The sequence below is a fragment of the Pelodiscus sinensis genome, chromosome 5, assembly GCF_052426305.1.
Source record: "Pelodiscus sinensis isolate ZL-2025 chromosome 5, ASM5242630v1, whole genome shotgun sequence".
NCBI classification, from domain to species: Eukaryota; Metazoa; Chordata; order Testudines; family Trionychidae; genus Pelodiscus; species Pelodiscus sinensis.
Genome location: NC_143056.1, coordinates 29334393 through 29476336, shown reverse-complemented (window position 1 = coordinate 29476336; position 141944 = coordinate 29334393). Strand labels below are relative to the sequence as shown.

At 42.1% G+C, this 141944-nt stretch overlaps 1 protein-coding gene across 4 annotated transcripts; it reads right to left on the bottom strand.

The window, feature by feature from the left end:
• Nucleotides 1–30528: 30528 nt before the first annotated feature.
• PRIMA1 (proline rich membrane anchor 1) lies at nucleotides 30529–104416 on the bottom strand. 4 transcript variants are annotated; one of them, XR_012903318.2, is made up of 5 exons: nucleotides 102965–103256; nucleotides 95304–95454; nucleotides 60933–61062; nucleotides 36406–36652; nucleotides 30529–32992 (listed from the first exon to the last, which is right to left on the bottom strand). XR_012903318.2 is itself a non-coding variant. In XM_075926670.2 (5 exons), the coding sequence occupies exons 2-5, from the start codon at nucleotides 103055–103057 to the stop codon at nucleotides 32893–32895; spliced, it is 474 nt and encodes a 157-aa protein (XP_075782785.2). In that variant the 5' UTR covers nucleotides 103058–103101; nucleotides 103359–104416; the 3' UTR covers nucleotides 30529–32892. The 4 variants fall into 4 exon arrangements, 3 of the variants coding, with proteins under 3 accessions (XP_075782785.2, XP_006133733.4, XP_089634496.1); XM_075926670.2 differs by lacking the exon at nucleotides 36406–36652 and adding an exon at nucleotides 103359–104416 and having other exon boundaries at nucleotides 102965–103101; XM_006133671.4 differs by lacking the exon at nucleotides 36406–36652 and having other exon boundaries at nucleotides 102965–103251.
• Between the last annotated feature and the right edge of the window lie 37528 nt (nucleotides 104417–141944).

Sequence of the window (141944 nt, the reverse complement as noted above, 5' to 3'; positions counted from 1 at the left end):
AGACCCTGCCCCTTCTGAGAGCATGGAGCTAGGCCCCCACTGATCTTGCCAGGGGCCTGGCAATTTGGCACGACTGTTAATGGAATACCGTGTCCTGTTCTAGTGCCCATTGAGGAAGGATATTGATAAATTGGAGAGGGTTCAGAGAAAAGCCACAAGAATGATTAAAGGAGTGGAAAACATACTAGTGATAGACTCAGGGACCTCAACTTCCTAATTTAACAAAGAGTAGGTTATGGGGTGACTTAATGAAAGTCCATAAGTACCTATGCGGGAACAAATATTTAATAATGGGCTCTTCTGTTTGGCTGAGAGAGGTATAATGGGATCTAGTGGCTGGAAGCTGAAGCTAAACAAATTCAGATTTGTACATTTTTAACAGTGAGTAATTAATCATGTAACAATTGACCAAGGGTCATTGTGGATTTTCCATCATCGACAATTTTTAAATCAAGATTGGATATTTTTATAACCGATGTGCTCTAGGAATATTGCAGGTGGGGAAGAGGAGAGAAATTCTATTGCCTGTGCTATACAAGAGTTAAAACTGAATGATTATAATAGTCCCTTCTGGCAATTATGAGCCTTACAACTATAACTAAAATAAGAGCAATAATTTAAATCTGCATTGCAAGCGATGTATTCATTATGAATAACCACTTTGAATCAATTTTAATAGATTGGCTTCAGTGCAACATAGTTTCAATGAAAATGTAAGCTTACAGTGGGGCTGACCTTTGCCCAAAAAGTGCTATGTGAGTGCTCAGTATACTTATTAATAACAATCATTCATACAGTTCCCAGACAGATTAATCCAATTTTCTTTCTGCAGGAGTTCTGATTTGATTTTATTCAGCACATTCATTTTATTCTCTACTAATTAAATGCGATTTTTCTCAGCAGAATCCTTTTTTATTTGAAATTTTGACTCAGCAAACCTGAATAACAGGCTTCCCGTTCTCACAGTTAGCATTCCATCTCTGTCTGCACATGCTGCTTGCTGTGAATATGCTGCCAGCCTCCAAGAAAGTCAGAGCTCAATCAATTCACTGGAGGGAAGGTCTGTCATGTTTCTATGAGCCCCACAGCACAGATAATGTCCTCATGTCTGGATTTATAATCAAATGATAGTCCCAAAGCCAGACTGTGCATTCTTAATATCACTTTTAGAGAATCAATCTTACAAATGTGATAAATGGAAGAGGTTACTGGATATTTGAACATGCAAAGTTAAAAATCTATTCTGGAAAGGAGGATGTTGTTTGCTTTCCTTTATCATGCAAACTGCAACAATCTTCAGACACCTCGCTTGTAAGTTTTCCCCAAGACTCCCATACCTGCATTCTGGAGGATCCAGCCTTTTTAAGAGTCAAAGGCCTGATTTTTGTCTGTGTGAAAATGCACGCGCACAGACACGGGCTGTGCCCCCTGCTCTCTGTGCTCACCAATCCCCTCTCATGGAGGACAGACAACCCCGCCTCTCCCCTCCCAGCCACTGGGGAGTGCCAGGCTGAGGCCGTGCCATCCCAGGCTCCTTCTCCCTTCTCTGCCACACCAGCCCAAACCCCTTCTCCCTCCCTCTCTCCCTCCCCCACAAGCCAGGGTCCCTTCTTCCTCTGTCCTACCCCCCCAGCCTGGGCCCTTTCTCTCTCTTCCCCCCCCCCCCCAACCCATAACCCACCCTGCTGGCTGCGGCGTACACCAGGCCAGGCCTGGAAGGGAGGCACAGGTAGCATCATGTGCTTGTGGCGCTCCAGGGCACTGCAGCCTGCTGAGGTGGGGAAAGCAGCAGTGCGGGGTACACTGTTCTGCCCTCTCCCCTGTGTGTTTCCACCTGCGCTGCTCACCGCCCCAACCTGCCTGCAGAGCCCAGGGCTGCCCGTCTGCCCACTGAGAGCAAAGGGAAGGAACAGACAGGGCAGTGTGGTGCCTTCCCCTGGCAGCTTGGGGATGCTGTTAGTCTCTATGGTGCCCTGAGGCATCTACAAAGCAAAACAATGGTGCCAAATTATTCATGTCCTTATTCACAGAGGCTGGATTGCTGCAACTAGAAGCCACCTACTTCAGAATAGGCTCAAACAAGGAAAATAACAGAACACCACTGGTTATCACCTATCGCCCCCAGCTCAAATCCCTTCAGCCAATCATTGAAAGTCTACAGCCTGTCCTGGAAAATGATCCATCACTCACAGACCTTGAGAGAGAGGCCAATTCTCACTTACAGACAACCCCCAAACTGAAGCAAATACTTACCAGCAGCTGCTTACACCTCCGATACACTCACCCAGGAACCTACCTGAACAACAAACCCTGTTGCCATTATGCAAGTGACACCATCACAGGACCCAACCATATAAGCCACAACATTGGGGCTTGTATAACTGCACATCTGCTAATCTAATGTGATATATGCTATCGAATGCCAGTAATACCCATTTGTCATGTATATTGGCCAAACGAGACAGTCTCTGTGACAAAGTATAAAGGGAAACAAATCAGACATCAGAAATGGTAACACACATAAACATATAGGAGAACATTTTAACTTACCTGGACACTCAATGGATTTTAAAGCAGCCATTCATCTACAAAGGAATTTTACCACCTAATTACAGAGAGAGACTGCTGAACTGGAATTCATTTACAAATTTGACTTTATTCAAGCTCAGATTGACAAAGACATCAATTGGTTAACACTCTATGAAACCAATTTCCTCTCCGTTTGACATTCACATTTTCACATCAAAAGCTATGAATGGGACACATCCAGCCTATCTAGTTAGCTTAATTAACAAAGGTCCTACAATTGGCAGATAAATGCTTTTGCTGTTAGATGTACCTTGGATTCTCTTATTTCCACTCCAATTCCTCTGGCAAAGTAGGTTTTACTCATGAGAGCTTATGATCCTATATATTTGTTAGACTCTAAGGCAGTGGTCCCCAACGTGGTGCCCGCAGGCGCCATGGCACCCGCCGGAGCATTTGTAGGCACCCGCCAACAACCCGGGCTGGCCCCCCCCCCGGCGCACTGGAGGCGCCGGCCCCAGGCGCGCGACACTCACCGGCGCCTGGTGCGCGGCGCTTGGGCGGCCCCAGCCCCGGGGCACATGCGGGCGCGCGGCGCCAGTGCCGGCCCCAGGCACGCAGCTCGGGCGGCGGCGCAGGCCCCGGGCCCATGGCACAAGGGGCTCTGGCGGCCCCAGCCCGGGCGTGCCCCAGGACACACGGCCCCGCCCCCGGGCGCCCGGCGCTAGTGTGGCCCCGCCCCCGGGCGCCCGGGAGCCCGTAAAGGTTGGGGACCACTGCTCTAAGGTGCTACAGGACTACTTGTTGTTTTCCATTCGAGTTAGTGCTTCTGAGTTACTCATCTGAATGTGTTAAACAGCCTGGATTCACTAAGACAATCCCTCTTTGCCTCTCAAACAGAATGTTTAAAAACAAACAAAAATGGCAATGGCAAGATTTCACAAGAAAAATAAAACAAAGCAGTGAGACATAATTGAATGGGATCAAATGAAAAAGACAGTACATCAAGCACTATAGCATGTAACTTCCATTATATGTAGAACTTTAATTAGCCAGTGATTGATTTTTAAGGAGAAGTTAGACCCGGTGGATAAAGGGTTGTTATTACATCAATGTTGATAAACTGGCGCCCTGGAACCTGTCTGGAGAAGTGCTCTGCATTTGTTTAAATAATGAAGATAAGGTAATAAAATGCTTTGGGAGCTGGGAGAACATTCTAAAGCTTCACACAGAAGGCATAGTGCTGTGCAGACTACATTTCTACACTTCCATTGCTAAGAGTAATGAGCCCCCAAACTGGACAAGTTCAGAGCCAGACAGGCAGCTTGAAAAACCAAGGCCTCAGCTAGTGTAAATTAACTACATTCACTATTAATTTACACTGAGGATCTCACAGGACTTGAAGAAAAGGGAGCAGTTTGTTAGAATTGCTTCATCTTTATTAAAAGTGTGAAGCCTCATGACAATGACAGATCCTAGCATGTGATGAGTCATCTGAGAAACTTGGGGAAGCATTGGTCACTCTTTGTGTACTAACTTCACTGGCTGTCTATAGGCCACCTGCTGAGTACTCCATGTCGGGTACATGAATTGTAGCAGCTAGGAGGGTGTGATGGAAAGGCAGAGATGTGGAGAAATAGGACACTGGAGAATCAATTAGTTACTAGTTAGACTGAGGTTTGAATGAAACAGGTTCTGAATAGGATGCCAAATTCTTCATTATGTTTTCTGTCCAAGGAAATGTGTGATTTGAAAATGGGATCAAATGAATGGCTCCTCTGTCTTTTATATTTATAATCTGCCCATCACTGTAATGTCTTGGTACCAATGGTGTTCACTATGTTTAACAAATCAGAAGGCTCTAACCTCAGAGCTACATCTACCAAATGGGAGATATTGTATGGGTATTGAGGCACTTACACAAGAACAATATCTCAAAACAGTCATTCCACTTGATTAAAACAATCCTTCTGACAGGGCAAAAGTGTTGAGTGAGTCCTGAATTTATTGCCATAAATTAACTGCATGAGGTTACCCTAAATATAAGGCAGTACATTCACTGAAGCTGGTATAGAGAGACATCAGGTACCAGGGCTGGATTTAGGAAGTGCGGGGCCCCATTCAAACAGTTTTGGTGGGGCTCCACCAGCCAGGATTTTTTGTTGAGCAAACAAACAAAGACACCCACACAACAAACCACAACCACACACAAATATCACATCAGAAGTAGATCTGATTAAAATTTTCTATCAATATAGTTGAACATTTTCAAAACAAAATGCCATCCTTTATTATGCAAAATTATACAAAATTAAATCAGCTGCCTTAAGCGTAGGTCAAATATTTTCAATTGCAAACTATCCAATCTTTTCAATAAAGTTTAAAGTTTGATTTTTAAAAAGTTACCAGAGAGCGTTGCAGTTTTCCGTTACATTCATTTAGTTTTTAAATAGCAAAAATGGAGTCTTTAAGAAAGTGTCAGTTCTGTGGTCAAATTCCAGTCCTTCGTGATTTCAGCACCAATGATTTCACTAGGTAATATGGTACCTCACCACCAATGCCTCCTTTGTACTGTCCTTCAACACATTGCCTGCATGTTGAGTCCAAGGTCAGTCTACACAAGATTTTATCAATGATTTTTGCTCAAGCGATCACTGGGACAAGACAAGGACTCTCAATTGATTCTAGTCAGCTCTGCCTTTAAACACTGGGGCTACGTCTAGACTGGCATGATTTTCCGCAAATGCTTTTGACGGAAAAGTCTTCCGTTAAAGCATTTGCGGAAAAGAGCGTCTAGATTGGCACGGACACTTTTCCGCAAAAGCACTTTTTGCAGAAAAGCGTCTGTGCCAATCTAGACGTGCTTTTGTGCAAAAAAGCCCCAATCGCCATTTTTGCGATCGGGGCTTTTTTGCGCAAAAGAAATCTGAGCTGTCTACACTGGCCCTTTTGCGCAAAAGCTTTGCGCAAAAGGACTTTTGCCCGAACGGGAGCAGCATAGTATTTCCTCAAGAAGCACTGATTTCAGACAGTAGGAAGTCAGTGTTCTTGCGGAAATTCAAGTGTCCAGTGTAGACAGCTGGGAAGTTTTTCTGCAAAAGCAGCTGGCACGGACGCTTTTCTGCAAAAGCACTTTTCTGCAAAAAAACCTTGCCAGTCTAGACACAGCCTGGATGTAAAGTGTCAGATATAATTGAGGACTCCCAAATAGACTCTACACCACCAGAAATAAAACCTGTTTCCATCTTCTGTGACTTTCAGTTAGATGTGACTCACTATCCTCTGCTTAGTGTTCAAGTTATGGTAGACCCTAAGCCAGGTCATATTAAGGTCAGGACTTTGATCTTTTAATCATACAATATGGATAACAACATTTCATTCTCCCAGCTTCAAATCTTAAGTGAATTTCAACCCAAAAGAGCCAAAATTGATCACCTTGACACAGCAAGTGTGTCTACTGATCTCTGTGGCAAAGTAGGTATGCCTATATAAATAAGGTCTGCTCGTGAAGCCTTTTCCTACAGTTGATTAATAGATGGCAGTAGATAGCTCATTCAGACCACTGGCTGATAGAAGTTAGTCACTCTGACCAGTCATTAACTATAGTCACGGCCTCACCCTACTCTCCATTGTTTCTATGATTCTCTGATGACCTGTGACAAAAAAGGAGGGTGGAAAGGGAAACTGAAGGGAGAGACCTCTCTAAATTCACCAATCAAAGAGCAATATTGCCAACCCAAAAATCATAAGGAACTCCTACACAAAGTTATGAGAATGGTCTACAAATCATAAGATTTTTAAAAAATAAAATGTTGGATTTTTATTGGCTTTTTGTTTCTTGGTTATTTAGGATTCATGTTTTAAAGCTTTCCTTCTTAGCCGTAAGGCCCAGAAGTATAGAGAACTTTTTTTAAATGAAAGCTGAGATTCCTACATAATCAATTGACTCCAGGCCTTTAGAAAAACCCCAAATGTTTTGAGACTCATGGTAAAACAATGGAGAAATTCTTATGAGCTCATGCTTGGCCCACAGTATAAATAAGCCCCCCACACTATCTTCTCCACTAAACATCCTAATGCGATACTGCAAATGGTGAACTGACTTCAACAGCTCCTGATACAAACAGGTATCATATTTGAGATGGGTTACCAGGAATCATACATGACAATATGAAATCTTTCCACTCTCAAGTCAGCTTATTCACAAAGCACCTATAATTTTGATCCATGTATTTATTGGACAGTGAAAGAGAAAGGAAGGGAATTAGTGTAGATAAATGTTCAAATAAATTTAAAAAAAAGCCTGTAGGAATTAGGACTGGGCTCCTACATCTCACATTCAGAACTGACTAGGACACTTATGACCAGATTTTCAAAGGTGTGTAAAGATCAGATAGATATCTTTGAAGATCCGAGTTGGCAACTATCTCTTTAGGAGCTTAATTACCTTTGAAAATCTGAGCTTAGATTTCCAAGTCCAATTTTCAAAAATGACTTTAGTCACTCAAGTGCTTTTGAAAATTTTAACTGGGGGCCTAAAGAGACAAAAATAGACAAAAGGCAGGAGATATGGCATTCCTTTTAAAAACGTGTGACATCTATTTTTAACTAAATTTTATATTATTTTTCTCCCAGAGGCTACTGACCCCTCCGGCCCCCTCACTACACCACTGCCCCCCCTCCTGCAGATCTATCCTCTTATGCAAGTGCAAGATCTGTGAGAGCCGTCCCATGAATCTGCAGTTAGTGTCTGTGGTGCCTGCTTCTGGGTGGTGTCTCAATGCTGCCACATTCACCTCCAAAGAGGGGGCTTCCTAAAGCAGGCCCTTGCTGCTGACCCCTAAGGCATCCACAGGTCCAATGTCCTTTCAATGGGCCCACTTCCCAGGGCTCATTGATCTTGGATCTGGCTTCCATCCCCTCTCCAACCTTTGCAACTGCCCAGAGGTGCTCACCTTCCGCCTTATACATTCTCACCTCATTCACCCCACAGAGACAGTCTCTGCCTCACTTGTCCTAGGGACTATTCTACCAAGACGTAATACAAAGTTTCCATGTAAAAGGACTCACTACAAAGCTAAAAACTTCAATGAGAGGATGATTAATACAGAGACGTGTCTACATCTGCTGCAGGGAGACACCTCTGCCTACCTCCACCCCTCTCCCCCAGAGTCTACAGCCCCATTGCAAAGCGGGGGAGTGGAAGGAAAAAGGCTGAGGCTCATCACTGGGACTGAAGCAGTCATGAGCAAGCCATGCCCGGGAGCCATTCTCCTGTCCATTGCTGGTGCAGTGTTGCTTCAGGCACGCTGAAATGCAGTCACCTCTAGGGTGGGCTGGACAGCTGTTTAACACCTGCACAAGGTTTCAGGCAGGGGACAGTGTGGGCTGCCTTCCTGCAGAGCCCCCATCAGAACTACTATGCCCTCCTGGCTTAGGAAAAGAAAAAACAGGAGGATTGGAAATTAACCCACCCAGTCTCACGTCCCATAGGCAGGGAATGAGCCATCTACATTAGGCCCCAGCTGGAGTAACATGTCCAGTTTTGGGCACCACATTTCAGGAAACGTGGAGAAACTGGAGAAAGTCCAGAGAAGATCAACACAAATGATGAAAGGTCTAGAGAACATGAGATATGAGGCAAGGCTGAAAAAATTGACCTTGTTTACCTTGGAAAAGAGAAGACTGAAAAGGGACATGAGAGCAGCTTTGAAGTATCTAAAAGAGTATCATAAGGAAGAGGAAGAAAAATTGTTCTGCTTGGCCTCTGAGGTTAGGATGAAAGCAATGGGCTTAAATTGCAGCAAGGGAGGTTTAGGTTGGACATTAGGAAAAACTTTCTGCCTGTCAGGGTGGTTAAACACTGGAATAAATTGCCTAGTGAGATTGTGGAATCTCCATCACTGGAGATATTTAAGACCAGGTTAGACAGACACCTGTCAGGGATAAGCTAGGGTAACTCAACTTTGGAAGCCCCAGGAGCCACCCTGATACTTACAGAACATGCTGAGGGCCTCAACTTAAGTGTGGTTGCATATGCAAGCAAATATATACAAATAGCTTCTCTCACACTGACAGACATGAGTACAAAGATTAAGGCAAGACTACACAACACACAGGCCCCATTTAAGTCAGTTCTGCTGATATTAATAAAATGCAATATTTACCCAATTTCTATCCACGTGACAGCACTTTTCATGAGCAATGACAGTCCAAGAATTTAACTACTAAAACACATATCAACAGAAGATCATTACACTGACTACTTTTTTGTTTTGGCTCCCACTCGCCGGCCATGTGTCGATCCCCACATAAACTCTAACTGCACCGTGAGGCACAAACAAACTGGCCGTGGGCAGCATACCAAGTTATTAATAAATATTTTATAAACCTTTACCTTTTCTCTCTGCTGCCATGTCTCCTCTCCTTGCTCCATCATCTCCCCTGGTGCCTGCTGCCCCCCAACTCCTCACCTTTCTCTGCTGTCCTGACACCTGCCCTTCTCACTGCCCTCAGCCCTCCTGCGACCTGTCCACCTCCACCAGCCCTTCTCTCCCCCCTGTGCCCACTCCTCTAGTAGCCCCACTCTGATCATGTGAGCTACCCCTCTTCTAACACCTCCCTCTACACCCCTGCCCTGTCTCTCTCCTCTGGTGCAGGTCCCTCCCCTGCAGGTGTCTTCCCTTCTGCTTCACCCCAGAATCCCCTGGCACCTGCACCTTCCCTTAGCCCTGCACCCTCCTGGTGCCTCCCCCTTCCCTTACTGCCCCTACCCCCTTTGCCCTCTTTTTCCCTGATATCCACCCCCTTACCACTCTCTGCCCCATCCCCTCCTGCCCCTCTGTCCCCTCACACATGACTAGCTCCATCCCCACTTCTCTCATGCCCACCCCTTCTTTCAAGCCTTCTCCCAGAACCTCCCCTCCTCCTCTAGCCCCCAATGCCCTTCCCCTATCCTCTCCTCTCCCAGCATCACCCTGTCACACCTCCCACTGACACCTCCCCTCCTGCCCTTTCCCTCATTGTCTGCACTTGGCCCCCTGCCATTTGTCTCTCCTCCACCCTGTCTCTTGGGGTATGTCTACACTACCCCGCTAGTTCGAACTAGCGGGGGTAATGTAGTCATCCGCAATTGCAAATGAAGCCCGGGATTTGCACGGGGTTCGAACTAGCCGGCATTTAAAAATGGCGCCAGCCGGCTTTATGCAAATGAAGCCCGGGAAATTCAAATCCCGGGCTTCATTTGCAATTGCGGATGACTACATTACCCCCGCTAGTTCGAACTAGTGGGGTAGTGTAGACATACCCTTGGTGCCTTCCCCTTTTTTCCCCCTTCCACTCTGCACCAGCCCCTCTCCGCTCCCCTTCTGCCCAAGCCCTTTTCCCGCCGCCCAAGCACCTTCCCCTGCACCTCCGCACAAGCCCCGTCTCTACCTTCTGCCTTCCACTATAGTCTGAACCCAGAGACAGGCCCCGCCCTGCAACGTGCCTCCGAGGAGCTTTAAAATCCCGGGCTGTGGTGTCACGTCACACCCGGGCGTCCTCCCTGCCCACCTGCAATGCCGCGCATGGCAGCAGCAGCCGGTGAGGGGGAGCCGCGCTGAGAGCCGCACACGGCAGGGACGCTCTGGGGCTGAAGGGGACGCTCTGGGGACGGGGTGAGAGGACGCGCAGGGGGGCCGGCAGGGGAGTTCCGGGGCCCGCTCCAGGCGGAGCCGGGGGAGAGACCCAGCTCCACATATTGCTGGAGCAGAGCCCCCGGCTCTGAAGAGTAACTTGCCAGCACTTCCAGGTTCAGGGATGTGGGGCCCCCTTAGGCGTGGGGCCCGATTTGGCCAAATCAGTCGAATCGATCTAAGGCCGGCCCTGTCAGGTACAGATACTGCTAATGATGGATGGGCGTGAACAGGTTTTTAGAAAAGAATTATAGGACTGGAAGGGACCTCAAGAAGTATTCTCAGCCATCCTTGCCAGGTATTTGTCTAGTCTACTCTTAGATCTCCAGTGATGGAGATTCCAAAACTTCCCTAGGTAATTTATTCTAGTGCATAACCACCCTCCATTAGGAAGTTTTTTCCTAAAGTCCAACCTAAATCTCCCTTACTGCAATTTAAGCCTATTGCTTCTTGCCATATCCTCACAGGTTAAAGAAAACAAAATGTCTCCCTTCTCCTTGTAATAGTTTTCGAATACATAGAAGGTTGTTATCATGTCACCTCTCAGTCCTCTCTTCTTCTGACTAAGCAAACCCACTTTTTTTGAATCTTCCATCATAAGTCATGTTTTCTAGACCTTTTAACAATTTTGGTTCACTTCTCTGGACTTTTTCCAATTTGTCCACATCTTTTGTGAAATGTGGCACCCAAAACTGGATACAATACTCAGAGTTGAGTCCTCATCAGTGAGGAGTAGAATGGAAGAATTACTTTTCTGTTCATGTTTATAACACTCCTGCATCACAGGATGTTGGTTACTTTTTTTTTGCTGTTGACACATTTAGTTTGTGATCAACTGTGACACCCAGGGAATACGCCTTCCTAGGAAGTAATTTCCAATTTTGTATGTCTAGAACATGTTCTTTCCTAAGTAGAGTACTTTGTCCTTATTAAAGTTAATCCTATTTAACTCAGGCCACTTCTCCAGTTTGTCCAGATCATTTTGAATTTTAACCCACTCCTCCAAAGCACTTGCATCCCCTCTCAGCTTGGTATCATACATACACTTTATATGTGTGCTCTCTATTAGGGATGTAAAATTTGGTTAATCAAAGAGTCTATGCAATTTGCAATCCCAGGGCTATTGCAATCCCAGGGTTGTTGTTACACCACAAAGGCGAAAGCGCTGTGGGGAGCATAGGGCCAGCAGAGGACTCAAGCAGGTTCCGTGGTGTTTCAAAGCGGCAGTGCCCAGCTGACCCTCGGTTCCATGCAGTGCTGCCACTTTGAAATGCCGTGGGGAGCCCTGTGTCAGGCTCCACGCAGCATTTCAAAGCGGCAGCACCTCATGGAGCCCAGGGTCAGTGGGGGAGTCCGCAGCTGACCCCGGGCTTTACGCAGTGCTGCCGCTTTGAAATACTGTGTGCAGCCTGGGGGAGTCCCCTGCTGACCCCAGGCTCCATGCAGCAGTGCTGCTTTAACAACACTGCATGCAGCCTGGGCCTGTTGGGGACTCCCAGCTGGCCACAGGCTGCACACAGCATTTCAAAGAGGCGGCGCCGCATGGGGCCCAGGGGCTGGCTGCAGGCTCCATGCGGCACTGCTGCCTTGAAGCACCCCTTCCTCTCTCCCCCCCCCCCGCCCTTGTTGCCTCTTTCTGATAAAGGCAGCAAGAGGAGGAACTGACTAGACAACTAGCCTGTTGACTATCTGATAAGCATTTGCTTATCGGATAGTCGACTAGTCAATCACATCCCTACTCTCTAGGGGTATGTCTACACTACCCCGCTAGTTCGAACTAGCGGGGGTAATGTAGTCATCTGCAATTGCAAATGAAGCCCGGGATTTGAATTTCCCGGGCTTCATTTGCATAAAGCCGGCCGGCGCCATTTTTAAATGCCGGCTAGTTCGAACCCCGTGCCGCGCGGCTACATGTGGCACGGAGTATCTAGTTCGGATTAGGCTTCTAATCCGAACTAGCTGTACTCCTCGTGGAATGAGGAGTACAGCTAGTTTGGATTAGGAAGCCTAATCCGAACTAGCTACTCCGTGCCACGTGTAGCCGCGCGGCACGGGGTTCGAACTAGCCGGCATTTAAAAATGGCGCCGGCCGGCTTTATGCAAATGAAGCCCGGGAAATTCAAATCCCGGGCTTCATTTGCAATTGCGGATGACTACATTACCCCGCTAGTTCGAACTAGTGGGGTAGTGTAGACATACCCTATGCTATTATCTAAATTGAGTATGAAAATACTGAACAGAACTGGACCTAAAACTGATCTCTGCAGGACCTTACTCCATATGCCCTTCTAGCTTGACTGTAAATCACTGAGAATTGCTCTCTAGGAACAAGTTTCCAACCAGTTTATAGTACCCACCTATCATAGTAGCACCAACTAGGTTGTGTTTCTCTAGTTTGTTTACGAGAAGGTCATGTGAGACACTGTCAAAAGCCTCACTAAAATCAAGATATATCACATCTATTGCTTTCCCGCCTATCCATGAGACTTCTTACCCTGCCAAAGAAAACTATTACGTTTGGCACAATTTGTTCTTCACAAATCCACGTTGACTGTTATTTATCACATTATTTTCATTTTTTTTAATGGATTCCTTAATTACTAGCTCCATTATCTTTCCAGGTATTGAAGTTAAGCTGACTGATCTATAATTCCATAGGTTGTCCTTATTTCTCTTTTTATAGGTTGGCACTATATTTGCCCTTTTCTAATCTTCTGGAGTCTCTTCAGTCTTCCACGACTTTTCAAAGATAATCACTAATGACTTAGATATCTCCTCAGTCAGCTCCTTGACTATTCTAGGATGTGCTTCATCAAGGCCTGGTGAATTGAAGACATCTACCATGTCTATGTAATTTTTATCTTGTGCTTTCCCTGTTTTAGCCTCTACTACCTCATTTTTACATTCATTATGTAAGATGTTCAATTGCTACTAACCTTTTTGGTGAAAAAGCAATAAAGTCATTTAGCACTTCTGCCATTTCTATAGTTTCTGTTTTTGCCACCTCATTGACAATCATGTTTTAAGAAATTCAATGCAGTGTTTGAGGGGAAAAGGTTTCTTGTTAGGCAAGACTTACTTTCTGGTGATGGATGAAGCACCTTAAATGCTGAATAAATTGGGAAGGCTGTGTAGCATAACCGGCAGAAGTAGCACCACTAGTAAAAAATGCTGCACTGTGTTATACTCTAAAGTGTTCTTGTGCCAAGCAGACTGGGAAGCTGAAAGATGTGATGGAGATGGTGATAAAAATAATCAGTTTAATGAGTCTCAAGAGTGCATCACAGACTATTTTGTGAGCAGAGTATTGAGTCCTCTGTAAACCACAAGTCCTCTCCTCAGTGATGTCTGCTACATCAGTAAAGGCATTTCACTGGTGTACATCTGCAAGCCCCAGATTCAAGTTCTTGAGCTCCTTCAGCAAACACTCATAAGAAAGCAGCTAGATATCTGGTCCTTGTAGCAGATACTGAATTAACGGTCAAGGTAGCATTTTGTTGTGATGTATTTAGACATCTCAATTCCTTCAAAGTACAGCTGGAAGACTAGAAGAAGAAAATCAGTGACCTTGTCAAAGCTACATCCAGCTTCTTCTGAAAAGCTTCAATTTCTTCTTGATTTTGATCTTTGGGAAGCCTTTACACTTTGTTCAGCTCCACAACCACTGATCAGCACAGGAGGCAGTTGATTTGATCATTTACATCACAGCAAATTTCCTTTAACACTTAAGGGACAACTTCAGCACCTAATTTGGAGGTGTTTTTGTTTGCATATAAGGAGGTAACTGGCTTCATAGCTGATTCTTTCTCTATACAACCTGAGGGTGACTTCACCTTTGCATCCCATGCCTGTGAGGACCTCCCTATAAGAGGTGGTTATGCTGTAGCTGGAACTAGGTGTCTTGCAGACCTCAAAATCACAATGTTATCTGGATATAGAAAAGTATCAAAACTTCAGGGAAACTCTCCCTCCTGGTGGTCCAAATGTTCAGATCAATGTAAATCCTGATTGGCAGTTATGAAAGTTATGCAGAGAAGGATGCTCAAAACATGCTGACAGACAAGCCTCTGAAAAGCTGCCAGTCACTTCACTGAAGCCAGATTAACACGCTAGCCCAGAGCAAAGGCCCAGAGCCACTTTACTCATTAGAACCAAGAGGTAAATACTATTACAGACATGGACTTTTTCTGTATTAACTGCCACTGCTCTTGAGAATCATATAGAAGAATTAAGCTTGTATTTAATATACTAAATGCGGAGAACTCTTTCTTCAGGAACAAAATTCAGCAAAACAAAATAAAAGTTTGAAAAAGATCAAATAAAAATGTGGTGTGGAGGTTTGACTTTCAGCCTGGAAATAATGCAGCAGTAAGGAAGAACACAGAATTAAAATATTATACATTTCCACTTAAGTTGGGTACAGAACTTCAACACCCCAGTGTGGTCTGTCAGCATGGTAAGGGACTAAAAGAAATGTCACTGTGAAATTGCAGCTAAAAATATCACTTTCCTTTCTCTAAATGCCTCGTTATCTGATCCTGCAGTTAATTTAGATTAATGGACTTCACCTGTATTTTTATTTAGAAACTTTTCATTTACATTTAAACATACTGGAGCTAGACTGATACATTTCAACCCACAGTGACAAATATTTAATCAGATGCTTGTGCAATACAAAATGATCGGTAATTGACATGTTTTCATTAGAAAGCAAATACCCAAAGAGCCCTGTGGCCCTAGAAAGTGCCATTTTGCCAACCTGGACATTACCTTAGCCAGCCCACCGGAAGATATGGTTGAATACCACTATACATTCAGAGCTATGAAGTATCCTTTACATTTGCTCAGTTTCCAAAGATAAAGTTTCCAAAGATAAAGGTGTATATCTCCAGCACATACCGAATTCACAGATTGACAGATTGCAGCCATGAGAATGGATGAGTTTGCTTTTTAGGCATCTCAGGTCATTTTTGTCTATGGCATGTGGCCAGTTAGCTTGAATAGAGGATAGGTTCAAAGTATTCCGCATGATGTGACAAGCTGCTCTCAATAAGTAAATACAATAAAAATTAAAAAATTGAAAAGAAGAGACCTACAATTGTAAAAAACTTATGTCATTCAAAAATAAAAGGGATTTTCACTGTACTGATTTAAAAAAATATTTTTTCATATTTATATTTCTTTGTTCATATAAGTACTCATTTTAGCATACAAGGATAGTCTTGTGGGTAAAGAACTACACTAAGATTATGGCTTCAACTCCCAGCTACGCTGTAGACTACTTCTGTGATCTTGAACAAATCATAAATACCTCCGTGACAAAGGCTTCCACATCCCCAGTTTAGTGTTTTCATCTCCCCACCCCACCCCCACAAGATGAACTGTTGTGTGTCTACTCACACAAGTTCTATTTTTGAATTATCTGGCATTCTGTCCTGCATTACATTTCTTTTGCTAATCTGCTAGTCAGCATTCTGCTAATCAGCTGGGCAGTACCTGAGTCTCTCCTGTGTGGTCACCTAAGCATACAGCTTGCAGTGAGCACTTCTTCCAAGATGATCAATGAGGCTTTGTGGCATCATGGAGAAATACTCCTTTTTGTTGATGAGCTCTAAGGCCTAGTATGGGGACCAAAGAATAATTGCATGAATCTCATGAATGGCCCCATACAATCTGGGAATCCCAACTTTTCAAATATATAAATTATCTTCTGTGCATTGCTAATCTTTACAGTTTGGCCCAGCAACACCCCGTCACCAAGTCAGATGTTCATGATAGCAGCCTTGTCAGATGATCTACCACCATAAAAATGCTATTGAGGGTAGTGAACATCCACAGGGGAAGGACCACATACATTTTCATGCTTAGAGGTACTCTCAAGTTGGTGTTTCACCACTGCAGTTCCAGGATGATCTCTGCACAGATCTTTAGGAAAGGTACCTTATGTCTCCTGAAGTTCTGTTGCCACTGCTAATCATCTCAGATCTGCTTCACTATCCTGTCCCACTAGTCAGTGCTAGTTGGCTAAGCCCAGAAGCAGCATTTCACTCACTGAAGTGAATCTAAGAAAATATCTTATAGAAGTTACTGCTTGATTCCTTCCTCCTTCTCTTCTCCCGGTATCACTGTGGCTTTGCTGTGCCTATCTTCTAACCCTGTAGTTCTCAACTGGTGGTCCATGGTGACTTTTTCAGTGGTCCACAGGAACATTGTCCAAAGTCACACTGCGTGAGCAGGCACCACCGTTAGGCTGTTTTATGCCATGTTCACAAGTATGTGGCGCGTCATCCATAGCGTCACCTAGGACACAACCACATTGTGTTGCCAGTATCTGCTGTTTGAGGCTCTGAGCATCAGTGTAGCTGCCGCAGTCATGCTGAATGGTTGCTGTGTCGTTTGTCCTGTGCTATATGTGCTGTTTTACAGGTGTGGTATAGTTTGTTTATAATGGCAACGACAGGAAGAAATGTCAAGTGCAAGTATTTGGAGGACTACATCAAATTCGGCTTCACTTGTCAAGAAAAAGAAAGCATGGATTTGCCACAATGTGTTATTTGTTTCAAAGTCTTGGGGAATGACTCAATGAATGACTAAGCTAAAACTCCATCTCAAACATTGTCACCCCAACTTGTTGCAAAAGGATGAAGATTACTTTGAGCAGCAGTTATCTGGTCTGAAACAACAGCGCCTCAATTCAACAAGTGAAAGATGCAAATCTGTTCTCTCACCAAAGCATCATCAAGGCTTTTCTTGACAAATTTGAACTCTGGATCGTAAGAGTCGAAGGCAATAATTTGGTTCAATTTCCATATGTGGATGCCATGCTTGGGGAAAAGGAAGCCATTTGGACTCAAATTCTCGATCATTTATGGAAGCTACCAGACGAATTCCAATGATACTTTCCGGAGGTGGACAGGACAAGGGATGGATTGTCTTTCATCAGGAATCCATTTACAACATTTGTTAATAGTGTTCCAGAGGTTCTGCAGGAGGAATTCTTGGCTCTGAAAAATGATTTTGCAGCTCAAGACGTGTACCAGCAGTCTACCATAGAGACATTTTGGGCCAGCGTGACCGGGAGTTACCCAAATCTGTCAGCACACACAGTCAGATTTCTTTTGCCATTTGTATCAACTTATATGTGTGAGACTAGATTTTTGTGTTTGTTGCACGTTAAGTCCAAACAGAGGAATCAGCTTGCAGTGGAAAGCGATATTCGTTGTGCATTATCAAGTACCACTCCAAACATTGAAAAGCTTGTCAGTGAAAAGAGAATCCAAAAATCTGTTAGTAAGAAATAAATTTCAAACCAAAATGTTCGTTGTCTGCTCTTTTTTTATCGTGTCTCAAAAAGGAGGTGGTCCACAAAATTTTTTTGATTGGTCTGATGATCCGTGGACTGAAACGAGTCTGAGAACCACTTTTCTAACCTGTACAAAGCCATCCCATTGCATGAGCATCAATATTGTGGAGCATCCTGTTTGTATTAATGGCTATCAGGATTGTGGCACTCAGCACTATTTCCTCCAGGCTGACTGATAGCAGTTTGAAAATGACATTGGGCTTGCTGAAACTGGATGAATTATAGGATGCCAGAATAGGAATCACAAGAGTTTTAGTTTCATCTGAAGTCCCAGCATTCCAATAGGTTGCGATAGGCATCCAACAATGTGCCTTCGGAAAAATCCCAGAATGCATAGCTCATAGCACAGTGTTCCATTGTTCAATCTGCCGAAAATGCAATTTTTAAGAAAGCAAAGCTGGCTGGATGTCATTGATCACAAGGGAAGCATATCGAGCTGGCATAAACAAAGTGGTGTGCAGGCATTCTTTCTGCACAGTTATTCTGCTTTTGTTAGTGAAAAAATGGGTTCTGAATAATTGTTCTTTGTCCTGTACCTCAGTACCCTATCTGTGCTTCCAGTCTCTCACTCCTTATCTACTTAGGCTTTAAATTCTGTGTGCAGGAACCGGCTCTTACTTTGTGTGTATATATAGAATGCCTACCAGAGTGGGGCCGTGAACTTGGTTAGCACATCCAGATGTACAGTAATACAAACAAATGGGATTAAGTCACTAGAAATCATTATAATAAATTAAAACTAATTTTCAAGGCAGTTCTTGGATTATCACCCCAAATATATGATGGATTTGTTCACTATTTCAGATGTAAATAATTGAAGGATTTTGGTGAAAAATGTAAAAGTCTTACAACTATGGCTTTACTTTGAAAGGTGGCTCTGTAAAATGGACAAGTAGTACTGTGGCACCTTAGAAACGAACAAAAATATATAGCATCATGAGCTTTCATAGGCAAAAATCCACTTCATCAGATGAGTACATAAGGTGCCACAGGACTATTCATTGTTTTTAAAGTTACAGACTAATATGTCAACCTCTCTGAGACTGTAAAATGGGTCCATTGTGCTCAATAGATAGTTTAGATAGATTCATAGTCAGTAAAGTCAATAAAATAAACCTATACTGTTTTTACTGCTTTTAGTCCTGGAGAGCCAACAAACCTATGAGAGCTATACAAATTCTTTACCTTCTCATGCATCAGCAAGCTCATTTTTGTGGCTATTGATGTGGTTACTAATTTTGTATCCATGCAGGGCTCTAAATTTTATGCTTAAATATCAGACAGGGATTGCAATTATATATAGTTGCTGAACAGAGAGGTAAGGAGAAGGAGGCAAGTGAGTTTTTAATCCCGTTGACTTTTGCATACATCTCGAGCACATAGTATAAACTGATCATTGATTTGGGGGAGTCTTCAAAATGAAAAGATGTGATGTACGTGTAAGATTAATAGCATTTGTTAAACTGTATGCTGCTTAATTTAAAAAATTCCTTTATTTCAAGCCTATTGATGTATTGATTTAAGGTGTCTGCCACTCACGGCAGTTGTCCATAAAACCCCAAACAGGAATAAGTAATGAGAGATGTGAACTATTGTGCATGTTGGACTACAGACCTTGTGTTAAGATTCAGGGATAGGGAAGAAAAATAGTTTTAAAAGAAATATTCACTGTCTTCAATCATAGCCTATGTACCCAAAACTTTACCAGCAGGGAGAAGACAGCAGTAATAAATCTTTTAGCATCAGTGACTATTGCTATGGTAACACATTAAAAGAGAGTAAGTAGGCAACAGTTTATTACACTCATTGCTTCGGTTGTTCAATGAAAGACACAAATGTTACTGAGATAAATGGTGTTGTGTTTGGAGTTCCTGGATTCTGTTTGCATGCCCACTTGCATTTGAATTTGGATAATCTGGGAACCTCAGTGCCATAATCTTATCCATCTAAAAATGAGGTTATTTTTGTAGCTATAACATCATTTGTGTTGGCAAAACACTTTGAGATCATTAGCCAGGCAATGCTGTGGAGGTACATGTATATACATGACACGAAGATTTACCCAGCATTGCTCGGGTCCTTAACTCAAGGAATTTTTTGTTTTTTTTTAAATAAAATGAAAATGTGCATGCTTCATTTGAATCATTGCCCCGGGTGGGGCTGTGGTTGAGGGGTTCAGTATGCAGGCTTCCCCAAGGAGAGATGACTACTCCAGACCTCTCTCATTGCAACAGCTTGGGGCCAGGTGAGACATAGCCACTACAGCTCGAGCGAGCACAGCAGGGAAAGGGATGCTTGTCCGCCAGCTGGGCAGGTCCAGCTTTGTCTGTCCCCTGTGCTTCCCAGCCAGAGCGAGGAGTGCAGCAAATTGCAGTTTCCCTTCACTCTCTGATGAAGGGGAACCTATAGCAATGTTCCCCCGCCCTTCCTAAAGGGTGCCTGGGAGGTGGGAGGCTGGGAGCTGGGGCAGTCCTGGGAGAGAAGGGGACATTGCTCCAGCCAGCCTCTTTCACCTGTCTGGTGATTCTATTTTTGGTATGGTTTTATGAGAAGCAATCCCATTGCAGGCACACCCCATTTGCCTGGCACAGTGAAACCTTGATGTTGCTTTAAGTAATGAAGCTATATAATGAATTTGTTAGACCTAGCTCTTACTGTTTAGGAGGAGTTTTCAGACCTTACTCATTGATTTAGCTGTGCCCGAAAAAGAGCAGTACTCCAAATTTCTCCATTTTATTTCTTTCCTGTAAAGTTTACTGAGAAGCAATCCTATTGTATGTTCATCTATTTTTCATATCACAACCCGCCCCTGCAGGGAGGGCTCAGGGCAGGAAGTTGGGGGGAATTGTGATGCAACAGTACCTGCAAGAATTGTAAGGGTGGGGTGGAGTGTGGGGGGCTTAAAGGAGGGGACTAGGGAGTGTCAGGATGTGGGGGAGCTCTGGGTATGGATGTGGGGGGTGCAGAGGTCAGAACAGGGGTTTGGAGATTTTGGGGGGCTCAGCACAGGGTGCTAGGAGAGTGGGGGATGCAGGAGTCAGGGTTGGGGGTGAGGAGGGGCTCAGACAAACACACAGACAGACAGACAAACTCTTTAAAACCACATAGTAGATTTCACTAAAGCACTGGATTTGGTAGTCTGAGGTTTAATCCTTGCTTTATTAGACACCTTCCGAGTGACCTTGAGCAAGTCACTTAATCTCTATGCCTCAATTTCCTGCCAATACTTTATCTGTGTTTGAATTGTGTTTCAAGGCAGGGACTTTCTCCTGCTATGTGTATGAACACAATGGAACCTGGATTTCCAATCAGGCCTTTAATGAGCTGCTTAAAATCCATTGAGTTCTGTTGTCTAAATGCTGGCCTCTCCACTATCATTAGAGGTATAACAGATGGGCTGTCAGGGGCATTTGTATTTTAATCTCCCTCTGAAGAGAAGATACTAGTGCTTAAAGAAGTCTATTAAGCAGATGACTGCAAATGAGGTGTGAACCCACTAATTGGAATATACACTTCTCACTGCCATTTCCATTTTTTCCCCCAGGAGGCATTGATTAAGTAAGGGTTTTTCTGGGATTTTAAACATTGGGATTTTTACTTGACCTGCTAAGGCTGTCAGGTCTTGTTTGCTGCTGAAACAGTTCATGCTTTGATACTGGACAATGCATGAATGTTTACATTGCTTGAAATGTCTAATTGAATTATACTCCAAATCCAAATCCAAATGGGAAAGGCTGTCTTTAGCTCACAGGCTCATTCACTTGGATGTGGGTTTCATGCTGCTGCTTTTCTCTTCAGTCTCTGTTTGCTTCTGACTATGTTTGTGTTATATGAAACCCTAAATACTGAAAGCATTTCTGAGTGGGGAGGGGTGGGAGGTGACGCTCAACTCTACCACTTGAAGGGAAATGCACTCACCTTTCCACTCAAAACCTTATTATCTGTCAGTGTAATGTAAAAGCAAACCTGCCAGCTCCTATTTACCAATAGCCTTCCTTTGTCTAGACAGGTCAGAGACAATATATTATATATACAGACATCCAGTCTTACTAAAGACTTGTAGATTAAAGAAACTAACATCCCAGAAAGAAGGTGTGGCATTTATCAGTCATAATAGGACTTGTATATTCTAGTGCTACTGTTCATATGCACCAGTAGAAGTTAAGAGTCTGTCAGAGTTTCCATTTTAAATTGCTAATGAAAGGGGAAATTAATCATATATAGGAGCATGATCTTGTCCTCCCTGCACACTGGTGACTTACCAGGGCTACACTGAAGAGTTCTCACTAAAACTTTTGCAATTATAAAAATGACAGTTGGGGTAACATATATTTGAGAGAGTCTGTCTTTGTGTATTTATTTGATCAAGAACTCCTCCTACTCCGTAAGAGCTAAGACCACCAAATTTGGTATGCAGCTCCTCTTCTCATAACTTAAAACACGGTCAGGGTTTGGTTGTGCCAGGACAATAGGATGTGCCTGGAATGTGATTTTTTCCCCCCTCATACAATGGAAAGGGGAAGCTATTGTAGCAGGGACAGTTTTACTGTGGAATGACCACAGGGGTGCAGCTAGGGGCCAATGACAGCAACTGGGATGGCTATAACCCCACTAGGGCAGCAGGGACAGAGATGGGGAAAAGGACAGCTATTTACCATATATCTGAGGGAGTTTGTGTGTCTGTCTGTCCCCCAGCTGGGGCACATGCACCTCTCCCCCAACTGTGGCCATGGACAGGCGCTTCTTACCTGGACCCAAGCTGCTGTGGTGAGAGAGGCCTGGAATTGTCCTCTCTCCCTGGAGGAGCCTGCATATTGAACCCCTCATCTGCAGCCCCACTCCTAAACAATGATTTAAGTGTGTGTGCGTGTGTGTATGTTTCTTTTTGGGGGGGGGGAGGGAAGAACTCTAGTATCAACAGTTATACCAAAAAATGCTTTGGCTGAGAGATCCTATTTCAGACAAAAAACTGGTATAAGCTTGATAGCCAAAGCACATCTTTGCTGTGGGAAGCTGCATTTACATTACTTAGGAGGTATACAGGCATAGCTATACCAACAAACCTTTTCCAGTGTAGACTATACCAAAGATGCGTATCTATCCAGTGCTGCACCTTCCACAGACACATTGCCTCTCTCCCACACCTTTGTATGCTGCAAGTCCCCACCCCGCCCCCGCCCCCCACACTCTTTGGCTCCCAAAAGCCATAATTTAGCCCTTCAAGAAAGAAGTTCCTGTTTCAGTTAAATGATGTATGAATCAGTCCTCAGTAAAAGGCTGAGGAGTAAACACTATGGCACCTGCTTGCCTGAGACTGAGGCCATGTCCACACGATACATTTTTGTTTACAAAAGGGAGCATTTTTTAACAAAACAGTAGAGGTGCATATTGCCCAGAGTCCTGGGCTTTCATAGGAGGAGGTGATTAATGGCCCTGTACTCTTATATCACTGCAGCTCCCGTGGTGGCTTCCCAACTCCAAACAGACTGGTGGCAGTCTGGAATTACCCACTTCCACTTGCTTCTCTGCCATGAGGGCAGCTCTCATTCTGGCGTCCTTGCACAGCAGGGCAGGGACAAGCTCCACACATGATTCCAATAAAGTGGCTTTGGACATCTCAAAATTCTGCAACTTTTACTCCTCACCCCACCATCAGTGAGTGAATCACCACTCAGTGCTTGTTTCCTCGAGCCCAGTAGTGATGGTCCACCATGTGCAGCTGCTTCGTAAACACCAACAGCAATCTTAAATGGGTTCTTCCCATGGTACACAGCAGGGCAGACACCATGGAGTCATCAGATTTGCACCTCATGAAATACTGAAGGATCAGTTGTATTGCATTCATAATCCTCATCACAAGATTTCAGATGAAGATGGTGAGTGTGCAGTTTAAGGGCCTGTTGAAAAGCAATGTGAAATATAGTCAGAGGCCCATGGGATAGGTGAAGTGCCTCATGGGCTGCTGAACCTGCCCCCAGGAAGCATTTGCTATCCATTCCCAGAATGCACAGTGGCAGATGGTGGCACAGTGGGATACTGTGGGACATACACTGCCATAACAAGGAGTGTTGTGTGGACTTGCAAAAGCAGTTTAATTACAGTGGTGGATGATCAATGTAACTTAAGTTAGTAGTGTACATGTAGCCTGAGTGTGGTACCAGCACAGTTTTCAGCCTCCATGTAAAGACTTGTTCATTTTTATATGATGGCAGGGCAGTCTAACAAAATCAGACAGCTATTACATTAGCAAGAATGAGAGCATGAGTCTGACTTGTAGCACTAAAGAGAATCATTAATCTTTATTTCAACCTGTGCTGAGGTCCAGAATAGGACCTTGACATGATGCTTTCTAAGGAGATGGGAGCTATTTTAAATCTGACAATGAGTGATAGTATTTAAATATGATACACAATAGTTTGTAACACGCTAGGATTTTTAATACTTAGTATTTGTCTTGAATACAGACAAATTGAATTAGATCTGTGTCACCTCTGAGGGCAGCTGTTCTATTAGTTTGTATTTAAATAATTTTGGTCCCTAAAATTGTTAAATGCATAATAGCCATAGAAAGGATATTAAGAAGCCAGGTATTATGCTTGTTAAAAGACCAGACATGGAGGAAGGGGAAATACATTTGGTGGTCAGAAGAATATTTAATTTAAACTATGAATGTTAGCAATTTATTAATACCATATCTTTCTTTCATTCTAAGACAATGACTTCTGTCCTTTTCAAGTGTGACCGCTGTAAAGTATCTGTCAGACACAAAGAAAACTGTTGTTTATAAAGTAATTGTATTAGGCATCTTCCATTAAAATGCTGGGGTCCTCAGCAGAACTTCTCTCCAAATGAAATCACTGAAATGTGTTTGATCGTGATTATGCAGAAAGAACTCTCTGGCTGCATCTAGACTGGCTGCAAGTATTTGTGCAAGAACACTGACTTTGTACTGTACAAAATCAGTGGTTCTTGCGCAAATACTCCGCTGCTCCCACTCAGGGATAAGCCCTCTTGCGCAAGTATTCTTGAGCAAGAGGGCCAGTGTAGACAGACAAGTTAATTTCTTGCGCAAGAAAGCTTGATGGCTAAAATGGCCATCGGAGCTTTCTTGCTCAAGAGAGTGTCTACACTGGGCACGGATGCTTTTGCGCAAAAGCAAATCTTTTGCACAAAGGCACATGCCAGTATAGACGCTCTCTTGCGCAAATACTTTTAACGGAAACAATTTTCTGTTAAAAGTATTTGCTCAAAATCATGCCAGTCTAGATGCAGCCTCTCTCTCTGAACAACACCAAAACCCAGTAGCCTAGTTACTTCATTGGTATCCCACAGAAAGCCTTGTTCCTGGGGATGGGCCCTTAGGGCAGGTCTATACTAGACTCGGATGTTCAGCTTAAGGTACGCAACATCAGCTACGTAAATAATGTAGATGGAGTCAACATACCGTAAGCTGAGCTTAGAACTTTACAGCAGGAGGTCAATGGGAGCAAACTCTCCCATTGACTTCCCTTATTCTTCATGAATAAAGGAGTACTGGGGCCAACTGGGGGGTGCCCTCAGCATTCGATTCACTGGGTCGTTACTAGATCTGCTTAATCAAATGCCAGAGGATTGATCTCCAGGGGAACAATTGGAGATGTGGCCTTAGAGACGAGGCACTTCAGTGGGCTGCAGCAGTTCACTAGGGTTCCACCTATGCCCCGTGAATCCCCTGTCTGCTCCCTTCCCTCACATGCCTCTCATGCACTGGGGCATCAGAGCCCCGCACTTCCTCCCCTCCCTCTCCTTCCCAGCACTTTTGGAGTGTCACGAATCACCTGATTCACACTCCATCCACGTTCCTCTCCCTCACTCCCAGAGCTGGAAGAACCACAAATAGCTGATTTGCAGGCTGCAGGTTGACCACCATTGGTGTAGGGTGTTAATTGTGGTGCTTTTTGTTATAACTATGTATTATGATATTATGATTTATTGCTATAACTTACTAAATTGCAATCAAGAATTTTGCATTGGTTTTGGATTTGTTTTTCAGTTCAGGAAGCTCTTTAAATAAACTGGAGTATGAAATCATTTTCAAAGAACTATCGAAAGCTATTAAACTGTATCAATTAAGCCAGCTATTGTACTGCTCTTGGGCATTAAAATCCACCAAGATTCCTATATATTGGAAGATAATTCCCTGTGCTTCCATACAAAGGTCCAGGTTCTGAAATGGGATAAATTGGTGTTGTTCAATTGAATTGGCCCAAACTTGGCAGAACTTTTCCTCTGACTCTTATGAGTGCTAAACTATAAAGTTATGTAATTTTCTGGATGTTAATACACAAATAAATGGATAATGATGTGAAAGGTAAAGAATGTACCTTCAAGATAAGCAGTATTTTTATTAGGCAAAATGGAGAAACTCAGCTGAATCTATTCTTACTTCCCCCAGATATGATACCATTGAGCCTAATAGATCGAAAATGCCAGTTGTGTCTAATCTTTATGGGTAGCTGTAACATAATACTAGTTTAATTCCTTGGCTCTACCAAAGTTATTTTTTCACCACTTTTCCCTGCAACTAAAATGTATCAACTTCCCGGTTCCCATTTTTATGCGTCTGCAGCCTCCGAGTCAAAGATCTTTTGGGATTTAGAGTGTGTAATGTTGAAAGGTGAGGTTCAGCACAGAAGTCACACTGTGGGTTCATCCTTAAGGCAAGGGAGAGAGGCTTCAGTGCTATAACTTACTAAAGTGCAATCAAGAATTTTGCATTTGTATCCCATATGGTATGGGAAGTACAAATAGGGACCTCAAGATTTTGGCTGATACAGTGCATATACCAAGGGTGGGCAAGAATTTTTGATGAGGGGCCACTCCAAGATTTTGGAAAGTGGTCGAGGGCCACACTTCCCTGACATTAATGGAGGAGGTATGGGGGTCTGGGATGCAGGTTGGGTACAGAAGGGAGCCTGGGGGTAAGGGATTGGGGTGCAGAAAAGGGTGTGAGGTCTGGGAGCCAGTTCGAGTGAAGTATGCAGTTGTGACCTAGGGCAAGGGATTAGGGTGCAGGGGTTTGGATTGTGAGCTAGGGCAGAGGACTGGGGTGCAGGAGGAGTGCAGTGATTTGGGTTGTTACCTTGGGCAACAGATTGGGATGCAGTGCCTTGCAGGGGGTATGGGTTCAGGAGAAGGAAAGAGGGTTTGGCTTTTATGGGGTAAAAGGGCAGGAGTGGGGAGGCAGAGGGTTGAGGGAAGGAAGGACCTGGGGTGCCAGAGGCAGGCTCTGGCTAGGAGACTTACCTGGGTGACTCCCAGCCAACAGCCCAGCAGGTTTCTTAGGCAGCCAGCCAGCCTGCCTGCCTGCCTGCCTGCTTTGCCCCCCTCACAGGTTGCCGGGGCCATGTGCGATGGTGAATAAGAGCCTGAAGGGAGGGGCGAGTGGTGCTTTGCCCACTGCTTGTTTTTCAAACAGACAGTTCCTATTGGCCAGAAATCAGCCAGTGGGATTGTGCTGGGGGAAGGAGCAGCACATGAAGCACTCTTCCTCTGGGCTCATAGCTGAGAGACAGAAATGGCTGTGGTAACCTTTTCTGAGCTGTATGGACAAGCAGCAAGTTTGCCTAAGGCTCCCTGCTGAATCTGTGGGCTGGATTTGGTTGCTTGGTAGGCTGGATCCGGCCCCTGGGCCACATTTTGCCCAGACCTGCCATATACTAATGGAAGCACTGGTGAAGAGAATATAATTGGAACCCAGAGAAGTACAGGATGTAGACAATAGCCCCAATTTGTTTTGAAATCACAACACACTATATTTTTAAATAATTATAGTTAATACAGGGGACATTAGAAGAGCCCTTAAAACACTTACTTCATTGTGTTTTTCTGTTTTCCCTTGATGCATATAGATTCTCAGCTATTCAAATGACAAGACACAAGAAACTTCTTATAAGTACATTTTTATTTAAAATAAAAATTGATTATGGTGCCTTTTTAAATAGGGTACTGCACAATCTGTATATGCAACACAGTTTTTGGTACAGAACATACTTATTGAGCAATTTCCTTAAGTTCTAAATATACATTAATGGCTTGTTTGAGAAACATGACAACATTAATTCTGATTCTTTTCTCTTTAGTCATTTACCACCGATACAGATTTCCTATAAACAATATTTGTTTTCATCTGTACATGTGGTACACAGTTAAGAAGGCAGATCTCAGAATATTTACATTCATGCATTAATTTTAACATATTATCTTTGCAGTATAAAATCATATTTTTATTTGTACAGATGCAGGGAGTATTTTAAATATATATATTTATAATAGGCCTGATTTTCCACTGTGTTACACTATGTATATTCATTTGGACCAATGCAAAGTGAGCCAAATCAGATGCCAGAGAATCAGAATAATAGGTTTCTACCCACATTGCATAGTGTAAATGACAACACAAAATGCAAGGCTGTGGAGAATCAGGTCTGCATGTGTATAATCTATACCTTTTAAACCTAGTCTGTCCTTTGTAGTTTGTTTTTGCAGTTTTCAAGCAAGGTCTGGGCTCCATGTTGGTCGTGTGTGTTGTATCTGAATTAGCAAGGGGCTAAGCACCTTGAGCTCTCTTGATGTCAGTGTGAGTTGGATGCACAGCACTTTGCAGAATCAGATCCTTAAGAGTTTGCCTCAGTTATAAGTCTTCTAATTGCAAATATTTATTTATTTAAAGTTAGATCCATTGTCTCAGAAATAAAATATGCAGCTAGTATATGTGCAAGTCTGACCATGATTAATGGTTGGGGATATAGTCACTAAATTAAGTCTTATCTTGGTAGCAGAGGACTGCAAATCTAGAAAATCATAACTTTAAATCAGATCTTTAGTAAGTGTAAATCACCTTGACTTCACATCGTAGGTCATACCCTCGTCTGGTGTATCTGCTGGGTATATAGGGATTTTCCACATTTTATCATTTTAGAGGCCAAAATTACACTTTAAATCCAGAGGCCCAAATTACACTTTAAATCCTGTAAATTTCTATTTTGAATCACCAATTCCTGCTGTACAGGGTTACTATTGAAATGCAACATGTATCTGCCATGATTGCTATGTTCCTTTTATATTTAATTAAATGTGGGCTAAAGGAGCAGACAAGCCCCCTTATTTAAGCTTTGCAGTCTTAAGCAAAACCCTGAATTCATCAGAAAGCTACACAAGTTTACGTACTGTTCTTTTTTTCTAAAGATTGGAACTTGCATACAGTATATTTTCCCCAGTGCCATGCTCAAGATGCCAGTTTTGCTGCCGTGTATTTCAGTGCAAGAGAAGAAGTCAGGATTATAAAAGCAAAATTATCCCTGCAGAATTTTCTACCTATTCCAAAAGCACAATCTGTGAATGTTCAAAGTAAAGTTTCTTTGACAAAGCAGAGAGGAGAAATTGCTTATTTTTATTTTAATTGTTGCTGTCCTAATTTGGCCAGCAAACAATGAAATAATTTTAGATTTGTTTACCTTTTAAATGTATTGAGCTGCACAGTCAGCAATAACAGATCAATAGTATGGTGAACAACAATTTATAATTAACATGCCTTAGTATGCTTATTGAAATTGTCCACAAATCTGGTTATTACTTAGTGCCTATTTAGAGTTTGCCATTATATATCTCAAGTCACTGTCATAAGGAAAGCATGTATCATTACATGGGCAACAAAATGGCAAATGAAATTTAATGTGGGTAAGTGTAAAGTAATGCACATTGGGGAAAAATAACCCCAATTATACGTACAGTATGATGGGGGCGAATTTGGCTATGACAAATCAGGAAAGAGATCTTGGAGTTATCGTGGATAGTTCTCTGAAAACTTCCACACAGTGTGCAGCGGCGGTCAAAAAGGCAAATAGGATGCTAGGAATTATTAAGAAAGGGATAGAAAATAAGACCCAGAATATCTTACTGCCCCTGTATAAAACTATGGTACGCCCACATCTTGAATACTGTGTACAGATGTGGTCTCCTCACCTCAAAAAAGATATTTTGGCCTTGGAAACGGTTCAGAAAAGGGCAACTAAAATGATTAGGGGTTTGGAATGGGTCCCATATGAAGAGAGGTTAAAACGACTGGGACTTTTCAGTTTAAAAAAGAGGAGACTGAGGGGGGATATGATAGAGGTATATAAAATCATGAGTGGTATGGAGAGAGTGGATAAAGAAAAGTTATTTATTAGTTCCCATAATAGAAGAACTAGAGGACACCAAATTAAATTAATGGGTAGCATGTTTAAAACTAATAAAAGAAAGTTCTTCTTCATACAGCGTGTAGTCAACCTGTGGAACTCCTTGCCAGAGGAAGCTGTGAAGGCTAGGACTATAACAGAATTTAAAGAGAAGCTAGATAATTTCACGGAGGTTAGGTCCATAAAAGGCTATTAGCCAGGGGATAGAAATAGTGTCCCTGGCCTCTGTTTCTCAGAGGCTGGAGAGGGATGGCAGGAGACAAATCGCTTGATCATTGTCTTCGGTCCACCCTCTCTGGGGCACCTGGTGCTGGCCAGTGTCAGCAGACAGGCTACTGGGCTGGATGGACCTTTGGTCTGACCAGTACGGCCGTTCTTATGTTCTTATTATGAACTGGGGCACAAAAAGTAGAGTAACTTTCTAAAACTCACCCTGCAGGTCCATGGCAGAACTGACAATAAAACCTAGGTCCCCATCCAGAGCTCTTTCCATTGAACATGCTTCCTCCTCATTTGTGTTCACTGTTTGGGTCACATACTCCATTGTACATAGTTTAGAGTGTATGGATTAAGTTTGGATTACATCTTCGTCATGGGTAAGATTCTCTTTCCATTGAAATCAATGAGATTAGGATTAAACCTTAATGGCCTGTGCTTAGATTTTTGTTGCAAAAATATACATTTTCTAGACATGGTGATCTGCAAACCCCTTGGTAATCTTGGCCTCACAGAGCATGTCTTTAAAGCTTTACTAGGAAATAAAGAAATTCAGAGAGGATCAAAATAAAGTGCTAATATGGAGTCTGGGCTATGTTCATACTACATACTCAGCTACGCATGCAACCAATCTCAAACTATGGCACAGTTATGTGAAAGACAATTTTTAACAAAATTAAAAAGACAAAACATAAGTAACTATACCAAAATAATCTTATGGATTAAGAAACTCTGGAAAGCTATTAAAATGTTTTATGTGGTATTTAGGGATAATTGCCTTAGGCAATAAATACTTGAGACAATAGATTCAAATTGTAAATTATGATGTTGTTAATTCCACCTAAAACATATCAATGTATTTTGTGCAAGCATACAATATAAATATAGGAGGGAAATATACGATCAAGATTTTGGGGTGAAGGGTTACTTGCTGCTTTTCACATTTGCATTCACTCCACCCCAAGAAAGACATGACATTTAAAAAATAATATTCATGTACCTAAATTGCTACATAGGAATGACACTCTGAACAGCTACTCAAATAACTCCATAGAATCCTCAAAAACAATATATAGCAGCATTTTGTTTTGTCAATGAAAGGATATATATCTTTACATATACCCTACCCATTCATTAGGAATAAAAACAAAACAAAACTAGTTTTGGCCCTGAACCAAAACAATTTATCTTAGTATCCCAGAACTCCAGCAGAGAAATGCTTTAGAATCCAAATTTCACAGCTTTCCCATATCCACATAACTGGCCAAACAGTAAACCCCTTCCCTAGACATAGAAAAGCCTCAAACACTGTGGTATAGGAAATCCAGATCCAAGTTCTGCAGCTCCGGTCCATTCTTACGTAAAACCAAAAGTATCAACATTTTTCATTATTGACATAATGCCAAGGTGCAGTTATTTTATGCAATGAGACTGCAATGCCTTGTTTGACACAGAGACAATTATTGAAGCTTGACAGCAAGATGAGAAGCCAGCATGTGGTATAACTTTTTCTTTTCACTGTATTACTACTTTCTGTACAGTGATAAATGGGGACATATATATTGAATGACAAAAATAAAAAAATCAAATATACTAGGTCAGAAGTTTGGGGTGGGGAATGATGTGGACTAAACACTGGCCTTTACCCTAGAGGACTACTGATTAAATCTAACCTGAGATCCTTAGTGAAATGAGTCTGATGGAGTTATCTTCATTTTTAATACTCTGCAACCCATGTCACGAAAAAGGTACAACACAAAACTATAACATAGAATTTGGCACAATTGGCAGTCTCTGCTCAGGAATCGCAGAGGACTGAGCTAATACTGGCACACCGATTTACTAGTCGCTAGTAAATAGTCCTCTAAGTCAGGCCTACAAAATCCTTGGCGGGCCAGCTCAGGAAATGCTAAACCTTCAAGATATGATACTTGTTTTCTGCCCCAGCAGTTGATCAGTGGATAAGGAGGACTTCAGTTTCCAGTGTTGCCAGTTCTTTCAACGTGGTCAATCCCAAATATTCACTCCAAAATGTAAACACAATCCTTTCTAGAGGGATTTTCTGATGGATCTGGTGGTGCAAATACAGTAAATGTGCAGAACTTCACAGAGGAGGAGAAATCTAGAACCCATTTAAAGCTAGGCAATAAAGGATATGCAGGGAGAAAATAGAGGCTGATTATGAAGTAACAGTCAAAGCACCCTTTAATATTAAACTATTTTGAATAAGCTATGCTAATTGCCAATGATCATAGTTTGACTCCTTTTGTTTTAAAACCATGTCTTCAGCCATGGAAATTGCATAGTCACCAGACTGCAGCTGTATTTCCTGGGTTAACTCACAAGTTCATGCACTTTTTGGTTGCTTGGTGAATTAATGGAAACCCTTTCCCTTGTAATAACAAAGTAATAATTAATTGAGACTACAAAGCTTCTAGCTTGTAAAAGAAACTCTGCACAAGCTGGAGAAGCTTGCAGATGATGACTTCCACCCATTTATAATAAAATGCTGCCACTCTGGCAAATCATCTTCACCTCAAAGGACCATATTTAAGCAGCTCTTTATGAACAATCAAAAATAGAAAAGAGGGGGAAATGAAGAAGCTGGAGGCATCATGATGTTGCTTTCAACAGATGTGGCATGCAGTGATTATGCCTTTGTGAGGTCTTTTTTCTGGGTAGCCCTGATTGGCAAGTTTATCTTCCTTTGACAATCAGCAAGACTGAAGAGCAGTCTGCTTTTCTTCTCTGAATAACTGATGCGTGCACTATTCCTGAAATGTAGTCCATGGCCACAGAGCTCCTTTCACTTCCTTATTTCACCCACCTTGCATACTTTGTGTATGTGCTTTTAAAGTTTAACATCTCCCATATACTGTCGGGGTCCTGGGGATTATACAACTGCATTGTTATCAGCTGTTTTGTTGCTTCGGGAGGACGTCATTGCATATTCAGCTCGACTTGTTCCATTCTCTTCTTTTCTCAGTGGTTTCCTTAGGTGATCACACAGGTTCAAGGACAAATGAGGAAGGAGAGAAGAAAGGACAGAGAAATATAATCTTTATTATTGATATAGACTGAAAACAAAGATTTCAAAAGTGTCCTAGGTGAATAATTAGAATGTTTTCTAGACAACAATGTTTCATTTTATCCCTTTCTGTATATAGGTTAAATCAGAATTTGTTTTTCCCCAACCTTCTGCTCTCTCTTGAACATGTAGATTCAGCTACTTATGTTATATCATAGGGTCTTTGGCTTTTTAGACCGAACAGTATTTAATTGGTATATATGTAAGTGAATTTGCTTGCAGGAATGACAGGCCTTGGAAAAAGAATTCATGATTTAGCTAGCAAGCAAGTTTTCTCACATCACCCACCACCATAGTGCTTCAAATTTGTTTCGGAGCGAAAGCAGCTCCAGTCTCCATGCTTGTTCAATCCTTCCTTGGCCTCTCTCTTGAAAAGACCAAGTAATGATGACCAAACTGTGATAATGAAAAAACAGGCCCACGAGGAACTAAATTTCAACTCATTTCACATAATCCACTGAGCAGTGATAAAGTAAAAGTTTTCAGTTGGTAACAAAATGGGTTAGATTTGAACCTGTGTGCCATTCAGTCCAGTCAGGCTAACAACTGAACCTGCCCCTCTATTTACCATTGTCACTAGTTGGTAACAGTCTGCAACCTGGAAGTAGTGAACTTCCAGTAATGGGCTGTAGGGGCAGAAATCTATACCAGTAAGTAACTAAAACAATCACTGAATAAATGCATCACTGCTCTGTATTTCAAAGGGTCTCTAAAGAGAGAGACTTGAGTGTAAGTTTCATATCTGAACATTTTCCATAATGTAGGATAACCATCAGTCAGGCATCCTACATCCTTCATGAATCCTCTCTTCCAAAGTGGTATACACTTCATGTAAACATGAATGTTAAAGGTACATCATACTGCAAGGGCAAAAGCACTAGTGGTTTTCATAAAGATGCTGGCTTTTTTAGTTTAAGGCACTTCTTCTTGTTTTGTATAGCCAAGAGGACTAGAGGAGCAAACATAACGATACATAAAATCTCTTTGACATTGTTTTGAGAAGGTTTTTCAAGGTAAAGTATGAGAAATAAACTGTTAATAACAAGACAATTCAATATAGTACCATTTCAGCAGGAAAAAAAGTTAGTTGAAAGGTTTATGATTACAGGACAACAAATTTGTTCCAATCATAATGTACATAACACCTTTTTTGCATTTCCTAGCTGATGAGTTAAGGCTTGTTATTACTACTTGTGGTTCCAGCTGTTAGAGAGTCAACAGTATTGGAAGGGAATACTACAAAGCTTTGTTAATATTTTTTTTGGTGGTTATATGCACATTTGTCTGTAATTGAAACACATTTGTGCAGGTTCTGTACCTATATTTAGTTTATATTGAAAGCACCAACTACTGCCATCTCTAAGAAAAGGAATGAAGAACCAAGTGTTGGCAGGCTTTTTTTCTCTTCCTCTCTCCTTCCTACTGGAAACAGGAACATTTTATGAATTTTTTAAAAATCCCAATTGTTTCAAAATTCAATTTTTAACATTTCAAAATCTGAATTTTAGTTTTATATTTGTTGAAAGACAGGAGAATTTTGATCATGTCTACTTTCTATCTTATCTAATCCCAATCTTTTGATTTTATTCATCTTTTTATGTTCAACATTTTTCTATTTTTCTCTGATTCCATTCTCTTTTTCTGCCATCTTTCTTCCTTCATTCTGGGGTCTTTTTCTTCTAGTTTCTCTTCTTCCCTGTATCACTTCCTTTTTGGAAGCTCTCTGTTTAAGACTCTTCTTTTGCCTTTTCATTCTCTTTCCTCTTTTTCATCCCTATGTCCCTGTTTCTTTTTCCCCCCCTTTTCACTTTCTAGTCTCCTTCACTACCATCTTAGGCTATGTCTATATTATAGAGGTTTTTTTTTGAAAAAATGGCTGTTTTTCCAAAAAGACTTTACTTACATTCACACTGCAATCATGTTCTTTCAAAAAAAAAAAAGAAAAAAGAAAAAAAAAAAACCTGAAAGAACAGAGGGTTTTTTTCGACATTGGTAAACCTCTTTCTATGAGGAAGAAGCCATTGGAAAAAGGTGTTTCTGGACAGGGAAGAGGGAGCTCTTTCAAAAGAAGAGGAAAGTGGAAAAAGCACAGGTGCCCTGGTGGCCACTCCATCCATAGTAATCACAGCTGAAATGCGAGATAGTGTCCAATCAGTGTGTACGCTATCTTTCAAAAAAGCAGCTCGCTTTTTTGATGCACTTTGGCAGTGTGGATGCTCTCTTTCAGAAGACGTTTTTCCAAAAGATCTCTTCCGGAAAAGCTTCTTCTGAAAGAAGCCAGCAGTCTAGACGTAGCCTCATGTGCATTATCTCCACTCTTCCCTATGTTTTTTACAGTGTGAAGACTATATAGAGGTGCCCTATCTATCTTAGAATGTTCACTGGGAACAGTGGGTGAGATCTCTCCATCGTCAGTTGAGCAGAGGTCTTTAGAGAAACTGTCGGGCCCTAATACACACTTAAACATTGTGTTTCTAAGAGCTTGAAAATAATGGAATAAGATAATATCAAAATCATGATGGCTTTCTCCAGTCATGGCATCCATCACTGCTTTAGGCTTCACATTAATAAAGCAAAACAACTATATTTTTATTCTCAAATGTACTGCAGGTGTATTAATTTTATGGGTCAAATTCTCCTCTTAGTTAACTCCTCTTAGTTAACTCAGTGTATGTGTTAAATGCTATCATCCTTTTCTACAATACTTAAACTGTGATTATATATGAGGTGTAAGCTCATAGGCTCTTCTTTTTCTAGGCATTAATAACTTCTTTGAAATCCATGTATTCAATGAGAATCTTTTTTGTAATAGCATGCTATCTGAGGAATACTCTTTTCCCATTTAGTATCTGCTAGGATTGTCTGTCCCTTCACCTCCCTTTGTATAAACTATAAGGTGAAGTATTAGATCAGTGATACTCAGACCGAGGCTTGCAAGGCACAAGTGGCTCTTTTCATGTGTCTCCTGAGGCTCTTCGTAGCACATGATATTAAAACTCTGGTTAATAATTGAATCTCACAATCCAAGTTATGAACCCAGCGGGATGCTTTTCTTATGTCATTAATCAATTGTAGTTGGTAAAACAATACTCGGTCAGTCATTTTGTTGTGAAAATAATATATAAAAATGGTACCTGAAACAATGAATTCACACAACTCTGGCTCTTTTGGGTTCTGAACCACTGAGGTCTGATTATTACTGTGCTCTAGTCCTGTTATTTATACATTGCTGCCTCTGTACAGCTTTTCATGGTAAGGTGAGTGCTCCAGGATTAGTAAGACTGTAAGTGGGGAACTTGTTACATCCAAAATACTCACTCAGTGTCAGGAGAAACAGGTGATTCTCTAACAAGCGGTTTGCACCTCTTTAAAGTTTAATTTACTATACATAGAATGTTGATGTGTAGCAAATCGATTTCTTCATAAAGAAAAGTTGTAAATGTACATGCAGCTCTGCATTGCTTAAAGCAGGTGACTATGGCTCCCAATATATGTGTGCAATGGTGCTTCAAAGTCAGAGTCCATAATAACCTCTCCACCATGTATGCTTTAATGCAGATGTATCCTAAAATCAAGACAGCAGCGGAACAGCCATTTAATGGATACACTTTACATGTGTATAGAACCTAATAGTAAATAAAAGCCTAACATTTGTCATGAAAATCATAAATCACGGTTGTCAGAAAAATATACATCCTTTTCTGTGCTAGGGCTCTGTAACACTGAAATGCAATCACAACAATGCAATGGAAGCACCATTTTTATGTTCTTTCTTCAGCAAAGTTCTTAAAGGAAAAGTATTTTGGGCACTTGATCTTAGCTAACCAGTGAAAATAGTTTGCCTGCTTTACAAAACCCTTCAGGCCAGATCCTCAGCTGGTGTGCATTTGGCATAGCTCCACTCACTGTTGTCAGTGGATCTATCTTGATTTTATACAATAGAGGGGCTGTCTCTATTTATCTCACTGTCACAGGATATTGCATGGATGTGGAAGACCTGCTGGACAAAAAGAAGAAAAGCTCAGTGGATTATTAATTTAAACAAGATATTATCATGCCTTGCAATGTTTGCCACAAATGGGTTTATTAAAACTTCAGGAGGATAGGACCACCTAGAAATGGGACTAAAAGCTTAGTTCAGCATGGCAATCTTTAATTAATTTGCAAAGGTAGGGCCTAACCCTGTACAATGCTCAACTGCCTGAATGGGAGTTGGAGGCTTTCTGAGCCCAGTGCTGAAAAAGAATAGTAACTAAAAAGATCAGGCTCTAAAATGTAATATTTCCCTAACACTTGAAAAATGGAGTTTTCAGTGCATCTGTGAAATGAAAGCAGGTTTTATTTCTATTGAAATCAACATACAGGAGTAAAACAATGCAGTAGTATTTTAATGAGCCATAATTCCAAAATATGATTGCTTTAAAAACTATTTAATATGAATAGAATTTTTTTCTCTATCTATTTTTAGAGGGCTATGGATAAAAATAAGAGCCATCATCAGTAGCTTCCTGCTACCTTTTTTCCACCCCTCACCCCCACTCAATTCTGGGGGTCATTTCAGGAAATACCTACAAATTCAAGCAACAAAAACAAAACAAAACAACAACAAAACTCAATAAGTTCCATCTTTGAACACCCATAGGGGTTCTGGGCCAGGGTCTGGTGGAGTAAAACTGGCAAGAGTTCCCCTTGCCAGTAGAATCCCAAGCTGTCAGCCCCTGGCACTGGAGTAGTACAAAAGGGAGCACAGTGGTGGATAAGTTCCTAGATGAAAACAGTTGCCTGAGGAGAGAAGGCCAAGGGATTGAATATTCCTCTGCGGTGTTAGAAAACCAAGTATAGGTGAGCATTGTGCTAGCACACCGCAATTCAACAATGAAGTCTGCAGAACCAAAAACCAGTCTGCTGTCAATGGCCAAAGTGAGTGGAATGGAAAGAGTAAACAGCCCCGGCAGTGAAAAGTACATAATTTCATTTTATTTCAATATTAACAAGGGTATTCTTAATAACACAGTGATTAAGAACTTAATCACATAGGACTTAATTCTCCTCACAGCAATTTTATACTGGTGCAGTTAATGTCAATGACGTTATTAGATAGACTTTGATATAAAGGAAAGAATCAAGTCTATAATTTGTCATTTTTGCCATATCTCTTTAAGTAAAATTATATGCCAAAGCGGAAGAATATGGAGTTGATAAATAGAAAGATGAAGAAAAGGGTTCTACAGGTAGCCCACATAAACAAATATTGGCAATTGTAATTGTGGGTTGTCTATTTCTCCTGTTTTCTCAGTTACATGCTTGTTTCTTTCTCTAAGAATGTCTCTCCACCTTCCCATCAGAATCTCTGTGTTACCTGTCATGCATCAAATGGCAAAGTAAGGAAAGAGACAGCATCAGAAAACAAAAGGATCATTTATATATAAACATGTCAAAGAATTCAGTCATAGAATCATAGAATACTAGGACTGGAAGGGACCTCGAGAGGTCATCAAGTCCAGTCCCCTGCCCTTTAAAACTTCCAGTCTGGATTTAGAGAGAAAAAATAAATGAGTTTCATTGGAACTATATAGAATAAAGCCATTCATTTATTTGATTACTATGCTTCAAGTCTAGACAAGTTGCCAAGTTTATTATGGACTAGCTTTAAAACATTCTGATTTAGCAGAAGCAGGACAGGACTGGAGGAATAAGCATTATACCATTATTTAATGATGTTACTTTTATTGGACAATCTCTCTTGTGACTTATCAGTGACCTGTATATTTAATAAATCTAAAGAAAACAAAGGGGAAACAATCTACATTTTAGCAAAGACAAATAATTTGCGTGATGGATGTTAAATCAATCCTTAAATGTGCATGAACTGCTGATGATAATGACTGATGGTGAGAAGTACATTTTCTTTATAAAAATGATGTGTGAATTGCAGCTCCAGCTGCTGAAATAACTTTTTTGCACCAAGGACAATTATTTGCTAGAACTTTCAGCTGCAAAAGTTTCAGATCACCACCACTACAGCTAAAGGAATTTTCACCAGACCCTTACTTATAAGGTCAATTTTTTTAAAAAAGGACCCTTTTCTGGCAGCATTTGATTATGGAATACTGAAGGGTAGCTTCTTTTTTTGATGGGAGTCAGAAAGCTCTACCAGGAGCGAAGGAGCAGATCCCAAAAAGACTCATCCTGAAAGTCCATCCTGCACTTCCTCTCTATAGTTCTGATGACAGAGAGCTGCCGGGTATCTGTTCTCTATCTCCCACCTATCCCCGGGGACAAGTGCAGGAGATTTGCACAGACTAGATTGGCTCACTAACTGAGCACACTCCTATTGCAATGTGTGAATTTTGGCCTTGAATAATGGGATGGTGTGAAATACTTTGTAAGCAGAGTGTCCACACTACCAAGCCAGTTATTTCGAAATAATGAGCTGTGGAATTTGAACTCTGTACTCCTGCTTTTCATCAGGAGTAACGCTAATTCAGAAAGTTATTTCGAAATAACAGTAGTGTGGTTGTTCCTGTGCCATTATTTCAAAATAACTACTCCGCGGAGTAATTTGAACGAATTACTCTCCAGTGCTTCCTGGGGCTCTAAGTTTGAGGTAGCGCATGCACATTAACAGAGCCTGCCTCAGCCTCATTTTGATGCTTCCCTGTAGTGAGGACATGCTAGTTCAAATTTGTTAAATCTGGAGTTAAGTAGAATTTAGTAATTTTGAAATAGTTTCCTAGTATAGACATGGCCCAAGTGAGGTCGTGAGATGTAACATTCATACTACTAAATAGTCATAGGAAATGGGCACTGGCTTATTCACCTCCCCCACACTTTCAAAGAAAATGCTCTACAATTGCCATAAAAGGCACCTGTCTCCATGCAAGTTTCAGAAGCATGCTCAGTACTGTTCAATTTTTGTCAATGCTCAATCTTCTGAATTCCCCAGAGCTTTTGTACATATTCCAAGCAGTTCAATTTTCCAATTACACTAGCCACGATGTTCCAGAGACTTAGATTTCTGTACCTAAAAATAATATTGCCCCAATGTTTTTATCATTTCAAATATATCACTGTTAGTTTACTTCATTAGAGTGAAAATAGAAAAAAAAGGGATGATTTGTGAGGAAAGATTAAAACATTTGGGCTATGTCTACACTTGTGGCTTCTTGCGCGAGAAATATCCAAATGAGGCTAAGTGTGTTATATCGCCAAGCCTCATTTGCATGCCTAATGAGCTGCCATTTTTGCAGAAGAGGCTCTTGCACCAGAAGGCGCTGTCTACATGGCCCCCTTCTTGCACAAGAAAAACCCTCTTGCGCAATGCTGCTACGCTGATTATTTTCAGGAATAACGGCATTGCGCAAGAGGGTTTTTCTTGTGCAAGAAGGGGCCATGTAGACAGCTACTTCTGCTGCAAGAGTACTTCTGCAAAAATGGCAGCTCATTAGGTATGCAAATGAGGATTGGCGATAGTCCATGCTTAGCCTCATTTGCATATTTCTCGCGCAAGACACCGCGAGTTTAGACATAGCCTTGGGTTTGCTTAGTAGGGAGAAGAGAAGATTGCAGGGGACATCATAAAAGTTTTCATATACATAAAAGGTTGTTACAAGGAGTAGTGAGAAAAATTGTTCATTAACATCTGAGGATAGGACAAGAAGCAATGAGCTTAAATTGCAGCAAGGAAGGTTTAGGTTGGACATTAAGAAAAACTTTCTAGCTCTCTAGGCAGTTTAGCATTAGAAAAAATTGCTTAGGGAGGTTGTGGCATCTCCATCACTGGAGGCTTAAAAGACGAGGTTAGACACACATCAGCCATGTACGGTTTGCTTATTACATAGTTCTGCCTTGGGTGAAGGGGATTATACTAGATGACCTACTGAAATCCTTTCCAGAACTATAACTTTTACGATCCTCTGACATTACCTATACAATTTCAATGGGTGTACATTTTAACTGCATTTTGTTTTGGACCAGATGGCTAGACTTCAGAGTTACTTACATTAAAGCCCCTTTACACCTTTTGGCAAGGCAAAAGGGACTTTAAAATGAGTATAAAAGTAATGACTTAACCAACCAACCAAACAATGGAGGTGCTAATTGTTCTTATCAGCCTCTTGTAACTACTTGAACAATCTAGTCACTGTCTTTTTTCTCCATTTTTTCTTCCTCCCCTCCCCTTCCCTTCCCTTTTTATTCTTGGATCTGGATTTTTAATACTCCAGAAGAAATGAGTTATGCCCATGAAAGCTCATGATACCATCTACATGTTTTGTTAATCTTTAAGATGCTGCTAGACTATTTGTTGTTTTTTAAGTTTTTATAAAAGTAATATACACTCATTTTAAATAGTGTCAGAATAGTGTAAAAGGGTCTTTGTGTAAAAGAGAACATGTCTATAATGTTATACAACTGATCATGTTTAAATATGATTTCAGACCTCAGCACTATTGAATCATTAACAAAGATACATTTGGCTGATTCTCTTCTGTCACATCAGTGGAAATCAGGAATGACTTTTTAGTAAAGTCAGTAGAGTTACACTGGTGTAAGTAAAAGGAGAATCAGTTCCCTCATTTGGATTCTTAAGAAAGATGACCACATTCTCACTCTAACTAGCAAAGACTTATTACCAAAAATGGTATACACCGTATATGGCAGCAGGCACTTTGCAGGTAAAATTTATACTGATTCTGATCTCAAATCTGTCAGTAACACCCTAAATGAATGAAGAAGTTGATAAATTTGACTCTCTCATATTGATAGGTAGGCTGCATCACTTTCTTGTTCAAACCATGGCAAATTAATTTCTAAGCAGCAAAGATATCAGAATGTAAAAAGATGTTGACTTGTTCTTCACCATCACTTTTTGTGGCATTTTGTTTCCCCCAAAATGTTTCATGTAATCGATTGTTTGTAAAATGTGATTTATAACTTCATTGCTAATTTACTGCAGCATGACAGAGCAGAACAGGCCTTCAGGAAGACAATATTCTCTTCAGGGTTCATTTATTAAACTAACAGCAAATGTATTTGTAATGTGGAAAAAATCTAGAAGCTAGTTAGGCAGAATCTTCCTTATTTAGGTCGATGTTTCAGGCTAGATTATTGTGCTTGACCTACAGTTACACGTTTGCTTGGCCCCTAGACTCTCCATTCAGAGCAATCTGGTGTGGCTGAAGGGAAATGGATATTCTTGATCAAATCTTCCAGACTGTTAAAGAGATATCTCATTTCCACTGGCCAGTCACAGCCCTGACCTTGGCAAAGCCTTTGTGTGACAGATCAGATTTACAGAAGAAAGGCAGCATACATTTTATGGGTCAACACATTTTCTCTCTTACAATTCTGAAAGTCCTATTTTTCCCGATCTGTATCTCCCTAACTCTACTAGGAACATTGAAGAAGCTGTGAGGAAACACATTTTCATACCATTGCAGCAAATCATATTGGCATTAACAGGCTTTGAGTGAGGCACCCACTGCCTTATTTTGTAGGTTAGGCTTCCATCCAGTTTGAATGTTACAGCCTTGTTCACATATTTTCAAATCACCAGAAGTTCACACTGACCTGGGTCTCTCTGGAGGCTTGTGACTGCTTTGCAGCACCTTAAAGACTAACAAAACATGGAGATGGTATTATGAGCTTTGTGGGCATAATCCATTTATTGAGATGACTGGAGTATTAAAAATCCAGATCCAAGCTGACTTGGCTGACCAATTTCTAGGGTACGTTTTAGCAGACTTTGAAGGTTTGTGGGTTATTTCCACTTTTGGATGCATCACGGTCTTTAAGAGCGGCCAAATCTCCCCTTCTTGTGCAAAGACTAAATATGCTGCTTTCACTCTTTTTGGGAACAAAATACTCTTTGCTGAGCTGCACTTCAGCTGTTCACCAGCATTTACAAGCTCCCTGACCTTGTGTTTAAAGGGGTCAGAGAGTATAAAATGTGATTGTCTAAGTTCTTCTTTCTCTGATCTGCCTAGTCCAGCCCATCATTGGAACTGCCTGAAGGGAAGATCTGGTCTGTTCAGATTACAAATAACATTTCTGAGAAAGACCTTGTTACACTTATTCTCAATGTCAATTCAGAATAACTTCTCAATGGTGCTGATCAAAATTCAGTATGGTGTAATAGCATAATCTAGACCAGCTGGACAGAAATCATTCTTATTTCCTACTACCACTAAGTATTCTCCCTTTAAAACTAGTGAGTTAACTTCTGTCCCTTGCTTGTTGTCCACAGGATACCAGCCTTTAGAAAGAAAGAAGGTATTATAACACTAGCCTACTTAATAAAGCCAATTTCATTTAAAAATACTCATAGCAACCTAGCTTAATCCTACCCCAACCACTCCAACTCCTAATTGAAAAAACCCTCTAAAGAGAACTTAGAAAAGAAATTTTTGACTAGAGAGATTTAATGTATGGCATTATACCTCAGTTGTTTCCAATGCAGAACATATCTTTGATAGATTTTTATGACAGTAGAGATAACCAAATGGGCCTAAGGTAAAAAATGAACTCCGTTTGTTGACCATTTTGCATGATAAAAAGCCACTAAATAAAAGAAATCCAAATTATCTGCTAAGGGAATATGGGTAAAATAAGCTTAAGCAGTGAATTATGCTACATTATGTGCCTAAGGAAGGGCAGCCTCTTTGGAACAAAAATGAAACATAACCCTCACAAACACAACACTGAAACCTACAGAGATCCCACTTTGCAATTTTATTTATCCTTTTGGAAATGACTGAGCAAAACAACCACCCATCACTGGGAAGGAGACGTTTTCCTGACAGACACAGAAGACTTGGATTCTATTGCCAGCTCTTCTATAGACTTCTGATGTGACCTTGGGCAACTCATTATTATCGCTGTAAGGTAGCACCTGGACAATCGAACTGAAGTCAGGACCCCATTGTGTGAGGCACTTGTCATAACATAATAAAAAGAAAGGTCCTTCCCTAAAAAAGCTGACAATTCAAATAGACCAGATGAACTGAGAATGGGGGAAATTATTGTCCCAAATATTGCAAAGAAGGGACAGAGTGATTAAGGCACTTGCTCCAGGGTAGATAGGAAGCCTGTGGTAAAGCAAAGAATACAACCCGAATTTCCTGAGTCTAAGCGCAGTGCCTTAACTACAAAGTTGTCCTCCCTTCCCAAATCCCCAAAGCAGTCAAGTTCTTCAGCTGTTAATTAGTAAGGATGGTTTTCATTCATGCTGGCACAACAGAGCTTGTGGCAAGTCTGGCTGGAGCAGGAACACAGTGAAGAAGACTCCTTGTAGCATCTTAACTTCAGTCTCAGCTGCCTCAGCTTCACCCAGACTATGTCTACACTACAGGGCTTTATTGGAAAAAGCTATGCAAATTGAGCTTTGCAATCTGTGTACCTTTTACTGGGAGTTTTTTCAGAAGAGGCTTTTCCGAAATTTGGCCCGACTACACTGGGCCAAATTTAGGGAAAAAACCCTCTTTTGGAAGAACCCTTCTTTCTCGTGGGAGGAGGAAGACAGGGCTTCCAAAAGAGTGTGTCTGCTCTTCTGGGGAAAAAGAAAGAAAAAAAAAAAGCGCAGAAGAGCAGATGCGTTCTCTGGACCCCTGTAGTCTAGACATAGCCCCAACCTCTCAGCTCAACCAGAAATTAGGTGAAATCTCTCAACTGCATCACGTGGATCTTATGAAACAGTGATGTTGAGCTGGCTGACAAGGCACCATCTCCACTAATAGTCTTGCATACACATTGAGCAGGAGAGGTAACAGAAAAGAGTGTTTGTGAGAGCCCATGGTGCAGACAAGCACAAACTAGGTGTTTCAGCTGCAATGCTGGAGGCCGCATAGACAGCTGGGCTCACTAAAGTCAGAGCCAGGGTGTGCATGTAATCATGGCAGAGAAGGCTTTCCTAGAAAACAAGACTCACTCCAGATTCTGACTGTGTGCACTTCCTGTTTTGTACTATGCAGGATAAGTGGCCAGTCCCTCCTGCCCCGTGAGGACTCACTGCCATGCCCAAGCCTGTTGCTAGACATAGTTTGATGCTACAAACAAAAAAACGTAGGCAACAAAAACAAAACAAAAAACAAAAGCAGTTTCTCTGCCTATCCTGCGCTACAGCTCCCAGAGGCTTTTCCCCTTACTTATTGCAGTGCTGCAAGGAGGGCTACACCTGCCCTATTGCAGGGTATACTGCGAAATCCACCTCTCTCCTGCAGCTTCCTTACAGGAATCACCTGATCCCTCCAAGATGGGGCTGGTAACTTATCAGGGCTAGTTGAGCCCAAGCCCCCTGGTCTTGAAGGGGCAGACAAGCTTGTTACATATACCCCCACAGCCCCTGCGAGTTTAGTTATTTGGGTTCTTAATTCCCTGATCTCTGCAGGCAAATGTTTTGTGGGTGTGATCAGCAGTATAAACTACAGTGTATGCACACACACAAGATAAGTTGAAGATACTGTAAATTTTGCTCTACGTCTCAGGCTATGTCTACACTTGCATATCTCATTTCATATGCATATCGGAAGAGGATATGCAAATGAGAGCACAAGATATGCAAATGAGCACTCTATTTGCATATCTTCTGCCAAAAAAAGCCATGCAATATAGATGTAGCTTCAGTAATAGGGAAACTCCATTACATTATGCATCAGAATGCAAATGCAAATGTGGCTAGAAGCCAAAAATGAAACCTCTCTCATTCTGTTCCTGTAACATTTTCCAGCCCCTTTCCTCACTGCAGTATAAATTGAACAGCTACTGTGATTTATTAACATTATAGTGCTTTTCATCTGCAAAGTGCTTTAGTTACTTATTAAATTTGAAAAACTAGCATTACACAGACCATTACGACTTATCAGTATTAATTAGTGCTTTGCTCATTTCTTGGATTTATGGGTGGGGCATATGAAAATGTAGGTTGTACAGGCTATGAGAACAACCTCAAACTTATACCAGTTTCACAACAGTGGAATTCCATTGACTTCCATGGAGCCATAGGAGCATAGGGTTAGTAGGGACTGCAAGGGTCATCTAGTCTAACTCCCTGTCAAGATGCATGATTTGTTGGTTGCGAGGTGTCCAACCAGTTCTGAAGCATAAGAACATAAGAACGGCCATACTGGGTCAGACCAAAGGTCCATCTAGCCCAGTATCCTGTCTACCGACACTGGCCAGCACCAGGTGCCCCAGAGAGGGTGGACCGAAGACAATGATCAAGCAATTTGTCTCCTGCCATCCCTCTCCAGCCTCTGTCAAACAGAGGCCAGGGACACCATTTTATCCCCTGGCTAATAGCCTTTTATGGACCTAACCTCCATGAAATTATCTAGCTTCTCTTTAAACTCTATTATAGTCCTAGCCTTCACAGCCTCCTCTGGCAAGGAGTTCCACAGGTTGACTACACGCTGTGTGAAGAAGACCCGTCTTTTATTAGTTTTAAACCTGCTACCCATTAATTTCATTTGGTGTCCTCTAGTTCTTCTATTTAGGGAACTAATAAATAACTTTTCTTTATCCACCCTCTCCACACCACTCATGATTTTATATACCTCTATCATATCCCCCCTCAGCCTCCTCTTTTTTAAACTGAAAAGTCCCAGTCGCTTTAACCTCTCCTCATATGGGACCTGTTCCAAACCCCTAATCATTTTAGTTGCCCTTTTCTGAACCGTTTCCAAGGCCAAAATATCTTTTTTGAGGTGAGGAGACCACATCTGTACACAGTATTCGAGATGTGGGCGTACCATAGTTTTATACAGGGGCAGTAAGATATTCTGGGTCTTATTTTCTATCCCTTTCCTAATAATTCCTAGCATCCTATTTGCCTTTTTGACCGCTGCGTCACACTGTGTGGAAGTTTTCAGAGAACTGTCCACGATAACTCCAAGATCTCTTTCCTGATTTGTCGTAGCCAAATTCGCCCCCATCATACTGTATGTATAGTTGGGGTTATTTTTCCCGATGTGCATTACTTTACACTTACCCACATTAAATTTTATTTGCCTACCTCAAACCTTTTTTTTTTTCTTCCTACTTAGACACTTCCTGACACCCTGAGGACTGAAACCGGGAGGTTTTGCTTCCATCTCATATATAGAGGGGTTCCTTCAGATCAGGAATAAAACACTTTGGCCAGAACTAGTGTGACGAACCCTGCATTTCAAGGGCCCATTTTTATTACAAATGTGTGTTGTGTAGTGCCTCTGAGCCCCAGCGTGCTAAGCACTGTACTAACAAAAACAATTAATCAAGCCTCCCCAATGAATTTATAATCTGCTGTGCTGTTTCTGTAGTTGGAGAAAGCTTCAATCTTTAAGGGATTTCAGACCAACATTTTTCACTTCTGGTCTGAAACACTAAACCCACTTAAAATGTTTACAGGAAGTTTGGAAGAATTTGTCTCCACTCAGTCATGATGCTGTTAAAATAGATACAAGTGGGGAGGAGCATGGGTTCCTCCTCTCATAGTAAGCTCAGTTTAGCTGTTTGTTAGTGTTTCCTAAGAAAATGACCATTCTTCTTAATGCTGCCACAAAAAGCAGATATCAAAGACAGGAATTCCATTACTTCCCTATCTGTGCCACTTCACATGATTAATATATTGCAAAGACCCAGAATGGGAAATGACCTTTTCCCCATTCTTGACTTTTTTCTAGCTAACAAACACGTTGGTTCCAGAATTTTTACTCCTTTCTTTTAGCACAGTACCTCATGACGGATTTAGCATGAAGTGTGGCTGTTGGGTGATATAAGGACAGTGGAGCTCCACAAATGCTTTTTGACATGGCTATTTAATATCCTGCTCTTTAGAGCCAGACAAAATGCAGCCAATCCTATAGTCTAATATACCAATGTAAACTGGGAATAAATGAATGTAGCTCAATGGAATGATACACTCATATCAGTTTTACACTAGTATGAGGGAACATGGCCAATGTTAGCATACTTGAGCTCCCTCCACCCTCAAATGTACCAGTACAGCACCTCTGCTGTTCTTGTCCAGGATCACTCTTGAGGACAGAACTTGTTAGCAATCCAGTAACATTATAAAATAATTAGCAGTATGTATTGTCAGGGCTCGACAATCTATGTAATCTCGCCTGTGGCGAATAGATTACATCCCGGAAGAGCTGGGTTCGGGCGATCTGCGCATGCGCAGAATGCCGGACAATGTGGCTGGCAAGTGGGGCTCGCCACGGCTCAGCGAGCCCTGTGTATTGTAGGGGGAAAGACAGGGTAACCAAAAAAAGAGATCATGCATGCATCTGAGAGTGTTTTTTACCCACAAAAGCTTATGCCCAAATAAATGTGTTAATCTTTAAGGTGCCACAGGACTCCTCCTTATTTTCCCAATTTACCGACACAGACTAATATGGCCACGCCTCTGAAAAACAAGAGAGCTATTGTACAATTTGATGGGAGTTTATGGTTCCAAATCAGCGTAATTCCACAAAGTTGAAGAATTGTGACTTTTGTGCGGCAGGGAACAGAAGGATTCCTTATTCTCTTGGGGTGCACGGTGCCCAAAGAAGCAGTGGGCATGAGGAAGCACTATGGCTTAATACACAGGCCAGCAGTGCAGGAGGAGGGGCTGTAATGTAAGTTGATCCTAGGATAAAAGGATGTCACAGCAGGCCTGCAGAGCTGTGCCCCTTGGGGCAGTATAGCTCCTTACACCCATTCCTAGGGACTATCCCTAAAGAGCACATTTTGGCTTAAACTGGGATATGTGAAATTTAAGAGGAGCCTAGTGTCCTTGCAAATATGGCTGTATTCCTGCCCTTGTAAAAAGCACAGGGGCTCACAGTGGTAACCCCCACTCCCTAGCTATTAAATTTGCTTAACTGGCTCACTCAAGATTCTTTTGTGTAAGGGGAATCCATGGGTGGTGGTGAACCAAAGTCACTGTTGTGTCACCCTCTTCCCATCTCAAGGAGTATTCCTAGAAGCCAGGAAATATGTCTGGGTACTCCAGACCTCAGTGATCATTAGAACTGCTGGAGCAGGATCCTGCCTGTACTGAAGAGTAGCTCTGAGTCTGCTGTAATTATACAAGGGACCAGACTGAATCCGGGATCAGGGAATGAGGAGACAAAACACTATCTTGACTCTTCCTATGAACTGTGCTGAGTGTATCTCAGATACTTAGTGGTGCCATACACTCAACCCCAAGCATTCAAAAATAATAATCAGCCCCACTCAAAACATCTGAGATTTGCATAAAAATGAGATGATTACAAAAACAGCAGGTAGGGATCTTATTTGTCTGCTAGTTTTAGAGCCTTTAGGGTTCATTCAGGTCATGATTTCGAGGTTTTCTCCACAGTGATGAAGACTACCAACTTACTTTAAAAAGAAATGACGGCCACGATTCTCATGTATCATGAGTGTTGGCAACATTCTCAATTATCTTCAGAACATTACTATGATCCTGGTGTGAACTGGGATTACAGCAGATGCCACTTACTAACCACCCTGATATTAACAACTTCTACGTCATAAAAACAGGCCTGCTGACGAGAGGGGTGGGGAGTAGGGAGCAGCTGCCCCCGGGTGCAGTGATTCAAAAGGGCCTCAGGCTTTCAGCCTCCACCACCACTACTGAGGTGGTGGCAGGGCCAGAATCCTGGGCTCTTTAAATCATCACTTGAGTGCTGCAAATTTGTCAGTGCCTGGGGACCACACAGGAGGTAAGGGACTAGGATGCCCATCTTACTGCCTAATGGGGGAGCCCTAGCTGACATCCTAAATCTGCAGGGCGGGAAGGAAGGCTGCAGTCAGGGCTGGAAATAGAATGCCAGGACTTTCCAGGGCTAGCAGAGGTGCAGAGGGAGCTGCACAGTACCTCTTTTTGCTGCTGCCCTGCCCAGTGTCTCTCCTCCCAACCTGTAGGCAGCTGTACCATGAAGCTCTGCAGGCCCCCATGCCACTACTGCTCTCCTGGCCACAGCCTTCCTCCAGAAAGCCCTGGCACCTGGGCTGTGGCCCCACTCCTCACTTCCGCCTTGACAGCAGGCAGGTTTGTGAGGGTGCAGGCGGAGAAGCCATTTCCCAGCACTTCCTTTCCTGGCTGCAGCCCACAAACTTGCCTTCTGCTTATTGGCAGCTGCTGGATAATGGCAACTTTTTGATGGCAACTGAGTGTCCTGAAGCAGATGCCAGGGTCCAGGGAGCGACATGGGTCCAGCTAAAAATGGTGCAGACAGAGAAAAACAGACAAAAGGTGAAGTACCACCCACCAAAGGTGTCCTGTTGATGAAGAGATCTAATTCCCAGCATGACTAGTGAGAGGTGATGAGTCCAACCCACTACAGAGATGAATCGAGATGGAGCTTACTTCTTTCCACTCTCCCTTAATAGCTATGCACAAAGGCAGTGTTTATAAAAATTCCAGACTGACAGTCCTGGGGGACAGAATCCAGTGCTGATCCACAGAACAGATACCGCACAGGCAGCAAGAGGGCCAGCTTTCCCTCACAGGACTACTGATCAGGGATGTAAAGTTCTGTTTAGTTAATCGGTTAAACAGGAGCAGGCGGGCGCATCCCAGCCTGTGTTGCAGGTGGGAGCATCCCACCCCCTGTGGGCTCTGCAGGACTGAAGCAGCCCCCTGCCCAGGCCAGTTAACTGTAACCCGTAAGGGTGATGCTTACCAGTTAACTGGGCAACCAGTTAACCATTCACATCCCTACTGCTGATCTGCTTCATTCTCTACCATCTGTATGGGTGAAAGGATTTTTCATTTGCTATGCCCATTCAGTACTTAATCTATCCAATGAAACTGCTAACAAGTGGTAGCAGTAATTTTTGATGAGATAGTCACTTATCTACTGGGGCTACCAAACTTACATCACATAGACCATTCAATGACTATCAAATGACACCAACTTCCAGTAACTGAAGATTAAGACCCTATTGTGTCATTGAAGTCAATGGAACGGGTCTCATTCGCTCCAGTGGGATTTGGATCAGCCTTTAGTGCTCAGTTATGCAACACTTACTCTCACAAATAATTCCATGGAAGTCATTGCTCAGTAGAGTCCACAGGCTGGACCTGAACTGACAATTTAAAGCTAAAAGGTATTTATACCATTACGCAATGCCCTGAGATATCCAGCTTCCCTTGCACACAGCTTTTATGTAAATTAAGGGCTGGATTCTGACACTCTTATTCACAGTGGAATTAATATGCCTACACATGAAATAACATACACATAGGTTAGGTTAGCAAAGATGCGGATCCGACATGTTTTAATAGCCAAATTTCCTGGGTTGCTAGAAGTACAGATAATTTTATTTTTAGACAATACACAATTTTAATTCAATTTGGTTAAATTCAGTTTAGTAAATTTTGGTCAAAATGAAATAGCACAAGTGACATGGGGAAGAGCTCTGAGTTGCTTGAAATCATGTCCCTTCCACTAGTAGAAGTTGGGCCAATAAAAGAATACCAAAGGGTGTGTTTACACTGCACCTTACCTTGAAATAAGCTATGCAAGTTATGCTATGCGAATTGCATAGCTTATTTTGAGGTAATTTCGAAAAAGCGTATTTCAAAATTTACAGGGCCAAATTTTGAAATAAATCTCTATTTCAAAACATCCCTTAACACTCATGGAATGAGGTTTACGGGGTCATCCGAATAGCGAGCCTTTTGTATTTCAAAATAATGGGTGTGTTCAAAAGACACAGAATAGCTATTTCGGGATACTTTTGGTATCCTGAAATATCTCTGCAGTGTAGACGTAGCCAACATGACCTTGTCTTTCTCACAGCACATTTCTTCACAGGTAAAAATGACACTGCAGAGAGTAAGAACAGAATATTTTGTGTGTTGTCAGTGGATCAACCATAAACCTCACTCCCAGGCACAAGATGAGATTAATTTCATTGTGATGTACTTAGAAATATGAGCCAAGCAACATATGCATTAGCCTTTGTGTTATAATTAAAGATGGCAGAACACTCAGCCAATCCATTGATGATGACTATAAAATTATAGATGAACTTTGTGTGGAAAAACCTGAGGCACTCAGACTACAATGTGTTTTCTAGGACTTACTGGTTTTTTGATTTACGGGCCACTCCTGTTCTTTCAAATCCATCTCTGAGTCAAAGCATTACTGTCTGCAGTACTGCATTTTCTATAGCCTGACTCTCTCTCATTTTGGAGGGACTGGGTTTTGGGTCTTGGAAGTGGGGTTCTGGGTGGCAGAGTACATTGAACTGCTTTCATAAAGAGTTTGTCTTCTGCTTACATAATCTCCATCATCACAGTCCTATGTCCCAGTCTTCTCGCTAGATAAGTTAGCTTGAGCTTTTTCCACAACTTGACTAATGATATTCTTGCATTGACCATATTTTAATTTTAACCCTCCCATCCACCTTTTAAAAGTTATTCTAATGGAGGACACACATTCCCCTTGTACTTTAGAATGCATCATTCTGCCTCCCCCAAGAGAATACATGCTGTCCTGAGTTTTTGTAATTTACTCAGTCCGGCCCATAAGAAGCAGTAGTTTTCCTGGGAGTACCACTAGTTCATTTAGCTATATATAGAAAAGCACTTCATGATCCCCTTGATTATTGAACACATCCTGAAGCCAGCCTGTTTGGCCTAGGTACTGCAGTATGTAAGGTATGCAATGTCATACACCAGATGTTAGGCCTTCTGGAATATCTAACCTATGAATTTTCTCATTTGTCAATTTAAATCTGACCACATTTATTTCAATATAGTGTTTTCCTCTATTCAAGTACACTTTGAGAGTGAATGTGTCAGTTATTTAAGGAAATGCACATGTAGGTATTTATGGTATCTTTCCTCTAATCTATGGAGTGTATATGTAGCTGTTGTAGCCTAGCAAAATTACAAGAATGAGTAAAACCTCTTTTATGTGAAATTGTTAATCAATATGGGCCTGGTTTTTCCTGCTGACTTAGCATGAGTATTTTTTGTTCACAAACTCTTTGATATAGAATTGAGAACACAGTTCATTCTACCGCCAACCCAGCAGATTTGAGAAGTTACTTCCCTTGGCAAAATGTGCTGTGAAATTTAAATTCAGACTAAAGTATTCACATGTATAAAAATAATCTGAAATATCTTCAAGAAAGTCCAATACCAGGAGCAACCAATGACAGAAAGACTTGGGATGCTCCAGGTTGCTTTTCCCTTCATGCCTCAGGAGTCAGCTGCAGTATCTTTACTTTACATAAGAAGTAAGGAGATTTTTTAAATTTTTATATCAATATCTTAGTCCTCTTGTAGTAAGAGGATGACATGCTAGTGAGTTACTGAAATAGGATTATGCAATCCATCACCCTCTCTCCCTCTCTCATTGCATCTATTTACTTAACAAACAACAGTTTATTGTTCTTACTTATCTAGTCGTGCTCCCTTCCCCAAATCTTACTACTGTACTATGATCTAGAAGGTACTTGCATTGTAAGGGAAGGTGGAAATGAGCTTAAGAGACAACTAGATCCTCATCTGATTTAAATGGACATAGCTCCACTGAGTTTTTTGAAGTTGAATTTATTTACACCTATTGAGGATGTTGGCCATGTAGTATGGCTTAGACATCAAGCTCACATTGAATTATCTTGAATTCAATCAACAACCTCTCCCTCTCTCTGCATCCTAAGCTATTTACTGTTTTTTTTCTTGGATCATTTGCATTTACTAAACAGGATGCACCCATTCAAGGGAAAGGGAAGAGTGACAGGATTTTACAGAGACATACTAGAAAAAAATAACTAAAAATGTTTTTGAATTTGAACTGTTCATTTCCTCAGATATGCTGTAGAGCTGTTATAATAAACTGGCTGTGTAACCAGCTAGTCCAGGGCTGGGGAAGATGTGGCCCAGGGGCGGATCCGGCCTGCTGAACATTTTGATTCAGCCTGCGGACTGTATCTTACTGCTTTCTATTTATATCCTGCTGCCCATGCCACTGAATTTCCAGGCAGTGCCTCAGGGAGCAGGATCCTATTTAAATGGCTCACGACTCCCAATCGCAGCATTACCCTGGGAGGGGCTGGAGCCGCGAACCATTTAAATAGCTGCAGCAACCCTAGGTGGCTGCTAGGCAACGCGCTAGTGGTGGGGTTGGGAGCCACAAGCCCTTTTCTGTATTTTTACTCTGGGGGTAGGCTAGTCCCCAGCCCCTTCCTTCCCAGGCTCCACCCCATCTGCAAAAGTTATTGCCCACCCCTCAGGCTCCACCCCTGAGCTAATCTCTTAAAATCTCTGAGCCTCTGTTTTCCCATCTGCAAAACACAAAGACGTCTACTACACACATTGTTCTGAGTTCGAATTAGCATTCTATGCATTTCTTAAAAATTCCTGGATAAAAGATGTTACAGATTATGGCAGCTCTTGGCATGTAAGGGCCAGTCCTTAAATAATTTGAATGTGTCATTGATTAATATCAGATGATAAATATCTCTCATTAAAAAATATCTACCACTCTGTCACCAAGAAAATAAAGAGAAATTTATAGCCACTGAAAGCAACTTAACATTCCTAAGTTGTCCTTTTTGTCCAAAAAAGGAGGTTGCTGCCACAAAATATATAACCACATTACAAGCATGACAGATCACAGTATGTGAGTTCTCCTGTGCTCAGTGTAGCCAACAATATGTGCGCATACAGATATTGTACTGGCAAGCAGTCATTAGGTATCAAACATTACAATTAGTATGCACAAATATTATTTGCATGAACAAATACAAATTTCTCAGATACACAACAAAGCTGTGAAAAACTGTATGTGCAAGAAATCAAATCTGCTGTGTCAGTGCGAGACAGTATAGAGTCCCCTTTGGAAATCTATGTCCTTTTAAACATATAATTTGTCTGGCACAACTCACCGGTGTTCTAAACATTAAAGCTGATTGATACACTTTGCTATTAGATCACATATGGAAATGAGAGCAGAGAGACTGATTACAGTCTCCCTTTCATTAGGTTTACATTCTTATGACTCCACTGATTTTAATGGAACCTAAGAGACAGAAACATGCAGATTTGGGTATGGCCATAATTTTTCACACGGAAAATACTAATGCACTATATTGAACGTTGTAAACTGTAAAATAAAGGTTTAAAAGATGATGATCTCATGATTTTACAGCATTTAAAAAAAACCCCAAAGATGTAAATTTGATCCAGATTCAGTAAAAATGCTGTTGTGTTACTATGGTCGCTCCCCTGCTTCTCCTCACAAAAACATGCAGATGCCAGACTGAGTTTGATTGAATCTGGCCCTCTGAAAGCACCAAATGAGATTTAAGCCTCAATACAATAGGAATTTTCTTTTTTCTGCTTTAAATTTGATTCTTATGAAAGTGAGGGACTAATATAGTAGATCGAAGTACTTTGCAAATATATTTGTCTAAGCTTCCCTGCATATAACTTTTAACTCTTACTTGCACCCAGCTGATTATTTTTATTTCACTGTTTAGCTTTCTCTGAGCACCAACAGAACTAACCATATCAAGCTGCATGGTACAGACAAACATGACATAGTAATCATTAATGGTAAAGGCTGTATGACTCCTTTTGTGGGCCCAACCAAATGTGAGCTCAAGATTCCAAGAGGTTGTAGCATTGAAATTACTTGGAACAATGTTCATCTGAATGGCAATACTTGTGGGTTCGCCACTGACTTTCCCCTTATTCACACTTTGAGGGATATAAATGTGCATTTTTAATTCATATTGGGCTAGACCATGGCACCTAGTCTCATGCCAGATAGGCATTTCTTTTAAGAAATCCACACTGCTGTGGGTCGTTTTTTGTTTACACTTTTCTCTCCCCCCCCCCACCATAACTCATTAGCTGACTAGAAGTTTTTGAATTTTGGGCTAATTGCACAGAACAAGGAATGTATGGTGATAGTAAGACTTATTAGTGTTTAATATCAGTAGAAGTCTATATTTATCTAGACAGAACTCCTTGTCGCTTTTGCAGATTCAGACTAACACGGCTACCCCTCTGATACTTGACATATTCATATTGTTGTTATCTAGAGACCCCAATTAGGACAAGATTCTACTCTTCTAGGTACTACACAAACATGAGGACATATCCCCTCTCCCAAAGAGTTATAATTCTAGGAACTTTAGACTGACATAAGCCTGTGCAAGATTTCAAAGAACGTGAAATTATAATACTACTTGATGTTTGTACCCTTCAAATACTTGAATAAGCATCAGGTAATGCATCCCCCTGAGACTCCCAGGAGGTAGGCAAATTTTATTATTCCTGTTCTACAGATGAGGAAACTGAGATGTAAAGTGCCAGATTGTTCCTAGTTCCAGTCCAGGGGCACAAGGGGAAACATAGGTAGGAGCCTTTGCTTTTCCCAACTTGTCTGAACAGAGACCAGCTACTCTATGACACGGAACAAAAGGTCCATGCTCTCTCTTAGTGCCTATGCAGGCTCTAGCTCCCAGAATTGGGACAAGGAGGGAGTACTATAACTATGGTTTCCTCTGCACCAGCTAGGCCTGGAGTGGAGAGCACAGAGGTCATGTAGCTGTCACACTGACATGCACTGTTTAAAAACTCATAGGCTAGCTTCTCCTTGGGTGTCCGGCTGTGCTGCATCCACTCCTTAGCTATTCCAGTTTAACTCGAAGCCTAAGGCACCACTAGCCTCTTGTCACTCACCCAAGCCTACAGAGAAAGTTAGTGTCAGAGCAAGGAGTGGAACTCAAGGGATGCCTCTATCTGAAGAGAGGGGGTTCATGTAGCAACGACTCCAATTTAGCCACACAAATATAGGATATGTTGGATGATGGTCAAATGAGAAAAGAAGCAGGCTGCATCAGTATTGGAAGGCTTTATGAAGACAGGCGTGTGTGGGAATGAGATTGCTCGGTGTGCAAGAAGTGGGCTTCAGTTCCAGGCATGTAGTGTGGTGTTAAAGAAGGTGCCAATCAAGACTAAATGAAGATGAATAATGATATAGAATGAGGCTTGGAGGGACTAGCAGGTCTCGAAAGGCAAGTAGCATGCTTTTCATAACACAAAACAAGGCAAAGCACATTTACAAAGCATTACTAAAGACTGAAAAGACACTGCTAGAAACAGAGAACACATCAGAATGGATCCTGCTTCCAAGGGCCACCTAAGTTCATTCCTTTAACCTCCTTTTGCATTCACTAAAAAACTGTGCCTCTACTAGCTTTCTCTGGTCAAACGAAAGTAACAAGAACAGGAAATATAGTTGGGGATTTCTCAACTTCCCAAAAGAACAAGCTGTTCAATAATAGCAGATAATTTCCATGTTGAAAATAAGGAAATATTTTGTTTACAGGGCTCATCTAGACTATGCGGAACAGCCGAAAGAGGATATGCAAATTCCGCGGGAAAGTAGTTTAGATGCAGCTTTTTCGGCGAACTCTCTCCCCTTTGTCAAAAATCCGCTCTTCCTCAAAAAATGAGGTTAACACGGCTTTTCAACAAAGGGAGGGTTTGCCGCATCTAAACTACTTTGCATAAGAAGTTATGCAAATATTTCTCTTTCGACTGTTCCGCGTAGTCTAGAGGAGCCCACAGTGCTGTTCCCAGGACATGAGAGAGACAAGGTAGGTGAAGTAACATTTTTTATTGGACCAGCTTCTGTTGATGGAAAGGACAAGCTGAGTTTCACAAACATCTTCTTTAGGTCATCTTTTTATCTAATTTCCTTGGGTTTATCAATAGATATTCCTTAAAACAGATCAAGGAAACAACTATTGGAGAATACTGCCAACAGCTCTTTAGCAGCCTTTTAACATAACTTTTACCAACATGATTCATTGCAGAGGACAAATGCTCTAGTCACTCTGAAAAATCCCCTATATCAGTTAATGAGATTCTATTTTATAGACATTAAACCCTCCTTTGAGCAACTCTTAACTTGGTGTATGACAATATTGTGATCATCAGCACAAGACTAAGCAGTTAAACTAGCTTTTGACTTAGAGAAGTGAAAACTCCTTTCATTCCTTCCAATTTAGGCTGTCTTTATTTGGTAGCTGTATTGTTCTTCCTTTCAACATGATGCACTATATGCTTTCCACAGATCTTCTGAAGGCATGCAGCAGCTCTGAACTCAGGCTTGGTCTATGCTACCAACTTATGTCAGTAAAAGTTGGACCTCTCTGGTCCAGAACCCTTGGGACCTGACTGGTCCCGAACAAGGGGATTTGCCATACCAGGGAAGGTCCTTCCCTCGTGGCCATGCTGCCACCGGGTTAGGGTTCCAGCCTGCCCGCGCTGCTACCTCAGCACCTCAGGGTTCTCCCCAGCCCCACTACTGCTGGGGCCGGAGTGCCATGGCCAGAGATGCACAACCGTGGAAGAGCTCTGCAGCCACCTGGCTCCATGGCTGGGTCCAGAGCTCCCTGGCTGCAGCTGGGGCTGAGGCTGGAGTTTCCCGGCCTCTGGAGCCAGAACACAGCTGGAGCTCTGTGGCCAGGATGGAGACAGAGCTCTCTGGTTGCCACTGGGATCAGAGTTCCCTACCTGGGACCAGAGGTCCACAGCCACTGGCGCCAGGCAGCTCCACTGGGGCCAGAACTCTATGCCATGCCATCCATCTGTGTTCCCAGATGAGTCAGTGGTGCCCCTTATGGTGCACCTGCCCCACCGCCAGGCCTCCCTGTTCCTGGGCTCTGTGGTCCAGGAATATCCGTGGTCCATTCCAGACCATGGATGTTGTCATTCCAAAGAGTCCCTGTTAAGGGAGGTACAACCTGTATAACAATCTCACTCCAGTATGTGGAATGTGTGATGCAGTTATAGTGACCTAACTCCCAGTATACATAGTGCTATGTTTATGGGTGGTCTTCTCCCATTGACATAGCTACTGACTCTCAGGAAGATGGAGTACCTACACCAATGGGTAAACTGTCCATGTGATGCTGGTATCATCTTCAGTAAGTACTACAGAGATGCAACAGCACCAGTACAGCATTGTAAGTGTAGACAAGCCCTTAGTTTCAAGAACATCTTTTTCCACACACTCCCTCCCACCAGGAGATAACTGCTTGGAAGAGAGATCCCTTGCTTGGTGAATATAGAATTGAGAAGTTGCTTCTGTCATGAGTGTATTTTACAACCACAGAGTTTCTGCCAGAAATCATTAACAGAATAACTATCCCAATCTAGCCCAAATGCAATAGGTGTTTGTGGACATTTATCCACTAGAATTGGACTGAGACCACCAATGACCTTCACACAAAGCCACTGAATAGTCATGAGCAACAAATAGCTTTCAGTCTGTCATGAGTGACTGACAGGTTGGGTTACAACTAGGCTGTCAATTGATGTGCGTTAATGCCTGCAATTAACTCAGGGAAGGATTAACGCGTTAATTTTTTAACACGTTAATCACAGGCATTAATGCCGCACTGCCACTTTTAAGAGCCGCTCCTGAGCTTCAAAGGGGCAGTGCATTAAAATCCAGGGACCCTGGGGCTCCTGGGATGGCCTTTCTAAGGGGCAGTGCTGCACTGAGACGGAGTCAGCTAGGGACTCCAGCTGATCCCGGGCTCCCTCAGTGCTGCTCCTTTGAAATGCTGCTGCATTAACCATCCACTCCTCTACAAATTTTCATTTTAAAACAGTTCAGCTATTTTAGCTGAAATTTTTAAAAGTCCTCAAAATTGAAAAAAAATGCAGGTTTTGGATAAAGAATAACACGCTGATTTTGGTAAAATCATTAATAAAGTAGGTTCATTACAGAACATTCCTTTCTGCCCTCTGAAACCTCCCTCTGTCTGCAAATGATTACATTATTCTTCATTTCCTCTCCTGATCCACTGGATAGGTTTTATGGATGCTCTTAAAACATACACAATGTTCTAACTTTGAGATGTCAACTTGGGATGATTTTCCATGTTTTTGATGGAACATTGGGTTTCTGACTAAACGAAATATATAATAAAAGTGCCTTCTTTCTGCAGAAAATTTCCACCTTTGTCAAAGAAATACAAATACTTGAAAATTGATTTTTTTCAGTTTTCATCCAAAAATGAAAAATTCCCATTCAGAAATGCTGCTGTAATGCCTTATGCTCCAATTCTTCTCTATGGACTGGGTCTTGGAGCCAGATTGCACTGATATGGCTCAGTAAGAGGGACGACTGGGTTGACCATGGGTTAACATAATCCAGCCAAAAATTTTCAACTTTTGATGTGAGTCAAAAGTAATTTGTAGGTGGGTTTTTGTTAGTTTGCGAACTAGATCTAAACTGTACCAGTGACAGCTGGCATGGTAGAGACAGGTTATACTCATGGCAGCTGAAGTGATTTTTACATACAGTGCATACATGAAACTAAATTAGGACACTCAGTTCTGCATTTGGGTCTCAAGTTGACAATTTGGAAACTATAATTAGGGATAATTTAAGAGCCACAAATGAAGTATGTTAGGATTTGGGTTGAGGGGCATGGTATTTATCTAAGGGATTTGTTGTTGTTGTTTCATGGTGGACAACCTGAAATCTGAACACCTTTGAATTCTGGGGAAAATCTGAACAGGATTTCGATTCAGATTTGAAGATGACATGTCTATATTGGGCCAGGTCCAAACCTGGATACATCTCTTAGCACCCAAACTTGGAAGGATTCCCTCTCAAACCTGAACTTCGTTGATTTTAATCATCCTCAGGACTGAATATTTGTGCGTTGAAGTTCATCCTTTACACAGGAAAAAAAGTCAGATGATAAAAACTGGTTTTAACACCAGGAAAAGAATACCAGGAGGCAAGATAGCAACCAAATATCTTAAAGCACTTTGAGGAGTTGATTTGTCCTAGGTACCATCAGGGTGTCCACAGTCTTACCTTTTTATGGCTTTGTAGCAAATGATGACAACTACAAAGAGGAACACTAGTGTGGCACAGCATACTGCAATGATTATAACCAGGCCTGGCCACCAGGTCTCTTCAGTAGGGCAAAAGGTAGGCTTGGGAGCTGTAAGAGATAATGTGAAAAACATACATGAGTTCTCCTGGCTAAGTAGTTTATAATCAGATAGGCTTCATTCACCCTGAATATTGCACTACACCAGGGTCTGAGAGTTGTACAAAGAGGTTATTTCACCCCTGGGACCAGTTTTCTGAGCAGTAAACTCTACTATGCTGTGTACTGGATGTTGCTTGAAAACTGCATGGTGCAGCAAGCCATCCAGTACTGGCCACAGTTCTTCATGTTGCTACATCAACCACAACACTGCATTCAAATACAAGGGAAAAGGCACAGCTCCGCTGCTGAAAACAATCTATTTTCTCTTGGTGATTGCCCATCTATGACTGGATCAGTTTTAGTTTTATAGAGAGACATTGTGCTGATAAGTTCAGGCTTTTAAACAAAATTAGGGAAAGTTTATCTGGGAAAAATAGCAGTGCTTACAATCAGGGATGGAGCTGTTATCATATTGACCTTGGACAGAGGATGGGGAATTAGTTTAAAAGAAAACAGGAATTGTATTACATTTGTTAATAGCTTTTAGAGGAATTTACTCACACTTTTCCCAACTGTACTGTTATTTTTAATGCATTTAATTTACATCCATTAATTGATGCATTGCTTATGAAAATATAAATTAAAAGAAGAAAAGTATATTTATTCCTAAGGGCTAGATTGTGTTTATACACACTGCCCTCAGCAAGGAGTAAGTTGCATCAGGAGTAATTATGGGAGGCATTTAACTAAGGTCAGGTCTACAGTAGGGGGCAAAGCCAAATTAAGATATGTGGATAGTGTAGCTGTAGTTGACATACCTTAGTTTGACTTTTCACGACATCCCCACTGTCAGGGGTTGGCAGAGAAACTCTTCTGTTGATTCCCCTTACTCCTCACAACCCAGTGGAGTACCAGAGTCAACGGGAGCATGATCAGAGGTTGATTTAGTACATTCCATTTTAGACCTGCTAAATCAACCCCCGGGAGATTGATCTCCATAGCGTCAATCTCCTAATAAGTGAAGACTAGGCCTAAGAGAAATCTCTGCAGCATGTTTGTTTCCCTTGTAGCTTGAGAAGATAGCAATGTTGCTTGGGATCTGTCTGGTCCCAAATTAGGGAAATGGCTGGACTTGGGGAGGTCAATACCAGCCCCTCTGCTGCTGGCTTATGGACTCTGGGCTCTGCTCCAAGCTGCTGGTCCCCAACCCGTGGTGCCAGCTGTTTGGGCCCCACAGCAGCCACCAGCACCCAATCACCGACTGCCAGGCTCTGCTTCTGGCTATCAGGCTCCACTTCTGGCCACTGGGCTCCAATTCCCAGCCCTGGCTGCTGTGCTCCAACAGCTGCCAGCCCCAGGCTCCACTCCCAGCTGCTTCCCAGCAATCTGGTCTGGCAACATTTGTGGTCCAGCTGCACCAGTTTTTCCCCTGTAAGTACTCCAGTCCTGGAGCACCCACAGAGTCTCTGACAATGCTGGGCCACAGATATTGCTGGACCAGTGAATCCCAGACTAGAGAGGTTTGACCTGTATTATTTTTTTAAATATGAAAATACTATAAGATTGACCTGGTATTGCTGGAGTCTTTAATTTAAATATTTTTTTGTTTTTCTTTATTTCAATCATTGATTTGTGGTAGGACTTGGGATGTGGGGTTCATTATGCTGGCTGTCCCGTAAAGAGAAGACTACCTGAGCCCTCTCTTACTGCAGCAGCTTGAGCCCAGATGAGAAACGTCTCACCATGGCCACTGCAGCGGGAACAGCCAGGGGAGGGTTGGGAGAGGTCCAGGTTTGTTTGCCTCAGGCGCTCCCCCAGCCAGGTTGAGGAATGTAGTAAACTGTGCACTTTTCCCTCACTTCCTGACAAAGGGGAACAGCCAGCAATGTCCCTGTGTGAATTGGGGGAGGAAAGCTTCAGCCCCCCCCTTCCTCCCTAAGGGGTACCTAGGGTTGGGAGGCTCAGGGTTGGGGCAGTCCTGCACTGGGAGGTGTGTGCCACCTGCTTGGTGATTGTGTTTTGTTTCTGTATGGTTTTATGAGAAGCAATCCCATTTAAGGCACATCCCATTCTCCTGGCACAGCCAAACCCTTACCTTGATTTAAGTTATAATAATAAGAAGCTGCATACTAAATTTAGCTGTTACCATTTAGGAGGGGTTTTTGAATAAACTGACAGATGGACAAACTCTTTCAAATATACAGAAGCTACAGCAAATGAGAGAAGATAGTGAATAATACTGCCAGCACTGAGTGAATCATCACCTTCATTTATTGATATTTAAACCATAGGAATCACTGATTAATCTAGTTTGAATCCCTTTCTCTGACAGGGGCCAGCCCTGGAGGCTCAGAGGAATGTGCCAGAAACCCAGCAGGACATCCACAAAAGAAATCTTTCTAGTCTCTATTAGTTACAGGCCAATTTATGCCCTAAGCCATGAGAGAGTTTATCTCCCTTCCAAAACTCTTCAGATTTTATTTTTTCATCTTTACTATTACAATTCTGGGTCTCCTTAGAAATGTCCAATCATTTTCTGCTAAGCACTTCGCCTCAATGATGTTGTCTATCTAGATTAAGTATTTATATGACTCCTGCTACTGTAGCATCTAAGCACCGTACACTCTAATATATTTATCTTCACTACAACCTTTTAAGGCAGAGCAGTATTCTTATTCCCAAGTAACTTGAGCGAGATCACACAAAGCTGCTTTAGATAGAGGGAACTGAATCCAGGTCTCCAAAATCAAAGACTAATGTCCTACTCATCCTTCCTTTGGCTAACTGTGTGTTGTGTGAAAAAGTATTTCATGAGTTTTGAAATTTCCACTTTTCAATTTCATTGAATGCTTCATCCTCTTCTCATATTATGAGAAATGCTGAATAGAAATTCCTGCTTTACCTTCCCACTACTATTCATTATTTGGTATCTCTTTATCACATTGCCCTCTTATTTGCCTCCTTCCCAATTTTTACAATGTCACTTCTTGAGAGAGTTTTTCCCACGCCTCTAATAATTTTTGTTGTCCATTTCTGAATCTCCTTTGCCGTTTTTGCTCTATCCATTCTGAGATGGAGTGAACAGACCTGAACATAGAATCCCATGAATGCTGATTGATTCATGTATACACTGTAATGTTTTCACTATTTTTCTGCTCCAGGATTTGGGGACCATGTGCTGCCCACCTCTTGCTCAGGGATTGGAGCGGGTAATACACAGCCTGCCTGCTCACCTGTTGCTTCACGGCTGGAGGGAGCCACAAGTTGCCTGCTCAATGCTATGGGATTGGGAGGGGAAGTACACCACTTGCCTAGTGATCTGGGGTTGAGGAGGGTCAGCACACAGCCCACCTGGCAGTCTGGAGCTGGAAGTGCTTGGCAGGTACAGGGCTGGGAGCCATGGGGAGGCCTTTGGGCTTTGGTGTGGGGAGGGAATCAGGAGGCTCAGGACTTCAGGCGGAAGGGGCAGGCTGTGCCAGAGACTAATCTCATGCCTGTGGTTCACCCAGCACTCCAGGGCACAGGCAAACAGGATGTGTTTCAATACAGCCAAATGTAAAGTCACACATCTAGGAACAAAGAGTGTGTGCCATACTTACAGGATGGTGTGTTCTACCCTAGGAAGCAGTGACCCTGGCTTCATCTGAACGTGAATTCCCAGTGCAAAGCTTTGGCTAAAAGGGCTAACATGACCCCTTGATGGAATATCGAGTAGGAATAGGAAGGTTATATACCTCTGTATCTGGCATGGATGTGGTGTCTACTGGAATACTACATCCAGTTGCAATGTCCACAATTCAAGAAAGATATAGAAAACTTAGAAAGGTTCAGAAAAAAGTCCTGAGAATTGTTAAGGGATTAGAAAATATGCCTTACAGCGAGAGATTCAAGGAATTCCCTCTGCTTAGCTTAGCACAGAGAAGGTTAAGGGGTAACTTGATCATAGTCTATAAGAAACTATATTGGAACAAAACATTTTAAGAGGTTTTAAAACTAAAGCCAAGCTAGCCGACAAAGGTACAATATGAAGCTGAAGACTAATTCAGACTAGAAATAAGACAGAAATGTATAACAGGGTAATTATCCCTTGAAACAATTTGCCATGGCTTCTCTATCTCTGGAAAAATTTCAGCTAAGCTTCGTGTTTTTCTGAAAGATATGCTTTTGTTAGTTCAACCACAGCTACTGGATTTGAAGCAGGAATTAATTCAGTGAAGTCTTGTTGCCTCACTAAATAATAACAATAGTTCCTTATGGCTTTAAAAGTAATGAATCTATGAAGTACAAAGTATTATTAGGGTTATTCATAGTGGGGCAAATTCTGATCTCAGTTACAGCAGTATAAATCCAAAGTAAATTCACTGACTCAATGGAATTACTTCAAATTTACACTGATGTAACTAGATCTGGCCTTATGAAAACAAGCTTATAAAAATAACTACAATCAGATCAAAGAAACTGCATAAAATAGTTCACTGTCAGAAAAAGCACACACAAGTTCTTTGCTTTACCAAATTATCCTTGCAACTCTTTTTTGTAGATTGCTGCCAGAAAACGTTCCAAGCCTCCACTCCAGTTCTAAATTTATACTGAGTATTTGTATTCAGTTGGCTCCCACCAAAAATTAACACAGCACAGAAGACCAACCCAGCTACAGAATGTTAGGGCGATTGTTAACGAAGTGCTTGAGACTGACCAATTAGAAGTTGAAGGTTGTCTTTGGAAAGAAAATTTCCATAGAATGATGATGACGTTTCAATTTTCACTTAATAAATCTCAGAGCTGATTTATGACCTGCTTAAATCTTTAATCCTCTTTAAACTCTAGGGAACATTGGAACTGTTCATCGACTGGGTCAGAGTTAAAGTTATTGTGTATGAGGTAAATTGTCCCCTGCCAATACTGTCCCTAATGAAATGTAGGTAATTATGAGGCTAATGGAATATTTATAAAAATTACTCCAGTTGGTCATTACTATACTTTATAATGCTTAGGCTTTGTAACTCTAAAGCTTCTGTTACTTGTTTTGCATGAGGGTAATACTGTATTCACTGTTAGAACACTCACAGTAAGCTAATTATTCTTGTGTGGGGGAATGTGCACTAAATGTGAATGTAATGAAGTGGAACTCTGAGGAGGAGAGGAATACTATGCTGCATGTGAATGTGATGCAGAAGAATACATAGTTCTGAAGCTGTGTTCCATTCCAGCACTGCACAACTATCATCAGTCTACTCATGGAGGAAATGGAGGAAGGTGTAGAATCAGAACACTGCTTATGTTCTAGTGCTCATGTTCTGAGGACATGCCTATTCCGGTAAAACAAAAGATGGGTTGGATCCTAACATCATTCCAACACAAAGCTTCATGAGATGCTCCCAGGAGCATCCTAATTTGGGTAGGGGAAGATAGTTTGAGTCCTCTGACTCCTTATACCACCCTGCTTCATTCACTGACTCCATTGGGGCATTTTGACTAACAATATGACAGACACACAACATTCAGATTTGACATTTGGGGAAGTTTAAGAGGAAGGTTTCAAAGTTCTAATTTTGACGTCTCCCTAGTTGTGAGAGTTATTTATATAACACAACTTGGATTGACAAAATGAACCAGAGAGCAAATAACGTGCATATATATGTAGATACCAAAAGCAACAGCCACTCCTTGAAATACAATGATGAGTTTAGTCCAAATTGTACATGGTCAAAACCTTCAACTCTGTTACCTTGTCCTCAGATTTATTAATGGATATGCACTGTGGTTCCATTACTAAGGCAACTCTCTACTTAATTTACAGAATATTGCAAGGCTGACACTGCTGCTCAGTAAAACAATTTAGAATCTCTAGTGAGTATCTTCACTTACTCAAGGCTGAATTACTGTGTTGTTTTTTTTACTTTGTGTGTCTTCTGATTATATTAGCTCAAGGACTCTGTTTATCTAGAATGTCGCAATTTGTGTCTTTACAGATGTGTCAGGCAGGCTCAGTGAATCAGTCTTATTCTGTATACAGGCTTCCTATAAAGTTTAGTCTTGAACAGGGTGGAAGGATTTATAGGCCAGCATATATAAATGATGCCTTCTCATCATGCACTCGTATGTAGTCAATAAAACTATAATCAAGTGGGTTTGTAATCTGTCCAGATTATAATCTCATCACACTGGATACCACACTTTTCTGTTAAAGTATTTTTTGTTTGTGGACTGTACTTCCTATTAACTTTCTAAACATTCAAGCCATGTTGACATTTAAAATTAGTTTATAGGAACACACAGGACATCTACTGCAATTTACAACTGTGTTTAATTGCGGATCATTTTATAGGGTTGCATTCTCATCAGCTGGATATCAATTGGGTGGTCCCATTTGTAAATGTGCAGCAGACTGCATCTACCAAGTGGGTGCATGCTATTTTGCATGAATGCAAATCCCACATATTTGCATACAAATTGTTCACTTGTGTGTCATGTTGACACATGCATGAAAGTTGCTCACACAAAACTGGCCTCATGAAATCAGAAACCAGAATGGAAAATGTCAGGCCTAGTGTTTATTTTATGGTTTCCTGACACAGTTTCCAAATTTCTGCGCCCACTTACATTGGTGTCAATCAGACATACTTCTACTGAAGTCAGTGAACTACATTTTTTTCAGCTCCACTGCACATCTGCGGCAATTTCATTTATGTAAATGGGTTACTCAGATGTATGCTGGTGGGAATGAACACCAAGCTTGTCTAAACGTTATTATATCTAGTAAAACTGATATGAGATTAGAATTAAATTCTAAAAACCTGAACCATGGAGTACAATGGAAAGACTCTCATTCACTTCAGTGGGCTTTGGGATTAGGTCCTATGAACATAATTTGTTGATGTAAGAAAGCGCAAAAAAGAACTCCTCCATATAAATGTCTACCATTCAAATTCTGCTGTTAAGAAAGCTGAGTCTGATTCTCATTTATACTTCCAGTATGTCTATACTTAACACAGTGCAGGGCACTGCTAATAGAGATGACATGTCACGGATCATGTGCCTCCCCAGATTTCTGCCAGGGAGAGCCACAGCTTTAGTTCTGCAGGGGGAAGCAACAGCAAACAGGTAGGGGCTGTAGAATGGGGGTACCGAGGGTAAGGGGATATGCCTGTTGTGTGTGTGAATCAAGTTGTTGGAGAAGGGGAATCTTTAAATTGTGCCCCACTATTATCAGCAGGTACCAGTCATCACTGGCTGCTGCACTGGTGCAGCTGCCCAGCTATAGCACTCCAGTGTAGACACTACCTAGGCAAATGGGATGGGTTCTTCTGTTGGTGTAGATAATCCACATCCTCAAGAAGTGGTAGCTAGTGCTGTCTACAGTGGGGATTAGGTTGGTTATAGCTATGCCTTTCATACTTCCCTGAAAGCTATACTGTTGTAAATTCCTAGTGTATACCAGGCCGTAGCCCACTGCATACCACTCTAACAGTATAAAGTGGCCTTAACTACACCTAGGTACAGGTTGAACCTCTCTAGTCCAGCATCTTTGGGACCTGACCAGTGCCAAACCAGAGAATTTACCAGATCACAGGAAGTCAATATTGTCTAACAGCATTACCAACAGTTCCACTGCTTACTGGACTCTTAGAAGGTATTTAGGGGAAATGAGAATTAAATAACAGCCCAGAATGTTGAGAAACGTTATGGGACTGTGGGAAAGTTGGCCACTCCCATGATCAGTGGCCATCAGACTAAACTAAAATCACGCCAGATCACGTATGTTGCTGAACTAGAGAGATTCAACCTGTATAAATGAGAGTTAGGTTTTGAGTGTCTAAGAATAAAGGGCCTGATTCTCAGCTAATGTTAAATAGCTTAGCTCCATTCAGCCACACTGACTTATATCAGATGAGGATCTAGCCCAGAATATTTCATACTTCCTTCTGTGGTATATAAACATTTGCAGAACTGTTTCCAAACTGCAAAGTTCTAAACCTGAACTTCCCTGAAGTTCTTGGCTATTCAGATCCAGGTTTTTTATTTGGGTTTATTTAACCTCTTGTAATAATGGCACTATTATAATATATCTGTGGCTCAACATTAGTTCAAGAGTCCTTGAGTTGTTTATTGAATTTCGTTAATGGAAACTTTTACAAATGGTTGGAAAGTTCATACAGTAAGAACATGCAGTATGCATCCAAATTTGTTCTTACAGAGAAAGTCAGCCAATGGGGGAGGGGAGGAAAGGTATGAGGGGGGAAACTTTCACAAAGTGCACTGGAATGAACTCTGTTGTAAATACAGATTTTCAAGTGTTACTTTTTAAAATAATTTGTGACAGCAGGAATATTACCCATGGTTTCCTTTGGAACCCATGAGCCTAAACAGTTGAATTCATAAGATATCTCATTCCTTTTAAAGGATTATACTGGGCTAAATCAAAGCTCAAATAAGTATTCACTTCCAAACCAAAGCAGATCGTGGAAAACAATGCTATACTTTAAAAAAAAAAGTTTTAAGGCTAATCTCTTCAAGATGCACAAAAACAGAGCACACTTCATTGTCCCTTCAACAGACAACTAAAAGGCCTATAAGTCTAAGAGTTAAATGCTTTGAGGGTAAGACCCCAGATGTGTGCACATGTGTGAAATTACTGTCAATAGTTTTGTAGCTTTGTGCTCATTCTGAATGACTGTAGAGGGATTAACTAGTAGTTTGTCCTAACTACTGTATTTGAGAGATACTTTCTCTTTTTCTTTTCTTGCCTAAAGAGTTCTTATGGGGGCTGAACACTTGAAGAATAATATTTCAAATTTAAGCATGTAAATATATGTTTAATACAATCTATTTTTAAGATAGGAATAATACAATATTAATGGGAGGTAATATAAAGGACAGACTGTCTCCCTTACTTGTGTTGGGTAGTGATTGAAGTTAGAGAGACTAGCTGAGGTGTAAGTTGCTACTCAGTGCACTTAGGAGTAGCTGAATATGGCTCTGTGTGTCTTGTTAGTTTCAAGTTCTGGCATTTGATTGGGAATTTCGCCTGGTTTGTGGGGAGGGTGGGGTGAAGGCCATTTTCTAACACCTTGTTTGGAGAATTACTATGGAATATAGGCCTCATGAAAGAAGTGATTTTTAGGGAGGATCACATAATATTGTGCTTGTGTTTGTGTTTGGCATTAATCTTTGTCTGGCAACTTCACAATGGATGTTCATGTTATGTTCACCATCAGCTGTCTCCCCCAGATCCTTCCCTGTCAGACACTTTCCTAAGCAGCAGGCTCTCACTAAGAACAGTACAGTACCTACCCATCTGATTCTCTCTCAGCAACTGAACCACCTTTACTGTTATCCTGATCAAATCATTCCTTACTGACTGCTGACCTGAACAAATTAGAATTTACTTCAGTAAAATTAGCGTTAGGATTTAGTTTCCTCATCACAGAAATACAATAGCTTTAGTAAGTCTCATGAACACCATGGGCCTGATTCATCACTGTACTACCCCATTTTCCTTCATTGTTGAATCTGGTGGCACAGAGGCATAGAGGGGACAGGTTGAATCAGTGCATGGGCCACGGGTCTGGGACATTAAGAAAAAGTAAAGACATTTTTATTTTGGTGCCTGAATATGACTATTAGAACTTAACTTTAGGCACCAAGTTTGAAAATGCAAACTTTATCTCTCTCTACTTAGGTCTGGGGGATAGAATACTAGACTTGAGTGACCTTGGTTCTATTCCCACTCTGTGTTTCAGTTTCCCAATGTGTAAAATGGAGATGACACTTATCTCTATTGTAAAGTGCCTTCAGAGCTACTGATCAAAGGCACAATAGAAAAGGTAAGTATTGTTATATACCTACTGTGACAGACCCAGGGCAGCTGGCTACAGTAGGTTGGTGGAGGGCAAATATATAGGAAACTGGGTGAATAGTTTTCTGTTCCCTGAGTGAACTGGCCAGGCACTACTGCCATATAATCAATGCAGGCAGGCACCTGGGGCCTATTAAGAGCTTGCTGAAGCAGTAGGCTCATCAGAACACCTGCAGCCAATTAAAGCCTGCTGAGGTCAGTTTAAAAGGCTTTTCCTCAGGAAGAGGAGGGGGAAAAGCCCAGGACTAAGAGGAGGCACATTGAGAGAGAGTGAAGGGTTGAGAGTGTGACAGAGTGCTGTGGAGAAGCAGGAAGGATTGCTCAGGCACTAGGGAGATGGGAGGAATTGTTTTGGGAACTGGCCCAGGAAAAGTTGCAAGACTGGGAGTGGAGGAAATGCTGCCAGTTGCCACTATGTTAGGGTCCCTGGTCTGTAACCTGGAGCAGTGGGTAGGCTCAGATTCCCCCCAACCCTCCCCATGTCACTACAGAGTCTGTCCTTGAGAGGAGACTAGCACTATGGAGGGGTTTCACCCCAAACTATGGACTAGCCTTTGCTAAGAATGGCTGAGTAAGCTGTGATCTTTGCTTCTAGTAAAGGGTCAGAGACTGTGTGGAGGGTCACTGTGAGCCTCGGAGGCAAACACTAACTGTCAGGAAGTGCAGGACCCATGGGGCAAGGCCAGAGTTTTGCCATACTACCTGTCTGTAAAATTAGAATAAATGATCACCACACTGGGGCTATGTCTACACCAGCGCTTCTTGCGCAAGAATATTTTGCACAAGAGTTCTTGTATAAGAACATGTCCACACTGCCATGTGCTTTTGCGCAAGAGCATCCATGGCAGTGTGGACGCTGTCTTGCATAAGAAAGCTCTGATAGCCATTTTAGATATAGGGCTTTCTTGCGCAAGAAACCCCTGCCGCGTGTCCACACTGCCCTCTTGCACAAGAATTCTTGAGCAAGAGGGATTACACTTGTTGGAAAAGAGCGTAGCTCTTGTGCAAGCATCCCTCTCTTACCATGTTTTACTGTAAAACTTCTTGCGCAAGAGCGGGCAGGCAGTATGGACACTGCGGAAGAATGGCCGTTCTTGCAAAAGAACTTGCCAGTGTAGACATAGCCTGGATGTGTCCTTTCTATTAATCTATGCCCCCTACCTGGATTAAGCATTATTACTTTCAATAAACTCTTTTTTTCCTCATTTTTCTGACTTTCCAGGCACTTAACTGTTAGGTAAGCACAACTTTGGGTAACAGTATTAATGCAGAAAAGTAACAACACATGGCTGACCCAGGGACAGTAATCCACAGTACACGAGAACAGTAAAGGAACTGAGTTATAGTACATGAGATATACTACATACAGCACCAACCACTTCATTGCATGCACACACATTTTCACATTTAAATGGCAAGTCACACATGAAGGAAATACACATATCATTCCTCACTACTGAGAATCAATGCCTGGTATTATCCTGATAGAGATGCGTCCGTGTTAGTTCTGTCTTTTGTTTCAGCTACACCAGACTATGTAGCACTTTAAAGACTAACAGGATGGTTTATTAGGTGATGAGCTTTCTTGGGCCAGACCCACTTCCACATATTGATCTGAGGAAGTGGGTCTGGCCCACAAAAGCTCATCACCTAATAAACCATCTTGTTAGTCTGTAAAGTGCTACGTAGTTCTGTCTTTGGTATTATCCTGTAATCCCACGAAGCTCTAGGCATTGTTCATGCTACAGAAGTAGGAAAAGCACATTGCTAAAGAGCCATTAAAACACAAAATTTCCTAATTAAGCATGCTTGTGTAATTTTGGCTCTTTGCTTCTTAAAAATGTATGAAACCTGTTAGCACAAACCAGTATTCAGCAAAACAGTCGTATTTATATATTTTCCCAGTTCTATTTTTGTCAGCATGAGTCCTCCTGGGCAGGACCTAAAAATAAACACAATGCTACACAGAGGTGCATTCATGAAGGATAAATTTAACGCATGTGAAAGTTGTCAGACTGACAGCCTTGAAGGCTGAGCCTTGTTCACAGAACTAGCACTGCTGCACGGATAGTTATAGTTCAAGTTTCCCTACATTGCCCTACCTAAGTGCCCCAACTCTGCCTGGGGATCACCTCTCTGCAAGGATAGTTCAATTTCCCTGCTATTTCAGTTTTGGGCCTCTCTGGTGAGACTGGTGAGGCTAAAAATTAGTGCCATCTGTTTTGATGGTTTCCACGGCATGCTGCCTGTCCTCTGCAAATTGGATTAAGCCCTCATGCAATTCATGCTAGATAGGAACAATTTCAACACTGGAAGTGGCTTTTTAGAAGTAGGCTCACTGCTACAAAACAAATGTGTGGAGACATATTTTTAGATTGCAAGTAACCTCCGTGAGGAAGAGTCTCTGCACAGCACCAGTTGGCAGCACTTAACAAACATGAATGAATAGTAACAATCATGGAAGAGACAGAGGCTCATCTCCAAATTAAAGATCACTGTTAATAGGTGTTTTCCTAGCCTGCTTTATCATGTATCCATGTTACCCACCCTACCCCCATATTCATTTGCATCTATACAGAGAAAAGAGATTAGAACGCTGGAAATTTTTAAAGACTGGAACCACTTACTATCATTCGATGATGTCTTTAGTTTTCTGATACTGTATACCACTCTTAGGGTATGTCTACACTACGATCCTAGTTCGAACTAGGGTGGTAATGTAGGCAACCGGAGTTGCAAATGAAGCCCGGGATTTGAATTTCCCGGGCTTCATTTGCATCTCGCCGGGCGCCGCCATTTTTAAGTGTCCGCTAGTGTGGACTCCGTGCCGCGTGGCTACACGCGGCATGGACTAGGTAGTTCGGACTAGGCTATTCCAAACTACCGTTACTCCTAGGAAGCCTAGTCCGAACTACCTAGTCCGTGCCGCGTGTAGCCGCGCGGCACAGAGTCCGTACTAGCAGACATTTAAAAATGGCGGCGCCCGGCGAGATGCAAATGAAGCCCGGGAAATTCAAATCCCAGGCTTCATTTGCAACTCCAGTTGCCTACATTACCACCCTAGTTCGAACTAGGGTGGTAGTGTAGACATACCCCCAGAAGCCAGCCTTCCACTATGAGCCAATTCAGTGCCCAATTACGCAGCACAAGGAATTGCACAACCAGAAAGCTGAGGCTTTTTGTACAATTTAATGTAGCAAAACAGTGGGACGAGCTGAAGTGGAGTTCTGTTCTCACTCTTCAGGAGCAACTGAGCTGTGTTGTACAAGTTGCCAAGGGCCTGGATGCAGACAGTAGCCACTTGCTCCCTGTATCATGCAGTCAGGTGTGCACAATGGCTACTCCTGTCTAGAACACTTACTCCACACTCTGAATTGTTGTAATAGGCATTGCTCAGTAAGGAAAAATGAAAACCCACCACTAAAACCTATCACTGTGTCCCAGTGATTTATACACTAGCTTGGGACTTTGAAAATCCAGGTTCAAGTGTCTGCATTGCCATAGACTTCCTATGAGACCTTGGACAATCCATGTGGGGCCAGTGTTTAAATGTATTAAGTGCCTAAAAATGCAGGTGGGCACTCAGTGTGATTTTTAAAAGCAGCTAGGGCCCCAACTCCCATTGGTTTCAAAATCACACTAGGAACCAATCTGCACTGTTACATGTCTAAATATCTTCAAAAGTTGTCCTTAGTCTCTCTGTGCCTCAAGTCCCCATCTGTGAAATAGGGTTAATAGCACTTTCCTAACACACAGGTGTGTTGTAAGGACAAATACATTGAAGACTGACAGAGACACAAATATTCTGGTAATTGGGGTCATACAAGTACCTTAGATAAATACAGTGACATCTCTTCCAGTCTTCTAATCCCCATACCGTCTGACGCATGCTCCTCTCCCTGTCAGGTGCTATGAGAAGATATGACTGCACCACACAGTATTATTTGTAAAGATAATTGTCTGTACAATGTGTGCCTGTTCAGAATATCAGACAGCAGGTGATTGGCTGTCTCTGCATTGTATATAGAAGGAACTGACCATTACCACAAGCTGAAGGTGTTCTCCCCCACCAAGTCCAAATGCCATGCCCTCTTTCTTGATACACATCTATGTGACCTGCATTTTTATACTAGTATTTTATACTAGCATTTTTATACTAGCTAATGCGTTGTGTGCCAGCTAGTCCTTGTTTTTGGTGAAAGTGCCAAATTGAGCCCTACAATAATAACCCTTAATAGTTGTCAACCATACACCTCAGAACAAAAGCTTAGAAAATTGGATAAATATCCCTATTCTATGATTGGAAAGCAATTGCAGACAGATTAAGTGATTTGCCCAGAATCATACAGCAAGGCAGTGGCAGAACCAAATACAGGACCCAGGTGGCCTGACTCCTAGTATACTACGCTGCCTTTCCTTTATAGGAGTGGTATTAAATTGCAGTGAATTTTTTAGAAAGCCTATCAACTACTCAGAGTAAAGGATCTTTCAAAAAAAGGGGAGTTTTTTCAAAACAACCGCATCTAGACAGCAGATTCACTTTCGAAATACCCGTTTTTGAAAGAATGTGCGTCCGCCATTATGCAAATGAAGCACGGGAAATTCAAATCCTGGCTTCATTTGCAATTTCAATCTGTCTAATTTACATCCCTCTTTTGAAAGAGGGATGTAGTTTAGAAATGCCCATTGATAGCGTTTCAAATGTTCACAGCTTTTGGCTGATTAATGATTAACAAACTCCCACCCCTGGTCGAATTAGACCCCCACCCCTGGTTGAATTAGACATCTATGTATTCTGTTGGGAAACTTTTCAATATAAAGTACATTGAGGGCCCAATTCTGCACATGTTATTCAGGTTGAGTAACACTCATAAGTATTGTCCCATCGAAGTTACTGGAATTACTTAATGTGAGGATTTCAGAGCTCTCAACGATACCGACCTGATTAAAATGTTATCTCTAAACAACTTTCAGGCACATACAGAATCCCTAACTACTACCAGTGATGAGCCAAGCTCCATAGTTTTTCCCAAAAGCCAGGAGTTCTGGGTTTTCAGATTTGGAACTTGGTTCCTCCAATGATTGACTAAGCAGTAGTTATGAAGTTCATAATTTTCTAACATTTGGGGATATTTGGATCAAGGATTACAGTTAGGGTGTACCTCTAGCAAAGGAATTGTTTATATTATGAGGCATTTAGAGCCTATGGTCATGCACTTAGTATAACATAGCAGATAGAATAGATTGATAATCACAGGCAATTTTAAAGTGTTAATTTTAGAAAGAAAAACCTGGAAATAATATTTACTTCAAACTGTTTAGCTAGAATTGACATAAAATGTATCAGGGGATGTGTGTCTAATTCACAATATTGCCTGTTAAATGTGTAGCATCTCTCTGTTAGTTTATTGCACCTACATAAAATAATTATCTTTAATGTAGTATTTATCGTTATCCTCTAAGTCTAAAGTACAATAGCTCAATATTTGCCAAAAGTAAGGATTTACATTTGTTATCTTAAAGGTAGCTCTAAAATGGGCAACTAACAATGCAATGTATAGTACATTCAAGATACTTTTCCAAAATCCATGCAGATACCAACTAAAGTAATTTTTGTATTCTTTAGCTAAGAGAAACACAGCTAAGTGGCAAAGACGCTACAATGATACGGAGGTGATACTGGAAATGTTCAATGAACCAGAGGGATAATTAATCCTAATAACATTACATGTTATTTCCATGTCACCTATCTGCTAATGATTTTGTATGCAAAGTCCACAAAATACTGTACAGTTAAAACAGCAATTGATTCGTATTAAGATATCATGTCATTGTACCATGTCCAAAGCCCTGATATAATATCTTTATTCTCCACTTAAGAGTAGATAGCTTCATGAACCTTCTGAGATTGAGAAAGTGGGCCCTACATAAACCCCAGGTTTTCAGAACAAAGAATACAAGCAGTGACTACTTCACCTCTGCATACCCCCACGACTCCCGCCCTACTTATCTAAAAAACAGAGCATCTGAGAGCTCTCTCAGAGGTTCTGGTCACACTCATCTCCCACTGAAATCTACAGGAATTACAGAGAACCAGCACACTGAAGGATCAGGCCTAAAAGGCTGAGATATTGTATAGTGTCCAAAGCCTGCCAGGATAAACTGAGAGAGATAAAGATAAACCTTTGCTTTTCTCCACTGAAAGAGTCATTTCCTTAAATATGGGCTATAAACTATGGTGAATACTGCTTCCAGACTGAAAGGAAGGCATCTAATGTAACCTCAGTGGCAGTAAAATAGAATTTGCTTTACCAACTCCTTGGTAAATGCCCTGCTTAGTAGGAATGTTTGGCAGGGAACAGGTTTGGTGTAAAGCATTTTTAATCCTTGGACTGATGAAACACTAGTCCATTTTAAAGCTGCACTTCAGAGATGTAAAATACTGCATGGTTTAAGGGCTCATTAGTACTTGCCAGGATATATATTTAATTATAGTGTATAATAATTCACTAGTGTAAATATTAAGTTAATAGTGACCGTAATAATTGTAAATTATTGTTATTGGAGATATGTTATTAGAGCTTCCCTGCTTTACAATAGCTGCTTACAATTACCTTTATATAGTTATTTTAAATACCTGCTTTCTACTGTATTTCTTCACATAGACCATTGGTTTGACAAAGGTATTTCATGCTCTCTTTTTTTGTGGGTTCTGGAGTGACTCTGAAGTCCATAGTATGATGCACATGCTCGTGAGTAGATTGGACAGACAATCATTCGTGAGCATCTTGGTACCTTTGTCCTTGTAACTAACAATTGATTATTTCTGTCAAGATCAGAGTAGAACCACTCCTTAGCATCATTGTGGCTTAAGTTGGGTACATCTGCAGTGATGATAGTAGCAAATCATGACTTATTTAGTGGTAATGGGAGTTTCATGAGTCTTTCATTAATGCCTAGTGGGAATCTTCAAGACATTGCAGAATCTGATTTTGATGGCAATTCCTGCCCCATGGATTCTATCTTTATGTGGTTCTTTTCACTTCCAAAAGAAGGTGGGGTACCCCAGCCAGTTTGGTAATAATGCCTTTGTCTGACAATCTAGTTTCACGGAACTCTGCAATGTCAATGTCATACTAGAGTAGTTCTTTTGAAAGGGGAGCTGTTCTTCTTTCAAATTGAGAGGTATCATCTTTATCCATCATAGTCCTGATGTTCTAAGCAGCAGTCTTTAGTGCTTTTTAAAGTTATCTTTAGTTTTTGATCACACTAAGGATGCTCCAGCAGTCACGGTAAGCTGGCTAGATCTCATTTGGGCAGGCAATGTTTGAGGCACCTTTTCTGGCCCTGGCCCTTACAGAGGGAGAGCAGTGCAATTCCCAAAAGGCTTTTCTGTTGCCTGGGGTGTTGTACAGCTTCCCTGCAGCCGTGGGGTTAGGGATGGGTGACCAATATCACCTGTATGCAGGGCTTGTGGCCATAACAGTCAGTAATCATCATTGTAAAAATAATGCATGAACAATTATGACTTTCTATCAGAACAATGCTTTCCTTGGGGGGGAGAGGGGTGGGTGGGTGGGTCCTGTAAACAAAAAAGTTGCTTCCTTTCTTTTTCCAGAGGAGTTTGAGACAATTAAGAGGTAGCTCCCGAATTGCTGAAATAAAGCACTCCCTTGCTGCCACTGTCAGGCAGCCTAGGGATTATTCATCACTAACTTGATTTAAGAGTTTTAACTTCTTAATAAGGAGACTGAAAGGCATAAACAAATGGATTAACATGCACACGGGGGAACACATGGCTTTATCATAGCCAAGTCTCTTTAATAAAAAGAGAGGCACTTGACCCAAGCCATTGAAGCATACCTAAGAGTTGGAAGAACAGCATTCCAGTACAGAATCATTTTAATACTTGGTATGCCCTCAGGCTTACACAGTCTCTAATTACTAAGATTGTACCTTCTGACATTGATAACAGAACTGCCAATGACTTCAGTGGTGCAAAGTCAGGCCTTATGTTCCTACCTCCAAAATAATGTAAAATGTATATAAAAAGCTGAATTTTCAAGTTAAAAGATCAGAAGGATATCCGTGTTAGTCTGAATCTGCAAAAGCGACGAGGAGTCCTGTGGCACCTTATAGACTAACTGAAGTGTAGGAGCATAAACTTTCGTGGGCAAAGACCCACTTCGTCAGATGCATCTGACGCTTTTGCAAGTTAAAAGAAGGTTTAATAATATGGATTTAGCTGCTACAAAAGCTTTTAAAAATATCTGTAAGATCCCAACAGCTTGAAAGGAGGGGATTTCTTATCACTTGACTAATTATAAACTGGACAAAGCATTCCTAAATTGGGAAAGCACTGGACATCATGACCTAGCAAGGCTTTTAAACAGACTGACAGATAGACAGACAGACAAATAGGATTACATCCACCCCATGATAAATGTACCATCATGCATCTTTCACGGTTTCATCTGCTGCCTGCCCACTAATCCATCTCCTTCAGTGGAAAATCCCAAATGCCTGAACAGTTTAAACTGCTGCCTTTTATTTTTAATCCACCTGCCTAAGAAATCTTTCCTTTCCCCACACCAAATATGGACTTTCCTTCTGCAGAGGGTGAAGATTAACAGGATCCAGTCGTGGGCCTGAGACAGCTGTGCTATATGTAAAATGTCATGATTTTAAAGTCTAATATCTTATGGTCCTACAAGAATAGAAAGGCAGCCTTCTGATACTGAGAAAAAGACTTCCCATCTTCTAGATTCTATCCCTGAAAGATTCTAAAATAAAGGACTTTCTTGAATTCAAGGCATTTTTATGTACGAAAAAACCACCTATAGTCAATTTTAGGTGTTTTTATAACTCCTTCTGTATCCTGAAAAGTTGGACTCCCAGTAACTAAGGCATCTACCTTTCTGCATAAAGGATACCAATGTTTGGTGTTAATACTATTTTTAAAACTCTAAAACACTTGCAAAATAGTTTTTTCTGTAACACATGAGACCTGAATACATGGTGGTACTGTACTCAGGTTTTACTTAATACTGGAAGATTTACCCGATGCTGCTTGAGTCCTTATTTCAAATAAGTTTTGTTTTTCTTCATTTAAATAATTTCTCTGGGGTAGAGCTGGGGATGAGGAGTTCAGTATGCAGGCTGCCCCAGGGAAAGAGGATGACCCCAGGCCTCACTCACTGCAGCAGCTTGAGGCCAGGTGAAAAGCAACTGTCCATAGTCACTGCAGCTGCATGAGGCGCTGTTGGGGAGGGAGGAATGTCCCCTGGATATAGGACAGACAGATAGACACAAACTCTCTGAAATATATAGTAGATAGCTGTCTCTTTCTCCACTCCTACCCCTTGCTGGGGTTGTAGCTGTCCCAGTTCCCATCTCTGGCCTCTAGCTGCCCTACTACCACACCCTCCTACTAGACTTTTCAAGAAACAATTGAATTCCACATCCCATTGTTCTGGCACTACAACCAAACTATTACCTTACTTTAAGTTATGATAAGAGGAAGCTGCATACCAAATTTGGTAGTCTTAGCTCTTAACATTTAGGCGTTCTTGAACAAGTGGACTCACAGACAGACGGACACAGACAGTGTGCACAAACTCTCTAAACTATATAGTGGATTCCATTTTTGTTTGACATTCTCAGGACTCTGTAGCTGACTCTCCATTGGTTGATCTTTATCACTGCCTATTAGTGATCTAAAACAGCCTTCAGCCTAGCATTTATAGTTTCAGGTAGCACCCAAAATAAAGTCTGAAGACAAAAATGTCCACTCCATTTATATCAATTCTACTCCAACTTCAGTGGTGCAATTCCAAGTATATTCCAGATCAAGATATTGCACATTTACATCTCTGTGAAAGAAGAATTTGAATCTTAACCTTTTGAGGGCTTTTTATATGGAAAAAATATCACCTACGGTCCTTTGCTGGACATTCCATATTTGTAACATTCTTTACCTGGGATTTTTTTAAATTACAGAGTTATACTCTGCTTTTTCTCTCCATCATCTACCATGTTCCTAAGATCAATAATGCAACAAATAATAATGTATTCACTCAAGTAAAAAACCTGACAAAAATTTGTACCAGGGCTTGTCTATACGAACAGGTTGTTTGTCTGAAGCTGGGGTATAAACCTACCCTGTGCTTGCCTGCTGCACAATGTCTGTATGGGTCCTGCTGCCACACACACAAAGTTCCGTTAGAGTGCTTTGATCTACTCTGCTTTGAAAAAGAAACAGATAAAGGCACACTAGGAAACTTTTAATGCACTGCAGCAGGGTCCACACAGCCAGTTAGGGTACATTTATACACCCTAACAGAATAACTGATGTTATTCTGAAATAACAAAATGTACGTCTATACAGCAAGCCATTATTTCAAAATAATGTTGAGCTGGAGGACTTCTTACTCAGACTCCTGTAACCCTCATTTTAAGGGAGGAGAAAGGGAAGTCAAAGGAAGACTTCGACTTCCTGCTGTGTAGACACAACCAAAAGCCTAATTAAGCTATTTCAATTTCAGCTACGCATTTGAAATTTGAATTAAGTTGATCTTAATTCAACTTTTGCCCTGATGTGTAGACATACCCTTAGTGCATGACAGGCTAGTGCAAGGTGGATTTACACCTCAGTGTGTTGCACACTAGTTGATCATATAGACAAACTCACAACTGAATCTAAAGCTAAATCATAACATTTGTCAATCTAACTTCAACCACTAGCCTAAGCCTGAACCAGATCTAGATCCAGATACCAATTACCTTGGCATCAGATCATCTCTAGCTAGAAATGTAATTTGCACAAGAAAATATTCAGTGTTAAGTGAATTTAGTGCTGGTGAAAACAGACAGGTTGAAAGCTCTGGAGACCAAAGTATTCCATACTCAGAACAGATATAGCATGCATATTTCCTCACAAAGTGCCTTGCCAAAGTGTCTTGGAAAGATCACGTTTAGGAAGTTAAAGACTGGGGGGAGGGAGGCAGATTTTCAAAGCTTATTAGGCAACAAAAGATACAGTGAGGTACCCAATAGGGTTCTCAATATTGCAGGTTAGGCACCTAATTCCCATAAATGTTAAGGCATTAGGCACCTAACATGCAGAGGTGCTTTTGAAAATCTCACTGCATGCATATTTCAGGACATAAATACCTTTACAAACTGGCCTTAGGACCTTACACAGGGAGTAAGGCTCCCCTGTTGTGCATCCTAATGTGTACACTACATGAGGAAGTCAACTTAAGAGAATAATGTAGCTGGAGTCAATGTACCTTAAGTTAAATTTCTGTAGTGTCCCCACTGTGGGAGCTCAACAGAAAACACTCTCCCGTCAACTTCCCTTACTCCTTGTGACCCTGTGGGGTACCGGCGTTGACAGGGGCACCATCAGCGATCAATTTAGCAGATCCTTATTAGATCTGCTAAATTGAACCCCAGAAGATCACTCTCTGGTGTGTTGATCTCAGAGTAAGTGTACATTGGGCTTCCGGTGCTTGAACCCTTTATGGTGCAGTGTAATAGCTGCTGAATTAGACTAGCTCCAACCAGGATATAAGCAGGCCTGGAGTCTCTTTCTCTTTTGCTCTATGTTGGAAGAGAAATGCATGGTCTTGGCCAGAGAGGTCTTGTACTGGACACCACAGAAAAAACAAACTTAGCGATAAGTCTTAGTGTGATGCTTATGTTTGGTTATAATCTTCTCCTTCTTCTTAAACCCTTATACTCTGAGTGGAGCATAGGACATCTACAAGTTTCCTCCACTTCACTCTGTCTCGAGACACAACTTCTAGCTGACTTTAGGAGTTCCCCAGTTATTGTCCTTCAACCTCAGTAGGTCTTCCTCTTTTGCATTTTCCTTGAGGGTTCCATGTAAGAGTTTGACGGACTATGCTAGATGATGGTTTTCTGAGTGTGGCGCCTAGCCATCCTCACTTTCTTCCTTTGATTTGAACGTCAAGTGGTGCTTGTCCTGCTCTGTTCCAAACCTCCTCATTTGTGGCAAAGTCTTGTCATTTGATGCGAAGGATGTACCTCAGGCATCTGTTATGAATGCCTGTAGCTTGTGATTTGAAGACTTTTTTGTATGCCAGGTTATAATCTGAGTTGCTAGTAATACCAAATGTCAGGAAGCAGTCAGTCAGATGTGTAGATTCCATTTAGAATAGGGCAAGAACCACATGGAATTACAATAAGACTAGCCACTTTGCTTAGCCAGCCTTTATCTTGTCTGCTAGATTTGCTAGCAAGAGCAGAGTTTAGTGCCAATGGAAATTGTGGTCTCCGCCATGCGGAAATCTCATCTATGACTCCTGATGTAAGACCACCAAGCTAACTGCACCATACTCCAAGAGTATCATCTACTGGGATGGATTTTAACTCTATGTGTTAAAGCTGCTGGATCCCATTACCATTTAGTGGGACTGAAGATCTGAAATGGGTAAAAGAAATCTACTCTGGAGAAACCAGGATGTTTCTTTTGTTTTGTAAAATACAAACACAATTTATCATCACAAGTCTATAATTCAAAGCTATGCTACCTTAACTAGAAAAGCCAGTTCAGTTTAGCTTTCTGCTTGTATTTAAAAATCAATGTTTAGGTCTTCTCATTGGACCAGCCAGCCTTTGGAAAAAGTATTTCTTCAATCTAATTATCCCTACCATGATTTTTTGTTGTCACAAATGTCTGCTGACCCACCCACTGACAATTCTGCACCACTAAGCTTCAATTCTGAAGTCTTACAAGTAGCAGATGTGTTCATCCCTGCAGTGCCCAATGCAATGTGAAAGACTAACATCTTCCCTCTTTTACAGTGCCAGTAACTATGAATTTACTTGCATTATTTTAGGCCGTGCTAAAATGTAAATCTGTGGCTTCCCTCATGTGTGCTCTTATATCAAATTGGCCGGTAGCTCAAAACTACATGAAATTGTTCATTAAAATCAGAACTTGGCTGGTCAAGGTTTAATATTTAAATGATTCTGTTTAAAACAATATAGATATGGTCAGAGTAGCTACAGAATCAGCATCACCCAAGCTGTGGAGAAAGATGTAATTCCCTGCACTCCAGAAGGAGTTTCCCTAAGTGATGGTGGACAGTAGGGCTGTGTCTACATTGGCACCCTTATAAGGGATCTTCTGGAAAAGGGTTTATTTTCTGAAAGATCCCGTCTAGACTGGTGCTTTTCTCCGGCAAAACCCCGAGCCGGAAAAAAGCGGCAGCCATGTTCATGCAAATGCCGCGGGGAATATTTAAATCCCCCATGGCATTTGCAATTCCGACTGGTCTCATTAGCATCCCTTTTCTGGAAAAGGGTGCCAATGTAGACACAGCCTAGACGTTTGGTGTTTTTTGGGAGATGGAAGCAGCAGTTGATGTCAAGGCTCTGTAGGATGCTGCTCAGGATATATGCTGGATCACTGCTTGCTGCCCTGAGCAGGCCTCTTCCCTCCCCAGTGCCTCCTGCGTTTTCAGATAGATTCAGGAGTCCCCATTGGGTCCTCAAGCAGGAAGAAGATCTGACTTGTTTCTACAAAAGCTTTAGGGGGTAGCCGAGTTAGTCTGTACAGGATAAACTTAAAAAACTACAAATGGTCTGGTAGCACTTTAACTAACAAAACATATAGATGGTATCATGAGCTTTTGTGGGCACAGCCCACTTCATCTGAAGAAGTGGGCTGTGCCCACGAAAGCTCATGATACCATCTACATGTTTTGTTAGTCTATAAAATGCTACCAGACCATTTGCAAAAGCGACGAGGAGTCCTGTGGCACCTTATAGACTAACTGAAGTGTAGGAGCATAAGCTTTCGTGGGCAAAGACCCACTCCTCGTCGCTTTTGCAGATTCAGACTAACACGGCTACCCCTCTGATACTTGATACCAGACCATTTGTTGTTTTTTAAGTAGTTTCTACAACTACAATATCCCTCACCCAAACTCTCTCTCATCAAAGGCTTCGAGGACTTAAGCAGGTGGAAAAACATAAATCCAAACTGTTTCTCAGTCTCTTGCCTCTCAGTAATTTAGATTTCATCTTGCAGTTTTTTTCTACAGGAAATGACTAGTGAGAAGGATTATGCTGTAAATGACTGAGCAGCCCAATTTACAGAATTCAGCTGTAGATCTGAACTGGAACTTGTCCTCCCTCCCCGTTCCCCATCTGAGCCACAAGTTGGAAGGAGTTCAACTCAGAATTACCTTTCAGATCTACTTGGACTAAAATGCATATTGTGACCATCTATATTAAAGTGGCCAAATATATTTAGCTTTCCTAAAGGCCCACTGGAAAACCTTGCAAGCATTCACTAACTGACCTATATGTTTGCCCTGACAAAGAGGTGAAAAAGCTGCTCCTTTTCTAGACAGGTTTGTTTTTAGCATTTTCCCTAGCTCAATTCATTAGAAAATCAGGCCCATTACTGTGGCAGATGCTGGAGTTCAGGGGTTCCAGCGAGAAAGGAAAAGATTTCCTGTTGAAAAACAAAATAGTACAATTATAGCCTAGAGACGTGGAGTCCTCTTCAATGATGTAATTCAGTTTGGCTTTGCACTGAATTGATGGTATTGTTGTCTTAACTGAGAGCTTGGGGCAGACTTTTGCTGAGTTCATGAGCTATAAAGAGCTAACCATTTCTGCACATGCAAATATCAACAAATCAATTGCTGTTATACGCAACTTCAGTTCACGCATTAGCAGTCGTTTCAACTAATTGTTTATTAGTGTGTTTGGCTAACTGAAGAGTGCCTACCAGCTCTACTGCTGGAACAAATGTGGTGGTGATTCCATGCCAGGTCTTCTGGGGGTACTTAGAGGAGGAAGAGCAGATGTTGAATAACGGGTGCAAACAGAACAAAGACTTTTTGTCCCCTTTCTCTTCCTTTTGTAACACAAGCAGACCCTGTGGTCGGACTGAACTTGGGACCTCTGAAGCTTAGTATATAGTATAAAGCTCTACTGGATCGAGTAAAAAACACTCCCCTTTTAATTCAAGCTGTAATAGACTCAATCTCTAAGTGGCCATGCACAGTGTTGTAAACTGCGTGCATGGGAAGCCATCCCAAAGAGATTCACGTGCCATCCAGCTGATGAACAGAGCGCCCACAGCCAGCAGCCTATTTTTCTGTTGATGGTGAACATCCACACATGCCTTGGTGCACATAACAAAACTTACTCCACACATGGATGGAACAACTTAGCCACAATGTCACTGGACACAATGTCACTAGGTGGGACAGAACACTCACAGAGCATGTGGGTTATACTTGCAGACTCTTGCAGGAGTCAGTCACAATGTGATCCTTACTCTTCACAGAGACGAGGTGGGTGAGGTAATACTTTTATTGGATCAACTTCTGTTGGTGGGAGAGACAAGCTTCTGAGTTAGATAGAGCTCTTCTCCAGACACGAACACAAGCTCTGTGTAAGCTCAAAAGTTTGTCTCTCGCACCAGGAGAAATTGAAAGATATCTCATCCACCTTGTTTTTTCCAGTATCCTGGCACCACCCTAATAACTATAACAACCTTGTTTTTTAGTAAGTTTTTATCAAGAAAAACTCCCATTGACTTCACTGAGTTTTTTGTAGAGGCTGGAACTGAAAGCCTTGAGCCCTGATTTTTGAATTCTTCCACCAGCAGCTCAAATGAAATATTATCCTTGCAGCAGTGCATCTTCCATGCTCCCTCAATATTCAAGGGCTGCCGAAACGTACATTTTAGCTTCTGCTCAGTGAACATTATCTCAACTATTTTAACTCTTTGGGGCAGTAAAGCTGTGCTGGAAACCTTGCCCAAACAGCCCACTTTCATCTCATCTGCCTTCAGTCTTGGCCAGAATCCAAAGATGAAGAAGCAGGCAGAAGTGAAGAATGGAGGGGAAAAATGCTAAAGACCAGATTCTTCCCATCTCCAGCCCTGGGCACCAGAATCTCACAGAGAACCTCATATTTACATGCTAGCAAAGAGTAAGGTAACTGTATGTGGGAGTGGGGAGCTCAAGATCCTTCTCTCTCCTGTGCACAGTCCAGCAGTTTGCTGAACATGGAGCTAAGTAAACTCAGAAATAAAAGAAAAATGCATGTTTTGCAACTGCAGAATTGTTAGATGAGCATCATAAGTGGGGTTTTTTTTAAATGATTGAGCAAAATTCATCCCTAGTGTGTCATCTGGGGGTGGGTTTTCCTACACTTACAATGGAGCTGAATGGGGGTAAACAAAAGAAAACAGGAACTGGTTCATGCAAAATAAGAGGAAGTTGTGGCATTTTGTGGCATGTTGTACACATCAAGAGCATGAGAGGCATCTCACATCTGCTGTTGAGTTCTAATATGCCATTTATTATGTGCCATGTGGTAAGCTTAGTAGTGGCATACCTTGAGTGGTATGTTACACCTGAAAGGTGCTTGTGTGCGCGTGCTCTCGCTCTCTCTCTGTCACATCACTAATATGCATGAAACAGGCCACAAAAATCTTAGCCATTACTGATTTATTCTGGCATCTAACTTCTTGGTTACACTAAACATGACTTGACGGGGAGGGTGTAACACAGTATATACGATCTTTGTTCACTGTGGAATAGCTAAGCCTTTTAGAGCACATGGGATCCAATCCTGAACACGGACGAACATCCTCCATGACCAGGTGCCCAACACCTCTCTGGAGGAGGAAGGTGCCCAACACCTTGCAGGAGGATCTCCATTCTTCGCTATACAACCCCGCATCAACCATCATTCTGGAGAATCACCTGGGGCCCTTGTCTTCAAAAACAAACATAAAATGTGCTTCAGGCAGTATCAGTACCTCTTGGGAAGATATCTGTAGGCCTTAGAGCAGCTGAAACAAGGCACCTTAAATCAGCCCATACTTTCATCTAGCTTTAGGCATGAGGCAGCAGAGGTTATTGCTTCAACAGTGACCATGTGGTTGAGTAATAAGGCTCCATGTAGCCAAGTCCACCCAGTAAGATCCAGGACATGATGGGGACAGATAATTCTGCCCAGTTCATGCCCAGATATCTTTATCCATACAGCAGATCATCCTTTAATTCTCCCCAACACTAATATTTAGAAAAATTTAAGCCTAAATATTCAGATCTGTCTACTTATTTTGGGAGGGTGCAATTCTTGGGTGCTTGATCTGAGACACTTAAATTTAACTTACACATTTTTTTTTAACATCAGTAGTTTGAATATCTACTGGTAGAAACAAATATAACGAGCCTAACAGAAATGCAACTAAAACACATGTCCAATTTTATTTTAAATATATCGGGCCCAACCCAACAAGTCTAAGTGGATTAAAATATTATAATTTCCTGAATATGGGATAAAAGTTTGAGACAACAGAGACTCCAGTTTTTGCAGAACATAGCAGCCCACAAATCACTAAATACACATCACCCCAATTCTCTGCAACTTCACTGACATCCTCATTACTTCTAACACCAAGGTCCTTGTCTTCGTCTTAAGGGCTGTCAGTGGATTAGCAATAGGGGCTGTTAGTCCACGCATGATCCAATGAGACAACCCCATCCTTCTGAAGCTAGAGAATTAACAACACGCAGGATGAAACTCAAAAGATCCAGAAATGATGCATTGTAGCTGATGTCCTTTTACTGTGCATCCAATAAGGCTAAGTCCACACTGACACTTTATTGCATTTTAACCTTCTGGCTCAGAGGTATAAAAACCCACCCCCTCCGAGCACAGAAAATTACAGCACTGTAAAATGCCAATGTGAACCAAGCTACCCTCACTGTGGAGGGGGTTTACATAGTGGCTGCACATTCAGCTTAAAGCACTGCTATGGGAAAAGCCTCCCTAGAATATTTAAGATAGATGTGATGTGGAGAAAAGTGAAAAGTGTGGCTTAAGGAGCAGGCCAGTTGCAGTTGGAAGAAGATATGAAAACAAGAGAAGGGAAAAAAGGCCAAAATCATGGTTGAAGAAACTGAACAGTGACAACAAAAAGAGTCAGCATTTTTTCCCTTGAAAACTGGAAGAACAAGAAGATGAAGCCACAGAATTCATTGCTCCATTATTTTGTCACACATCTGTAGAACTTTCTGAGACAGAACAATCTCTCCAGTATAATTTCTAAGAATCAACATTGTTCTCTGAATCTATACTCATCCTCAAAGTACACTGAAAAACAATACAATCTAGTTTCTTAATAATTTTAGTAGTTTTCAGGTGTCATCTAAGAAAGGTGAAGGCCAAAGGGTTCCCTTCCTTCTTAATTCACTGCTAAACTGTGTGTGATCCTACTGATTTTCTGTAGAAGGAATTAGCTGATTAGCTGATTATTACTCCATCAGAGAAAATACATTTACCTGTAATTATGTCTGACATCTGGTCACTATATTCAACTACAGGTTTTGTGCAATCAGTTTATATTCAGTGTAATTATTCAATAAGAAAATGGTTGGTGGAGCTCACCATTTGCCACATTGATCTGATATCCAAATGTCTAAGACACTAAATGCCTTCTAATGTTCACATCATCCCCTCCACCATCCTTACTATCAAGCATAATAAGGACACTCAAGGCCCACAGTAACTGGATGTACAAAGAACTTAGTACTTACTGAACTTTCACAATTAGTCTCAAACCACAACAGCAATTTTGGAATGACTTAGGAGTTACTTAAACCTAATAGTTCTACTAGAAAGGGCTTTTAAGAATTGTATCTAGCCATTTGTGGCCTTTGCATGGGCTTTGGGAATCAGGACCTAAATCTTCTCAGAGTGCCTCAAGGTTCAGACTCGTTATCTTATAATGATAAAGATCCTGTAAAACTCCCAAGGCTGATGCTTTTTGCTGAGGCCTCTCTATTCTTTCAACTTTAATGATCTCACAGTGATTGCACAGTGTACAATTCTAGCATCCACTATTTAATAATAGCCCTATCCTGTCCTCTCTCCCGAATGTTGTTTAGCGGAAATATCCATAGCACAGAAACAGCCATAGCAAGGATACTAGCACGCTTTGTCCCAATAGAGGGGTTGCTGGACTCTTACATTAATTCACAGTACTTACAGTTTTGATTTAGTAATTTTTTGTAAATAAAGAAGGTAGTAAATGCTACCTTACTTCTACGTTTAAGGCACTGGGTTGCTAGTCTAAAATGTACTAAGGAATGGGATGTGCAATTCATTTTTCTGATACATTTAAAACACAATAAATTGTTAAAAATTAGTTTTTGGGGGTTAGATCACTCAGTTGTGTAAAACTGGACCAGAGCCTTAGCTTGAGTAAGGCTCTCCCAGCAGCAGGCTCAACATTTTCCAGTGGCTAAAATAGCCAGCAAGGGGCAAGTTGTAGCATAGCTGGAGAGTTGCTGGACCTGGTTCACCATCAGTGACATAGATCCAGTCCTTAAACATTGAAAACCCATTTTTGATAGAAAATTTGTATTCGGGAGCTAAGTTTGTACAGGTTGACATAAGGCTGAGACTTACTGCAAATGGATTATGGGGTAGAAGGGCTTCACAAGAAAAAAACAAGTGAAATGGCAAGATCTCAGTACTCTGTCAGGTTCAGAACACCTATTTTTCTTATCCAAATACTCAACCTTGTGGATAGTGTATCTAGTTTACCGTTCTGGGTATGTGGGGGACGGCTCAGGGTGAACCTGAACTTGAAGGGAAAAAAAGGGACCACCAGATGCTGGCTGAGAACCCTTGAAATTCACTGGTACTCTAGGTTCTTGTGGCCTACATATATTTGGACCAGGAAATGTGAACCTTCCTTAAAAGCAGCCATGATGGCCACTAATTCCATGTCACAGATTCCACAGTTTTATTTAATGACATCAATTCCTGGGACTTAAATGCAGGAGGAAGTAAGAGATAAGAGAGGAGCACATTCTGGTGCTCATGCTATTGTCACAACACTACTCTGATCATAAAAATCAGAAGGGTGTGCTTCAACCATGAATGGTTGTGTCAGGTTTGGATGTACCAACATGGGTGCTGATGTAAATGCTTACTTTGATCTATTAAAGGCAAATTGGGCTTCCTGAATCCAAGTAAATGGGATATTCTTCTGGAGAAGCTAGATAATTAATGTCATTGCCTTCAAAAAGTCCTTGATGAAATATTGGTAAAAATTGGCAAATCCCAGAAAATATATAACATCACGGAGGTTTGTTGGGGCTGCCCGGTTCTCTGTTGTAGACACTCTCTTGGGGTCCATACCTATCCCACCAGAGGCACTGACATAATCTAAGAAGTCAATAGAAGAGTTATTAAACTTACAGTTCTCGAGTTTTACACACACACAGTTTACTTGGAGGCATTCAAGTACCAGATGGAAGTATTGGTCATGAAGAGTTTGACTTTCAAAGTGAGGAGGTCATCTACATAGATCCCCATGAACTGATCTAAAACATTCCTGAAAATGTCATTGACAAAGTGCTGGAATGTGACTGGTGCTTTGGAAAGACCAAAATGCATGCCTAGATATTCAAAATGACCATAATGGATGCAAAACACTGTTGTTCTTCCAAATACAGACTAGACTGTGAGCACCAACCAGATTGAGCTTTGTAAATAACTTGGTGGAACTGATCTTTTCCAACAGCCCATTGGTCAAAGATAAAGCATCGTTGCTCAAGTCATGATAGTCCACATGAAGGAACAAGGAGCCATCCTTTTTCACAAACTAAATTGGGGCCCCAGCAGGAGACGTGGTTGTATGGATGCAGCTCTTTGCAAGAGTCTTGTCCAGGTATTCTCGTAGGGCCCGGAGTTCTGCTTTTGATAAGAAGTAAATCCAGCCTAATGGAATTTTACCCCTGACCTGGAGATGCATGGGGCAATCATAGGATCTGTGCAGTGCTAAAATATCAGCATTTCCTTTTAATCAAATAAGTCAACACACTTGTGATATTTCATGAGGTTTAATGAGATAATAGCTCCTTGAAACTGCTGGACACAGAAGGCTACTAGGCTTCCCCCACCACTTTTTATTTCCTTGGTCCCTGACTCGCCTAGACATATAGTCAGCAGCAGCTCAACTCAAATCATATCTTGAGCTACTTCCATGAAATGTGAAGATAATGCACTGAGAGCTAAGGAATACCAAGCATGATCAGAAAGCAAGGTGTCATAATTAAATTGAACTGTCAAGTCTCTTGATGATCTCAGAGTTCAACCACGGTAACTGAACCAGAAGACAGCATGCTATCATTGATTGTTTTCACAAGACCCAGTGTGTCCTTCCTTTGCACAAGAAATTACATAGCCTGAGTGAATCCAGCATCCGTGAAATTCGTAGGGGCACTAAACTCCACAAGTGCAATTTGAGTGCAATTCACCGCAGGTGTAGTTGAGGTCCAGAGACAGAGAAAGGCCTGAAGGTTTGGAGGTTGACAATTCATGGCTGCCAAGATACGTTTAGCTTGGAGGACTCGCTTCTGAGGTTACATCAGCCACTAATCCTATGATGAGCTGGATGAGATTATTTCTCCAGGATTGCCAAAAGTCTAGATTTAAGGAGGCACTCAGTGGCAAAGGAGTCCTGCCCCCCCTGCCCAAAATACAGGCAGGATCTGCTGCTGCTGTGTCTTCTCCTGATCTATGTTACATTAGTCTGCATAGACTCCAGCTCTGCGACAGCTTGATGGGATAGCTGGAACAAAGCAAGATGAGGCTGGAGTTGATGGTTTGCCTCCTTTTTCTTGACATCACTAGAATACATGATTGTCAGTCTGGAGGGCACAGTAGTGCCAAACTAGGGGGAGATTTGACCTATGCCAATTCATCTTTCACATAATCACCCCTTGCAGAAATGGTAAACCTGTGCCGCCCTCTTCCACTCTGTGTCAGGGACCAGATTCTGAAAATGGGCAGCACAGGCCAAGAGTCTTGTTGGAGACACTTCAGGGTATGGTTGGTGTCAGAGATGTGGTTTAGACCATCAGTTATAACAGAGAAGACCTGGATGAACTTGTCAAAGTCACTGAGTTATCTGGTCCATTTGAAGAGGCGAGTCTCAGTCCAGGGCTTCAGTAGTTGATAAATTGATAATAAGCCCCACCATGATGGCTCTCCGGACAAACCAGGAACAAAAGGAGCATTGGTTATGAAAATCATGGAATTTTTGGTGGTTCCAATCAAAGCTTTCAGGCAGTGGACCCTTCAGGTGCCATAGCAAGCTGTACTGGGGTCACTGTGGCTGCCTAGATCTGTGAGAGGAGGGAGGCATTCTCCACATGTGGCTGAGCAACCTGACCCAAAAGGCTGTGGACCAGCTCTGTCATCTCAGGGATGGACAATCCAGGGGTCACCTGCTAGAGCCAGGCAGAAAAGGAGGCAGTCTGCAAAAACTGTCAAACTGAGAAGTGGGTGGTAATGCTGAGTGAAAGAGGCAACAGTGATCAAATCTAGTGATTGGGGCAGCAGCTGTCAGGTCTTGTGGTCAGGCTGGGGACTGGAACCAGGAGTCATAGTAGGAATCAAGAACCAAAAGCTGGACTGGAACAAGGCTGGAGCAGGAGCAGTCACAAACTGGGGCTGGCACAATACTAGGGCCCATTGTGCCCCCTGCCTGTGTATGCTACCACTTGCCCTACTGTCTCACTCAACCTCAGATAGTCTGAGATTTGGAAGGGGTAATTTCTTAGAGGTAGCACTTTACATTTTCATACTTCTACATTGTTTTCATTCTCTCTGTCTGACCACCCTATTCACAGCAACGTAAGAAACTCCCACTCCAACAGTGAAAACAGCACATTTCTACTGTTCTATGGTGCAAGCTGCAGAGACTCCTCATTTTTTGAGGAGTAAGGGTTATTTCGAAGGAAGGGTTTTTTCTTGAAATAACCCCCCGGGGACCACATTTGTTTTCTCGAAAGACATTATTTCGGAAAAGCGGTGGTCCGCAATTATGCAAATGAAGCTCAGGAAATTCAAATCTGAGCTTCATTTGCAATTTTGCTCGGCTGCATTTGCATTCCTCTCTCAGAAGAGGAACATAATGTAGACACAGTCTCTGAGGCTACGTCTACACTGCCGGTTTTCCCGGCAGTGAGTATGCAAATGAGACACATATTAGCATATCGCTGTACCTCATTTGCATAATGTAGTCAAGGCTTTTTTGAAGGAAAAAAAGTAGTGTGGACATTTTCTTTTTGCGCAAAAACCCCTTTTCCTGCCAGATCGGTAAACCTCCTTTTTTGGGGCATAAGGATCTTGCGAGAAAGGGGGGGTTGGTGCAAAAAGAAAACGTCCACACTGCTTGTTTTTGCACAAAAACGGATCGGCAGAAAATATGCCAATGAGATCACAACTCATGCAAATGAGTCACTCATTAACATAATTTTGCCGAGAAAACTCTTAGTGTAGACGAAGCCTGAGAGAGCAAAAGTGATTTGGTGCAAGTGGGCTGAAGGCATAGCTACTCTGTCCTTTTATGTTATGGATCCAGGGAGTCCACAAACCTATGTGATAGGAGAAGTGGCCTCCAACCATTACTCCTGCCTATAGCTAGCAGTAGCAACAGTATAGTGAGTGCGCATGAGCAACATTTCACTGGTACCAGAACAAACGTATCACACGAGCCCCCAGCCCAACCCACATACAGAAAGAGGTACAAACATACTCACTGAGATTATATAAATAACATTTAACTGAATTCAAACATCTGCAGTTTAGCCTGATTTTTTTCCCTCCAGAGTGATGGCCCCATTTACTTAGGGTCTGTGTACACCAGTTGGGTGGGGTTGGGGTTATGCATTTTGTGCCTTCGTGGTTTGTATATATGGCTGAGAGCACAGTCTTCTTCCTTGGACTTTTCACTCTTGACATGTTTCTTTCCGTTACTGTACTTTTAAAGAAACAAGTTACGAACAAAGGCCAGACTGACAGCTGGTTTAAACAACTATAGCGCTATTGAAATCAACTAAGCAAAAACTTCGATCTAGTCATATGAATTTGGCTTTTAGCTTTTTTGTGGAGACTGGTTTGTTTGTGGTATATGTACAGGAAACTACTTAAAGATCTCTAACCTGCAAACCAAATAACAAGCAAGTCATAAAGTATTTTAAAATGATAATGCAAACCAGGGAAAAATATAGAAGACAAAGTGGGGAATACATTCCCTGAGGCTAGGTCATTAGTGAGTCATTTAGCTCAAGGGAACACAAAGCTTAATGAGGGGAAGGATTTTCTCTGGCTCCTTTACAAAAATGAACAATATTAATTGAGCAAAAATACTTTACCAAGAAATTTTTTCCATTCAGTAAGTGAAAAATTATAACCATGTTTAATTGTGCCCTCTCTTGCACTTTTTCACTTTCCGTCTGTCTAAATGCCCACCATTGTCCACCCGTCCCTCTGACATATAGCAGTAGTACTAATCTTTACTTACTTGGGAGCACAAGCAACCTAGGGGGTGGTGGAGGTGGTGGAGGAGGTGGTAACGGAGGAGGTGGTCTACACTGACAGATTTGCTGGCAACTCTCCGTAACCTTTTCTGCTACAGAATTGGAACAGGACTTCTGGGGTTCACCTTGAATGATCTGTAAAGAATAATATGTGTTATTCGCTAGAAACTTATTGTAAGCTAAAAAGAGCTAATACACGTTATAAAATGAATAGGACCAAATTCTGCCCTCAGGCACACACATACAATCCCATTAACTTCTTTGGGAAGAATTAGATGTCTTTTCCCTAAATCTCATGAAGAAAATGGCATTTAAACATGTACATAAGTGCAGTCTTGAATAGGAGTGCTTTACTGAACCAGGACATTAAGGAGATACTGAGAAAGTAATATTAGTAATGATCTATCTAGCAATTTTTGATTAACAGTTATTTGATTATAACAAAACGCATTGCTACTTGCAAAGGGAAAGTGTGGTTTATGCCATCTTCTGGCCATATTAAAGTTAAATACATTGTAGTCACATATTTCTGGCCAAATAAAAAAACCCTGCAGTTTTAACACATGTACACCACCACTGCACACAGCACAGTTCACGTACATTGTATATCTAAATACACTCTATGTCTCTGATTACTTGGAAATAGTATTTTGTAGCTCAAACAGCAGAGAGTGCCAAAGAGAAAAGAAATAGCGATAAATTGGAGACCGGCTCTGAATAGCATGCCTCAGGAGATTCAGCACCTTAAATAGTCTATCAAAATCTATTACTAAATATAGGCAAAACCAAATTTAATCACAAACACTTTCCAACTGCCTCCCTTACCATCATGTAATAATAAAGAAAGAGACAGTTACAGACCATCCCAAAAAGTTTCCAGGAACTTACGTAAATTCATTGAACACTCTAATGAATTAAAGTGACTCAACCGTACAATCCTGCAGAGCTGGTGATAAATCTAACTGCTAAGCAAACTTCTTTTCTCTTTAAATTGAGCTCCCAGAGTTCACAAGTCTCAGAAGACTCTAGATATCATGTTAATTATGTTTATACTGCTTCTATATAGTACTGTTGCATTAACGATTATTTCAGAGGTAGCCCAATAGTTAAAACATGTGTTTGCTATAATGGGGAATACTAGTGACCTTTTCTGGGCTGCGATCTAGGTTCTTTCATGGCTTTGGTTGTTGGTGATACATTGTATAATCATTAGGGAGATTATGGGCCGATATCTTTACAATGCACGCTGGCAGTTAACTAAGGAGGCTACCAACTCATAACTATCATCCCCTGACTTGGTATTCATTTTAGCGCTTACTTTAGGTCACTAAAATGACTTGGTAGCTAGTGAAAATGGATGTAAACTAGTCATAGGATGGAATAACACTGGAGGGATTTGGAGCAAACTTTTCTTTTACTGCCTGGAAGAAGCTTTGTATATAAACATATGAGGCTAGTGATAGTATGAGAAGGCTAGATTGACTTATTATTCTAACTTAATATTATCCAAGGCCAAAAGGCTCTGTCTATTTTTAGAACTATCGACTGCCTTTTAAATCCCCAGAGGCTGTCTTACCGTGGACTGGTAATAGCATGTCCCCTGGATCCAGTGAACATTTTTCTCAGTTATTTTGCAGACAAGATTAACCCTATACCAGCTATACTCCAAGAGCGCAGCCTATTTTTGTTTTGGTTTGGGTTTTTTTTTTATGCCTTAGTCCATATCGGCTGTGTTTCCTCACACGGGTTTATTCTCAGAAAATGGTTGAGATCTAAAGGGGTGCACTTAATCACCGTTTTTCCCCCACTCCTTTGCCAGCTTTGTCATACACCAGAGCATCTGGACATTTTCAGTGATCAAGATGAATATCGTAGATTTCATCCTTACTCAAGGGGTTGTGTTAAAGGGAAAGATTTTCAAAAAACTAAAGGTTAGCTGAAAGAAGACTAACGTGGGACAGGAATGAAGGTCCCGTAGAGAGAGAGGATTAGTTAAATATTGTTATAAGGGGATTAACTAGGAGTAATGAGATAGAATTAAGAAAAGGAATATGAAAAATGTTGTCTCATTCTCAGGAAAATCTTTACTACTGATGTCTATTAGTCTTCTGATGAAAGGAATGGGAGGCCATTACTTGAGTCTTTTAAACCTAAATGGAATAAATCTCTAGAAAATGTACTGTAGGGAGCAATCCTGCACTGGCAGAGACTGATAAAACAAATGACCCAATAGATCTTTTCTGTATCTAATGTGTATAATTCAAGGTCAGCTGCCTTTACAGAAGGTGGCAGGAGTGAAAGGGATGTTGAAAAAAATCTAGACCTTTTATGGAAGATTCTACAAATTATTGCCCTCTCAAATTTACTGTTTGTTCGTTTTGTCAAACGTTAACTTAGCCAAAGAAAAACTTCAAAAGCACTTCATAAACGAGGATTAATCCGACAAATATCGCTCTGCCTTCCACTCAGTTTATTGCCCAAAGACTGCCTTTGCAAGGGGACAGTAGGGATCTGTAGGCATCTTTAGTCCAGGATTTGTTCCCTTGTTCTTTGGGCTTTCAGTGACATTTCCTATTGTTTAAAATGGCTGTGAACTGGTTGCATTTGCCCATTCAAAAAAAAAAAAAAAATTATTTGGTTTGAATCTGGTTCTCTCAATACATTCAGTAATTTTTCAGCTCAGCTTCTTGGGTTGCCTGGAGTTAGAGCTAGTAGCAAAGAATTCAGCCTTTTCTCCATTCTCAACTTACCTATGGATGCTTACCTATGGAGAGCTTATTTTTATTAATGGATTCATTGTTTATAATTGTTGGAACACTTTATGTGATTGTATTTTGCATAAAGGGCAGATATTTCTTAATACACACGCAAATAAAAATCAGTTTAAACAATCACGCATGAAAAAAACAAACAAAAAGTTGTATAAACACATTCAAATTGGAAAGCAATTGCTTGTGTAGTCAGTTCTATAAAGTTCATATCTGTGAGTTTGTTTCTTTTTTAAATCAAGGATTTTTTGCAGAAATGAGGACACCAATCCTGCATTGAATAGCACATTAGTGCAAAAGTGTACCTGTGCAGAGCCCCACTGACATCAACGGGGCACCATGGAAGTCACAGCAACCATCTGCATGCTACTTGGACTGGATTCTATGTTTTTAGAATAGAGGATTAAAATGCAGCCCCCCCATTGATGGTCTCTCTGAGGCGTTCTGACCAAATGTCGGACCAAAAAAGTGCTACTAACTGATAGAGAATCAAGAACTCTAACTGTCAATCTAACCCATACAGCCCTGAGTATTGTGTTCTGTTCCCTCTACTGGTTCCGAGTCCACTTAGGGTATGTCTACGCTACAGAGAAGATGGAAGCTGCCGCTGTCGATCTTGCAGGCTTTGAATTAGTGGGTCTAGTGAAGACATGCTAATTCGAACTGAGAGGAGCACTCCGGTCGATGCCAGTAGCCCTCCATCCATGAGGAATAAAGGGAAGTTGAATGGAGGGTGTTCTCCCCTCAACTTCCTGCAGTGTGGACAGCCTCAAAAGTCGAGTTAAGGTACTGCAACTTCAGCTATGCAATTAACATAGCTGAAGTCGTGTATCTTACTTCGACCTTACCCCTTGGTGTAGACATACCCTTAGCGATTAATGAGTGTTACAGCTTTAGCTAAGGGGCATGTGGCTTTTAGCTCATGCAGTAGAAACTCATATACTAAGCTCCAGAGGTCCCAGATTCAATCCCGTTTGACAATGGCCAGGGTTTATTGGTATTACACTTGCATGATATGACAATAACTCTCCATTGTGACTGTTGTCTAACAAATGTTATACCACATTCTGATATTTCCATTGGTGAAAATCCTAAATAACTTCACTGAAGTCACAACAGAAGCATGCTAGGTTTACATCAGTGAAACTAAGATAAGATTCTATCCCAATTCATTTATTATGCCATTTATTATTATTCATTTTAATTATCTGTGTGATGGTGGCCTCAAGCAGAATTGGGGCCCCGTTGTGCTAGGTTGTACACAAATACATAAGACACAATCCCTGTCCTGCCATGCTTCTAAGCTAAGACAAGTCCCAATAATTGAGCAAAGCAAACAATAGGGAAGTGAAGAGAAGAGAGGACAAGTATAGCAGTAATAACTATAGCCAGTGAAGTTCACAACTCAGTGATTCCAAATCATTTAATAGGATTGAGAGGATGGAGAGGGGGTAGGGAAAAGTTTTTTTTTTTTTTTTAAGTTAACATCAACTACTCCTTATCTAACCACTGTTATCTGGCTGATATTTCGTGGAGATCTTGAAACAGGTCTTGGGGAGGGACTAAGAAAAGGTAATACCTTTACAAATTAGTTTAGGAAAAGTGTTTCATGTGTAAGAAGCAGCATGCAAAGAAAAGTGAAGGAAGTTATGGGAAAAGAAGATACAAGAGTAAGTCAGATGGGCATTACTGAAAGAATGGAGAGGTTAAGGGAGCAACAAAGTGAGACAACCGGGGATAAGTAAGAGAGGTATAGCTTTGACGGGCCTTCAGGATGAGGACAAAGAGTTTGAATCTGATGTGATGGAAAAAGGGGAGAGGATGGAGAGATTCAAATTCAAGGGTGATATGGTTAGACACAGAAGCAAGGAGGTTCATCTTAGCAGCTGTGTTGTATATGGCTCTGAGGAGGGCAATATGAAAATCAGGAAGGCCAGAGAAGGAGAGGCTACCGTAATCAACGCAGGACATGGTGAGGGCCTGGAAAAGACTTAGTTATGTGGATTGCATGAAAAGGTTTCATTTGGAAAAAAACCATAGCGGGAAAAGCAGCAGGATTTGGATATGGTCTGGATATGCCAAGCCTACTCTGCTGCAGTTCACTATTTCTGGCAATTCCTGCCACTTCCCTCAGATGTGGGTAACCTAAATGGAACAGTATTGACAACATGCTTATGGAACCCAGGATCTCTGGGCATGCCATACTTTTTCCCCCTAAGAGTGTTTCATCAATTGCCTAAAAAACTGAAAAGTTGCTACAGAATTATTCTAGTTAGTCTGGACAAAGTTTTGAGGCTTGGCTTTGAATTAAACTAAAGATTATGGATCAAATTAATCTCTTGTTAGTAAATGAAATTATATTAAGATTGAATATGTCCCAAAATCTTGGCCTATTTACTTTTAACAACTTGCACATGGGATAATTTTCCCTTTGAGTCTAACCTGTGATGTAAGGGAGTTCATATTGGTAACAGAGCTAGAATCATATATGGATAATGGAAGGATAAGTGTAAGGTTTACTACAAGGAATATGCAGATCTCATGCCTCACTAAGGACACTATTGGCTATTTTCATGCATGACCTGTGCATTATAGACATATATGATACCTATACTTTTATCACTGGGTGTGGGGTAGAGAGGGCAAGGGGGTATGAAGAGCAGATTGATTGACTGAACTCATACCAAACACTAAAAAAAGTTGCAGTTATAGATCAAGAATCAGGTAGTAGAACTTTTAAACCATTGCAGAGGAAGTCTGCCCAACTCTAGTTAGCCATTTCCACACCTATTAAAATTAATATTGATTTTTAAATGAAGTCACCTGAGTGACTTGGTGTTTATATAAATTTTGGTCCCTGCCTGATATTTTGAAGGAGATGTTTCAAAATATGGCTTATTTTGTATCATTGCTTTTTCCTTAAATCTACACTCTTTCAACTCCTGAATCTAGTGTGGGTACCTGAATTCTAGAGCAGAACAGTTGGCAGAACGAATAAATTATTTATTGAAATTGGAGTGCTCACAAATCTTATAAGGAGACACATGATACAACAAATTAAAAGAAAATCTCTGTGTCATCTTTTGGAATTCACTAAATTTAGAACAGGGAGCAAAGGACATCTCTGCTTCATCTTCTCCAAAAATGAAACCACAGTTGCTCCCTTTCTAGCTCATCCATTACTGCTCTGAAGACATAATACAAGTGTAAAATATCAAAAGGATGCATTTTTATTTAGCTTTGCTGGTTTCCTGATTGCCTGAATTGGGAGATCACTACTCATTTTAGTCTGCTATTTTCTTGCAGTCGGTCTGCAGAAAGGTCACTGGTCATTCCACATTACAATCAAGGTCACACCACACCACAGTCAGAGACTTGAGAGTGGACAAAGCTGATTCAGCTTTTATCCAGTGAATTCTCAGTTCAGAGACACTTCAGACACTATGTCAAAACATTACCAGAATGAGGCTTTCAGCACTTCCCCAATGTGTTCCTTGTTTTGTCCATATTGCCACCTACAATAATTACACTCTAAGATGATCTTATTGTCAACATGTTTAAAAAGGTCAGCTACATTTTGTTCAGAAATAAATTGAGTTCCACAGACACAAGACTCACTAGGGTGGCGATCACTTCAACTCCCTAGAAAAGGCTCTATGTTTCTCTGTAATCAGCAGTATTCAGAACTAATTATCTAAGCAAGCAAAAGCCACATACATTGAGGTATTTTTCACTGCTACTTGTGGGGCTATCAGTTTTCAAGACAACAATTTACAAAAGTTAAAAATCAGAACAATTCTCTGTGTGTACATAATCTATTTTATACACACAGAAACCCTGACCCCATGGAAATTAATGTGAATTGTTCTTATTGACTTCACTAGGGCCAGGATTTCACCAATGAGAATACATTCACATATGCATTTCAGTTCTCTCTATGTATAGAATATTGATATGTATTATTAATATGTATTATTAAGAGAGTTCCTTTGCAAACAGAGATGGGTATAAGGTCTGTCCCTGGAGAAGTTTACAAATCACAGTAAGTAAGAATTACAATATTATTGTTTGCAGTGTTGTAGACATGTTATTCCCAATATACTAGAGAGACAAGGTGGGTGAGGTAATACCTTTTATTGGATGAAGCTCTGTTGGTGAAGTTACCTGAAGAAGAGTTCTGGGTAAACTCAAAAGCTTGTCTTTCTCTCACCAACAGAAGCTGGTACCTCACCCACTTGGTCTCTCTAGGAATGTTATTTAGCATTTGTATACATCTCCATAGACATACATGTACTCGCTGTGCAAGTTGATCAGAACAGTTTGAGAAAAGCCACTGAAGTTCTCCCTAGCACAGTCAAATATTCAAATGTATATGAAAATAAGGAGACAATTTAAAAGTGGGTCCTTCTGAGATGCCAAAAATATGAAAAGGCCATTCTAAACCACACACTTTTGCGTCGAACCCAAGCGATTAGAAGTTGTTCTAAACGCACCATTTTAATCTGTAAATGAAAGCCATCTTCAGCGGGGACGACTGACAGTCTTTAAAGGCATCAAGGGTGCAGCATTCAGAGATCGAAACGACACTGCATTTTACAGGACAAGTCTCTTTCTGGACCGCTGCGCGACAGTGAGCTCCACTTTCATCCCTGTAGCTGGACAGGGATATGCCTCTGTCTCTAAACGCAGGAGACGGAGCTAGCGAACCCCGCCAGGAGAGCCCGGGGCCAGCAGCGATTTTTTTCCAGCTCAGGGGAATCCTCTCCCTTCTCCCACTCCTGGCCAGGGCCACAGCGCATCAGTGAACAGCGCCAGGTGGGCACTTGTGCTGCCTGCACCCTCCCACCCAACTTGGGAGCTGGGGCGGGGGGTGTTACCTGGACAAAGCCCCAGAGCGGGTGGAGGGCACAGTGCAGCAGCAGGGAAGGCCAGCAGCAGCGGAGCAGCAGCAGCAGCTCTCGGATCGGCATCACGCCTCCGGGCGCGGGGGCTCCCGGGCTCCCGACCTGTGGAACTGAACCGGGAGAGCGCACAGGGCAGGCGTTTGATCGCACCCCCATCCCCGGAGCGCGGCGCCTCCCGCCCCCAGAGCTTCCCAACTTCACGTCTAACCGGGGAAGCCTCGGTCCTGGCTTCCCGGCAGCAGGACGTGCCCCGAGCCCCCCCGCTCCCCGCCGGGAGTGCCGGCGCCCCCTCCCGCCCCTAGAGCTGCTCTCAGCGTGCCCTGCCCTGCGGGGCAAGCACCCGGCTCGCTGCTGTCCCCCGTCTTACCCTGGGGCCGCGGGGCTGGGCGCTGGGGCTCCGCGGAGGGCGCGCGTTGCTGGCTCTCCCTTTACGTGCCGGGCCGCTGCGCGGGGTGCAAGTGGAAAAGTTTGCAGCAGGAGCCGTAGCAGCTGGTGCAGCACCGGGGTGCCCCCTGGCCTTGCCTCCGCTGCCCGCTGAGCCGGAGCCCGGCGCCCGGCAGCCTCTCATGGGGGGTGGGCAGGAGGCAGGGGAGCGGCGCTTGCCCACCAGGGAAAGAAAAGGCCCAGCCAGTCCCGCGTGGCTCAGAAGCGGCAGGGAATGAACGTCCCGTCCCCGCCAATGAACGTGAGGTCCAGCCCGCAGGATGCCCCTTGCTCTCAGTGGCTGGAGGTCGGACGCGAAGCCCAAGGGGGTGTCCCAAGTCTCGGAGCAACCTCTCCCCGTCCGCTCTCCTCTGTCGCCACAAAGCCGCCAAGAAAAGTGCCAAACAAGGTGCCCAGGAGCCTGAGCGGAACCAGCTGGGAAATCCGCTCCCCGGCCCCCTCCTCTCCACGAGCGAAGCGATCAGCTGCTCCCGCCGCGCCGAGCTCCCTTCCTGCGAGTGGCAGGGTGGCCGCGCAGTCCCTCGCCAGTTCCTTTGGGTACCAGCTGCTCAGCAGAGCCCCCACGAACAGCAGGCGAGAGAGAGCGAGGTCGGCTGTGCAGAGCCCCAGGGAGGAGGAGGACAACAGGGTTGGAGAGGAGCTGCACATGCAAGGGGGGGGGGGGGATATGTGAGCAAAGCCAGAGGCTCCTGGCTCGCCCGTGAATTTAATCTCTCCCCTGCCTGCTGCTGCTGCTGCAGTGATTTTTCATTCCCATCTAGCGAGCCTATTGTGTATTTGGCACTTGCCTTCGTGCTTTTTCTTCCCTCCTAGGCTCAGCTGATGACACTCCACCGGGGATTTCTTCTTGGGCGGCCCGGGGGTTTTCTCCCACACTCAATAAAAGATCATTACAGGTTGGAAACTGACAAGCTTCCCTCTCGCGGCAGCCCCCATTGCTGCTGGGAGGCCAGTGTGACTTTACAAACAGCTTCCTCCCCCTCCATGGGCACCTCAGGGAATTAGGTGAATCACAGGGACACTTTCAGGTTTCCATGTTTTACTCATTTCTATGTTTCCATGTTTTACTCATTTCTACAAGTGGCTACTACAGAACACACAATTATAGAAAGCACAGTTAGTATTAATGTTTCTTCAGCACCTACTATCTGAGGATCCCAAAGCACTTTACAGTATTAGTATATTTAGCCCCAGCAGGGTTGGGAAAGTGCCATCATGCCCTATGGGACTAGAAAGATTAATGGCCTGATTTTCAAAGCTGCTAAGCACCTGCTGCGCCTATTGCAATCAGAGGGAGCTCCTGAATGCTCAGCACATCGATAAATCAGTCCCTAAGTGACATGTTGAAGGTCACACAGTGAGTGTGTGGCACCCGTGGTTGTAGAACCCATGTTTCCTGATCCCAGGGCTGGGCCTTCTTATCAGACCTTAAAGAGCATTAATAACATCCACATTGCAACAAAGACAACTAAGAGGGATACAAAAAGTCATTCAAACCTTAAACATCATCAGCGGGCCTCAATGCCTGCCCTACCAGTCATGCGACTTGGAGCCCTGTAGGTTTGATGGGCCGCAATGGGTAGCAAATCTCATTCAGATGCCTTCTTCTGAGAAGCAAAATTTCTCTCAACCTGGTGTGTGGGATTATCCTGTCATGTGAGTGAATTATTTGCTGTATGGGGTTTTTTTTTTTGGTGTTTCGTGAGATGTAATAATGAAAGACGCTTTGAGACATTCGTTTCTATTGTGTTTCTATGTGATAATGAAGCACATTGGAACATTTAAGAGCGCTTGCAGGGAAGTGAATAAAGAATCCTTTATTGTAAGGGTGGCACAGTCTTGCCTCTTTACAAAGAAGAAATAGAGTGGAAGGATAAGAAAGGAAAATGGGTTTAGTTTTTTAGTGAGCCTGTTAATGAGCAAAGCTGCAGGAGGGCCTGTGAATGGTGGCTGTTTCTGTGAGTTAGATTTATCATATGTCAACACACTAATAAATATTGTTGCTGTGTTGATAGCTTGAGTCAATTTTTAATGTTACACTCTGTTTCTAATTATGAGAGATGGGCCTAAATCAAAATGTCTCATCTGAACACATTGTGGGGGTGTTTGAAATCCAAATTTGTATCCAGATCAAAATTTTTCAAATGGGCTCTCTTTATGATGGTCCAAAGCAAAATCCTAGATCTGAACATCTTAAATATTGCAGTGCTTGGGTTCCAGATGTGAAGTCACAAGGAGTGTGGGAATGTTAGATTATTTTTTCTCTAAGTTTCTGGCACACACTCGGTCTAGTTATACAAAATTACCATTTTATGAATATACATTGTGAAGCAAGAATAAAAATGTCAACATTGCTGCAAATAATGAGCTAGAATTCTTCTTCTACCCCACTATTACGTTAATGTAACTCTATTAATTCAGCAAACTTACTCCTGATTTACACAAGTGTAGGTGTGAAGGAGATCAAACTTAGCAATGTCTTGTAAATGTACACAATGCATGTTAACTTAATGGACTTCAGGATGCATTTGTCCTAATAGAATTACGTATTTATGTGTAAATTTGTGTGTGAGAGAAAGGGGGGATGGGTGGCATAGTTGATGACCTTGGATATAGTCAGTAATTGTATAATAAATACATCTTCTATAATGATGCTGAAAAAGATGCATTCCTTTTCCATAGGCCTACTGTGTAACATACAGTGCTTAATATATTGTCCTTGTTCAATTATAGTTTTGCCGAGCTGAAGTCGAAAGAGCCTGCAAGCTTTTCAGGCTTTCTGGTGATTTCCTGAAGGTATTTCAGCACTTGATCACAGTACAGAACATAATAAATTGCACCATCTGTATACATAGTTCTTGGTTCCTGACAGAATGAGAGATAAGGCTTAAGGCACTGTAAGCCAAAAAATACAATACAGATTTCTTTTCTTTCTATGTTTACAGTGACTTAATGTCAAAAGAACTGTGGAAATTCCTGCCATTAGCAATTGTCCAAGACACACCCAGGAACTAAGAGCACAGAGGACCAAGCTCTACTTCCAGTTTCTTGGGTGCAACTGCAGTTTGTGATGCTGCCTGGGTATAACTTAAGTGCTGACTTTGGCCTGTCTGGTTGGCACCTTTTCTGCTTTGGAATGGTAACTGACATCTACATTAATGGAACCACTAGATTACAAGCATTTTAAATCAAATGTCAAACTGTGGGCCAAACCTTGCAGTCTATACGCAGGTAAATCTCCCATTAAAATGAACTGAATTAAAATGAAGAATAGGTCCCTAGAATTTTGCCCCTTGATAAAGGTAGTTAAGACCAAAGCAGACTGTGAAGAACTTCAAAAATATCTCACAAAACTAAGAGATTGGGCAACAAAATGGCAAATGAAATTTAATGTGGATAAGTGTAAATGTGGATAAGTGTAAAGTAATGCACATTGGAAAAAATAACCCCAACTATACGTATACTGTAATATGATGGGGCTAATTTGGCTATGACAAATCAGGAAAGAGATCTTGGAGTTATCGTGGATAGTTCTCTGAAGACGTCCATGCAGTGTGCAGCGTCAGTCAAAAAAGCAAACAGGATGTTAGGAATCATTTAAAAAGGGATAGAGAATAAGACAGAGAATATCCTATTGCCCTTATATAAATCCACAGTACGCCCACATCTTGAATACTGCATACAGATGTGGTCTCCTCATCTCAAAAAAGTTATATTGGCATTAGAAAAGGTTCAGAGAAGGGCAATTAAAATGATTAGGGGTTTGGAATAGGTCCCATATGAGGAGAGATTAAAGAGACTGGGACTTTTTGGCTTGGAAAAGAGGAGACTAAGGGGGGAATATGATAGAGGTTTATAAAATCATGAGTGGTGTGGAGAAAGTGAATAAGGAAAAGTTATTTACTTGTTCCCATAATACAAGAACTAGGGGCCACCAAATGAAATTAATGGGCAGCAGGTTTAAAACAAATAAAAGGAAGTTCTTCTTCACACAGTGCACAGTCAACCTGTGGAACTTCTTGCCTGAGAAGGTTGTGAAGGCCAGGACTATAACAGGGTTTGAAAGAAAATTAGATAAATTCATGGAGGTAAGTCCATTAATGGCTAGTAGCCAGCAAGGGTAAGGAATGGTGTCCCTAGCCTCTGTTTGTCAGAGGGTGGAGATAGATGGCAGGAGAGAGATCACTTGATCATTACCTGTTCGATTCACTCCCTCCAGGACACCTGGCATTGGCCACTGTCAGCAGACAGAGTACTGGGCTAGATGGACCTTTGGTCTGTCCCAGTATGGCCATTGTTATGTTCTTATGTTAAGTTCTAAAGATAAATGATACGATTCAGTCATTAAATATTTATAGTCTCTGATTTAGTGAACTTAAGAAAATGTTTAACTTTAACTGTGTAAAGTTAAGCACATGCTTAAGTGCTTTTCTGAATTGTGACTTCAGCGAAGGACAAAAATACATGCTTAAAGTTAAGTTAAATTAATGTTAAGAATGTTCTTAAACCCTTTTGCTCAAAGTTAAGCATATGTTTAAGTGTTTTCCTGAATGAGAGCCGAAATCAAGAAGGCTCATACGATTTTCTGTGGTAGGATGATATATGTACACTGAAAGACAGGCGTGGTCTAGTTGTTTGATCTAGGACCAGTAACCAAAGATTCTTAAATTGTATTCTCCATGGGTATGTCTACACTACAAAGTTAACGGACGTTAGTTCGAATTAACTTTGATAGGCGCTACACTAGCGTTCCGCTAGTTCAAACTTAATTCGAACTAGCGGAGTGCTTAGTTCGAACTAGGTAAACCTCATTCTACGAGGACTAAGCCTAGTTCGAACTTACTAGTTCGAATTAAGGGTTGTGTAGCCCCTTAATTCGAACTAGTGGGAGGCTAGCCCTCCCCAGCTTTCCCTGGTGGCCACTCTGGCCAACACCAGGAAACTCTATTGCCCCCCTCCCAGCCCTGGACCCCTTAAAGGGGCACGGGCTGGCTACGATGCCCGTGCCAGGTGCAAGCCTGCCAGCACCCAGCAAGTAGACCCTGCACCTGGCACGGCTCGAGCCAGCCACCCGATGCCCCCCAGCCCTCCCCCTCCTCCCGGGACCAGGCTGGCGGCTTCCGGGATCTTGCCCGGGACCGCAAGAGGCGGGCACCCGCCTGGTCTAGTGCGGACATCGTGGACCTTGTCCATGACCTCCGCACTAGGCACAGGAAAGTGGCCATCTTGGGCAGGAGAGCTGCCAGCCTGGCCACCCAGGAGCAGGTGTGCATGAAAATCAAGGTGGTCCACTGAGACCCCCGACACTGAGCCCTGAGGTTACAATGGCCGTACTGGGTCAGACCAAAGGTCCATCTAGCCCAGTAGCCTGTCTGCCGACAGCAGCCAACCCTAGGGACCCTGGAGGGGATGGACCGAAGACAGTGACCAAGCCATTTGTCTCGTGCCATCCCTCTCCAGCCTTCCACAAACTTTGGGCAGGGACACTACTCCTACCCCCTGGCTAATACCACTCCATGGACCCAACCTCCATGACTTGATCTCACTTCCCTTTAAACTCTGTTCTAAGTTCTAGCCTTCACAGCCTCCTGCAGCAAGGAGTTCCACAGGTTGACTCTTTGCTTTGTGAAGAACAACTTTCTCTTACTAGTTTGAAGCTTGCTACCCATTCCTTTCCTTTGGTGTCCTCTAGTCCTTCTATTATGGGAACTAATGAAGAACTTTTCTTGATGCACCCTCTCCACCCCACTCATGCTTTTATAGACCTCTATCCTATCCCCCCTCAGTCTCCTCTTTTCTAAACTGAAAAGTCCCAGTCTCTTTAGCCTCTCTTCATATGGGACCTGTTCCAAACCCCTGATCATTTTAGTTGCCCTCCCCTCTCCCAGGCTCTCTCTTCCCCTCTCCCACCTCCTTTTCCCAGTCTCCCCCAGTTTTCTTCAATAAAGACAGATTCTATTTTTGACCACACGTTTTCTTTATTTTGTACATCAGGAAGGGGGGCTAGGGAAGGGTAAGTGGAAGGAGGTGAGGGAGGAATGGGGTACAAGCCCCCGATGGGGAGGACTGGGCTGGCTCTGCAGGCTTCTGGGGGTGGAAGCTCTCCTGCAGCCCCCCAATTGCCCCCTCTCCCCAGATGGCAGCCTGAGGCAAGTGCAGCCGGGCTGATGGCCGAGTGCTGTGATGTGCCCAGTGTGGGCACTCAGGGCACTCCAAGACAGGACTGCTTTGCAAGCGGGGCACCCCGAGAACTGTCTGTCCGGGGTGGGGGTCAGGTCCCTTTAAGCACAGCCCTTGGCTAGCCTGAGGCAGCAGCTCCACACTCTAAGTCCTAATCTGATGCGCTGCCGGCACTGCTTCCAGCCATCCTTAACCTCAGTTCAGAGTCCACTCAGTGTGGACATGCTAGTTTGAATTAGCAAAACGCTAATTCGAACTAGTTTTTTAGTCTGGATCCGTTAGTTCGAATTAGCTTAGTTCGAATTAACTAATTCGAACTAAGTTAGTTCGAATTAGCGCTGTAGTGTAGACATACCCCATTTTAACAATGACATTCTCTGTGGCCTTGCTCAAATAACTTAAACTCCCTTTCTTAGTTTACTCTTCTGTTAAATGGCGGTGTGAATACCCAGCCACCTGGGAGCAGTATTAATGAATCCTGTCCTGCATGATGTGCCTGGTATCATGCAACTGTGGGCCTTCATCTGCAAACATCTGGAAGATAATAAGGTAACAGATAATAGCCAGCATGAATTTGTAAAGAACAAATCATGTCATACCAATCTGATAGCTTTCTTTGATAGGATATCAAGCTTTGTGGATAAGGGAGAAGCAATGGATGTGGTATACCTAGACTTTAGTAAAGCATTTGATAAGGTCTTGCATGACTTTCTTATCAACAAAATAGGGAAATACAAGCTAGATGAGGCTACTATAAGATGGATGCATAACTGGCTGGATTACCATTCTCAGAGAGTAGTTATTAATGGTTCACAATCATGCTGGAAGGGCATAACAAGTGGTGTTCCCCAGGGATCTGTTTTAGGATTGGTTCTATTCAAAGTCTTCATCAACAATTTAGATGATGGCATAGAGAGTACGCTTATTAAGTTTTCAGATGATACTAAGCTGGGAGCGGTTGCAAGTGCTATGGAGGATAGGGTCATAAGTCAAAATGATCTGGACAAACTAGAGAAATGGTCTGAGGTAAATAGAATGAGTTTAATAAGGACAAATGCAAAGTACTCCATTTAGAAAGGAACAATCAGTTTCACACATACAGAATGAGAAGTGATTATCCAGGAAGGAATACTCCAGGAAGGAGTACTGCAAAAAGGAATCTAGGGGTCATAATGGACTACAAGCTAAATATGAGTCAATAGTGCGACACTGTTGCAGAAAAAGGGATGCGTTAACAGGAGTGTTGTGAGCAAGACAGGAGAAGGCACTGATTAGGCCTCAGTTGGACTATTCTGTCCCGTTCTGGGCACCACATTTCAAGAAAGATGTGGAAAAATTGGAGACAGTCCCGAGAAGAGCAACGAGAATGATTAAAATTCTAGAAAACATGAGCCATGAGGGAAGACTGAAAGAATTGGGCTCCTTTAGTTTAGAAAAGACAGAGAGGGGCCATGATAGTAGTTTCAAGTATCTAAAAAGATGTTAAAAGGAGAAAGGAGAAAAATTGTTCTCCTTGGCTTCTGACGATAGGACAAGAAGCAATGGGCTTAAATTGCAGCAAGGACGGTTGAGGTTGGAAATTAGGAAAAACTTCCTAACTGTCAGGGTGGTTAAACACTGGAATAAATTGCCTAAGGGAGGTTGTGGAATCTCCATCACTGGAGATATTTAAGAGCAGGTTGGATAGACACCTGTCAGAGATGATCTAGACAGTGCTTGGTCCTGCTGCGGGGGCGGGGGACTGGACTTGATGATCTCTCGAAGTCCCTTCCAGGTCTAGTATTCTATGAGTCTATGATTCTGACTCTATAAGTTGACAGAGTCCCAGAGTCTGGCTTGCTGTTGGCAATGTGAGGCCAAACAATGCCATGGAAGTGTGGTTTGAATTCTAAAAATGATTTGTTTGAAAAAAGTTTAATCTCTTTCCGGAAAATGCTGTTGTCCCTGTATTATTCAAATAATCTAGCAAAAGCAGCACACAAATTCAGAACAATTTATTTTGCTCTTGTGTTACACCCAAGTAAGTTGGCAACAACTTCAGGTAAATTGACAGTTACTCAAGATTTACATCAGAGCAACAAAATCAGTAAGGGTATGTCTACACTACCCTCCTATTTCCATGAGGAGTAACGGTAGTTCGAACTAGGAAGCCTAGTTCGAAGTACCTAGTTCGTGCCGCGTGTAGCCGCGTGGCACGGGGTTCGAACGAGCGGGGATTTAAAAATGGCAGCGCCCCGCTTATGCAAATGAAGCCCGGGAAATTCAAATCCCGGGATTCATTTGCAATTGCGGTATGCCTACATTACCCTCCTATTTCGAACTAGCGGGGTAGTGTAGACATACCCTTAGAGAAAAATGTGACTCCTGAATGTCTATTCTGTGGGATATTTATTTTTGTTTTTGGTTGTATTAACATTGATTAGATTAGTTTATCTTGTTTTTTTAACCATATAGTGATCAACAACATAGGCATGGTAACATTCAGTTTTTCTAACTATTCAGGGAACATTACAATAACTGGTGAGTGCTAACAGGGAGCTTAGAGAGGGAGTTCTCCAGGTAGAGGAGAATCAGATACAAGACTCTTTAGGGAAGTGTGTGTTGTGTTTGGGGCTTTCTTGCTGTGTGGTGAGCTTGTGTTTGTGAGTGAGGGTTGGTGTGTGTTCTTTTTTTGTTTTTTTGTTTTTGTTTGTTTGTTTATTTCCCCCTGTGTTTGAGAGTGAGGCTTTTTTTTAAACCACTTCCCCTTTGCCCTCCCCCTCCCCTTGTTGGAGTTTGTGCTGTGATTGGCTATGATTGGTAGGGGCTGTGATTGGCTGTGATTGGCAGGTGGAAATTGTTGGCTTCTAATTAAAGTTCGAATTCTAGAAGCCTCTGCTGATTGGCTGAGCCTTGGTAGGGGGAGGGGCTTTCAGGCACTCCAGGGCTTTATAAGGCAGTGGGCAAGCGACCAAGGAGCTTGCCAACAGGTGAGTGCTAACAGGGAGTTTAGAGAGGGAGTTTGGAAGGGGAGAGGGAAGGGCGGGAGGTTCTCTTGCCTTTCTTTTAAATCCCTTCTTCAGGACAGCAGTGATGGATGGTGATGGGTCTGCTGCTGTTACCTGCACAACGTGTGCCATGTTTGTCTTCCTCCCGGAAGAAAGAACAGATTTCATCTGCATGAAATGCAAGCTGGTCGACATCTTGGAAGAAAAAATTAGAGGACTGGAGGCCCAAGTGTCGACCCTACGCTCGATCAGAGAGGATGAAGACTTCCTCGATAGAAGGCAGCATTTAATCCTTCAAGCACGGATGGCAGAGGAACCAGAGAGGCAGTATGTGACCAAGAAGAGAACTGGCAGCATGAAACTTCTAGAAGGGGAAAAAGGCCAACATGGGAATCCCCCAATGCTATAGAGGTAAGTAATCACTTTCAAGCTCTCTCCACAAGCTCTGCAGAGGTGAATTCTTTGGAAGGGACCTCACAAGGAAGAAACCAGAAGCGAACACCATCTACTGGAAGGCATGGGATGCGTAGTCCTGGGGATGGGGGTTCCACGGCCACCACCCCCAAAAGAAAATGATGGGTGGTGGTGGTCGGGGACTCCCTCCTAAGAGGGACTGAACCATCCCTCTGCCGTCCGGACCTGGAATCTCGAGAGGTGTGCTGCTTACAGGGAGCTCGCATTCAGGATGTGACTGAGAGGCTTACCAAGTTGATCAAACCTTTGGATCGCTACCCCTTCCGGCTTCTCCATGTAGGAACTAATGATACGGCCAAGAATGACCTTGAGCGGGTTACTGCGGATTATGTAGCGCTGGGAAGAAGGATCCAAGAATTTGGAGCGCAAGTGGTGTTCTCGTCCATCCTCCCTGTTGAAGGGAAAGGACTGGGCAGGGATCGTCGAATTGAGGACGTAAATGCATGGTTGCGCAGGTGGTATCGCAGAGAGGGCTTTGGTTTCTTCGACCATGGGACTCTGTTCCGGGCACAAGGATTGTTAGGAAGAGATGGAATCCACATAACAAAGAGAGGAAGGAGCATATTTGCGGGAAGGCTTGCAAACCTAGTGAGGAGGGCTTTAAACTAGGTTCGTCCAGGGACGGTGACCAAAACCCTGAGGGGAGAGGGAAAGTCGGATACCGGGAAGAAATGCAGAGAGGAAGGAGCAAGAAAGGAGGACCCCTGTCTCGAATGGAGAAGATAGGGCAATCAACTGGTTACCTGAAGTGTTTGTACACTAATGCGAGAAGCCTGGGCAACAAACAGGAAGAACTGGAGGCCCTGGTCCAGTCCAAGAAATATGACTTAATTGGGATAACAGAGACTTGGTGGGATGACTCGCATGACTGGAGCGCTGTCATGGAAGGGTATAGACTGTTCAGGAAGAACAGGCAGGGGAGAAGAGGAGGAGGAGTTGCGCTATATGTAAGAGAGCACTACGATTGCTCTGAACTCCAGTATAAAGAGGGAGAAAAACCTGTTGAGAGTCTATGGGTTATGTTTAAAGGAGCAAACAACAGCAGTGATGTTGTGGTTGGTGTCTGCTACAGGCCACCGAATCAGGTAGATGAGGTAGATGAGGTTTTCTTTGGACAATTCAGCGAAGCTGCCAGATCACAGGCCCTGGTTCTTGTGGGAGACTTTAATCACCCTGACATCTGTTGGGAAACCAATACGGCAGTACACAGGCAATCCTGGAAGTTTTTGGAGAATGTTGGGGATAACTTCTTGACACAAGTGCTGAAGGATCCGACCAGGGGCCGTGCGCAGCTTGACCTTCTGCTCACAAACAGGGAGGAACTAATAGGGGAAGTAGAGGTGGGTGACAATCTGGGAAGCAGTGATCATGAGATGGTAGATTTCAGGATCCTGACCAAAGGAAGAAAAGAGAGTAGTAAAATATATACTTTGGACTTCAGGAAAGCAGATTTTGACTCCCTCAGGGTATGTCTACACTACAACGTTAATTCGAACTAACTTAGTTCGAATTAGTTAATTCGAACTAAGCTAATTCGAACTAACGGATCCAGACTAAAAAACTAGTTCGAATTAGCGTTTTGCTAATTCGAACTAGCATGTCCACATTAAGTGGACCCTGAACCAGGCTTAAGGATGGCCGGAAGCAGTGCCGGCAGGGCATCAGAGGAGGACTTAAGAGCGTGGAGATGCTGTCTCAGGATAGCCGAGGGCTGCGCTTAAAGGGACCCGACCCCCACCCCGGACAGACAGTTCTCGGGGTGCCCCGCTTGCAAAGCAGTCCTGGCTTGGATTGCCCGGAGTACCCACACTGGGCACATTACAGCACTCGGCCATCAGACCGGCTGCACTTGCTGCAGGCTGCCATCTGGGGAGAGGGGGCAATTGGGGGGCTGCAGGAGAGCTTCCACCCCAAAAGCCCACAGAGCAAGCCCAGTCCTCCCCATCAGGGGCGCATACCCCATTCCTCCCTCACCTCCTTCCACTTACCCTTCCCTAGCCCCTCTTCTTGATGTACAAAATAAAGGACAATTGTGTTCAAAAATTGAATCTGTCTTTATTGAACAAAACTGGGGGAGACTGGGAAAAGGAGGTGGGAGAGGGGAAGAGAGAGGCTGGGAGAGGGGAGGGCAACTAAAATGATCAGGGGTTGGGAACAGGTCCCATATGAAGAGAGGCTAAAGAGACTGGGACTTTTCAGTTTAGAAAAGAGGAGACAGAGGGGGGACAGGATAGAGGTCTCTAAAAGCAGGAGTTGGGTGGAGAGGGTGCATCAAGAAAAGTTCTTCATTAGTTCCCATAAAGAAGGACTAGAGGACACCAAAGGAAAGGAATGGGTAGCAGGCTTCAAACTAGTAACAGAAAGTTGTTCTTCACAAAGCAAAGAGTCAACCTGTGGAACTCCTTGCTGCAGGAGGCTGTGAAGGCTAGAACTAGAACAGAGTTTAAAGGGAAGTGAGATCAAGTCATGGAGGTTGGGTCCATGGAGTGGTATTAGCCAGGGGGTAGGAGTGGTGTCCCTGCCCAAAGTTTGTGGAAGGCTGGAGAGGGATGGCACGAGACAAATGGCTTGGTCACTGTCTTCGGTCCATCCCCTCCAGGGTCCCTAGGGTTGACCGCTGTCAGAAGACAGGCTACTGGGCTAGATGGACCTTTGGTCTGACCCAGTACGGCCATTGTACGCTCAGGGTCGGGGGTATCAGTGGACCCCCTTGATTTTCATGCACACCTGCTCCTGGGTGGCCAGGCTGGCAGCTCTCCTGCCCTAGATGGCCACTTTCCTTTGCCTAGTGCGGAGGTCGTGGACGAGGTCCACAATGTCCGCACTAGCCCAGACGGGTGCCCGCCTCTTGCGGTCCCGGGCAAGCTCCCGGGAGCCGCCAGACTGGTCCCGGGAAGAGGGGGAGGGCTGGGGGGCATCGGGTGGCTGGCTCGAACCCTGCCAGGTGCAGGGTCTGCTGGCTGGGTGCTGGCAGGCTTGCACCTGGCACGGGCACCGTAGCCAGCCCGTGCCCCTTTAAGGGGTCCAGGGCCGGGAGGGGGGCAGTAGAGTTTCCCTGGTGTTGGCCAGAATGGCCACCAGGGAAACCTGGGGAGGGCTGGCCTCCCACTAGTTTGAATTAAGGGTCTACACAGCCCTTAATTCGAACTAGTAAATTCGAACTAGGCTTAATCCTCGTGGAATGAGGATTACCTAGTTCGAACTAAGCCCTCCGTTAGTTCGAATTAAATTCGAACTAACAGAGCGCTAGTGTAGAGCCTATCAAAGTTAATTCGAACTAACGTCTGTTAGTTCGAACTAACTTTGTAGTGTAGACAAAGCCTCCGAGATCTGATGGGCAGAATCCCATGGAATGCTAACATGAAGGGGAAAGGAGCCAAGGACAGCTGGCAGTATTTTACAGAAGCCTTATTGAAGGCACAGAAAGAAACCATCCCAACGCATAGCAAGAGAGGCAAACATGGGAGACCGGATTGGCTTACAGGGGAAATCCTTGGTGAATTTAAGCACAAAAAGGAAGCTTACAAAAAGTGGAAACTTGGACAAATAACCAGGGAGGAGTTTAAATGTATATCTCGAGAATGCCGGGGGGTTATCAGGAAGGCGAAAGCGCAAATGGAATTGTGACTGGCTAAGGATGTGAAGGATAACAAGAAAGGTTTCTACAGGCATGTTAACAAGAAGAAGTTGATCAGAGAGGGTGTGCAGCCCCTAATAGATGAAGGAGGTAACCTTGTGACAGATGATGTGGGGAAAGCTGAAGTACTCAATGCGTTCTTTGCCTCTGTATTCACAGACAAGGTCGGCTCCTGGACTTCTGCGCTAAGTGATGCAAGATGGGATGAAGATGGACAGCCCGTGGTGGGTAAAGAACAGGTTAAGAACTACTTAGAAAAGCTAAACGTACACAAATCCATGGGTCTGGACTTAATGCATCCGAGGGTACTGAGGGAGTTGGCAACTATCATTGAGGAGCCTTTGGCCATTATCTTTGAAAAGTCGTGGAGATTGGGAGAAATCCCGGATGATTGGAAAAAGGCAAATGTAGTGCCCATCTTCAAAAAAGGGAAGAAGGACGATCCAGGGAACTATAGGCCGGTGAGTCTTACCTTGGTTCCTGGAAAAATCATGGAAGGGATCTTTAAGGAATCCATTTTGAGACACTTGGATGAGAGGAAAGTGATTAGGAATAGTCAAAATGGATTCACAAAGGGCAAGTAGTGCCTGACCAATCTGCTTAGCTTCTATGATGAGGTAACTGGCTCGGTGGACATGGGAAAGTCAGTGGATGTTATATACCTTGACTTTAGCAAGGCTTTTGATACGGTCTCCCACAATATTCTTGCCAGCAAGTTAAGGGAATGTGGATTGGATAAATAGATGGTAAGATGGATAGAAAGATGGCTAGAAGGCCAGGCCCAGCGGGTGGTGATCAACGGCTCGATGTCAGGATGGCGGTCGGTTTCTAGCGGAGTGCCCCAAGGTTCGGTTCTAGGACTGGTTTTGTTTAATATCTTTATTAATGACCTGGATGAGGGGATGGATTGCACCCTCAGCAAGTTTGCAGATGACACTAAGCTAGGGGGAGAGGTAGATATGCTGGAGGGCAGAGAGAGCGTCCAGAGTGACTTAGACAAATTCGAGGATTGGGCCACAAGAAATCTGATGAGGTTCAACAAGGACAAGTGCAGAGCCCTGCACTTGGGACGGAAGAATCCCAAGCATCGTTACAAGCTGGGCACCAACCAGTTAAGTAGTAGTTCTGCAGAAAAGGACTTGGGGGTTACAGTGGATGAGAAGCTGGATATGAGTCAACAGTGTGCCCTTGTAGCCAAGAAGGCTAATGGCATATTAGGTTGCATTAAGAGGAGCACTGCCAGCAGATCCAGAGATGTCATTATTCCCCTTTATTCGGCATTGGTGAGGCCACATCTGGAGTATTGTGTCCAGTTCTGGGCCCCCCACTACAAAAAGGATGTGGACGCATTGGAGAGGATCCAGCGGAGGGCTGGAGTATATGACCTAGGGGGCTGGAGTATATGACCTAGGAAGAGAGGCTAAGGGAGTTGGGTCTGTTTAGTCTGCAGAAGCAAAGAGTGAGGGGGGATTTGATAGCAGCCTTCAACTTCCTGAAGGGAGGTTCCAGAGAGGATGGAAAGAGGCTGTTCTCAGTAGTGACAGATGGCAGAACAAGGAGCAATGGTCTCAAGTTGTGGTGGGAGAGGTCCAGGTTGGATATTAGGAAAAACTATTTCACTAGGAGGGTGGTGAAGCACTGGAATGGGTTACCTAGGGAAGTAGTGGAGTCTCCATCCCTAGAGGTGTTTAAGTCCCGGCTTGACAAAGCCCTGGCCGGGTTGATTTAGATGAGATTGGTCCTGCCTAGAGCAAGTGGCTGGACTTGATGACCTTCTGATGTCTCTTCCAGTTCTATGATTCTATGATAAGGGGATGGCTTGAGAACATGATCTTGGTAACTAATTGACCATTCATTATCAGTGGGAAATAGGTCAATGGAGGGATGATAAGAGTTACTATAGAGAACTTTCTGGGTGTCTGGCTGGTGAGTCTTGCCCACATGCTCAGGGTTTAGCTGATCGGCATATTTGGGGTCGGGAAGGAATTTTCCTCCAGGGTAGATTGGCAGAGACCCTGGAGGTTTTTCGCCTTCCTCTGTAGCACGGGGCACAGATCACAGCTGGAGGATTCTCTGCATGTTGGGGCCTTCAAAGTATTTGAAGGTTTCAATATCTGAGACATAGGTGAGAGGATTATTCTAAGAGGGGTGGGTGAGATTCTGTGGCCTGCACTGTGCAGGGAGTCAGACTAGATGATCATAATGGTCCCATCTGACCTTAAAGTCTATGAGTCTAAAGTCTATGAGAACTGCAACATTGATTAGAAATAAGAATAATTAAGAGGCTTTTAATAGGAGTGGGATCTAAATCAAAGAAAATGAAAGCAACCATGTCTCAAGGAAGGACTTTGTGGTCAGTCAAGGCTTGGAAGCTCTCATTTATCACTCTAATGATATTTCTGGATATACATTAATGAACTCAAGAAGAATTTTAATTAGTTTCTTCCTCAACCATTGAGATATCTAATTTTCTATCTGGGGAAAAATAAAGAAAAGAACAAGCAAATAATTATCTGAAAGTCTCATCATGCTGCATAACCTCAGTCTTAGGGTTATTTCCTGTTTCAGAAATATCATTGTCCTCTTTCAAGCTGAGCAGCTAGTCACAGTTTGGTATCTGGGGCAAGTTCCAGTTGGGAGTAGAAATTGGGGATAATCAGGTATTTCTTGGATACAATTCATTTTATTTTCGAAGAATATACAAAATCTCTGTCTCTGAAAGTAGATGTAATCAAGTAGCAGGAGCAGATTCCTTTGCTCACAGCACCAAAACCTCCTTTTTTTTGGCAATTTGAACATCTGACTCAAAAACCTCTCCCTACATTTTGTCCAGTCTAAGACATGTTCTCTTCTCCTCCAGTTGCTTGGCTATCCTAATCACCTCTCTCTCTCTCTTCTCACAAAAGCCCTGCATACACTCTGTCCAAAAATCCCTCATACATTTTGTCCAACCTCTTTTGTCTTATGTTGGGGTCATCTGTTAATTCATTGTGACAATGTTAATTGAGAGGTATATTCATACTGAATCTCAGTGAGGTTTTAACTTAACTCATAATGTGATCAGCACAGGTGCACTTATAACACAATCTTTGCTGTTTCGAACCTTCCTATGCTATGGAACACAAAAGGCTTACACCTGTGCTTGCATTGGTATAATTTATATCACTTGGGGTATAGGTTATTCGCACCCCAAGCGATGTAAGTTATACCAAAGTAAGTTCTACTGTAGACAAGGTCTTAATATTTCCATTATTTTTAAAATAGTTCTATCTATGTACCATATTTATAAGCTTCCAAACTCCACAGTATCTCAGTTCTTTTGGGCTTTCATCTAGAAGATCCTAAGTATTTTACAAATTTTATGTGTGTGCGCTTGTATATATATATAGAGAGAGAGATTCTGTCCCTAAACTTAGACCTCTCAGTCATATATTTAGGCAGTTAAATACATGGGCCTTTTTTTTTTCAAAAGTTCTGGGCTCCATTATACCAGGATAAAATCCCCCAAATTGTAAGGATCTCGATTAAAATTTTAAAACAGCTAGTTGTATATTTTAGTGATTTAAATGAGTAGTTAAATATTTGAACTGGAGTTTGATTTTTAACATGAGGGGATTCAGTTGAACCTCTCTTGGGTTTTCCCTTAGATAAATCCTGGAACATTAGGCTGTTAACAGAAAATAAATCAATGATGTTACATTGGTTTGAGTGAGAGAAAAAAATAGGACTGATGTCTGAGGCTACATGACATAATCTATAGCTTGTGTTCATAGGTGTGACTTTTCTGGGTCTGCTAAATCATAAGAGACTGCTGGTGTATGTTCATGGTAAAAAATATATTGTGCTATGACAACACTGCATGCCAGTGTGGTCTTGCCTTTTTTCAGATTTCTAGTTATAAAATGATGCTTCATGAAGTACAAAATCATTCCCTGTGCTTGCCCACCTTCAGTAGTTTGTCACAATTCGTTGCCTTCAGCAATGGATCCGATTAGAGCATCACTCATCTTTATTGATTAATGGGAAAATATTGTGCCATTAATTATTAAAAGTATCCAAAGATCATGTATCTCACTTTCAGAACAGAAGGTAATATAACCTGTGATATTGACTTTCTTTTTTCTCTATTCAGCTATCACCTGTTTTTATTTTCCAGGGTGTAATACCCATCATTTGTACATGTAAGTGACTGTACACACACAATGCTTATACATGTCACACTCTCTATCTGCAGTATCATCTCTAAAATCTGACATCAGATTCAGGCAATATAGGGCTAGCCCATGGCATTCATTTTCAGGCAGAATTCCAAAAAATTATATTGCAGACTTCTGCTTTAAAAATTGATGCAGGTTGAACCTCTCTAGTCCAGCACCTTTGGGACCTGACCAGTGCTGAACTAGAGAATTTGCCAAACCATGGAAGGTCAATATTGTCTAGCAGCATTACCAACACTTCTATTGCTTACTTGGCTCTTTGAAGACATTTAGGGATAAATTGGGGCTAAATAAAGAGCACAGAACACTGAAAGCCAGGATTAGAGTCTATAAACAAACTTTATGGGCCTGTGGGAAACTTAGCCACACCTATGACAAGTGGACAGCTGGGTAACTAAAATCATGCTGGACCACAAATGGTGCAAGACCAAAGAGTGCTGGACTATAGAGGTTCAACCTGTAGTACATAAATGCGTGTACTTATTCCTCCAAGCTATGAAAATGCTATAATCAGCTGAAAACTTTCTAAACAGCAGTTAGTTAAATGTTCCTAACCCTAAGTAAATATACCTATTTGTATATACTGTATCACTCTGTTAAATCCTTCAGTTTTCTATTATACTTAAGGCTGTTTGTTACAAGTGAAAAATAAAAGCAGGCTTGTCATTAGACATATTATTATTGAAACTGATAGGATCTAAGACTAGTAAGTAAGCATAATTCTGTTAGGGTGCATCTAGACTGGCAAGATTTTGCGCAAAAGTAGTTGCTTTTGCGCAAAAAATTGCCACCTGTCTACATTGCCGCAAGAATTTGCGCAAGAACACTGACTTTGTAATGTACAAAATCAGTGCTTCTTGTGCAAATACTTTGATGCTCCCATTCAGGCATAAGCCCTCTTGCACAAGAATACTTGCGCAAGAGGGCCAGTGTAGACAGGAATGTTAATTTCTTGCGCAAGAAAGCCCGATGGCTAAAATGGCCATCGGAGCTTTCTTGCGCAAGAGAACGTCTACACTGGCATGGATGCTTTTGTGCAAAAGCAAATCTTTTGCACAAAGGCACTTGCCAATCTAGACGCTCTTTTGCAGAAATACTTTTAATGGAAACTTTTCCGTTAAAAGTATTTCTGCAAAATTATGCCAGTCTAGATGCAGCCTTAGGGTATGTCTACACTTGCACCCTCTTTTGAGAGAGGGATGCAAATGCAGCTGAGCGAAATTGCAAATGAAGCTTGGATTTGAATTTCCCATGCTTCATTTGCATAATCACGGACTGCTGCTATTTCGAAATAACAAACGCTGTGTAGATGCAGTTATTTCGGGAGAAAACCCTTCTTCTGAAATAACCCTTACTCCTCAAAAAATGAGGTTTACCGGTTATTTTGAAAGAAAGGATTTCTTTCAAAATAACCACGTCTACACAGCGCTTGTTATTTCAAAATAGGGTATTTCGAAATAGCAGCGGTCCACAATTATGCAAATGAAGCATGGGAAATTCAAATCTGCTCTTCATTTGCAATTTCGCTCAGCTGCATTTTCATCCCTCTCTCGAAAGAGGGTACAAGGGTAGACGTACCCTGAGAGTGTAAATAAAACTACCCAGACATTGGGCATGAGCAGAGAATCACCTGTACGAGAAGAATAAATAATTATTTATGTAGCTCCTTTTTCAGAGACAAGGATGATGAAGTCATATCTTTTATTGGAGAAGCTTTTGAGTTACACAGAGCTCTTCTGCAGGTCTGGGAAAGGTTTGACCTTCTATTTAACAGTGATGCTCTGAGTACCTCTGATATGCCTCACTTACCTTGTCTCTCTAGTATCCTGGGACAAACATGGCTACAGTAATACTTTTTGTTCAATTTCACTTGCACATGTGAACCTCTGTACATTTCATTGGGGTGTTCTGGTGTACAACTCATTAAAACAACATGAAAATCTCTAGTTTTATTTTTCAGTAAAACCCTTTTACTGGTTGTCACATCACTGAACCCTGAAGAGTCAGAATCCTCACCAAAACAAGCCACAGCAATTTCAGTCACCAGCATGTATACGTCTGAGCTACTTGACATGGTTCCTTCATAATGCGGTGAGTGATTCCTCTAGGAGCCAGTGGAGAATCAGACCTAATGGCTTTTAATGTGACATGGCAGCAGCACAGAGAATGCTTTTTGAAGGAATGCAGCTCAGGTCCTAAATTTTTAGGACTTGAGTCTCTCATCTGGACCTCAACATACATTGGATGAAAAAAGTGCAAGTGAAATCCTGTCCTCTCAAAAGACAGCAAATTACCTGGCTCTCTATGGTCCTGCCATTAGCTAGAGGGGAGATCATATAGGGTACTTGGCTTTATCACTTTTCAGATGTGTTGGAAAAATAATGGCCATGGCTTTTGAAAAATTGGGAGTAGCTAGGCTAAAGTCCTCTTCCCATGGTGAACTGCCCTTTAAAGGCAATGGAGGAAACAAAAGGGAACTAGTTAATCATATGTGTCCCTTGCAGAGTCATATACTTTCAGGAAACAGAATAGTATTGCCTATTACAATGTTTTAAAGACAATGCATTCCGTAATTTTCCTCTTGCCTTTCTGCCAATGTCTTCTTTATTAGAGAAGGGCCCAACTATAAAGTTAGGACCCAAATTTTAAATGGCCTCTTCTCTGATAAGATAAGGGATGAATCGTTCAGCCCATAATTTGGGACCACCCAAAACATCTGGATTTATAGCCAGATTCCAAAATATGGGGGATGTTTGGCTCGGGGCACTGAGATAAAATGATGAGGATCATGGAATAAAATCCTGTGAAGATACACAGAGAGCGAAGAGAGGGTTTGGTTTATATCTTCGTATGTCTGATTTATAGTGCCTTTTATTACATACCATGCTCTTGCTAGGAGAACCTCAGGAAATAATGCAGGAAGGGAGGACCACCGCACAAAAAGATACCTCCTCTGGCTACATACAACTACACTATTTATACAGGAGGCTGGAACACATTGATTCCACTATAGAAGGGTTTTTGATGATACTGTAAACTACAGGAAAAGCTTGAATAATGTATGAAATTATTCAATAATTAATAAAAGTCATCAGAAACACTCTACTGAAAGCCAGCGTTGCAAATTATTTCTCACCATTGTTTTGTTTTGGCATATGCTTGAAACCAGAGAACAGCAATCCTTCCATTTCAATATAGGACCTCTTTCTGTGTGTTAGAGTATGTCTATACAGCAAAGTTATTTTGAAATAACAGCTGTTATTTCGAAATAACTTTACCAGTGTCTACGCAGCCAAGCCGCTATTTTGAAATAAATTTGAAATAACAGAGGGCTTATTTCGAAATTGGTAAACCTCATTCTATGAGAAATAACACCAATTTTGAAATTGCTATTTCGAAATAAGTGCTGTGTAGATGCTTATTTCAAAAAAGGGGGCCTCGAGCCCTTCTCAGGGTGCCCTGGTGGCCACTCTGGGCACAACCAAGAAATCTCCTCTCCTCCCACTCTCCCCGGAGCCCTTAAAGAGGTAGACTCTGGCCACAGTGCTGGTGCCAGCTTCAAGCCTACCAGCCCAGAGACAGCAGTCGCTGCACCTGACCCAGTGGCCCCAGCATGAGCCAGGCAGCCAATGCCAGCTAGCCCCCCAGGACCAGTCTGCCAGCTCACAGGAGGTGGGCACCTGCCTGGTCCAGTGCGGAGATCATGGACCTAATTCAGGTTTGGGGGGATGCCTTCAGTGTCCATGAGTTCCGCACTAAACGGAGGAATGTAACCATCTACAGGCCTGGCCACCAAAGGCCACATGCTAAGCCAGGAGCAGGTTTGGATGAAAATTAAGGAGCTATGGCAGGCATATGCCAGGGCCACAGGGGGCAGCTCCCAACCAGAGGCAGACCCAGACCCCTGCCCCTATTTTGATGCCGTGGACCACATCTTGGGGGTCAGGATGGTCCGTGCCCCCCAGGTGGTCATCGACCCTGGGGGAGAGCTTGCTGCCTCCTGCTGCTCCAGCCCCTGCTGCCTCCCCAGCTACCGCTCCTCCTCACAGTCCTTCTCCCCCTCCCACTTCTTCCTCCCCATCCTCCCCACGCTCCCAGGGACAGTGAGGCTCCCGTACCCGTGGTGCTGGGAGACAGTTGGGCCGGCGAGACCCTCCAACCCTGAGCTTCTCCTTCCCCTTCCTCCCCTTGCCTCCCTCTGCCAGCTCCCTCCTCCTAGGTTTCCCCCTCCCCTTTCCCACCCTCTCTTCTCCCCTCTCCCACCTTCTTTCCCCAGTCTCACCTCAGTTTCATTCCCCCCCACCCCAGTTTTGTTCAATAAAGAGGCTTTGTTGTAATGAACACATGTGTCTTTTATTGTATAGCAGGACGGGGGATTAGGGAGGGGTAAGTGGAAGGACGTGAGGGAGAAATGAGGCACAACCCCCCAGTGGGGCACACCAGGGAGACTGTTACTGCCTGCAAAACGTGCTGCCAGGCTCACAGCAACACATACAGGAGAAGCACCAGAGTGCCCAGGGGTGGCTCTGGTTCCATGCTGCAGAGTGCTGTGGTGACCTGAGTGAGGGCAACCACAGCATACAGAGAAAAAAAATGCTTTGCTGTCCCTCAGCGAGGTAGGCAAGAACATAAGAACGGCCGTACTGGGTCAGACCAAAGGTCCATCTAGCCCAGTATCCTGTCTACCAACAGTGGCCAGCACCAGGTGCCCCAGAGAGGGTGGACCGAAGACAATGATCAAGTGATTTGTCTCCTGCCATCCCTCTCCAGCCTCTGACAAACAGAGGCCAAGGACAACATTTTATCCTCTGGCTAATAGCCTTTTATGGACCTAACCTCCATGAAATTATCTAGCTTCTCTTTAAACTCTATTATAGTCCTAGCCTTCACAGTCTCCTCTGGCAAGGAGTTCCACAGGTTGACTACACGCTGTGTGAAGAAGAACTTTCTTTTATTAGTTTTAAACCTGCTACCCATTAATTTCAAGCAAGCAGGGAAACCTTAGAATCAGCTTTCCGGGGGCGGGGAGGGGGTGCCTTTAAGCACAGGCCTCAGGTTCTGGCCGGCCTTAAATGCGATTCAGCATCCTATCAGTGTGGATGTGCTATTTTGAAATAGCAAAATGCTATTTCAAATGCATTTTGTGTCTAGATGTGTTATTTCGAAATATAAATATTTCAAAATAAGATATTTAGAAATAATGCTGTAGTGTAGACATACCCTTATGGAAGAGGTGAGAGGCCTCCATTCATTGCTGGGGAGTTATTATTTTTGCCACCGGTGCCTTCCTGGTGTGAAAGTTGTGGATCTCTTGAGACATCTAAATAGACTTATGTGTAGTGCTGGGGAGGAGCCAGTGGTCATGATAGGTACCAGTGGCATAGGGAAGGGTGGGAGAGAGGTTCTGGAGATCAGATTTAGGTTCCTAGGAAAGAAATTGAAATCCAGAACCTCTAGGGTAGAGTTCTCTGAAATGCTTCCAGTTCCACGTGCAGGGCCAGATAGGTAGGCAGAACTTCAGAGTCTCAATAGGTGGATGAGACCAGGAGCATCCTGAGGCTGGCTGTGGCATCTGGCGCTCCAGGCAGGCGGCACAATTGGCGCCCCCGCATGCATGGCCGTCAATGGCCGTGACATCATCATCGGGCGCCCGGGCCAGCAGTGCTCTAGGCAACTGCCTATTTCGCCTAGGCTCATGGGCCGCCCCTGGATGAGATGATGGTATAGAGAGGAGGGGTTTAGATTTATAAGGAACTGGGGAAACTTTTGGGAAAGGGGAAGCCTATACAGGAAGGATAGGCTCCACCTAGACCAAAATGGAACCAGACTGCTGGCATTTAACACTGAAAAGGTAGTAGAGCAGTTTTTCAACTAAGGGCTGAGGGAAAGCCAACAGGTGTGGTGGAGCACATGGATTAGACAGAGACATCTCTTAGGGGAGGGTCTATTTATAGACTATGTTCTAGTCAGGAGGAGAGGATAGAAGATGATAAAGTATGGGTAAGATCAAATGAGAAAGAATCAAATGAAAATGAGTCTAACACCTCAAGAAATGGCAGACAGATAAATAGTGACAAATTTTTAAAGTGCTTATACACAAAGGCCGTATCTACATTGGCACTCTTTTCTGGAAAAGGGATGCTAATGAGACCAGTCGTAATTGCAAATGCCCCGGGGATTTAAATATCCCGTGCGGCATTTGCATGAACATGGCTGCCGCTTTTTTCCGGCTCGGGGCTTTGCCGGAGAAAAGCACCAGTCTAGACAGGTATCTTTCAGAAAATAAAGCCTTTTCCAGAAGATCCCTTATTCCTGATTTTAAGTAGGAATAAGGGATCTTCCGGAAAAGGCTTTATTTTCCAAAAGATCCTGTCTAGACTGGCGCTTTTCTCCGGCAAAGCCCCAACCTGGAAAAAAGCGGCAGCTATGTTCATGCAAATGCCGTGGGGGATATTTAAATCCCCGGGGCATTTGCAATTCCAACTGGTCTCATTAGCATCCCTTTTCCGGAAAAGGGTACCAATGTAGACACAGCCAAACACTAGAATTCTAAATAATACGATGGGTGACTTAGAATGCCTCATATTAAAGGAGAATATTGATATATTAGGCATCACGGAAACTTGGTGGAATAAGGACAATCAATGGGACACAGTCATATCAGGGTGCAAAATATATCAGAAAGACAGAATAGGTCGTGCTGGTGGGGAAGTGGCAGCATACTTGAAATAAAATGTAGAATCAAATGAAGTAAAAATCTTAAATGAACCAAAATGTTCCATAGAATCTCTATGGATAGTAATTCCATGCTCTGATAATAAGAATATATCAATAGGGATATATTATTGACCACCTGACCAAGATAGTGACTATGAAATGCTAAGGGAGATTAGAGAGGCTATCAAAATAAAAACCTCAATAATAGTGAGGATTTTCAACTATCCCCTTATTGACTGGGTACACATCATCTCAGGACAGGATGTCCTGGTTCTGGAACCCACAACGGGAGAGGCAATTAGGGTATGTCTACACTACCCCGCTAGTTCGAACTAGCGGGGTAATGTAGGCATACCGCAATTGCAAATGAAGCCCGGGATTTGAATTTCCCGGGCTTCATTTCTATAAGCGGGGCGCTGCCATTTTTAAATCCCCGCTCGTTCAAACCCCGTGCCGCGCGGCTACACACAGCACGAACTAGGTAGTTCGAACTAGGCTTCCTAGTTCAAACTACCGTTACTCCTCGTGGAATGAGGAGTAACGGTAGTTCGAACTAGGAAGCCTAGTTCGAACTACCTAGTTCCTGCCGCGAGTAGCCGCGCGGCACGGGGTTCGAACAAGCGGGGATTTAAAAATGGCGGCGCCCCGCTTATGCAAATGAAGCCCGGGAAATTCAAATCCCGGGCTTCATTTGCAATTGCAGTATGCCTACATTACCCCGCTAGTTCGAACTAGCGGGGTAGTGTAGACATACCCTTATTGATTTAGTCCTAAATGGATCACAGGATCTGGTCCCAGGAATAAATATAACTGGAACACTTGGAAATAGTGACTGTAATGTAATAACATTTAATATCCCTGTGGTAGAAACTTTTCAAAGACACCATAATAGAGGTCCAATGTAAATGTATGCCCCAAATTAAATAACACAGAAAAAGAACCAAAACGGTGTCACTGTGGCTTAACAACCACGTAAAAGAAGCAGTCAGAGATAAAATGCATCATTTAAAGAGTGGAAGTTAAATCCTAACGAGGAAAATAAAAAGGAGCATAAACTCTGTCAAATTAAGTGTAAAAATATAATAAGAAAAGCTAAAAAGGAGTTTGAAGAACAGCTGGGCAAAAACTCAAAAAGTAATAGCAAATTTTTTTAAGTACATTATAAACAGGAAGCCTGCTATACTACGAGTGGGGCCCCTGAGATGCTAAAGGAGCACTCAAAAACGATAAAGCTATTGCAGAGAAACTAAATGAATCCTTTGCTTCGGTCTTCACGGATGATGATGTTAGGGAGATTCCCAAATCTGAGGAATTGTCCCTGATTGAGGTGTCATCAGAGGAAGTTTAGAACAAATATATTTACTTAACAGTAACAAGTCACCAGAACCAGATGGCATTCATCCAAGAGTTCTGAAAGAACTAAAATATGAAATTGCAGAGCTATTAACTATAGTTTGTAACCTATCCTTTAAATCAGATTCTGTACCTAATGACTGGAAGATAGCTAATGTGATGCTAATATTTAAAAAGGGCTCTAGAGTTGATCCTGGCAATTACAGACCCGTAAGTCTAACGTCAGTATCAGACAAATTAGTTGAAACTATAGAAAAGAATAAAATTGTCAGACACATAGATTAACATAATTTGTTGGGAGAAAGTCAACATGGTTTCTGGAAAGGGAAATCATGCCTTACTAATCTACTACAGTTCTTTGAGGGTGACAACAAACATGTGGACAAGGGGGATCCAGTGGATATAGTGTATTTAGATTTTCTGAAAGCCTTTGACAATATCCCTCACCAAAGTCTCTTTAGTAAAGTTAGTTGTCATGGGATAAGAGGGGACAGTCTTCTCATGGATTGGTAACTGGTTAAAAGACAGGAAACAAAGGGGTAGGAATAAATGGTAAGTTTTCAGAATGGAGAGAGGTAACTAGTGGTATCCCCCAAGGGTCCGTGCTGGGACCCATCCTATTTAACTTATTTATAAAAGATCTGGAGAAAGGGGTAAACAGTGAGGTAGCAAAATTTGCAAATGATACTAAACTACTCAAGATAGTTAAGCACAAAGCAGATTGTGAAGCTCTTCAAAAAGATCTCACCAAACTAAGTGATTGGGCAACAAAATGGCAAATTAAATTTAATGTTGATAAATGTAAAGTAATACACACTGGAAAAAATAATCCCAGCTATAAATACAATATGATGGGGACTAATTTATCTACAACTACTCAAGAGAGAGATCTTGGAGTCTTTGTGGGTAGTTCTCTGAAAACATCCACTCAGTGTGCAGCGCCAGTCAAAAAAGCAAGCAGAATGTTAGGAATCATTGAAAAGAAGGATAGAAAATAAGACAGAGAATATCTTATTGCCTCTACATAAAAGCATGGTATGCCCATATCTCGAATACTGCATACAGATGTGGTAGCCTCATCTCAAAAAAGATATATTGGCATTGGAAAAGGTTCGGAAAAGGGCAACAAAATTGATTAGGGGTTTGGAATGAGTCCCATATGACGAGCGATTAAAAAGATTGGAACTTTTCAGTTTAGAAAAAAGGATACTAAGTGGGAATATAATAAAGATCTATAAAATCATGACATGATTGATGAAAGTAAATAAGGAAATGTTATTTACTTGTTTCTATATCATAAGAACTAAGAGTCACTAAGGTTACATCTACACTGTATGATTATTTCAGAATAAGCTATTCTGGAGGAAATACTCTGAAATAGCTTATTTCGAGATAGCACAGCAGGCTCCCCTAATGTAGATGCGCTACCTCAATTTAGAGCCCAAGGAAGCACTGAAGAGTAATTACTTTGAAGGCCTGGGGGAGGAGCTATTTCGATATGGCAGCAGTGGACCATCCATACTACTGCAATTCCTAAATAGCTATTTCGGCAGAGGCGTTATTCCTCGCGGCATGAGGTTTACAAATGTCAAAATAATCCACCCATTATTCTGAAATTATTTCGAAATAATGGGCTAGCTGTGTAGATGCTTACATAGTTATTTCAGAATAATAGATGTACAATACCCTCAGAAAATTGCCAAGTTTGTCACAAGAGAGGTAAGAACAACACAAAAGCTTTGTTTTAATAAATCCTAGAAGCCAGAGATGGAAAAGATTGCCTTGACTGTCCACTGCCAATGTTATTTCCTAGAACACATTATTGTGGACTGTGTCACATTTAGTTCTAAATGTCTCATGTGAAGGGGCTTCCCCAGCATTCTGGCTATTTGAGCTCACAGCCAGATGGGTTTTTTTCTGCCATTAACTCTCTATTTTTTTACTTTTCTGACACTTATCCCATTACTGCTGTCCTTGCTACCACCCAAAACAATGTCTCTTCCTTGTGAAGACTCAATTTTGCCAGCCTTCATCATGTTGAGCAATATTTCATGAAAAAATTATTCCTATAACTGGATTATTCCTATAACTGGGGCAAGATGTTATGCAGGGAGATTTGACCTGAAGCCTTATAGGGAATTTTATCCTAAAGTTCCCAGTGGTTCACACCAGCCTACTGTAGCCTTCATGCCTACATGTTATTAGGCAACAATCACATCTGCAACACTACCTCTTCGGTCACTTAGCCCAGATGTATAGATTAAAAGCCAAATTCTGCCATTCTTACCCATCTTGGGTGCGTCTACACTGCACCCATAGTTTGAAATAAGATACTCAAATTGCATAGCTTATTTTGAGTCAGTTTCAACTACTATCTACACCGCAGGAAGTTGAAGGAAGAACTTGCTTCTTTCGACTTCCCTTACTCCTCATGAAATGAGGGTTACAGGAGTCAGAGTAAGAAGTCCTTCATCTTGACATTATTTCAAAATAATGGCTTGTAATGTAGACACGCACTATGTTATTTCAGAATAACACCAGTTACTCTGAAATAATGCTGCTGTGTAAATGTACCATGCCTGGTTTCACGAGGCTTACCTGTGCCGATGAAGAAAGGCTTCTTTGTCGGCGCGTCGCGTCCAGACTGCCCCGATCTGCCGACAAACAGCTGATCGGCAGAGCGGGGCAGCCATTTAAATTTAAATTGAAGCCGCGATTATTTTAATCGCGGCTTCATTTCCCTCTGCCGATGCCGTCGAAGGAGGCATGTAGTCTAGACACACCCTTTTAGATGTCTTGGATTCTGTTATTTGCACTCCAACCAATACTGAGTGGTGTTTTACTATATAGGGCGCATCTACACTGCAGGGCTTATTTCGAAATTGGGAGCGTCTACACAGCACTTATTTCAAAATAGATCATTCTTCCTCCGACTTCCCTTATTCCTTATACAATGAGGGTTACAGGAGTGAATGTAAGAAGTCCTCCAGCTGACAGTATTTTGACACTATTTCAAAATAACTGCCTTCTGTGTAGATACAGTTATTTTGGAATAGTGCTAGTTATTTTGAAATAGTGTTGCAGTGTAGATGTACCTTTGTGACTATTCACACTGGTTCCAATGGGAGTACTCATGACATAAGATATGACATAAGATATTTTTCAGTATGAATAATGGTGGCAGAATCAAGTTCTAAGTTAGTCTCTTTTCATGTAGCCTTAGAATCCACAGTGTATTTTTGTTTTGACATTGGTGTCAGCTCCCATTATGCTGCTTCCTTTACAACACGGCCAGTCAAAAATGTATTTGTTATAGTCAGCAATGACATTATATAAGGTGTTGTAGCTTGATATTGGTTAATGGCAGAAAAATAAATGCAATTTTGATCCAGTATCTGAGCCAGAATGATGATTAACACTTTATATTGATTCAGGGTAAGCATTAAGAGCTACATAGCCAAACAGCTGGGCCCATATGCCATTCCAAGCCTACAAAAGGATATTGATCTGTTATTGCTGCATATCTAACAGGAAGATATTACAAAACAATACTAGGCCACTGCTGACAGCATATCTCATTAACAAGCCATGTTGCCAGGGGGTAGAAGTGGGGGTGAAGGAGAAACAGACCAGCACAATATTTTGAATTCCCAAGGGCAAGACAGGCGTTATCCTTTGTATTTTTGTTCTATACCCAAAGTTATGAACCTACCAACCATGCTGTTTCTTTCGTCCGTCCACATGGCTACCTGTCCTTTCTTCAAAGAGATAAATACACCTGGAACCGCATTGAGTTTACTGAGTCCCTTTTTCTGCTCCTACAAGTTTTTTCAAGGAAGAGGATGCTATTTCTCTGTAATCTGACATCAGCAAACTCTTAGAACCAAATGTAGTCCAGTGTAACCAGACCCTCTTCCCACTGACTCCAACTTGCTGTAGCCAGGCTGCATTTGGTCCTGAGAGTTGGCTTTCCCTTTGTCTTTTGTTTCAGAAATATCAAGCCCTTGTGTTCCATTCAGAAAATATATTACAGTTCTGACTTCAGTCTGGAAGAGAGACCCATCTGTTTTCCAGCTGTTAGTAATGGAAGCTGTCACAAGGTGTTACCTCTTTATAACTTACTGTATGATATATGTTTGAAGGTGCCAATGTCAACACAACAGAATGTTTTTCAATTCAATTGGCTACTATCGCTATTTCAAGGGTATTTTCTCAGAGTCTCTGTGTTTCTATCAAGAGAAAGGAGAAAGATACTAAAGACTTTCCAGCATATAGAAGGCAATATTTGTCCATATATCAGTGTTTCCCATTTGTCCTGCCCCTTTTCTCAGTATATAAGCTACTAACAGATGTGGCCCGTCATTTTGCGTAGATTACACTTATAGAAAAGTTAAAGAAATTAAATACATGTAATAGAAATTTTTATTAATGTGCTTGCAAAAGGGAAGTAAAATAACAGTTTAAAATTTGTAGAATTTCAACTTCAAACATTATTCATTTTATTGAATAATTACCATACATAGTAAAGTTGAATCAGAAACTCATAAAGCTTCCATTACTCTTTCCATAACTAATTTGAATTATTTTGTGATTTGTAACAGTAACAATTTTCTTTGCACTAAACTGACAGTGGAATAGGTGACTTGGTTTTAATTTTGTTAGCAAATATTTTTATGAACTCTAATCATAATAGTCATGACTCTTTTTCTGATAAAAATAAAAAATAATTTAAACCTTTCATCCAGCATATTCCAATGTTAAAAGTAGTGCATTCAGCTAATTTAAGTGGCAGGATTATTTATGCAAAATTTAGTATATGTAGATAATCTCCAAGTATGACTATTTTGCACAAATAAATCCACAAACTCACTCTTCAAAATGCATAGTAGGTGGCTGTTTAATCTGTTACATTTCTGTTGTTAGCAAGAACCCCATCACTATTGCTTCACTCAGCAGAAGTAATGTCAGTGGCATTTCAAAACACATTTTTTTATGGACGACTATGAATATTATAAAATGATGTGCATGCATGAGTGTTCACCCCCACCCATCTGAGTCACCTAACCTCTTTCTCCACCTTTCCCTGAATGTGACATGGATCTAAATAATTACTTACTTCAGGTGTGACTTCCTTCATCACTGTTTGTAAAGCACTTTGTGGTCCCTGTATGAAAGCTGCTTTAAAAGTTTAAAGCATTGTTATGTTATAAAATATTGTAAATATTTAATTAGAGGTGGAGAAGTGAATGGTTCTTTCTCCCACAGCCAAATGCCTAAACAGTCTGGGTCCGCAGACCAGTCTTCTATATCAGCATATAGTAGGCTTAATCCAAAGTCCATTGAATTCAGTGGAGTCACTTTGCTTTGGATTTGGCCCAGAGTGAGTAGTAGGAAGTGCAGTTTATGTGAGTTTTATGCTACCTCTAAAAGATGGACCCACAGGCTGAAAGTTAAGCCAAACAGACAGCCTTATAGAAGGATTCCATTGCTTTTGTTACTGTTGTTAATGTCAGATGTTGCATTTAGTTTTAAGGGAGTTTACAGTGTTTCTAGGCTCACTTTTTCCCCTTCAGATAAATTGCACCCCCTGCTGCATATATGCATTGTACAGTGTGACCCTAACAAGTTACATTCTAAACTAGGCTTGATGACAATGGGTACGGCTGCACTGCACACTTATTTCAAAATAAGCTATTCCGGAAGAAATATCCCAAAATAGATTATTTTGAAATAGCACGTCTACACTACAGGGAAGCCTCAAAATTAGTCCGAGGCAGGCTCCCCTAATGTGGATGTACTACCTTGATTTAGAGCCCCAAGAGGCATAGGGGAGTAATTTCTTTAAATGACCCTGTGGAGGAGCTGTTTTGAAATAGCAGCAGTGGAGCATCCACACTACTGCTATTCCGCAATAGGTATTTTGGAATAGGCGTTATTCCTCATGGAATGAGGTTTACAGAAGTCGGAATAAGCCATCCGTTATTTCGAATTTATTTCAAAATAACAGAATTACTGTGTAGATGCTCGCATTGTTATTTCAGAATAATGGATGTTATTCTGAAACAACGCTGCTGTGTAGATGCACGATGTGTTTGGAAATTTAGAAGTAAGAGAGAAAAAGAGAACCACTGCAATACTTTACACTGGATCTCTGCTATGGATGTTTTAATGCACCAGGGCATAAATTAAATTGACTGTAACAACACTTGTATCACACATTGTCACTGTAATTTCAAAATCACTTTTAGGGTTGCACCTCATGGAAGTCTTCATGGAAGTTGTAGGATCTTCCTCTTCAAGTCTCTCTCTCCATCACTGAAAATTCACCACCCTAAAGTTTGGACTCACTGTGGCTTTGATTCCACCAGTCACTGCAGTCTTTTGCTTGTTAAAAATATTTTCTGCTAGAAAAATCTAAGCCTCTAAACTTCAGCCTTTTAAAGCAAATTTAGTTCAATCTGCTCCAAATAGTGTTATTAATTTTTTAAAAGTTCAGAACCCTGAGCTGTTCCTTTTCCTGTGTTATCTTAACAAATTAGCATGTTTGGTAGAAGAGAGTAACAATTTATATAAGGCTTTATATAGGGTTAGACTGAACCTTTTGGATCATCTCTATATAAGGGGCTGTGTGTAACTACAGGACCTGACACCTTGGAGAATCATAGTTCTTCCTTATATGTTACACAAAGGAGGGGAAGGAAATTACTGCAGCTCTTGAAAGGATGCAGTTTCTTTCCCTCCTCTCTCATGGGCATAGGAGACTATGGGTCTGTCCCCTAGAGCCTCTCAGAGTGTAGTATCCTGTTTCAGTATAGACTGTAGGTTATTGATAATGCGTTGGAGGGGTTTAAATTGGGGGCTATAGGTGATGACAAGTGATGTTCTATTGTTGGTTTTCTTGGGCCTATCTTGAAGTAGATGGTTTCTGGATATTCATCTGGCTTCTTTCAATTTGTTTTTTTATTTCCCCCAGTGGGTAATTGAGATTTACAAATGCTTGGTAGAGATCTTGAAGTTTCTGGTCTCTTTCAGTGGGATTAGAGCAGATGCGGTTGTACCTAAGGGCTTGACCATAGACGATGAATCAAATGGTGTGTCCTGATGGAAGCTGGAGGCACGTAGGTAAGTGTAGTAGTCAGTATAGAGAGTGGTATTTAATTTTCCATTAGTGATTTGTACTGTGGCGTCCAGGAAATGGATCTCTCGTGTTGAATGGTCCAGGCTGAGATTGATGGTGGGGTGTAGGTTGTTAAAGTCTCATGTACAGCGATGACATCTTTATGATCTGGACCCATGGCCAAGAAACACTGGATGCATTCCACAGAGACTTTAACAACCACCTAAAGGCAACCACCTAACCTCAGGAGGATTCTTACCAACAACCACAGGACATACCACATAAATACCAACCCTGGAACTTTCCCTTGCAACAAACCCCATTGCCAACTTTGTCCACATATTTACTCTGGTGACACCATCACTGGACCTAACCATGTCAGTTATATGATCAAGAACACATACTCCTGTTCAGCCAGAAATATAATTTACATTCATCCAGAAATATAATTTGTGCCAACAGAGTCCTTCTGCTAGGTATATTGGACAGACTTCTCAGACATTTCACCAAAGTATTAATGCCCAAATCAGACATCAGACATCTTCACAAGGAAAAATCAGTTGCTTTTCATTTCAACCTACCTGGACATAATCGTAACAACCTTACTATGTGCATTTTACTTCAAAGAGACTTTAACACCAGATTACAGAGGGAAACTTCAGAACTTTCTTTCATGCTTAAATTTGACACTTTACGAATGGGCCTTAACAAAGATGCTAATTACCTTAACCATTACAAAGATAGCTTCCCCACTTATCACCCATGATTAGCCATTCATTGACTCATAAATAGGTATTCCCTCCCTCCTTTTCCCTCTCCCCACTTCTGTACTAAATCTGATTTGTCAATTTAATAATGTGTTCACTTTTTTCATTGTATCACTTTGGTATATATGGTCGTGCCAATTTTCTTCCACAAATTGATCTGAGGAAGTGGGTCTGGCCCATGAAAGCTCATCACCTAATAAACCATCTTGTTAGTCTTTAAAGTGCTGCATAGTCCTATCTTTTGTTTCAGCTAGACTAACACGGCTGCATCTCTATCACCTATTAAACCATCTTGTTAGTCTTTAAAGTGCTACATAGTTTTTCCTTTTGTCTTTATTCTGCTTACTTTTCCTCACAGAGTTTAATCTGTTCCCATCTTTCAAAAGTCAATCTTATTTTATTGATCACCATACCTAGCTTTACTTTACTATGCCCGTTAGGGTATTTCTTCTCTTAATTCCCAGGGTGTCACCGAATCCTGAACTGAAGATTGAGGTTTGACACTGTGCGAAATACCTTGGAGCACCCTTTTGAGCCTGGCATTATTCTGAATTCATCCTGATGTATCTTAAACACTTGGAGAGCCTCTGATAAAAAGGTGTTAAATAAATGTAAAGCATTATATTGTCAGCACTTTAAATCATGACAGATTTATCAGGTTTGGAATGTGAATACATGTTTTTGTGACTCAGTCATGAATAATTTACATTTGCATATAATATTTCTCTGTAGTCAACACACCCTCCTTCTGGTTTTAATCTTTTTTGACTTTTGCTGCTTCATTGAAATCTAAAATTAAATAATGGAAGTGATCAAGGACTAATTTGCCAAATACTTGGCGAGGAGTAACTCTTGGGATCGACACAACTGCATCTATATACATGGATGGTACCTAGTAATTTTTGGCACGCAGGCATGAAAACATTTACCAAAGCTAATTTGTCTCCATTTGCAAACAGATGCTTCCAATATGCTTTCTCTGAAGCCAGAGTTAACATGGCAACTTTATGTGCCTTTCTAATATCATTATTTGAGTGTATTATCGTAGTGCTGACTGACCAACTGACATTGGAGCCTCCTTCTGTCCAGCATTGTACAAACAAAATAATAGGCAGTCTCTGCCCCAAGAGCTCACAGACTCCACAGACAATAGGAGAGGAAGGGGATATAACATAGCAGCAGTAATTAGTATTAATAAGGTTTATAAGTAATCTTATGTCAGAATAGCTTTCCTTGGAAAAGTTAGCTAATTTGGCTCGGAGATTATGCTGCTTGTCTAGCCATCACTTTAGCAATTATTTTTCAGTTCACATTCAGCAAAATAGTATGATAATGACAGCAACACAGCATGTAGGTTTTGAAATGACTGACATAAGTATATTTCTTAATACCTATAGAAACTTTATTAAGTATATTAGAAATCCTAGGTTTGAATTCTAGGCTTGCACCAGTTTTTCGACAGGGTGAATCCATTGTTGTAAATCTGGCAGAGCAGTGTGGAGACTCAGGAACCCAGTTTGGAATCCCTGATTGTTTTCCTGAATGCCTATTTCCACTAGCTTCAGGGGGTAGCCGAGTTAGTCTCTGCAGGATAAACTTAAAAAAAATGGTATGGTAGAACTTTAAAGACTAACAAAACTTGTAGATGGCCAGTTGAGGAAATGGGTTGTGCCCGCAAAAGCTCATGATATCATCTACATGTTTTGTTAATCCTTAAAGTGCTACCGGACTATTTGTTGATTTTTTTAAGTATTCCCACTAGAGCTATGAACCTGACCACAGCTGGGACCTGATTTTGTAATGAATTCTTCCAAGGAAGACCCCTCGGCCCAAGGAGTATCTCATTGGTTTCAGTGCAACTCCCTGGAAGCACTTGAGTCTCCCACATGAGGCTGTTTGCAGGGTGTCTTTTCCATTGTGAGGGCATCTTAGATTAGCAGCCATTCTAATGCACAGTGTTCTCTGTGCTTTATTTTCATTGCAAGAGATCTTAGTCAGACAAAGAATGGCTAATGTCCTGCTCTATGAGTTTATTACTTCCAGAGCATATTACTTAATACAATAATCACAGTGACTCAAAGACATTCTTACCAAAACACCAATTTCCTTACCATACCTTTATCCTGCACTTGAATACTGTATATGCTATTTTTGTGTTGTGTTGAGTTGACAGAACTTTGCATTAAATCTTCTAAGAAACTCAGAGGAAAGTAATATTCAGAGTATATGTTACTAATGCCCAATTATATCATGTTAACACTATACTTCCTTATACAGGCAGTCCCCGGGTTACGTACAAGATAGGGACTGTAGGTTTGTTCTTAAGTTGAATCTGTATGTAAGTCGGAACTGGCGTCCAGATTCAGCCGCTGCTGAAACTGATCAGTTTCAACAGCGGCTGAATCTGGAGGCCAGTTCTGACTTACATACAGATTCAACTTAAGAACCCCAGGCATCCCCAAGTCAGCTGCTGCTGAAACTGATCAGCAGCTGATTCCAGGAAGCCCGGGGCAGAGGCTTCCTGTAGTTAGCCACTGGTCAGTTTCAGCAGCGGCTGATTTGGGGACACCTTGGGCAGAGCAGCTGGGGTGCTGCTGGGTTGGTCCAGTGGCGCCCAGAGCGGCGCTACAGGACCAACCGGCAGCGCCCCAGCTGCTGTACCACAGGCGTCCGGAGCAAAGCCGCGGAGCACGGGGGCAGCGGGACAGCCCAGACGCGCCGTGGCTATCCTGCTGCCCTCGGGCTCAGTGGCTTTGCTCTGCTTTGCTCCCCGTCCCCCTCGTCTGCAGACCAGGGGGACGGGGAGCAAAGCCGCGGAACACGCGGGCAGCGGACAGCCCAGACCCGTCTGGGCTGTCAGCTGGCCGCGTGCTCCGCGGCTTTGCTCTGCTCTGCTCCCCGTCCACCTGGTGTTCCGCCGCTTTGCTTCCTCTCCCTGGTCTGCTGGAGACCAGAGAGAGGGAGGGCCCCGTACGTAACTGCGGATCCGACATAAGTCAGATCCACGTAACTCGGGGACTGCCTGTACGTACTAGAGGAGAGAGAGATCATTTTCTTTATATAAACATCTTGTTCTTTCATTTTATGGTTTTGGATCATGAGTACAGATCAGATAAAATTAGCCACGAAAATTCCAAACCTTCTTCTCTCTTCAGAAACATTTTAATTAGCACGATTCACTGCTTCAATTGGGCAATTCATATGTAATAGTTTACATTATATGTACAGGTATTTGCAGGCCCAGATGTTTTTGCTTTCTCTTAATGATTAATGTAAGCAGTTCATCAAAGTTTGGACTCATTTCTATAACCGCCTAAAACTGACTCAAGCTACTCATTTAACTTACCCCACATTTACACTCATGTGACTTTCCTGATTTCAGTTATGTTATTCAAGGGTTACACCACTGTGAGAGGAGTGCTCTATCATTGTGACCTCAAGCCCATACTCTATCATTTGTAGAGCACAGAACTTTTTTATTGGTAATTTCAATTTCATACAATCTCTCAGACAGAAGAAATGTCTATGTTTGAAACCAGTCTATTCCTCTGTAACATGCACTTTAATGCACAATTCTTTTATCAACCTTGTCTTTTTCCTTTGTCTTTTGAGTGTTTTAACCCCTTTTATTATCTCCTTTATTTTTTTTTTCTGAATGTATTGCTTCCATTTCCAAAGTCAGTGTAATGATGCGTATCTCACTGGAAAACTATTAAGGCCCTGATCTTCAAACACTTAATATGAATATCACTTGAATATGCCTATTGATTTCTATAGGACTACTCACCTAAGAGCAAAATTACATCTATCGTTCCATGTTTGCCAAATCTCATTGAAGGCCATGTCTATACTAGAGAGCTTACAGCAGTGCACCTGTATCAATGCAACAGCAGCACTATAAGATTTCTTATGTAACCATCCTATGCCAATGAGAGAGTTCTCTCCCGTTGACATAATTAATCCACACCCCTAACAAGCGGTAATAGGATAAGCTCTTCCACCAGCAGCACTTAAGCAGCTCAGGGAAGTGGTTTATTTACACCCCTGGCCCTGGCCCCCATTGGCAGCCCTGATTCTGCAGGGCCAGGTGCCATTCCCAACCCTGGATCCTGTTGTGCCAGCAGTCCCAACCCTGAACAACCAGGAGACAGCCCCCGGGCAGCCTGGCTACATCATGTGGGTCAGGAGGCCTTTAGCACACAGCTGGGCCACAACTGTATGTTAACTGGGACATGGGATGAGAATCACTGTCTTAGGTGTTCACTCCCCATCACCTCTAGTCCAGTAACCCTTTGAGATTGTGCTGAAATGTATCCTGCTGGCTGTGGATGCTGTGCTGTCTGCAATAGACTTCATTCTCTCTCCCACCCTGCTTTGGTGATTTTTACAATTCAAAGGCTCTCTTCCCACAACTGCCAATAAAAAGGAAAAGCCCACTGGTCACACCTGATTCCAATTGTTGGTCTCTTTCTTGTGTCTGGAGAAACCCTTTTTATCTACTTCTCAGACGAGCCTGGTTTAAACACATTTTAGTTATAATTTCAACACATCTGCATACTCCTTTGTCACTTGAGCACACATCCATTACACCGTAATATTAATGGTCAATGAGTTTTGTGTTTTCCAATGACAATGACACCTTTTAGACACAGATTGCAACATGTCTTCTGGCATAGAGATGCTTTTAGGGTCACAGCATGCTTATGTACTTTGCTCAAATCAATTGTTCATTCAATAAATACTTTTGAGTTAAGAACAGAAAAGTGATGTCACCAGGTTTTATAATCCAATATAAAATAATTGCTAACGAGCTCTAGAATATCACTCCATTCCTTCTCTTTCCTTTCTTCTCCTTCTCCACCCCAAAGCTAAGATCTAGATTGGACTTTTGCTTATATTAGTGCAAATCCATTTACTACTTTTGGGTTGCACTTACATTAAAAAAGTCAAATTTATCCCTACCCCATCTAGTTATGCTGGAGTTTCTCTGGACTAAACTGAAGATTCATCGTCGATGGAATAGTATTGACCTTTTACCCAACAAAGGAGATGTAGTGCCA

Excerpts from the sequence above, each read along its gene's own strand:
- PRIMA1 (XM_089778370.1), bottom strand. The coding sequence starts at position 103,147 with ATGGGGGTGCGATCAAACGCCTGCCCTGTGCGCTCTCCCGGTTCAGTT. Across the intron at positions 61,063-95,303 it reads TAGGTTGCTTGTGCTCCCAA|CTCCCAAGCCTACCTTTTGC; the intron begins GTAAGTAAAGAT and ends TATCTCTTACAG. Across the intron at positions 40,112-60,932 it reads TGCTACAAAGCCATAAAAAG|GTACAGAAATCTAAGTCTCT; the intron begins GTAAGACTGTGG and ends TATTATTTTTAG.